At 41.8% G+C, this 135,769-nt stretch overlaps 3 protein-coding genes and 1 non-coding gene across 8 annotated transcripts; all 4 read left to right on the forward strand.

Annotated features, from left to right (window-relative positions):
* Positions 1-11,375: 11,375 nt before the first annotated feature.
* On the forward strand, positions 11,376-67,532 carry TET1 (tet methylcytosine dioxygenase 1). 2 transcript variants are annotated; one of them, XM_032190759.1, is made up of 11 exons: positions 11,376-13,418; positions 18,067-18,117; positions 30,427-32,950; positions 34,136-34,226; positions 34,862-34,955; positions 46,723-46,931; positions 48,059-48,209; positions 51,686-51,775; positions 52,219-52,356; positions 60,936-61,275; positions 66,168-67,532. In XM_032190759.1, exons 1-11 carry the CDS (start codon positions 11,493-11,495, stop codon positions 67,307-67,309), a joined length of 6,756 nt encoding a protein of 2,251 aa, XP_032046650.1. In that variant the 5' UTR covers positions 11,376-11,492; the 3' UTR covers positions 67,310-67,532. The 2 variants fall into 2 exon arrangements, with proteins under 2 accessions (XP_032046650.1, XP_032046651.1); XM_032190760.1 differs by lacking the exon at positions 18,067-18,117 and having other exon boundaries at positions 11,378-13,418.
* A 17,950-nt stretch (positions 67,533-85,482) lies between these two features.
* Positions 85,483-111,810, forward strand: CCAR1 (cell division cycle and apoptosis regulator 1). 4 transcript variants are annotated; one of them, XM_032190957.1, is made up of 25 exons: positions 85,483-85,615; positions 90,947-91,119; positions 91,705-91,749; positions 92,401-92,433; positions 93,387-93,580; positions 94,096-94,210; positions 94,295-94,487; positions 95,628-95,760; positions 96,084-96,245; positions 96,703-96,928; positions 98,211-98,324; positions 99,192-99,358; positions 100,053-100,263; positions 101,067-101,150; positions 101,793-101,978; positions 103,880-104,071; positions 104,656-104,889; positions 105,228-105,339; positions 105,609-105,650; positions 107,032-107,114; positions 108,231-108,377; positions 108,758-108,878; positions 109,488-109,673; positions 110,041-110,246; positions 111,470-111,810. In XM_032190957.1, the coding sequence occupies exons 1-25, from the start codon at positions 85,543-85,545 to the stop codon at positions 111,527-111,529; spliced, it is 3,492 nt and encodes a 1,163-aa protein (XP_032046848.1). In that variant the 5' UTR covers positions 85,483-85,542; the 3' UTR covers positions 111,530-111,810. The 4 variants fall into 4 exon arrangements, with proteins under 4 accessions (XP_032046848.1, XP_032046849.1, XP_032046851.1 ...); XM_032190958.1 differs by having other exon boundaries at positions 92,407-92,433; XM_032190960.1 differs by lacking the exon at positions 105,609-105,650.
* Positions 98,977-99,040, forward strand: LOC116491661. The gene has a single exon (XR_004253504.1). It is a non-coding gene; the product is annotated as a small nucleolar RNA SNORD98 (small nucleolar RNA).
* Positions 111,811-125,726: 13,916 nt separating the features above from the next.
* STOX1 (storkhead box 1) lies at positions 125,727-135,033 on the forward strand. Its single transcript, XM_032190961.1, has 4 exons — positions 125,727-125,774; positions 129,677-129,829; positions 131,601-133,896; positions 134,994-135,033. The coding sequence occupies exons 2-4, from the start codon at positions 129,697-129,699 to the stop codon at positions 135,031-135,033; spliced, it is 2,469 nt and encodes an 822-aa protein (XP_032046852.1). The 5' UTR covers positions 125,727-125,774; positions 129,677-129,696.
* Positions 135,034-135,769: the final 736 nt, after the last annotated feature.

Raw genomic sequence — 135,769 nt, forward strand, 5'->3', positions numbered from 1 at the left:
TAGTCTGTCAGCCACAGGTCAAGAACATCCGATAGAAAATATTTAGATTAAATACAATGGACCTGTATAAAACTGGGGCAGAAGAGGAAATTATAGTATTATAAAATAGTATTAACACTTAAACTGTCTGTGTTCAGTACGCTTCCAGATGTTACCTTACTTTCAGTGCCTATCAGGCAGGTAGATACTATCTCCAGAACCAGGGCCAAGAAAGACTAAATGAGGAAGTCATTGTCAAAACCACAATTAGAATCCAAGAGTTTCTGCATTAAACACATGTTATTCAAGACTTCTCTTTCAGATACTGCCAACTGACAATTCTGCGGGTGATTTATCTGATTGCCTGTGTTACAAAGACATCAGCAGTGCCTGGCCTGCGTTCAGGTGGGTTCGCAGGCGCAGCCCCGCAGCAGTGCAGCATGGAGCTTCCCAGGCTGGTCCAAGAGCTGGCCCCTCACTTTTTCTCACCAGAGTTGGAGTCAGTAAATAGGAGGGAGGCTTTGCAAGGTAGGTATTTTAACCCATGGTTTGTAATCACACCAGAAGCCAGCTCTAATGCCTCAGCATCACACTTCCATTACTAGCACCTGGCACTAGAAGTCTACATAGGTCTGGACAGATCCAATCTTTCTCTTACAGAACAGTTTAGATGTCTTTGTGGCGTAATTTCTAGGGGCTTTGGCTTGTGAAGGGCTTGATTCAGGCTTGGCAGCAGTGACCTCTAGCCCTCCCTAGCCTGGACTGATGATAGATGATCAGAAGTCTGGTCCAGATAACTCTGCAGGACTGATTTTGGGCCAGCATCTAATATAATGCACTAATAGGTCTTAATGGCCCTGATCAGCTGCCTCTACCTGCATGCTCTGCCCTAGGACACAGGACCGCTGTTTAAGCTCAGCCCTGGGTTATATATATATTTATTATTATTTTAAAAGGGTGGTTTTCTTTAGTTTTCATGAACTCGGTCCCCCATTCACTTGGATTATGTCAAGCCTTATTTTCCTATCGTGCCCCTATACCTGATTTCCATGTTGACTTCTTGGTCCATCTTCAGACACGTCTCATCATCTGACAGCAGTGCTCCCTAGGACTCTTGGCTGGACCTGGTTGCTGTCACCAGCCCTGTTCTGTTTTCCTTGCATGGCTGCAGTGGGGTGGGCAGTGGCCAGCATGGTTCCTGGCCCCTGCTTACGTTATTGTGCTTGGCTCCCTCTTCCTCAGGGAGCAGATGCTCTGCGTGGATCCCTGGTACTGAGTGCAGACCTGACTTTTGCCAGAGGTGACAAAGATGTGGAGCTACTTCTGGGTTCCTGCATTATATTCTTCAGTACTTCATTGCCCGGTTTTATTTGTTCTGCAGGTAAGTGCCAATTCCAACATTAATTTGGATAAAGGTTCAGGGATGGTAGTGCTGCATTAGGCCAAAGGTCTACCAGCTGAAAGCTACCTCTGGCAGTTGCTAGTAGCACATCCCTGAAAGAAGGCTAAAGTAGCATACAGGGCCGTTTTCTTAAGGTACTCTTTTACCTTACAGTAATGCACAGCTGAAATAGCACTCTTCTATGAAGCAGATTTTGATTCAATTTTCTCCCGTGAATTTTTAAGAATACTTAACCTGTTAAGACTTTTAGCATCTACAGTGCTTTGTGGCAGTGAGTTCTATGGTTTAACAATACACCGTGACAGTAGCTGTCATCTGATGTGTTTATTTGATAAATTGGCTTGAAATAGTGATCACTGTCTGTTAATACTTTGTGTTGTTTGTTTTTAAAATATACTATTTGGTGTTTAACCTAGCTGGCCATTTTTCAGCGTGAAAGTCTCTGAGTGCTTAGCTGTTCCTTGTACTTCTGGCTGCTGTTACCACCCTTGTGCCTTCTTAGGTGGTGCCTGTCACTCTTTAAGCTGCGGGGACAAGAACTGTGTGTTATAGTCAAGATCTTAGCAAGTGATAGATTGGACTAAGTGATGGAATGGTGGTGTCTCCTGGTCTGTTTTCTCCCCTTTTTGTAAAGGCTCCTGACACTACTGAGCACACAGAAGAGTTTCACAGCACTGCCTGTCTCAGTACCAGGGTGTCTGTTCTGAATGATAGTAGCTAATTCAGAGGCTGTGATTTCTGTGTTTTCCCCATGTGCCTCACTTTGTGTTCTAGTCCAATAATTTCATCCACCACTTTCTTGCCCAGCCAGTTGTTACTGTGGGTTCTTTCTGCAAACCTTTACACTCCGCTTTTGTTTTGGTAGGCTGAGCATCTTAGCAGAGTCAGGATTGTCACCTTGTGCTACTCACCTTCTAGGTTATTTGGTAGTGTTGAAATAGACCACAAGCATATGTCTGTGTTTGTGAAAGCAAATAAATGTTAACTCGAGTTTGTTTCTTAGCTTTTAGTGGAGTTCTTAATGGGGCAGTGATTGAACATGTTCGTGTTTGCTTGATTCTGTCACACTTCTTATTCCACGAACTTTTGCACTTGCACGTGTTGCTTTCCTCCAGGTTATGTGTTTCTCCTGTTTTATTAAACCCCCCCCCTCCCGATGTGTTCCCATCTTGCCAGGAACCATGCTCTTAGCCTATGTGGGGTTTTATCATCAGCTTCCAGTTTTCTTCTACTTCTGCTATGTGCAGCACTTGGAGAGCAATAGTTCTTCTCAAATCATGTATTCTGTCCTAATTAAATTGTATTACCTCCTCTTTTTGTTGGGCGGGTCATTATCAGAAGTCATTATCCTGCCCTGCACAAAGTAATCTACCCAAACCTTCAAAGGTGATGGCTATACCCTGACAGGAGAGCTCCCATCTAGGGTTAAAATTAGCAGCCAGTGCAAGTGGATCAGGCGCATGCTTTAATTTCAGGTGTATGTGCTGTTGAGTTTGCTGTATTATATCCAAGATGTCTGTGAGCTTGGCTAAGGGTCCCAGATCATATTCCTTTTTGGCTGCAAGGAAATGAAGAAGAGAGAAGAGGATGGAGGCACAAACTGGTGATGGGCACCCACGGGTTCTGAACTGATGCCAGGAGGAGATGGCAGGAACAATGAGCCGTGCAGGGCTGTGCTGCCTCTCCTTTCTCGGGCAAATTACAATAGGTAGCAAAATACTCGTGTTAAAACGTCCTTGCAGGAGTGGATGCGGGCAGTGCTGCTGCTCTCACATGGAGCAGAGAAGCTTCCCTGCAGACTTGCGTTTGAATGGCTTGCTTCACATTTTAAGTGCTTTCTAGTGCAACAGCCAGAGACTTAATAACGAAGCTTTTTTAGAACGTACTTCTGAGCTGCAGAGTCCCATGGCCCCCCTTCCACCACCGGTGTTGCAGTGCGAGGAGACGCTAGCCTTGGTGGCCTGCTCCGGGCCGTGCTGATGACTGGGGTAGGACGAGCGGCTCCAGCCTGGTTACTACCAGGCAGCTCCGGGAGGCAGCAGCGGTGGCTGGGGGGGTCCGGGCGGTTCTCTCCCGCGGGGGGTCACCTCTCAGCGGCCGGGCTCCGGGCCCCTGGCTTCCCCGAGCCGGGCCAGCCGCGGGGGGGCGGCCGGGGGCTCCGGCTCCAGCGGCGGGGATCCAGGGCGCGTTTTGCCGCCTGCCGGGAGGGCCGAGTGCGGCGAGCTCCCCGCCGAGCCGCCCCCTCCCCTCCCCTCCCCTCCCCTGCCCTCCCGTCCCCTCCTCTCCCCTCCCCGCTCCCTCCCGGAGGGTCCGGCCGGGGCCGCCGCCGCCCGCACGTTTCGCCGCCGGGGCTCCTCCAGCCGCGCTGGGCTCGTCGCGCCGCGGGGACCGGCAGCGAGGAGGGAGCCATGAACCCAGCCGCGCCGAGCCGGCGCCGAGCCAGCCCAGCGTCGCCCCTCGCCGGTAGCCGCGGGCTGGCCGCGCCGCAGCCCTGGTACGTACCGGGGGGGTGGGGGAGAGCTGGGGGGGCTCCGCTTCCTCACGCTTTGAATTTTTAACACCCCCCCCCCCCCCCCTCTTCTTCCTCTCCCCTCTTGCTCGGCCCGCTGAGGAGTTGGGTAGGGGGTGGCCCCGGAGGGGCGGTGGGGCAGCCCGGGGGCTATCGAGCGCCGACAGAGCCACCGAGCCCGCTCCTGCTGCCCCCCGCGGCCAGAGCCTGCCTGCGGAAAGCCGCCGGGCCAGCGAAACCGCCTGCGGCCCCCCCGGAGGGGCACGGAGCTGTGCAAGGGACCCTGCCCGGCAGCCCCCCCCTCCCTGACTGCGGGCGGGGGCCGTGCAGCGCTGCCAGCAGCTGCCGCTCCGCGCTGGGCCCTGGGGGAGCAGCCCCGGGGCGAGTTCCCCCCCTGCCCGGTCCCCCCGGCTTTGCAGGGGGGCGGCCCCTTTGTCTGCCCCCTGCAGCCCCGCGGGGACCGCCCGCCCCCGGGCGGGTCGCGGGGCCGGCGGGCCACGAGGAGCCGCCGCCTACCCCAGCGCCGGGCCTGCCCCTTCCCTTCTCCCCTTCCCTCCTTCCCTTCCCTGCTCCCCTCTTTCCCTTCCCCCCGGGTCCGCCCGCCTGCTCTCGCTGAAGGAGGCAGAGCCTGGCCCGGCCCAGGGGGGCCTCAACCCCCCAGTGCCGCCGGGCGGCCCCGCCGTGCTCTTTATGGAGCCCCGGGGCAGGAACGGGTGAGGGAAGGGGATGGCATGGCTCGCTGCGAGGGAAAAGGACAGGACGGCCTGCTGGGGGGCAGGACCGCTTCGTCTTGCCAAGGTACAGCTCAGCGCACCCCAGGAGCATGTAGGGTCTCCAGAAGGCACCAGGCACAGCAGCAGCTTGAGGAGTCCTGCCTGTCGTGTGTGCCCAGCTGGCCCGGCACCTCAGGGAGGCTTTAAAGAGCAACAGAGTCAGCGACCAGCACAGACCTGGCCAGAGAGCCCCGCTTCCAGAGGCATCAATGCTGTAACTGCAAAACTGAGCAACCGTGCAGTTGCAGTGCTGGATACTTAAAGTGTGACCAAGCAGGCTTAAAGGGCAAAGGTGTCTCTTTAAATTTTCCAGCCAGCGTAGAAACCTGTGAAAATAATTTAAAGAATCTTCTGACTAGTAGCTTTTCCCAGCACTTTTATGGAGAGGCAGAGGGCTCTTCCACACAGTAATCACCTTGTTTTCATTAATGTCAGTCAACACAAATTAAGAGTAGGGATTGAATCCAGAAAACAGCATTTGTTCTGGGTCTGGGCAGGTAGCCGGGCTGGCCCTGGCTGTGAAGGAGAAGGCTGGGTTATGCAGGATGGGCTGGGTTACACGGGGCAGGTAATCAGGGAGGAATTCAAGGCGAGACTGAGGAACTTTCTGATAGTTGTGATTTCTGTAGGATTGAATTCTTCATTGTATAATAATTCAAAATCCCCACTGATAATGTTTTATTATAGCTGGTGCACTACCCATGCTCGTTAAAGTCAGCCTAAGCATTTCCATCCTGCTTTCTGTTTTCAGTTACTTACATTTCAAAACACCTTTCAGGCTGAAATTTTCCAGGCTTAATCTTTGCCTGAAGGTTCTTCCCTCCACCTCCCCCTTCTTTTAATTGAGTTTGAGATAAGGTGATTCAGTTAGGGTGGTTGTTTTTTTTCTTAAGGTAAAATCTTCAAAGAATGGAGTCCAGTGCTATCAAAAAGAAAATCATGGTTTAAAGCAGCATAAATGTAGAATTGGGAGAAATATGATTAGTTTGGGGGGGGTTGTTTGCTTTTTTTATTCCCAAGTTCCAGGAGTATTGTGGCGGAAAAGGTTTTCAGTTGGTGAGCCTTTAGAAATTACTTATCTTGTTGCTTTTTAGCACTTCTCCAAGTTAAGGTCGGTGTTTGGCTGTGCTTAACAGATGAAAGCAAATGCATGTTGCTCCCTGGGTCGGAGGGGTGATGCTTGCGCATGCGGTGTGAGCCTTCACAATGGGTTTTTGGTGCCAGTTGTTTGAGGTTTAATTGAGTTTTGTGGTTTAAGCATGTGTGGCTCCTTGCCTTTTTTCTTTCTTTCTTTCTTTTTCTTTTTTTTTAAATTGTTCTAATAGAGCTTTCCCTAAGCTAGGAGGGCTTTTTTGTGGTGCTTTTGCTAGTTTCCTTCACCGTGCAGGCTCCAAAGTGTATGCTGAAGTCATGATGCCACAAAATGCAGAGTCTTGACATCTCTTGCTGAACTCAGTGAGACTGAGAATGCAAGCCTTGGGGCAGTCCTCGGCTCCCCGTGCAGTGGGGGGAAGTGGGACCCGGTGGCAGTCCTGTGCTGCTCCAGGCTCAGAGGCAGGCTTCTGGGTCCAGGAGGGACAAACATCAGGGGGAAGGCCTTGCTGCTTGACCAGCTGAGCATCAGCAGAAGGGTTATGCTCTCAAACTGAGGCAGCATCCTGCACTGCCTGTCCCACATCCCGGTTGTACTACTGGGAAGTGTTGTCTTAAGTCCAAGTTTAATATAGCTGGATAAAAGACTCCACTTTACCTCAGGAGTGGCATAATCCTGGAAAGCAAGGTGGCAAACATCAATGTAGAAAAATAGAAAGCAGTGCTGTTGGAAGGCCTGCGAGGCTGCAGCCCAGTCTGAAGTGGTGGTTCTGTGGGAGAAGTCTGAGAGGCTGCGTGGTGGTGGGTGACAGGGAAGCAGGGAGGCTGCACTGGCAGGGGAGAGGCCTCTACAAGAGCCTGTGTACAATAATTCATGGTCCTGAGAAGGCAGGCAAGAAGTTTCATTTCTGTTTCTCAACCAAAACCAAATGGATGCTCAAGGATTAAAGGGGGGGGGGGGGGAAGATGGATTTAAAGCTAATTCCCTCCTCTTAACCCATTTCCCTTCTTTTCATATACAAAGTGTTGCACAGAGCAGTCAGGAGACGCAGAGAATGGAGCAAGATTGAAAAGCAGGTTGACTTTGGTGCGGCTGGGAGGAGCGTCCAGATGATATGATGATTCTGAATGGGCTGAAAAAAGATTTTGTACCTAGCATGAGGGTCAGGTTTTCCAATTTCTGTCTTTTCTGGTGTATCTTGTATCATCCTTTAAAGCGCTTGCAGCTGGACGAGGAGATGCTCCTCAATTCAAAATTGTAGATCAGAGATTGTGTGACATCCAAGTCAAACGGTGACCCTTATTGCTTGGGACCTGTTCATTATTGCTGAAGTGGCTTTTCTGAAAGCTTCTGGGTCTTGTTTCCCCATCAGGCTGATTTCAAGTGACTTTGAAAAAGACACCTAAACACTGAAACAAAATGCATTTGATTAGTTAATTCTGGCTGTAGTGAAACCAGGCTTGACTATTCCTAGCTGTGTGATTTTTCCCATTTCCCATGCAGCTGTGTGTTTTGTTTTGTTTTTCAGGGGTTACTTGCTCTCTTTCATGATGTCACGAGAAGGCTGCCATCATTTTATGAAAACATATCTTTTAATTTTTTTCAGATTTCCACTTAGTTATGAAACAGAAACTTGATAAACACTACTTCTAAAGGGATTTTTTTACATTACTTTCATTTTCTTTACACAAAATAAAGTTGTTGTTTTGTGTTTTTTTTTTCCCTGGAGGCATTCCAGCAATATAGGGTTAAATTCCCCCTAGTGCTTTGTAGACGAGATTCTCATTATAGCTGTTTGGAATTTTGACCCAGATGAGACTAGAAGATTTAGCCCTTGATTAGCTTTTTAGTGGTATTTGTTGAGGATTATAGCAGTCAGTGGGATTGCTCCAGATTTATTACTGTGAGCAAAACTTAAGCAACTGGCCTTACAACCAGCTTTCGGTTTTGCACATGAATTAAAGAGATAAGTCAGCTCAAGTAACAAGCAGCTTCGGGATGCACAGTTACTATCTAGGGCAGTTCCCTGCAAACCCTCCTATTACCTGATTCACTTTATAGGGACGCCCGTCCTTTCTCTCAGGGAGGGCATGGGACGTCCCATCTGACGTGGCATTGAGAAGAGAGCATTGAAGTAAGTTTGTTTCTCTCCAGGGTGGTGAAAAACTGACAAGCTGTTGTATTGGACAGAGAGGTTTATATTTGATAATCCTTTTTAGTTGACATAGATATTTTGGAATAAAACTTCTTGCTTTGAAATGTGACTAGTGTGATGTTGGTATTGGCTGTCCTTAAGAAGTGATGCGAGGCAATTTGCAACTGCTGCAGGCATCAACGCAGAGTCATTGCCAGCCCTTTAAATGGAAAAGGGAGGGTAAAATATTCCTTAGTGCAACAGAAAACAGAACTTGAATGCTCAGCTTGTAGCTACCTAATATTTTGGTTCTAAATGTAGAAATGTAAACAAGGAAGTAACAATGTGATTTGGTTTTATTAGCAACTTTCTTTTCAAAATGTCATTTTTCATCTAGCAGTTCAGATTATTGTGGCAGAGTAGTGCTCACCGAGACTCTGGGGTTTCTTTAAGTGGAAGTGAGGATTTTGTGCTGACAGGCATTTCTCCCAGGAGCTTACAGTCACCTCAGAGGTCAGATGCTCAGTCCCAGACAAATAAAACTGGAGTCCAGTATTAAAAGAAAAGGGAAAAAGTAAGACGTTCAGAGATGTATTACTCAGATCTGTATATTTCCAGGGACAAAATCAAAACAAAATGGATACAGTTGCTGCTGGTTTCTGTATGTTCCTGTATTGTCATTTCTGAGCAAGACAATACTAACAGCTTTTCTCATCTTCTCTAACACAGTATTTAAATGCCAGGCCATTTGCTACAAATAACAGCATTCTTTCTTTACCAAGAAAAAGATCTTCAACCACTCTGTGTTCAGAGCCTCTGATTTTGGCTCTGAAAAGCAGCAACACTGACATTGTTACTTTTCGATGTTCTTGCCAGACAGGTGGATTTCTGTTAAAAACAAAAACCAGAACCAAAATGTAACAGGGTAGTCTTACTTCTTCAGTCTTGAAGCAACAGTGTTTAAATTTCTAAAGGCAGGTAAAAGCATATCACACAAATATAATTTTAAAGAAAAATAAAGATTGACAAGATAGTTATAAATGAAGCTTCTAATTGGTAATTTTGAACATCATGCTTCCATAACTTCCCCAGCAGCAGTGGCAGCTGTTTATGTAGAGAAGTAGTGTGACCAAAGTGTTAACACACATTCAGTATCTTCAGAAATCCAGTCTGTTTCCATTCCTGATCTGTTTTCTCATCATTCTGCTTCTGTTTCAGGACTGATAAAGAGAAAAAGCTTTATCTCCTCTCTTCTGCTCCCCTCCTGATTCACACATTCCCATGCTGTCTGGCCCTTGTTTGCTTTCTTTCTTGCTCTCCTGGCTATAGTCTCTGGAAGTAGCTCGCATTTCCTCTCCTACCACTGTTATGTAGCACCAGCCACTAATGGCTACAGATGTGTTGCCTGCTGCTTGTTTGCAGCTGGTTTTGCAGCCCTCCAGGCTATCCTTTGGAGCAAGGAGCCCTGTCTCATCAAACCACAAAAAAATTGGGAAGCTTTTTGCAGGCTGCTAACAACCAGTTTCGTAGACCTGTTGACATGCTGCTGATGCCCTCTTTGACTCTGGGTTCATGGAGTGGCAAGTGACGGCCATGCTCCCCTTCCCCCATGCCTCTCCAGGAAAGGGTAATGGGAGGAAATCTCTCAAATTACCTCAATTTCAGCTTTGTATTTATTTTATTCCGGTGTCTCACCCACCTTCTGTAGAACACCTCTGCAGGAGCTGTTTAGGTCTTTGGCAATGGCCTTTGAAGCATTAGGTTTATGTTCTGTAGTCCACAGAATCACTCAGCTTGCTGCTGCTGAATGGACAGGAACGGGGCTTCAAAGTGCTTTAGGCAAGCTGCTAGATAGAAAAGAGTTTGGGAAAGTTAGCGGTAGCCTTGGCAGGTATTGTGCTAACTGGGCAGCCTGCTCCCAGCTGAGGCAGAGCTGCAGATGAGCTTACTGCTGGCATGCTGTTTGGGGGGCAGCAGGAGACGGTGGTCCTACACAGAGGCCATGCACGTTGGCTGTGCTAGACCATCCCCGTGGTGGGCTGATGAGCTTATCTTGGCACAGTGCAATGCTGCTGTGAGTTTTTTGCACCCTTTTATGCTTACACGGGATCTGTTCTCATAGAGCCTGCTCTCTTTACGTGCTCTGTGCCTTTCTGTGTGCCCTGCACCAGGCAAACCTGGGCAGCATGGTACCGTTACACATTAAGTAGGCTGGGCTGCACCAGCAGGACTCTGCCTAAGAGCCCTGCGGGTCACCTAGGAATGGTGACAAAAGGAAGGCACTCTCCTGCCTGAGACTAGAGTCTCTTGCCCTGGCTTTGCCTGCTCCCAGTTTTAGGATGCTCTTGTCTACCTATCTGATCTATTTGAAGAGCTAAATAAAACTTCTAAATCCTTCCACAGATATTTTGAAATAGCATGTATTTAAAACCCGTGTACTTAAAAGAATTGCTTTACACTTTAAAACCATAAAAAACACAAACCACCTTGAAGGAAATTGCTCTGGAGCAAGAAGAGTTGGTTGTATCCTCTGGGATGGCTGGGCTGTGTTCAGGGAGTTCAGGGGCTTTTGCATTGCACTCATATTTGGGGGCAAAAGCTTAGGATAAACCTGGTGGTATTGTGTTGATGGCAAATAAGGTGGTAGTCCTGCTGGCGAAGCAGAGGTGATGGCTTGCATAGTACATTGATATAGCTAGGCAGGACCCAGGCTTGCAGCGTAGTACGTTGTTGTAGGATGTTATCCCAGGACATAACCCTGGGAAAGGAGATTCTTCCCTGGTCCAGTTCCTCCGTGAGCAGCACTCCAAGCTAGACGTGCTTAGGGAGGTAGTTCCTTCTCCCTTTATACCTGGGTTGTACCATGGTGGGCAGCCTGTAGGAGTGTGAAGGATGGCCTGGGGATGGTGTATGAGTGCGCACATACACCAGGTAAACTTGGCTTTGTTCCTTTTCCCCGAATGCCCCTAGGATGGTAGCTTTATGTTCCGCAGTGTATCTGTGGATGTAAATTTTACAGAATCACAGAATTGTCTAGGTTGGAAGAGACCTCAAGATTATGGAGTCCAACCTCTGACCTAACACTAACAAGTCCTCCACTAAGCCATATCGCTAAGTTCAACATGTAAACATCTTTACGTCTTTACCTCTTCTTTCCCAAGGGCAGGAGTGGCTAATAAACCGTTAATTAAGATTGAGAAAGCTCAGTCTTCTTAAAAATGAAGTAAAATTGTAAACACGGGGTGTTGCATGATCACTCGAGTTTGGCTTGCTTCTTCGTTGGTGTTCTAGGAGTTTAGGCAAGTTCTCCATTTTGCAATATACTAATATTTTCAAAGCTTTTGTGTTGATTGAACTTCACACCCAATAACAATGTTTCTAGTTCTACCTCTGTATTTTTGAATGGTCATTTTAGTATATGTGCTTCCTGTGTTAATTATGCTTCTATTAATATTATTTTGTATCTTTTTCTATTTCAGAGTTGACTCTGCATCACTACAGAGAGCCGCAATGGGAGTGTGCAGTTTTCTATTGAAAAATTCTCTCAAGAGCTCATGATTTTTTTCCATCTCTCCTCGTAACATTTCTACTACTCCGCAGACATGGCTCACCACGCAAGGCCTTCCAGATTAGCCAAAAAGGAAGAGATAGGCAAAAGGAAAACTAACCAGGGCAAAAAGAAATCTAGCCAAGTGAGAAAGAAAACCGCAAAGACTTCCACAAAAGCTGTTAGTTCTGGAAAATGCAAAAAGCCAGCACAAGAAAAAGATGTTAAGAAAAAACAGCAAGAAAAGAAACCAATCATGAGCTCTTCAGGTAGACTTCTCAGGAGCAGTGTCACCAGAACCTTGTCTGGAACACCGTGGGTGAGTTTGGAGAAAGCTGACAATATCCTCTTCCATAACCAGGATGCTTTCAACTTCAATGGCTTTACAATGTCTCTTCGTAACCGGTCATTCTCCCGTAGATTTCCCCAAGCTCCAATAATCACAAAACCTAGGAAAGCTGCAGCACAAAAAAGGCTAGAAACAAAGGAAAAACATGAACAAGAAGCCTTGGCGGTAGTAGAAGAAAAAAATGTAGAAGCGGGCGAAAAAGCATTGGAACAGGATTCAGCACAAAACGAGGTAGCTCCTCTGCCTGTAGAGGATGCTCCACGCAGCGCAGAGGAAGAGCCTGCTGCCACATGTGTCGGTCAAGAGGAGGAGGTAGAAGTACCTGAAACAAGTGATGCTGTTCCAAGCAGCCAGGTAACTGCCGGCGATACCGAAGTGTCAGAGGTGGGATCTCAGCATGAAGACCCGCCCTGTGAGCAGACCCCTGCTGATCTCAATGCAGATAGTTCAGCTGAAGCGTTTGTAGAAGGTGCCGCGCTTGTGCCTCCATCTTCTCCTGATTCCATAACTGCCTCTGAATCAAACTCGAAGGAGCATGTAGAGGTTCCCTTCGACCCGGTGCCTAACAGTCAAGAACCCGACTCCGGTTCTGTCGATACCTCAGACCTCAGTTCAGCAGCAGCGCTGGAAGAGTCGGTCCCGCTTGCTGAACCGCACACCGAAACGGAGTCGGACCTGGTGCTAGCTAGTGAAGAACATGACTCGAGTTCTGCACCCATAGTTACCTCTGAGTTTAACTCACAAGAACATTTAGAAGATTCGAGCTTGCTCGCAGAGTCCTGCTTAAAGGCAGACTGGGATTTAGAGTCAGAGAATAAAGACCTCGGTTCAAATTCCAACTCTTTGCCTGCCACTGAATCAAATTCACTTTTACATCTTGAAGGTGTAAGCTCGCCTGCAGAATCCCCCATGAAGCTAGTTGTGGATTTTGTACCCATTCACAAAGAACTTGACTCAAATTCAGATTTGAGCTTTACCAGAGAGATTTCAGAATCTGACTCACAAAACATATTTACAGCATGTGAACCGGTTTCCGATACCTCTTTAAGCAATATTGAAGTGGAGGATATTGAACAACTTGTTAAATGTATTGATGCAGAGACATTAATTTTGAATTCAGGTTATGTCCCCGCTTTATCGTCAGATTTAGAAAAAAGCACAGTTGATAAAATCTCCATTGAAAGCTCTGGACAATTCTCTGAAGGTTTTGTTTCAGAGTTGCCTTCAAGCACGGAAATCTCTGCTCTTGCCTCAGAAAAAGCCATAAATGCAGACTTGCCAGCTGACTCAAGACTGCAGCATAATGATTATTCATCACAGCTGGGAAGTGTTGGAATAAGCTTGAATTTGGTTCAGGACAGTGTGAGCGACAGCACTGAAGCAGTTGAGGCCTCGGGGCCATCCTCTCGTACAAATCCAGCTGGTGATCACCCTGTTCCTTATTCAACCCTGCTCCCTATGCTAGAGAAAAAGAAACGAAGGCGTTGTGGAGTCTGTGAGCCCTGTCTGCGGAAAACAAATTGTGAAGAATGCAGCTGCTGCAGGAAACGCAAAACCAGTCACCGGATATGTAAAAAGAGAAAATGTGAAGAACTGAAAAAGCCACCGCCGCCGATCACACTACCTCTTGAGGTAAGCCCGAGGAGTCTCAAATTAAGTCCCCCCTTTTGAGGCTTGAGATACATTTTAAAATTCTGCAAAGGGAAATGCTGGTCACTGTGCAGCTTTAGAGGACTTAGGGTTTCTGTTGGAGCTAGCAAGTTGCGTTATGACTTTCTCTTGGTATCTATAGAAGGGTAGATTAAAGTGAGCTGGAGTTATTCTTGTTCCTCCTGCATAAATGCATAAAATCAGCAGTGAGCATGGTTTAACTCTGTGTTCTAGCGGGGAGGGAGGAAATGCGGGTAGTCGTAGGAGACTGTAAATTATTAGGAAAAGGGTCTGTATTTCAAAATAGCTAAGGTTAACAGGTTAAAGAAGGAAGGCTGTGTGTGCTCTTCAGTTGGAGTTAGGATGATTTGCTTGTAATGACTCAACTGGTAGAAATAAATTGATAATCTTCAGGAGCAATTTGTAGCTGCATTTTCCCCTTTCACATCTCTCTGCCTTTCTAATTGTCTATTCTTCTGTTTCTTTCATTTCATTTCTCCTGCCACTCTCCCTTTGTCTCTCGTACCATATCCCCCACAAATACTTGTTTTTCCTGTGTTTCTTACTCATTTTTCTGACCCATCAGCCTTTTATAACCCAGGTCATTACTTTTGGAACAAAGAGGAGGGGAAAAGACAGTCTGTATGCCCCTGTGATAACAGCACTGCCCTGCTGAGAGATTTCAGTTCAAGATCAGGCTTTAACTCAGGTAAGTAGGGAGTTGAACATCGATTTCCCACATCCCAACTGAATTCCCTGACCTCAGTGCTGCAGAGCCAGCCTCTGTGTGCTTCTGGGAGTTGGTCTGCCTGGATAGTGGCTGAGCTGCGGAGGGGGAGATGCCGTCCCAGTAGTTAAGTCACTGGGACGTTTGCCTTGGGATGTGGGAAACTCAGGTTCAAGTCTCTGCAGCAGCATGCACTCTGAGCAGAGCAGTTCATGCTGGGGGGAACGCACCTGCAAAACCTCTCTCGACAGCAGCTTCATTAAAGCAGCGTGTTCTTGCAGCAGGTAGAAATTCCTGGCTGCTGTGGAGATCTCAGGAGACCTCCTGTTTTCACTGCTCAGCCCTGTGCTTGCCAGGTTTCGCAGACACGTCTGCTCTGTCTTCACAGCAGGCAAGGAGAAAGACAAGTCCCATAGCAGTGAGGGTATGGCATGTTCTCCTTCAAGGGAAGTGTACTTGAAATTAAAATGTTTAGGGAAGTAGGTTTAAACAGCTTGGCTTACAGTTGAGTCAAAATCCTTTTGTGTCTCAACTGTTTCCATATACCCTTTTTAATAAAAGGCGAGGGACAATTAAAACGTGACTTTAAGATAAGAAAGCAATAAAGGTGACAGAGGCTGATCCTGCCTTGTTACAGCAAGAGAGCAGCACCACGATGTCCTTCTGTATTCATTCTTTAGCCAGGGGGACTGAAGGAGCTCGTGGAAGAGCATTGGTGGAGATGAGGTAGGAAACAGTTTGAAAGCCGTGTTTTAAAAAGAGGTTTGGCAGGGTCGGTGAAAGGAAGCACTCCAGTTTTTCTGTCAACCTTTGTTTTCCAGGCTAAACATACATCTTTTCTTGTTGCTCAGCCTGACCTTCTCCTTGCAGATTAGCCTTGCCCCTTCACCCTTTCCTCTTTCGACGTTCTTTTTGCTTTCTTTGAGGAATTCCTTGTTTATATGCCTTTCTTTGGCAGCTTATTGCTTGTGTGCTTTTATTTTTATTAAACGGGTTGTGTTTTGTACAATGCATTTAGAGCTGCACCAGAGGCCTCCTTCATTTCTCGTTAAATTTTGTATGAAGTTTGAGTACTGCATGGAGGAAATGAAGTATTCCTGGCATTTAAGAACATGTCGGGTATTTTCTCATAAAATGGTATTTGAATGAAACCTGGTGCCTTTTCGGATATTCCTAGAAGCAAGTCTGGTCTCTTGTATTCTCTAGAAACTGTGCTCTGAGAAAAGCATTTCCACAGCGTACATATGTTCGGAGAGCTCTTCAAAGATGTTGAGATGCAGAGGGAGGTATCGGGGGAATGGGTAACAGTATCTCTGTTAGCAGCCATCCTTTAGATAAGATTTTCCCACTCCAGAAGGGAATCCCACTGTGTTTTCCCAAACTGTGATAGGGGTGGGACCGCAGCAGTGGGGACTTCCATGCCAGCGATGTGTTTCGAGTAGAGGGCAGCTGGAGAAAAACAGCTGTAGGTCTCTGTCCATGGTATAGAAAGTGAACGTAATTAAGAGAAATTAGGCGGGCTTCAGTGCGTTCGTTCCTAGTTTGAGGAGCTGCGCGGCTCTGCCTGTCCTGGTGGTGGAATGTAAGCATTTTTTGGAGGTGATTCACTGGGAGGAGGGTGGAGGGATGGATGTTCTCTGCACAATCACAGTTTAAACAGTGATGTTTTGCCTTAAAGGGAATCGTTTCTTTGCACTTTGACTCCTCAGTGCCGAAGTGAGGGAAGTCGATGAGAGCTCGGTGTTAGGTGGCTCTAGGAGAGCTGGTGCAAGGCTTGGAAGTCTGGGTTTGGTGTTTAAAAAACAAAACAAGAAAAGAAAACACAAACAAACCCACAAAATGCAGTGTGTTTTTTTTTTCTTAAGGTCTTGTGTGGGTTTATGGATAGACGAGTCAGATCAGACCTGGCTTGTAGGATCCGTGAACGTAGTTGGAAGTGCACAGTCCAACACACGGCTGTGCGCGCGCAAGCATTCAACCCCAGGAGAGTATCGGTTGCATGTTTGGAGCTGGTATTGGTTATGTTACTGTTATTTTCATTAATTCACACATCATCCAGATAAAGATTTGAAAACTATATTGGACTTGAAAAATATCCCTTAAAAATAACATCCCCATAAACCCGCCGTGGTATGTTACCTCGCTGAAGGTAATGGGTTTTGCAGGGCCGCCACAAGGAGAAGGTCTGGAGAAAGCATTGCGGGCTCCGCTCGCAGCCCCCGCGCGGCACTGCCGCTACAGGTAGTGCTGCTCGGCACGGACCCGCGCTGAGGTGGCGTGCCCGGGAGCTGGCGAAGAAGAAATCCTAAACCTTGACTGGTTCCTGAAGGAGCAGCCAGATACGGAAAAGGTGTGAGCAAGCTTTGAAAGGCAGGGGAATAAAAAAAGCTTGGTGTTGCGCATCCAGAGAGGGACGGCAGAATATTGCAGGGACATTCCCCAGAGAAAAGAGCGTTTGGACAAGCCCAGCTGCCCGGCGGTGGGGAACTCGGGCATTTTCTCCTCTTTTTCTGAGACTGCAGTTTTCGGGGCTGACACAGGAGTTGCTGGAGGTTGTTTCTCAGCTGGTGGCTCCTAAAGCCCACCTCACTTTGGGAAGCAGCCCGTGGGGCTGCTGGCAGGTCACGGCACACAGCCAGGTTGTCTGGTGCGTTGCGGGGCAGGGCCCGGGGGTCTCCAGAGCTGCGTGTGGGGCAGCGAGGTGGTGATCCCTGCCTTGGATTTAGGTTCTCTTGGGAAAAGGGCTTTGCAGGAGCAGGCTCTGCGGATGTGACAGTGTCTCCAAAGGCTGCTTTCAGTCCTAGGGCTGGAGGGGGCCGTGCTGTGGTGTTGTTTTGGGGTGGGTGTTGGAGGCGGGGGCTCTGTGGGGCCTGGAGGCGAGGGGAGAGCGCTGAGCGGGAGCTCGCTGCCCTTCGCGGGGTGTCTCCGGACGTCTCATTTAACAGCTGTAATGCGAGGAGCGGGGGGATAGTGCCCAGCAACGCGGCCTGCTCGCTTGCGGCTTGCCGACGTGCTGCCGAAACCCCAGGCGCGTTGCAGAAGGCTGCTGCAATTAGAGGTGGCGGGCAGGCTGCCAGCCGGCCCCTCTCGCTGCGCTGCCGAGGGAACGCGCCGCCGCTCCCCGGTCCCGGGTCCCCAGCCTCGGGGCGCTCCGGGGGCTGTGCGCGGGGGGGGGGCCGCCTGCCCGCGCCCCTTTGTCCCGCCCGCCCTCAGCCGCTGCCATTTCCCTGCCCACGCGCGCTCCCGCCCCGCGTGGGCTCCCCCCTCCCTCGTGAGCGCGCGCGCGTGCGGGTGCCCGCGGGCCGTGTCCTCGCCTGACCTCGCCGAGCCACGAGGCCGCGCGGGTGGGCGCCGCGCTCCCTCCCCCTTCCATGCCCCCCCCCCCCCGGACTCCGGCTCCGCGTCCCCCCGGCGGCTCCGGGCCGCGTCTTGCGGGCGGCCGCCGCGGCCCCGGCACAGGAGCCCCTTTGTTCGGGCAGCGCCGGGGGGGGGCGCTGCGGGGCGGCCGCCGCCTCCCCATTGGCTGCGCCGGGCGCGCGCGGCGGGAGCGGGAGAGGGGGGGGGAAAAGGAGAGAAAGGGGGGGGGGGAGGCGCGCGCACGGGGCCGCGCTCGCTCCCGCGCCGGCGGCCGGAGGGGAGGGCGGCGCTGCGGCAGGAAGCAAGATGGCCGCCGGGGGGGCGCCGCTGTGAGGAATGCGGGGCGGCGGCGGCCAGGCCGGCTCCAGGGGGCGGCGGGGCCTCTCCCCTCGGCCCGCGGCGGGGCCGCGTCGAGCCGCCGGCGGCCCTCCGGGGTGCCGCGGGGAGGGCGTGCGGGGTACTGGCGCCATGGTGCACTTCGGGAGGCAGAGCGGAGCCGGCTGCCTTTGTGACCGCAACTTACTGTGCGATTTGGTGTTTTTTTAGGTGCTAACTGAAAACAAAAGGCCTCAGAGGAGGAAGCAAAGAGTTTTTAAGGTAACCGACGATCGCTTTACCGTTTCTCCCCTCGGTCTAAGCAGCCTTTCCTTGTCACGCCGGGCAGGAGGCCGAAGGGTTAACCCGGGCAGCAGCGCTTTCTAGCTCTTCAGCAGATTAGCTAATTTTGAAGCCCAGAACATTTTCTTTTTTTTTTTTTCCTCCCTCTCTCCTCTCTCCCCCCCTCCGCTTTCCAGCATGCTGTATACAGAGCTGAGTCTTCCTGCAGGACGCTGCAGACTGCAAAGTTTGCTTCCCATTGTATCCAACGTTCACTTCAATTTTCTCTTCTTCTACTTCGCCTCCTCCCAAAGATAGCCATTGAGTGTATGCTGGGTTTTGCAATATGCGGCTTTTACAGCACCTGAAATTTAACGTGAGAAGTCATTGTTCTAATATAAACCAAATTAAGGAAACTGGAAATTTCATACCTCAATTGCAGTAGTTTTGATTCCCTTTTTTCTTTACACTTTAGAACGCCTCAAGTGAAACCGAAAATTCTGTAAACTTAGAAAAGCCTTCAGTTTCACGTGGTAACGTTTCATCAAGATTTTTAAGATCAAGATTTTTAAGATGGCTATCTTTTATGATAACAAAAGACTTGTTTTTCAAACTATATTGTTCTACATTTTTTACCAATGTATAGTTTTGCTACGTTTATGGCCAGTTTTTTAATTTTAAAAAGTAACAGGTAGCGAATTCATGTTGCATTTTTCAGTTCATCTTTAGAGTATTTTGAATAGCAGTTCTGAACCCTGGTCTTTCAAACTAAAATGCTGAAGGGTGGATGGTGCAACTGTAAAAAGAAGATAAAGTGAGAAAAATGTTCTGTTGTTAAACTTCCTTGTAGAACTCTTCTCTTTATATGGAGTGCAACCAATTGTGATTTTAACATAGTTTAGCATTGTTTCAGTACATAAAAATTTCAGAAGTTATGGGACATGGTGGATGTGATAAATGCTGAATGTCTGTAGCGTGATCTCATTTGAAAGCATCCCAGTTTCTTAGCAGCTTTGTCTTTGTTACATATTGCAGAAACTTGCTGAAATAAGTTGTAATTTTTTGAGACATGGTGAAGTTAAAAGTTAAGATTAAGTAAGGAGCAAATAACTTACTTGACTTGCAAATGTCTGATCTCAAGTGTGTGTTTTCATGTGGGTGTAGTTGTGCAAACCACCTCCTTGCATGCTTAGCTATGTAATGCTAAGCGTGCGTGCTTCTAAAACACCAACAAGTACTCCTCTTCTTCCATTAATTATATTGATCTACTAAATTAGCGTGTTTCATTAGGGCGTGGATATGCTTTTAATTGCCCATTTTAGTTGCTGCCCCTTCTGTAGCATAAGGCAAGGTGCAGTTAAAACTTGAGCGTTTGTTCATTGTACTCTTTGTGCGGTCAAGTAGAGGGTGTGCAAAATAAGGACTTCTTGTAAATGGGTCACTTGGTTTTGTGACGTGTAACTGGTATGACACCTGTTCTGTCAACTATGAGAAATATTTCTTGTCCTAGGTAGCCGTGTTGTATGCCTGCAGGAGGGGTTCATAGATGGTCCTCAGATTTTTCTTCTGAGTTGGTTTTGCCACCGTTTCTGATTTGATGGCATGGCAGGTTGCTATGTAATATGATGCTGTCATTCTTCTCTTTTCCAAAAAGCCTTCTGAACAGTTTTTTCTTGGCTCTTAAATGGAAAAAAAGCTTGTCTGTTTTTGTGTGTGTGCATAGTATCATATGTTAGTCATTGGGCTTGTTTTTATTTCTGCTTTGGCTTTTCCTTTGCTGAATTGATTCTGTGGTGTTTCCCCTTTGGTTTTAGGGAAAGTTCTTTCAGTTTGCCAGTATTTTGTCTTTGTTTCATGGTGCTGAATTGTATTTGATGAGTTTGCTCACTTGTGTGCACCAAGTAAAGCATGGTACCCCTGAAGGCATCACATGGAAGTGGTTGCCTTGGGGTCGGTGAGGTTTAGCTTTGTTTCTAGAGAGGCAGGTTGGTCAACTTAAATTAGGTTGCATCTCTGTCAGCTGCAGTAAACTTAGAAAAAGCTACATAATTTATAGACTTCTTCACAAGGGCACTTTAGAAATATGATACTCCACTCTATGACTCTCTAACCTGGCTTATTGGTGGGACTGCCTCGCCAAGTGGTATTGTATCTATTGGGTTACGATCTCAGCCTTTGTTTTAATGACTGATAGTGCTAACTATCAAACCACAACAAAAGGGACTTACATTGTACTTCTCATTTCATATTTTTCATTTCCACGTATGTGTTTTACTGCTTCTTTCTCATTATTTTAAGAGTCATTTAGGAAATCCCACTGTGCCATAACTACTGTGTTTGGTTCTCCATAGTTATTTTGAAAGAACATCTGAAATATTCATCTCTTCTAATGAGCGAATGCTCCTTGAACAGAGTTGGTGTGAGTTCATAGAAATAGATACTAAAGAAAGAATGGTCTTGGTTTGTTGTTTGTTTGTTGTTCTTTTTTTTCCAGATTATCTTGTATGTGTTCCCCACTTAGGCAGGAAAATCTAGATAGAAGGGATTCATACTGAAAAACTATTTTCCCTGCATTTCAAAAGGCGTGTTGTAAGCTCTGCTTCGCTTAGTTATTAGCATTCTCCTTTTAGCCACTTAGCAGTGTTCTCACTCAATCTGGGCAGTGCAGTGCAATGCACCTCTCCCCTCAAAGGTGTCAAAACGTTTGCAGCCACGCACAAGTTTATAACCACAGCTCAGAAGAGCGGGACAGCTGAACTTGGCATCGTGCTGTCAGGGAGGTCCCGCTGAGCCCTGACACCAGTAAAGAAACCTCCCACAAGGCAGGGTGCAGCTGCTGAAGAAGTGGACTCCATGGTCTTCCTGCTAGGTTCCATGGAGCCAAGGCCGCTTTTCGGATGGCTGCAGATGTTTGCTGCATTCATGGAGTTGGGTTTTTTACATTAAAAAAAAAAAAAAAAAGCGACTGAAGAGACAGATTCCCAGTAATATATGCGGTGCTAAGTGAGCATTATAACTGCATGCACATTCTTTGTTCTCTGACCGATTCTGTTTGCATGTTTATGCACAAACACTGTCCTAGTAATCCATGTACCCGAGAAGTGTGAAAGATGTCTGCTAAGCTCTAAAAGCAGTTTGGTTTAATCCAAGCCAGAAGCCGGAGATGACTCTGTATCTAGAACTTGATTTATTTCTAAACATTGTATTGGGAACTAGTGGGAGTCTCATTTTCATCAAAGCTACAAATACAGACTTGAGCGCTCTGTTAATATTTCTCCACCATGTGTAGAAAGCATGGTGTTTCTTAACAAAAACAGTTTTCAGAAATAGTATGGCAGATCTGCTGTTACTAGGCCTTCTCAAAATGTGGTTTGCTTCGCTGCTAAAATTAAAAATACACTCTTTTAACCTTGTGTGTGTTAACAAGAGTTAGAAGCTACTAGCAATGTGCAGGATAATGCTTCAAGCGAGCATGAATTTAACTGATTTTTGAACATCTATTCTATCTTAAAGTATACGGGCTTTGTTGCAAAATGTCTGCCAGAATGTAGCTGGAAGTAATTCAATTTTGTTATTTTCTTCATTTTTAAAAGAAGATATCAAGAAGTCAATGGATGGAATTGCAGTGCTGTGGAATTTTACAGAGGAAGAAGGCGGAATGGTGTAATAGGAGTTGGAAAGGACACTGTCCAGAAAGCACTGGTCTTGTGCTTTGTGTTTTTTAAAGGGACATTTTCACCTTGGAACATACTCATTTAGAAAATACCAATTAAAATTGTTTTGAGTACTAGTTGGAAGTGTCTGTCTACTACTATGTCTTTTTGCTCCTCTTTTTGATAGGGAGCATTTACTTTTGGCATAAGAGTGGCTTACACAAATTATCCAACTCTTATTTTAAAAATAACAAAGGAGTAACTTTGCAGTTAACTTAATTCAAAGTTCAAAGCATTTACTTCAAAAATGTTCCTTTCTATTAAGGACCTTTTTGGAACTGAATGTGTGCCCAAATTGGATTAATTTTTTTCTCTTGTCAGCCTCATGCACCTCACTTGAAGTGAGCAGGCATGGTAACTCTGTAAGGCTGGAATTCCGTACCGGACTTCCCTGTGTGCAGCCTTTCCAGCACTTCCACATGAGTAACTGTGTTTCCTTTGTACGCTGCCATTAAATTTCACCTGTATGTAGATGGGTTTTTTGAATGGAGTCTTAACAAAGAAGGCCTTTGTAAATTGGAGATTTCACTCCAGTAATTTTATAACTCTTAACTTTATTCAGCCAGTTTCGGGAGGGGGTTGAAGCCCGTCCCTTGTGGACTTTTTCCTGTGGTGCCGATGGTGCTCAGTAGGGCGCGGAGGTGCTGCTCTTCCCTTGCTCCCATAGAGCTCCTCCGCTGTAGTGCCCCTTCCTCTCCCACCTGCCTCCTTATGAGGAGCCCTGTGCTAATTGCCCAGCAGCAGCCTCCTCCTCTTTGCCCCCAGAACCCAGCTGAACCTGCAGGATGTCAGGGAAGAAAGGGACGCTTTTGGGAAAAGGGCAAGGAGGGAGGACCAGGGCTTTCTGTTTTAACTCATGTGCTGCTGTGGTGGAGTGGTTGTGAGGATTGTGCTGCTCCTCTTCTTGCTCAGGGAGTCCTGGAGACAGAGGCAGGATGAAGCAGGGCCAGGCTCAATCATCCTAGCAGTTACGGTGGTTTTTGAGGGGGTGGAGTTGCACATGCTTTGAATCTCTAATACTGTAGATACTGCTTGTCACTATGTGTTTTAGTGCAGTGCTCGGCATTCCACTGCGTTGAATTTAGAGGAGAAAAGAGTTTTTTTAAAAAGTAGCAAATGTCTGTTGATCAAAAACCTTATAAAATAATCAGTGAAGTAACGTAGTTTGTGGGAAGGAAGGAAAACAAGTCCATGTATGAATGAAGGTCAAATGCACAGGTTTGTTCTTAAGTTTAGATATTTCTAATGAAGTTTTAGCATTACAGAATAAACACGTTAATATTCTAGGTATGTTTTCTTGCTACTGTTTGTGTTTATTACTGAATTAAGAGCTTTACTGAACACTTGTACTTGCTGCGTGTAATGTAGGCACTGAAATGTTTGAGATGGTTTTGCAGACTGCAATAATCAGTTGTCAGTGTTTGCTATCTGATGCTCATACACTTGTAGATAATAATAGTATCTAGCAAATGCTGTGAAAACGGGTGCTACTTGTTTAGAATCCTATACCATATTGCTAAGCAAGTTTGTTTATTGCTTTCAGTAACTGCTGTGGGAGGAAACCCAGTGAGAAGTCCTCAGCACACTTGAGTGGGACCAGATTTTCACTTGTGTGCTTCATCTCTATGATGTTATGCTAAGTTTTTATATATGGCAATACAAATGCAAAAAAAAAAAAAAAAAAAAAAAAAGAATCTTGCAGACACCACTGCAGCAGGCTTTTCCATAGGCATTAGTGTAAGAGCCTTGCCTTTGTAGGGACCAAAGGCTTTAATTCCCACTATAATAAATTTGTAATTACAAGATTGAATTTGCAAGGGTAAAAAGAATCCATACATTCCAACGATGGTATTTTTTTAATGTCAAATGTATGAAACTTAACCAGTCTCAAGGAAAAAAAAAAAAGAATTGCATAAATAACCTATCAGTCATCACTTCTCATTAACGCCTGTAAAATTATTGTATAGAACGTGTTTGGCTGTCATCTTGTTGTCCTAACAGCTTTAACATTAAACCTTTAATACGGATTTTCCAAGCCTGACTTAAAATTGAGTGGTTTGTGCCTTGACACTTGGTTGGGAATTCCTTTGCCAGTGTTTTGTTGGAGTTGTCCATGTTGTATTATTTAATTGGTGTTCTCTAGTAAAATTTGGCTCTGTTTCATTTTTGTAAAGTAAGCTTTTATTGAACTTGTGAATAAGAGGAAACGTTTCCAAGTATTTAAAAACATAAAGCATCTATTTTTGTAGCAGCTGATCTCTGCCTGAATTCTGTGACTCAAACACCATTGTTGTTGCAGTGCTGCTCCACAGTGATGCGGTTACTGCAGTGTGTGAGTGAGCCTGGTACTCCTCTAAGGAGAAAGTGGAAGTTGTGTGTGTAAATTCTGTTGTTAGCTTCATTTAAATCTGCGAGTGTGCCAGCTGCTGTAAGAGAAATGTTGTCTGCCACTACCAGCTTTTTTCCTCAGGGGAATAAACAAGGCGTAGATGCAGACTCCTGAATCGTGGCTTGTAGTTGGGTGGCCTGAATGATCAGCATGTCTATTTCCATTTTTCTATCTGAATTGCCTTTAGCTGGTTCTCTGACTTACCTAACAGTGGCTTTTCCACTGGTAACAAGTGTTAGATATTCTTTCTAGTCTTATGGTCTCTCATAAGCTTCCAAACAAGGCTGGAATGCTCCTACAATACAGATGTTTGAATTTGAAAACAACTCAGTGCATGACTTGTTGCTCTATTTGGGAGCTGTGGCTGAATTTCAGAGTGAGGGACAGCAGCAGGGCTCCGCAGTGTTGTTAACTTGCTGCTTGTGTCCTTACCAGGTCTGGTCCAAGAGCTGCTGTACCAGTGGGTAGCAACTTGTGAATACAATTTGTTGCACAACGGGTGGTTAGGCACTTAAACTGAGCCCTAAATAAGGAGCTGAATGTGTTCCTGGTTAGGTTACAGGAACTGGAACGTTATCTGTTCAGATCCTTAGTGAAAGATCTGAACTGAGTGAAAATCATTAAGTTGTGTTAGTTTGGTTTGCTTATGGCAAAGCTGGGCAAGGTCTTGGTGATCATTTGCTCTGATCTGAGCAACCTGAGAGCTTGTACAACTGAATAAATGTATTTGGATTAAAGCATCAAGTTTTAAAAATACCTTGAGGAACTTCAATTTGAGAATTCCCATGGATGAAAAGGGCAGTGGAAATGCCTAACAAGGTGCCTAAAAGATACTTTACTTTCTCTGTCCCTCTGCAAAAACGTGCACCATAATTGCAGCCCAGACTTCTCTGTCCTTCACTTAAAGTCATTGAGTCTTGTTATACTTTTGTCTGTTAGAACAAGGAGCCTTCTGTTGTTGGCTTTTCTTTCCACATAGACTTAGCAATAGTTGGTGGCCTTTCAGTTTTCTTTTTCTTTGGTAAATTGTAGAAAGTGGACTCATGGCTTTCACTTCAAGATACTTCAATCCTTTGTCATTTGCATGGTCCTCCAAGCCCCGTCCAGCATATAAATGTCTTGCTTGAATTGGGGATGCCAGGGTTGGACACTCTGTTCCACTAGCAGGTGTAAAAGTGCCAAACACCGGGTATAAAATAACCTGTCCTCCTAATTCCACTGTTGTTTATGCACTGGAGAACCTCACTAACTGTTCTGGCCATGAAGTTGCAACAGAAGTTTCTCTAGTTACTGTGCAGTTGGTTGTTGACCGTGGTCATGGCCCTCCGAAGGTCATTGCTTTCTAAGCTAAAACCTGCATTTTGTAAATACGGTCTGATGTCTTTGTTGTCAGATGCACAGCTTCACCAGTATCTGTAGTGAAAGCTTTGCTTGCAGCCACCTTGCCCGTCAAGTTAGGAAACATCATGTCTGATTTTTTCATTTTTTGCTATTTTTCTATCAGTATTAAATTCACTTTTCTTACGGGTCATTGCTAAGAATGTTATACATGGCTGTGATCTGTTCCCTAAAGGCCCCATTACGAGCACTCTGTCATGACTCCCCATTTACAGTTACGGGCCAGGCAGGACTTTGTTAATGTTATGGTGATGGCTTCGTAAATGAGTAGACACAGGAGACATTAGCTAGGGTGGATAAATTCAAAGACCGAGTTTCTTTCATCTCTCCGTTTGAGTTAAAGCACATTAGGGGAAGGTTATATCAGGGAATACATGTTGCTGCTGATCATATCATTTTTCTCCTGTGGGTTAATTGAGTGCTATATTTTCCAGAGCTGTCAGTGTCTCTTTGAGTGTTCCATTTCAATGTTGAAGATAAATGATAGAATAAATCAAAACATCAGTAAAACAAACAAATCAAGCGAGACCCTAGCTTATGTTGGCTTCTGTAGCAGAAAAGGTACTGTTACAGTTTTTCTTTCTTTCTGTAACACAGCCACTTTGGGGTACCTGTGTTAGGGGAATGGGATCCTGGGGTGCATTAAAAGGAGTGTGGCCAGCAGGTCAAGGGAGGTGATCTTCCTCTACTGTGCCCTGGTCAGGCCTCTCCTGGAGTACTGTGTCCTGTTCTGGGCTCCCCGGTACAAAAAAGACAGGGATCTCCTGGAAAGAGCCCAGCGGAGGGCCCCAAAGATGGTATGGGGTGTGGAGCATCTCCTGATGAGGAAAGGCTGAGAGACCTGGGGCTGTTCAGCCTTTAGAAAACAAGACTGAGGGGGGACGATCTTAGCAATGTTTATAAATACCTGAAGTGTGGGAGACAAAGGGATATGGCCAACCTCTTTTAGATCAAGTTTGTTTGTCTCTTGTTTTTTTTTACTTCACCCCCAACCATTTTTCTGGAAGGAAATTCCTCTCAAGGCACTTGAGCTCTGAGCTTAGCGGCTCTGTGCCAACCTGAGGAGCACGCGGGGCTGTAGCAGGGTCTGGCCTGATCCACAGCACTGCCTTGGAGAAGAGGTGCAGGGTGCAGGTGTGCCTTGCTCACCCACCCTTTTGCCATGTTGAGCGTTGTGACCCTGGAAGAACTGCTGTTCAGGTCATCCTGGCTTTGGCACAAGCTAGCAGGTGCAGCTGGTTTTTAATCTCTTGGGATCTTGAGAGCCACTTTATCAGTTGCTGATCTGGGCATCATCTGTTGTTACTGGTTCACAGGAAAAATTGCTTCTGGTTGCGTCCTTCGGTACAAAATGGGTTGTTACCGCACCCGTAAAGGCACGAAAGAGGACAAACCTGTGCTCTGGTCGCCGTTGTACAGGAAATGTGGCAAAGTCTTCAGGGTCACCTTGGCACTGTATTTTGATTGTGAATTGGTGAAACCTCTGCGTTACTTTGGAGGCATCTTGTGTTGAAAGAAAAGTCAATATTACACACAGCCTTTTGACTCTTGGGGAGTGATTCACTGTGATTGGCTTTTCATGTGTGCTTGGAAGCATTGCCTCATGGAGTGAATTTTGTGTGTGTGTTTATAATTAAAAAAAAATACAAAAAAGATAGGATGTCTGGTTTGAGTTGAAGCAATTTAGTAATGGCTACATCAGACCATACTCCTACGGCTCCTCTTGTAATAGTACTAACTATTGTCGGGTCTAAGCATGAGATTTGTTAGTGTTTCATGTCCCCAGCTAGGGCTGTGCTCCCCTTAATGAAGAAGAGAGGAAATTACTTTTATTGATCCAGTTTATTCTACCACTTTTCATTACACTTGTGTAAAAGCTTTAGAAATCAATCAGATTGGGCTTTCGTGCTCAGCTTCCATGAATTTTAAGACTGTTGCTTGGAAGTGTGGTATCCTTGCCTGTAGCTTGGAGTGCTTTGATTCAGGCCTGGAAGATAGATTGCTCCTAGGTCGTTCTGCTGCAAAGGCTTTGCTGAGCTATTGCTTTTGGTCTGCCTGGCTTAGATGGAGAAGAATCAAATGAGCTCTGCCCCTGCTACTATGTCTGTGCTTCTTTTTATGCTGGGAAACAGTAGCTTTACCTATTAAATGGAAAAGGCCACTGAAAAGTCTGGGAAAAGGAGTAAAAAGGTATTTTTTTTAGGATTCATTGCAATACAGTAACAAAAGAGAAAAGGCAATGTATTACTCAAAAAGAAGATAATTTGATTTATTTTTTTTTAAAGAAAGATTTTAGGATAATTTCTATTCTTTGTATGGAAAAATAAAACGTGAAACAAATAATGCAAGTGATATGATTCATCTGGTTCTTATTTTTTTTCCTCATTGCATGTAGGCAGCTTCCAGTAATGTTAATGGAAATTATGATGTATGGGGAATAATTTTATTAATAATTCCACTTTGCTGCTGAGATCACTGGGGTTTTATGTAGACACAACACTGCACCTATATTCTTCTACAGGGGAATATACTGGGTCTTTTTGAGCACAGTGATGCTTTTTGATCGGATAAAAGTACTTCAGTGAGGAGCAGCATATTTGAGAGAGAAATATGATGGTGTTTTTGTGCTTTGAGCATTGTCAGTGGGCTCTGTCAGATCCTCTCATCTCTGATCATGGTTGAACCTTCCTCTTTCCCTCTGCCTCTCATTGCTCTCAAATTTCCAGACTTAGAGTTAATTTCTTTCTTTTTTTTTTTTTTAATGTAGAGAGTGACACCCTTTATAAATGAAAGGAATACAGAAGAGTGACACCCTGTATAAATGAAGGGATTATGAAAGCATGTGGTTGTGTTGAGAACTTACAAATGTTGGGAGACTATTTTAATCCATTTGTTTCTATTTCCTCATCTTTCTAATCACTGAATTAAATAGCTTCAAATAGCAATTTTATGTAGTCAAGACGTTTGGACTGATAGAGATCTTGAGTATACTTCTGTTGAAGAAAACCCAGCCATTGTTATCCACTTCTGTGTTACCCACTTTTGTGGAACCTTTAGAAATTACTTCATGATCCCCCCAGGTCTTTGGGTCATTCCTGGGAAACCTCCAGGATCCAGAGGAGCTGAGGTTACCTGCCTTAGTCAGTACCTGTATGTAATAATAATAATAAATAATAATAATAAAACATTAAAAATGGTATCTTTATTTGTTAGTGAGATTTCTGTAGGTTTGGCTTAGATATGTAGGTGCTGGATATATTTTCACATAGCATTTCCAGGAGAGTTTGATGCTTCAGGTAATATTTAAGGCATGCTATGAATTCCCTGTTAGGTTTCTCATCAATTAAGAGTCAGTTTTAAGCTGAATACTGGGTTCCAGATGGAGTTAGGTCCATATGCCTCGTTTTGCCTGGGGGTTGCTGGCAATACTGCCTTGATGGTTATGATTAATCATAGATCTATTTTCCATTTTTACTTCATTTCTCAGAGAACTCCATGCATTTTGGCTGTGGCTACTAAAACATGTTAGATTTAACTAAATATTTTAATTTGGGTGCTATTTTCAGCAAACTGCTAAGATTTTCTGTGTATGGTTAATGAACCAGATGCATTGCTTCTGTCTAATCTGAAAAGCAGTTCTGTTTTTTGTGCTAAGTAGGGCTTAAAGCTACAGAATATTTAAATAAGTCTTAGATACTACAATAAGATTAAGCACCAGTACTGTCCATTGTGACTTCAAATTTAATTTTTAAAAGAAAATGGAATATAAATAGAAATAAAATTTAATTAAGGTAATAAAACTTGGATTCAGTCTTTATTGCTGTCTCTGCCTGAGTTCTTGCCTTAATTTTTTTTTTTAACTGCATAACTTCTTACCTCATAGCCATGATACTGTCTTAAATGAAGCCTATATGACTATCCTCTGCAAGACAGGGTATTCTGACTCTGTCTTGATTCTGACATTGATACATTCTTCATCTTCACAGATATTATGTGGCTGCAACAAACCAAATATTGAGAGTTCACTACAAGAGTGCTAGTGACAGCTCAATTACAACAGGGACTGTTCAGAAACCTGGAAGTTACCATCTGAACATACAAGCCAACCAAGTGTTTACATGGTAACTTTCAGATGAGTGGTTGGCTTGTTACCCTTTTCACTTCAGCTTTTGTTGTTTCTGAAGGAGTTGGTACAGCTAACGTGAAAACCAGCCATTCTTACACACGTCCAGCCAGGTGGTGCGCATCAGTTTAGTGGTGTAGCTGTGAAAGCATAATTAGAAAGAGCATAATTATAAACTTTCTGAGGCACAAGCCATTAGGTTTCAGTCCTGCTTTGAATTTGAGGGAGACTTTCATCTGCTTATGCAAATTCAGTTTAAAAAAAAAAAATCCTTAGATTTGAGTCTAAATAGTGAAGTCCTTTATGTGTTAATTCATTTCTTTAGTTTGCCAACACTACCAAATGCACATGCTTTGTTTCTGCCAGCCTGATCTGGCGGGAGGTGTCCCTGCCTATGGCAGGGGGATTAAAACTGGATTATCTTTAAGGTCCTTTCCATCCCGAGCTGTTCTGTGATTCTCTGCGTACCTCCCAACTTGAGGTGAGGCAATCCTTGCTGTAAATATGAATAAGATTTTTAGGCTGCAGGTTTTCTTTAACACTTTCTTTTCCCCCCCAACATCTGTGCCTGGGTTTAAGATATTCCTTGTATCTGTCAAAGTAGGCTTTAATTGCTGTAAATCTTATGCTTATTTTTAATGTTTTTGAGCAGCTGTTACAACAAATTTTTTATTATTATTTCATAGGCAAATTTAGAAAACAAACCAGTAAATGGCCGCAGACCAGAACTCATGGAATGCAGTATATGTGGTCATGGTGAAAAATACAGGGTGAAAACAAGCCAAACACAACCCTTTGAAAATGTACAGTCTAAGGAGAAAGAAAGAATGACAGGCTTAGAAGCAGAGAAGTGGGCACATAACGAGAAGCCATCCTTTGGTGTCCATGTCAACGGAGATATCCACGGAACTGTGACAGGCCATGAACACTTGAAAAATGCTGAAGGAAGTGAAAGAGCAGTCTCTCCCAGTCAGTTAGCTGAGCCAAAAAAATCGTTTGCACAGACCATCAAAAATGGCATAAAAACTTTACATTATTCACCACCAGAAGCAGTTGCTTCACTGAAAAAAGCATCTGTAGAGGAAAGGACAGATTTGACAAGCAACTCCCATGCCCCATGGACCAAGGCTACCAATCTGAATAACATAGTAAACACTCTGGCGACGGGCGTTAGCTGTGTGCACCCAGACAAACACGGGAACCTTTTCATGAAAGAGGAAAACTGCGCTTGTGGTGTCTTCCAGAACTCTGACAGATCGGGGTTGCCCACTGGTTCCATTTTGGATCTGCGAGAAAGCTCGTGCTGTCCTCTGCTGCTTGAAGAGGGAGCGCATGTACAGAAGGATGGCTTTAAAGTACCTAACGCAGAGACACAGCATGAGAACTCTTCACTCCAGCCAACTTTCCTGTCCCTGATTAAAAACAGAAATTTAACCGTAGAGCAGGTTGTAGCTATTGAAGCTTTAACACAGTTATCTGAAGCCCCTTTGGAAACAACTTCACCACCTAAAACTCAAAGTACTGAACGCACAGAAGAAACAACTTCCAACTTGCTCCACAGTTATAAAAGGGATATTTCATCCTCCTTCACATCTTCTACATTAAAAGAAATCAAAGACACTTACTTGCAGAATGAACAACAGCTCTTGGCTCACTGTGCTCACTCACAGAAGCAGCTCCCTAATAAGGCAGTGTTATACAATGGCCAAAGTTCGATTTCTGAGTTGCGCGATAAACCCGTCAGTCTGGCTAGTGAGATGTATAAATTGCAGTTATCCTCAAGAGATACCAAAACTTTATCTGATTTAACATGTAATGCAAAATCATTTTCAGCACACGCTGCCAAGAAGAACTACGATCCGGTCACCCTCGCGCGGTATTGCAATGCTTCGCATAACGTCCAGCACGCAGGTAACAACTTGGATGCTCTTGGCCAGTTAGACCAAAAGCCGGCCTGTAATGATTTGAGCTTGGAAACGAGTTCTTTAATTAAAGAAGGAGGAATTCACAGCCAGGATGAAGAGGATGTAGCTACACAACTAACTCAACTCGCAGCATTAATTGAATCAAACCGGACAAATCCAGAGCAGAAGAATGACATAAAGGCGTCACTACTTAACCTAATATCACACGAGAGGCAGCCAAAACATAACCAGGATCTGTTGCAGCGAAAGGAGTCTGTATTTTTTAGGCAAAATTATAGTTCCTTACTGTTAAAGCAAAAACAATCATCAAATAAAAAAGGCAATGCTGTACCATGGAAACCAAGACACAAAAAAAAGCCTCAAGAAGCACGCTATCAGCAAATTAATCAAAACCAGCTAGAGCTGCTGTCATGCCAACATAGTGAGTTACAGGACATGTGGATATCATCAAAACTGCACAAGCTTGGTCAGACCATGCCACAGGACTCTAGAATAGCACCATCTGAAAAAAAATCTCCGAGAACCAAAGTACATAAAGCACTGAATCAAAATACATTAGCATCACAGGAAAAACCTCGGTTATTTCTCCCACAAACACAGATAAAATTCCATAGGTGCTTACCTGAGGTACCCCAGGAGAAAAAAAAAGACAGGTTGTTTGGCTCTGAAGTGATGAATGAGCAACTCAAAACTGCAGGCTCCGGTGACCCACTAGGCGTCGATCCGCTGAAAAATGATGTTGCGTGTAACCAGTACGGGCATCTGCCCTCCCGTAATCCTCTGGCTGTTTCACAGCTGAAAACTGCATCCGCGTTGAACAGACCAAGTGAAAACGTACAGATGTTTACAGAAAAATGCAATTCTCAGGTACAGCAAGCAGTGAATGTCAGTCAGGCACATCCTTTGCCTCAGACCTTTAATCAGTCTAACCTGAGAGCTACCGAAACGCGCAGCGAAGACAGAGCCTATGTTCCGCAGGGTGCCACCGAACAGGGGGATGTGAAGCCACAGGTGCTGCCTGGTCCCTGCAGCGGGGCTCCGGTGCCAGGTGCTGCGGAAGCTCTCAGGACCGTGGAGTGTGCAGGTGAAGTTACTGTTCTGACATCAACGAGTTTGGGTACTGACCACCCTCCGAACACAGGGGACTCAGGGTGTTCTCCAGCAAAAAACACACTCAGCAGCTTTCTTGAATCACCTATGAAGTTTCTCGATACTCCTACGAAAAATCTAATAGATACGCCTACAAAAAAAGGACAATCTGAATTGCCAACTTGTGACTGTGTTGGTAAGTCCTTTGGCTAACTTCTGCCAGTACCTTTCAGACGGGTGTGTTTGTGTTGCTTCCCTTAATGCTGATCCTTCAAAAAGGATTAGCATTTTGCCATTAGGGAATCAGAGAAAATTATTTTTTTCCCTTTCTGTAACTTCAGCCTGGTGTTCCTCAGGCCTGCAAAGCCCAGCAAAATTTGGTATTTTTGGCCTTGCAACTGGCCAGTTTAAATTCTGCAGAGTTAAAATTCAAGTTGAGGGAAAGGAATTGTTTCACTTGTTTTGTCATTGCTGATTTGAATGCCATGTAAATTTATCTGAGAATGTCAGATCATGATTATTATGGTCTAGAACTAATTTCTGGTTGAGGTGAGCTGGGCAAAAATTCCCAATACATTTTTATTGTTGCCCGAATGCTATTAGATAAGCAGCAGGATGTAGTTGTGGGCAGTTTTGTTGCTGTCACTGATGCTTCTGAGGAGAGTTTGCCTTGAGCTGTCCTGTCAAAGGCTTCTGATGTGTCTCGTCTCAGAGATGAGAGGTGAGCTGGAGTTAAGGCGACAAAGCCGGATATTGTAGCTGGCATTGTGGTGTGGGGTGTTTCATCAAACTCAGTCCTGAGAACTTTCCAAATATGGCTTGACTGCCGATGTTGGACATGCTGTGTTTCAGGCTATCAAAGCACCAGATGGGGAGGGGAAAAAAAATCACCTCAGAGACTTCAGGTTGTACACAGACTTTTTTCATCTTTGCTTAAATATTCTGAATCAACAAACTGCTGGTGAAGTGGCCTGGATTATGTGTTCTGATCTGTAGTATATGACTCAGTTGATGCTTTTTGGTCTCACTTCTCCGTTGTCTAATATGAGTTAATAATGTTTTCCTACTCACGAGGGCGTTGGGAAACTTACTTAGTCAATGCGTGCCAGGTACTGCAATGGAAAACTGCTGAAGAATGTAAAATATAATTATGATTTCTTTGTAGTATCAAGAAAAAAATCTACTGGAAGGTTAATAGGAGAAAGCAAGTATAAAATAATTTCTCTGAGGAGAAAAATCTGTCATAGTCATTCATTGCATTTCAGGGGCAGATTTTACTATGTAATTTGGAAGATGTTTCTGTAAACCATTTCTAAGCTTACTTATAGCAGTGTAAATAAAATTTGGATGTGCAAACTTAATTGTCTCAACCTGCTTACAGAGCAAATTATTGAGAAAGATGAAGGCCCATATTACACCCACCTCGGGACAGGACCAAGTGTTGCTGCTGTGAGAGAAATAATGGAGAACAGGTAAGGAAATGTACAAAATGTACAAAACCCAATATTTTTGACTATTTAAAAAGGAAAGAAGAACAACTAGGAGAAATCAGATGCTATGTTTTGCTTTGTTTTTTCCAAAATTTTGCTCTACTCATTTGTAAAGCCTTTTCCTGTTCATCTGTGCATGAGGTAAGCTCTCGCATTCCAGTTCCAAATTTGTGTGTTTTTTTCTGAGCTCCTGCAGTTTTAGGGTTCAATTACAGCAGGAGTGGAATGCTCTTAGGTGTTGTTAACTCAGTAGGGATGACAAAGATTACCAGCTGGCAGGATTACACTTCCTGGTGTCGTGCATATAAACAACCTGCTGCAAGTTGGACGGAAAGGTCACATCAGTGACCAAGTGCACAAGGATTTGCATGCAGATAACATTTTCTTTCCAAGTAATGTTTGGCAGAAGCTTACTCCTATATGAGGTATTTCCAAATGACTTTTGCAAGTAGGGTGTTGAATTTAAAAGTATTTTTTGACATCTCAAATATTTTGTTTTTCTTCTATTCTTAGTAAAGCAAAGGAAAAATAAAGTTCTTGTTCTTGTAGAAAGTGTTTACTGTTTTGAAGTGGTCTACAGAGGCTTTAGATTTACTCATTGAACTTTCTTAATGCAGGTATGGAGCAAAAGGAAGCGCTGTAAGAATAGAGGTAGTGGTTTATACAGGAAAGGAAGGAAAAAGCTCTCAGGGGTGTCCGATTGCCAAGTGGGTAAGTTTTTATGTTACAACAGTAAAATTGTTTTGTGTGGCTTTTAAATATCAAATGATGTGTATAGTCTTTGAGCTTAAGTATAATCTGGTCTTTAATGAAGGTCTGTTTTTCCATTTAATTTATCTACAAATCTGCCTGAATGATGAAGCTAAGGAAAACACTTTTTAAGCTGTGATGCTGTTTGCTGTGCTGTGGTTTGCATGAGTTTGAAAGAGAAGTGCTTAATAGAGCTGGCAGAGATGACCAAATCAAGGGTAAGAAATTCTTGACAGTGTCTGGAAGCTGGAGTGTAAAGTAAGCTATTGGGGAACTTGAAAGAAAAGAAGGGATGATTGCTTGGGAGAGCTGGAAAACAATACAGTAATTTTTTTTTAAACTCTTCTTAATTGTATGATCAGCTGAAGAAAGGAGCATGTGCTGGATAAGGAAATTCAGTTTCATATACCATGGAGTTTGTTCCTTTCTTTGAGGCGCTGAACTCCCTATTTGGAAATGTAAATGTGGCAGTGATAGTGTCACCAAAATCTTGTCTCACATTGCTTCATAGGAGCCAGGAAATGAGGTAACAGACAAGCTCCAGGAAAGAGCCTGGAAAGAATTGATTGTCCTTAATCTTTGCTGAAACCACCAAGGGGGGTAAAAAGTAGACTGGAAATCTTGTAAACTAAGTTTTGGAAATTAAAAGAATTTGTTCGTTAAACTACATTTTTTATTGTTGCTGTTAGGAGTTTCAGACTTAACTGAAAACCTGATGAAGTTAACTGTACAGTTGTTAGACTGGCATTGGTAACTACATGACAGAAATGATGATAGTACATAATGTACGTGAACGGTACTGCATGTATATTTATTGCTTACATGTTTGGAACAGTCTGATTGTGGTTTTCATCCTCAGCACATAAACTATTATTCAGAAAGGACTCCCATATGTGCGTGTTGCTTCAGATAATACATAACAAATAGGCATCCAAGAAATAGAGATGGTCAAACGAATTTCAGAAACAGCTGACCCAAAAAGAATGGAATTATTTTTCTTAGCATTTCAGCTCAACAAAACCCTTCCATTTTAACACAGCTAAAAATCTTATCTTACAAAAAGTTGTGAGCCTTTGAAAGGAAGAAGAGGTTTAAAGCTGACTCTTAAAATTGATTTTTCTGTTGCCAGTATCAACATGCTGCCTTTTATATAAAACAGGAATGATAGGTTTTATTGTGTGTCTGCGTGGCCATAGGTGTCCAACATGTGTGTACAATATGATAGCCAGGAAGCACTCGGCTGCATATAGAAAAGGCTCTGTAAAGGTACGGTGGACCTGCTGTTCAATTAGACTGTCACATTTCTTTATGTAAAGTGTTTACAAGAGTAAGCTTTAATGTTAATTTAACTAAATTCCAAACTTGTTTTGTGCAGTGGTGACTTTCTGTGTGTAAGCTCAGAGAAAAAGAGGGCGAATGCTTTTCCAAGTCTGCTGTTACTGTGTGACTGCTTAATACAAGAGAGGGAAGGAAATCACTGAAATCTTTTTCCTTATACAGGATGCCTCATCTTGTATAAAATTTGCCCTTTTTTTGGTTGGTATTCATAATGTGTGAGTTAACTTCTCATTGACAATACTAATTTTAATCCTTAGAACAGAGCATAGTTGGCTTTTGGCTCTGACCAAAGAAGCGTAATTGTGAAATTTGTTTGAAAGCATATGGAAAAAGTTTGCTCTGCTCTCTGATAATTGCAGTCACAAGGTTCTGTCAGCTGCACAGAGACTTTCACTTACTCATGTACGCTGTACTTTGGGACAGACTCATTTCTGCTTTGCAGATGGACAAGCTATTGCCCTTAGGGCTCTTGCTGGCAAGAGCACCACAACAGAGCTCTGCTGAAGCAAATGTGAGGAGAAAAAAACTGAATGTATCAATTGATCATATTTAGCTATTTTCCCCAACTAATTTCCCTATTTCTATGAGTTAAATTTGTTCTTTACCAGTTCCTTAGATACATTTTAGGATCAAAGGAGGCTTTGTAAAATACTTGGGTCCATACAGTCTTCTGTTAATGACTGTTTCATAATACTGATGTCCTCCAAAACTGTTTTTACTTAAGTTGCTCCAAACATGTGCATGTTGTTTTAAACACTTACTGAGAAATGCTCCTTTTCCCTAAACAAGATGACCTTTTCTTCCTTATTTTTTAGGGTACTATAAACTTGGAAAATCTGTGTAGGTGTTAATTGCATGATTAGAAAATAACTTAACCATTCCGTGATGCGTGCTGGGGTACACGTACTCTTCTTTCCTTTTTTGTTTGATTTTGTTTTGATCACTTTGGCATTTTTGTTTTGTCCAAGTTCTTCATGTTTCTGTGTAACAAGTTAAAGAAAAGAAAAAAATAAAAGCTTTGCAGTACTTGAATTGCCAGTGTGTCTTCCTGGGTTAGCCCATTCATATAATCATGTTACAGTGCATCCCCCATAAGCAGCCAGTGATCAGTGATTCATGTCAGTCCTATTGTTGCATCAGTGCTTTGTTTGATGTGGTCTCTTTTTTTTTCTGTTCTCAGTATGTCTGATGGGAAATAAAGATTACCACACATCATTTAAGTGAAATGGTTTATAAAGCTGTTACCTGTAAGTAGCTTCACTCCTGGCGTAATCCTGCTGTGCTGAAATCAAAGATGATGTCGCTGACCTCAGAGGGCAGCTTCAGGTCTTAACGTTTCTGGATGACACCAATTTCCTTTGGGTTCCTTCTCCTGGTTTCTGTGGACGTTGGCTTGGATCAGCTAAGCTATCGTTGCTGTCTGCCTTCATTCAGAGATGCAATGTAATTTCTAAGGCTCCAGCTCTGAATAAAGACAGGAGATAAGAACTGATAAGAACAGCCGGGTCGGGGCAGAGGTCCTTCTCACTGATATCCTGTCTCCAGCGCTGTCTGATAGCAGAAAGGTGTAAGAGCAGGGCAGTGGGGCCCCAGAAGACTCACTCACTTACCAGTAATTCCTAGCTCTGAGGTTCCCTAAGCTGGAGTCAGTGTCTTTGTGCTCAGTTGTCTTTCATGAAAATGTTGCCTTTATTCCTCCTTTTCCCTCCTCTTCTTCTATGCTTGGTATTAAACTGGTAAGCAAAATATTTTCAGCCACGTGCTGTATCTCCAGTAATTCCTAGCAGTTGCTTTTCCTTTCTAACTCCATAGCAGAGCAGTGATTTGGCAGTTTCTTTGAGCTTTCTATCATTATGCCAGATTCTCATTTCTGCATGGTAATGGCCAGCCTGCAGTCGGTCCCTCTCTGTCTCAAAACAGATTAGTTTTATCCACGTGCATTTAGTATGCACGCTGTGGTGAATTGTATCTGCCACTCTTACTGCCCACTCAGCAGTACGAACTCCTCCTTCATTTGTTTGCAGATTGTGCTTGTCTTCACTCCTCTGAATTACTTGCTGTCATCCACAACTGTTGTCATCCTTTTATTTACCCTTGACAAACATGCTGGAGAGCACAGGCTTGAACGCAGTTCTACAGAGCTCCCAACAGGGACATTCCAGCCTTTGTCTTCTCACCAGTTATTCCTGGGTGGTCTTTAGCTTTGTCCCAAGACACATTGGGGTTTGTTTTTTTTAAGGGACCTTACTGAGTGGCTTTTGGGAATCTAGAAGGACCTGCAGCATGACCGAGCTGTGACTTCTCTTCATAAACATTTGACTTCTCCCTGTGCATCACAGTTATCTGTGTGATCACTGCTTCTGTCCTTCGGAGCTACAGACGTGCCCTGCACAGATACTGAGCCAATGTTATCATTAAATTGGCAGATTTCTCCTAGGCCCATTTTACAAGCTGCCGTACTCTTAGTTAATCTTCATGCCTTCTGGTACTGGTGTATTATAAACCAAAACAGTGCCTAACAGTCTGGTTGTTTATCCTTGAGTGTCGGGGGTGGATGTTACCTGATCTTGGCAAATCATTTCTGTCTTTGGGGAGGAGAGTGAGTGATGTTTTTCAATGGGTCCTGTTGTCCTATAACCACTTTTTGGGGAGCTTTAGCTTGATAAGGTACACAGCTGAGGGTGTTTCTCCAAAGAAGTGTTCTGAAGTGGGAATCTTCCCAAACGCCTTTTTGTGAACACAGCAGAAGCGGTTTTTGCATCTCTGGCCTTGTTTTCTCTGAGCGCTTTGTTATTTTTCACCTGGATGATCTGTGGACCCTTCAGATTCTGATATCCTACTGGCAGCCCTGATAGTTTGAAAAAAGTAATGCTTAGGTAATTCACTGTTATAACCAAGACCTCATAGATCATTGACCTGATAGGAATTTGTGCTAAAAACTACAGTTTGTTGAGTGCTGAATGAGTTTTGGTAACAATTATTTCTTCTGCAGATGCAGAGATTATTTTTTTTTCCACTTTGCTAGCTTTGCTTGAGAAAGTGATGGGAAATAGAAAAAGCAAGAAAAGTGAGAAGTTACTCCAGTCTGGATGATGATCTCCATAGAAGTCTGGAAGGAAGTGAATTTTGGCATACAGTGGGGTGGTTGGCTGGGGTTTTTAGTCATGTTTTTGGACACCATTATGTTAGAGCAGGACTTTCTTGCCATCTGTCAACACACATTGAAGTTAGTACCTCCATACCTGTGGTACCCTTTACAGAAACTGTTTTAGTGTTTGCAGGAATGCTTATCTGTTAAACATAGAGGAGATTATTTTGGATGAAAAATGTTCGTAATACCCAAAGTCAAGCTGTTCTCTAAGTGGTACAATGCTTTGAGATTCAAAATGATTAGAAATTTTTACATGGCTTCTGAAGGAAACAGAGGTGTTCTCATTTCTTTAACGTGAAACTCAACTATTAGAGTAAATATCAAAAAAGCCACGTTAAGATAAAGAAAATTAAGTATTATGAAAGACTAAACATTTAAGTTGCTGTTATCACTACATCAAAACAAACAGCGATATCTGAACGAACGGGGGGTGTAGGTTCTCGTTTGTCATCCGTATCATATGAAGCTCTGTTTACCATTGATGTGATGTAACAGGAGGGGAAGTTTGAGAGACTGCAGAGGGTAAGAGGGCACTGGGAGTTGAGACATGAATTTTGGCCTCATTTCTGCAGCATTGGCTATGTGGTTGTAGAAAACCAGCATCTGTATTGCTGTTTACTCATTTCTAAGTGTACAGGACTTTTTCTAGTATCAATTTGGAAGTGGTGTTGGCTGATAATTCTTGTGAAACACTTCAGTGATATTTCTGTAAATTTAGATAAGTAACTTAATAGCTTTATTGATGGTGACTGCTCTGTTTTAACTTACCTGATGTAGTCTGCTAGTACTATTGAGAAGAGAGAATTTAGGGAAGTGGAATTGATTTGCATTTTAATATCTCTTATTCATACTGAGAATAAAAGGATACATGTATATCACTTTGCAGTGAGAAAAAAGTCTGACGTCATTTATTGTGCATGTATATATGGGGGGTGAATTTGGAAAAGAGGGCAGACACTCTTCTGCTGCAAACAAGAGCACTTCTCCTGCTTTCTCTGTTAGACAGCCTCACCTGCTAGAACAGCAGCGATTTTTAGCAGCGTTGTACTCTGTTTGTTCTGGTATAGGCTATTATGGAATTGTATCCTAGCAGAAGATTTCATCGTATGTAAAAGGAACTCTGATACGTGAACTTCCCCCGGAGGCAAAACCTACAGGTTAGAAAATGTAGAGGCAAGCTGTTCTGAATGAGTTGCCTAGGAAATTACTGTGAGCACTTAGGCTGCATTCTCACTTTAAAATCATCTGTTGATGCTCTGCAGAGGAGACGCAGCTATTTTGCTGAAGAAATTCAGAATGGACTGGACAGTTATTGCAGTGGAACCACATGGTGATGAAATAAGTCTAAAAAGGGCCTTTTTGTTAGTTCTGTTCAGTTTTCATCCAGTAATTTGTTGCATTTAACCCGCAGTTAAAGTTTTGTACTTATTTGCTAGTAGTATCTGGTTTATATCGTACCAAAGTTCACACGACTATTCTGGTTCCCCTAAATATGAAAGTAATTTCTCGTCCATATGGTAACTCAGCATCTGGTGTGCTGAGCTTCTGCAGTCTGATTCTTAGCAAGTTACATAAGTCATGTACGTGCTAATTTAGATAGACTGGCTTATGTTTAAGGACATCAAGTATTTTTTATTCACAGTGTAATTATTCCTTGTTCTAGAGCTCCTGCCAAGGGTTGAGACAGTTGCTTCAACAATCTAAAAGAAATAATTCAAGTAAGTAGAACTCAAGCACTTGGACAGCTGGAGCAAGTTTTGTTGGTAAACTTTATCTATGCTGTTCAGTATATTCAGGAGTTATTTAAAAAAAGTGGGAAACACTGAGGTGACAAGTTGCCAACTAGAGTTGTTCGGGACCACAAAGAAAAGAGGGCCAGCTGTCATCACCTACAGGCAGAACTTGGAGTCCAGAATGAATGGCCAGTAAAATGTTAGATAAGTCTTGCTGGTGGTAAATGTGAAGCAATGCAAATAGCAGAGTGGAGTTTTATATACACAGTGATGGACCCCAGTCTGAGGGTTACTGCTTGGGATAAAAGTACGTAAGACAACAGCTTTGGTGTTCAGTAGTGATGAAAACAGCAAAAGAAGCCAGTGAGAATTGCTGGGAAGGCATAAAGAAAGCAAGAAGTATGGTTATGCCTCTGTGCGAATGCATGCTGCACGCCAGTCTTAAATGCTGTCAGCAATTGTGGTCCCCCAGCTCAGGAAAGCACAGCAAAACAAGGGAAGGCTTCTCCGCCTGGCAGGTGGGAAAGGGAGAAAGCACACTTCTCTTGGTCCTTGTGGCATGGAGAGACCGATAGCTATCCATCATCCGGTCTCATCCTATACCAGAAGCACTAGTGTTTGGGGAAGATGAGCTGAGCACAAAGAAAAGGGGTTGTTTTTTCCTCCACATGACCTGGAATTAAGCTTTGCCTATGGATGCTATGAAGCAACAGTTGATGAGAAGCATCTCTGTGCCTCTCCTACTACTCATCCCTAGGCAACTGCTGGTAGTCACTGCCAGGATTGGGATAAGGCTGGACAGTCAGCTTCTCTGACTTGGTCCTGCTCTCACAGTGTTTAGTTGGAGGCAAAATGAATGCAGTAAAGTAATCCTGAGAAGTCCTCTTATCCCCCCTCTGTCTCTTTGCTATCCTTGTATGTGAGGGATTGAGAAGCTGCTTATTTGCCCCGTAACATCTTGTTAAACTGCTGGAGTGAATTGCGCAGTGTATGGCACTTCTGTAATAATCTAGTTCAGGGCTCATAGTTTCTGTTAGGAAAATTGGGTTAATTTCTACCTTTGTGGCTTGTAGAATCAGAGGTTTAGCTGTGGTATGTTGCCAGAAGTGCCGTTGATGGTTTCTGTCCTAGCTGGCAGTTTGTGGCTCACCCTGAAGGCTTACTGCTATTAGCTGATTCTGCCACTTCAGAATATCTGGACTAGTTAATAAAAGAAATGAGTCGAATTGCTGTCTTTTTAAGTTGCATGCATAAACAAGAACACATGGAGAGCGGTAATAATGCAGAACAGGCATGGTGCACAAAGTGATGGTGGTGGGTGCCAGACTGCAGCGCAGGAGGAATGTACAAAATGAGGTTTGGGAAAAGACAAAACCAAATGAACGTTCTGCCCAAACTGGCAACCTACAAGGGTGATAGTTGTGTTGCTGTGTGTCCAGATACAGATGTGCATAAGAAAGCTGTTGGGCAGGAGGTGTTTGTCCCACTTCGGTTTTTCTTCTTGTCCTAGATGTGTGTATGTTAGTGACCAGCTGAAGGAGCAGGTTGCCTGGAGCTTCATGCCCAGGTCCAGCATTGCAGGACACTCTGTCAGGTCTGTGGCTTTCCAGAAGGGCTGTGTTGCAGCTAAATAGATTTTGTTGTAAATGTAGGAATTTTCTGATGGATGCTTAGTACTGGTGACAGTTACTGCTTGCTAGAATGAGCTCAGGGATAATCTGGGCCTATGTACCTGCAAAAAAGATGATCGTACCACATTTAAGTGTTATATAATACTTTAGAAACTTACTACAGGTCTGTTTTTTCTGTTATTATACTATTTGTCTATGTGAGTCACTGAGAAATGGTGGTGGGGATTTGGGTGTGGAAAAACAGTTGCAGGGAAAAGTTTTTATTTTGCTGTCATAAAAAGCTACCTTTAAAATTTTACTACTTAACAAATGATTATTTTCTCATTCCTTTTAAGTGCATTAGGGACCCAAATTAACCAAACTGAAGTATTTAATTGCTTACTTTACCATTTTTAACAACTACATGGGTAGTATCAACAACTATTGGAGATGAGATTTGCCAGCTGATTTGTGCATTGTTTACAGTCCGAGAAACATGAAATGACTTGCTCTGCTGCATATTTAACTGCATGCTCAGCATCTGAGTGTGTCATAGGGAAACAGTAAGTACACTGGGATTAGTCTACAAACTTCCAATAACACATCTAACACATCCATATATGTTTTAAATCATTGCATGAAGAATTGATTCGTAAGTTATGTTAGTATCGTATTCTCTGTGGCTGTGACAGTGCATGAATTCAATTTGCCTTACTGAGAAAGACCACTGTATCAAGCACATGCCCAAAGAACAAAAGGTTATTCAGCGTGTAGGCTGAGGCTTTGCATGCTATTCTCATGACGACTTTAAGATAATGTTGTTGCACAAATTTAAAACAAGCGGGATGTCTTCCACAACGTGTGTTTGTGGGGGGAGTAGTGGGTTAAAACACTGTGGTTTGGGGAACTTTAAGGGTTAAGAGGTCTTGGAATCATCCCTGGTCGCTTCAAGCTGCAGAAACTGGGATGGAAATAAATCATATTGGAGATATCTAAATTTAAGAATAATTCAAGAAATGATCAATCAAGTAAAACCTTATGAGGCCCATTACAAACAGTAAGAAATCTGGTCTGTTTGCATATCAGACAAAATCTTGATAAGCAGTGCACAGCTTGTATTCGCATTTTGGGCTTTACCAGTTACTGAGATAAACACAAATTCAGGAAGAAAAGCAAGTACGGTAATTTTTTCTTTAGCTTAATATGTAACTACTTACAGAGTTTAGAAACATACCGGATGTAATCAGGTACTGAAAAACAAATGGCAAGCTGGAAATTAATGAAATTAGATGAGTGTTAATGTCATTAATAAGTCACCAAGTCAAGGAGTGTAGTGGGGATTTTCCTCATGAGACAAACTGTTAAATCATCAGGAATTTCATGGTGTTTCTGTTGCCTGGATTTGTTCTACAGTTTTTCAGTTGTCTCCCTCAAATGTGCTTTTTTGTGAATTAAAGCTGAGTGTGGTGTTGCTGTGAATTTGTTATTACTGCAAAGAGAGTCTCCACTTATTCCTGCTTTGAGAAAGTCAGCTGTAGTGTGAGCGGGCACCAGCAGTTACCATGGGCAAAGCAGCACGGCTCCAGCTCTGCCTGCGCTGCCGCTGGCCGTGAGCCCGGAGGAACTGCGATTGCTTCGGTGTGAGTTGTGTTCTCCTGAGACAGGGGAGAAAAGTGCCTTATCCCCAGTTACCAAAGGGCAGGAGTACTGCAGCTGCGGTAGTCAGATGTGAGCGTATGATGTAAAATAAAATAAATAAAATAAATAAGAAATAAAATTCAGGCAACTAATAAGTCCCTTAGCCACCTTTGTGGCCTGAAAGACAATGGACTGTAAAATATTCTGGGGTCCAGTAAGAGGATTGCAGTATCTGCTGCTTGCACAATAAAGCAAATTCCAGCTGGGGTTAACTCCAGGGTGGTGTGATGTTTGTTCAAAGCAAACTATGAATTACCTTCCTGTCCATTTGTCATTTTTCCTGGACCCTGTATTTCCAGTTTAGAGCTCTGTGAGAGCTCACAAAGGGCAGCCTGATGTTGTACTGAGAAACTAAGAGATACCAGATTTTCTCATTGAAGTTAGGAAGTCTAGAAAACCAAGAAAGAAAAAAGAGATTAAAAACATCACCCTTCATTCTGAGTAACAAAATCAAATTCCTTTTTCTGACTCGAAGGAACAGTGCTGCCTCAGGAATGTAAAACTCACACCAAGATGAATAACCTGTATTGTGTATCAGCCTTAATAGGTTTTCTGTAAAGCTCACTCAAATGTAAATGAGTTGCATTATTTTTCTTTCTTTACAGAAAATACTGTACCGGTTGGTCAGTCACAACCAAGACTCCTTTTGAGAAATGGTACCTCAGATGCAGTTACTTGTTTTCTCACTCAATTTAAGGCTGGTTTTAAGGCTGCGTAATCAACTTTAAAAGGGTGATGCTTTCTCCCTTGACACAAACTAACTTGAAGCTGGCTTCTTTCTTCTCAGCCTGAACAGATTTGCTCTGAAACTGTTAGTCTGATGAAGATCCTTTCATTTGCAGATTAATTGCAAGGGTACTTTGGTCCCCACTTTGAATTAATTCAAATAATTTAGATACTCACAGTTGATCAGGCTAGCGCTCACATTATTAATGACAGCTAGCTGCGAGTCTGGCAACAAAGAAGCTTTGACATCAGTCTGATAGGGAATCTGCATGAAAATTCAGCCATTTGGAGGTATCCAAAGAATAGGTGAAACTGTTGCCTTCCTGCTTTTATAGGCCGTGATTAGTAACTTAGCTGTGGGGTTTCTGCTAATGGCTAGGGGTTGTTGGGTGGAAAGCCAGGATGACTGGCTGCTCACCCTGAGCAAGCGTGTTTGCTGCAGGGCTGGCAGAGCCCATCTACAGCATACAGGCTCACTGTCTGCGTGGAGTACAGAAGAGCAACCCAGCTGTCTTCATCCTGTGTATGACCAAGCCGAGGAGGAAGATTTGGCCTCTAATGCCTGAGAGGTCCAGGTCCAATACCTTTGTTGAAGCGTAACACTGAAGTCTTGGAACTGTTGTTGGAGCCTCATAGAGGCTATGGTGGGTAAAACATGTTCAACAAATAGATAAACATATTTTCAAAGCCTATGTTCTAGTAGTACCTGGTGTTAATGCATTTTTGGTCCTCTTACAATGCAGCTTTGTTTCAAATTATGCCAAAAAAAAACAAAATATGTAGCACTTAGACTATCAATTTTTTTCCACTTTAATTTCATGGTATATTGAAAGCCATTATAGTGTTCTGTATCATGTTAGCCTTTGGTGTGTTGTTGCATGGATAAATTCAGTTAAAAAAAAAATCAGCACTTTGCTAAGTACTGTAATGTAGGTCATTTAGGGATATGTTATGAAAAATCTCTTTGCTTCCTTCACTTAAGAACAGCATTTATTTTCATCACTTTCTTGTAATACTCTTTTTCCAAGATAGAAACCACTTTATATGCTGATGTGTAACTGTGGTAACCATCTTAACACGAGGCTGTTTGCTTTTGGGGTGTGCTTTTATGTACCTGCGTTTTGGGTTTTAGCAGTACGTTTTCAGTAGTACTTTCAAGGTAACTATTAGCAGTGGATCTGTTACTTCAAGATGATTATTTACTTCTAGTGGTTAGTTTCGTCTTAATCCATCTTCATTGTTTGTGTAGAGCACCTAGGATATTCCTCCTGTAACATACGCTATTTCTACAGATAGAGAAGCAATGTGAAATCATGTTTTACATCAGAGACCACAGCTTTCCTGCTCCTGCTTGCTGACGGACACTTCAGGCAGCGATTTTTCATTCTCTTCCAGGCCTGACATGTCTCAGAAGAACAACACGTTATGTGTTTCCTACTTTTATCTGAGAATAAACAAAATGATTCTTCCAGGTGATACGAAGAAGTAGCGATGAGGAAAAGTTGCTGTGCTTGGTACGTCAGCGTGCAGGACACCACTGTCAAACGGCCGTCATAGTGATTCTCATACTGGCCTGGGAAGGGATCCCTCATCTCCTGGCTGACACGCTGTACAAAGAACTGACGCAGAGCCTCAGAAAATACGGCTGTCCCACAAGCCGCAGATGTGCATTAAACGAAGAGTATGTCACTTCACTTGTCAATGATCGTTGGGTCACCCTTTGAATGTTGTTCTGTAATACACAGCATGAGAATTCACTGGTAGTGTTAAAGTTACAAACCACTAGGTGTCATTTCAGTATAAAATTTAGTTCCTGGCTTTTTCTAGAGGCCAGGCTCCAAGGGATAGCTGTACAAGGAAAGCCCAGGGAGGGGGGTAGCAACTTCTCCCGTCTTTGCACACACTTTACACGTGCAGGCATGGTAAGGAGCTGCTAGGATGTGACTTGTACTGTGCTCATGAGCCAAGCTGGCTGGTCACGAGAGGAAGGCGTGCTGCCTTTCCTCCTGCACATGAGTATACGGCATGAGGGAGGCCTTTGAGAGATCTGAGGATGTCTCTTCCTGGCAGTATGCATTGCCCAGCATCTCGAGTCTGGCCAGGACAACTGCAAATGTGCTTTGTTTTCAATTATATTAATTAAATGAGAGAAGCAGTAGTAGTGCTAACTGTCAGCTGCCTCATGTTCTTCAGCTAACGTTGCTGTAATTCTACATAGATGTAAAATTAAAATACTCAATCTTTTTAAATAAATGAGAGATTGAACCGCATTGAAACTGAGGCTGTGGAGCAGAGCTTTCTTCGTGCTGATTTTTCATTGCCTACATTTAACCAATATCTAACAGCTGTGCAGTGGCCTGAATGTCATGCTCATGTTCTTAAATGGTTAGGCTAAGTAGGGTTGTTCCATTTTAGATGTTGGATCAATTTGATGATAATGGCATTGTTGCACATGAGATATTTACTGTGTTTATGGGTAATACAGTATTTATGTGGGACAAAATTTTACCCAGTTGGAGAAGTCAAAATCAAAGAAGCACGGATATATATTTACACCTCAGTGTTGTAGCAGTAGAACTTGTGGGTCTTTTGGGAGTTGGGACTGTCTTCATGGGGAAAAAAATCCTCTACACACAAATATTTAATTAACAGAAAATACCTAGTTAAACTGTGTTATTTTGCTATGTATTATAAAAGAAATTGCAAATATCACTGATAAGTAAAAAACACAAAAAAAAACCACACACAAAAAAAAACAAACAAGCTGCATTATTAGCTGACGTGACTTGTCTTTATTTCTGTTCGTAGCCGTACTTGTGCATGTCAAGGACTTGATCCAGAAACTTGCGGAGCATCATTCTCATTCGGCTGTTCATGGAGTATGTATTTCAATGGATGTAAATTTGCAAGAAGCAAAAACCCCAGGAAATTTAGGCTTCTCACTGATGACCCTAAACAAGTAAGACTTTATTTTGTATGTTTTTTTTTCCTCCAGTTATTTATTCAGACGATTTTCAGAACTAGAAACGGGATCTGCAGATAATTCCCCACACATATGTATGCATTGCTTATCATATGGGTATCCAACTAAATGTTTTGTAGCTGTAGCATTTATAACTTTTCCACCGCATGAAAGTGCTCTCTTATTATCTCCTTAAGTACTCTAAAATTATCCTTAAATGCTTTTCTTTTTAATTACATATTTAGCTCCACTGTGTAAATTGATATGAAATGATGATACTTTGTAATTTTAAAATAGAGATAAAGGGTTTTTGTAAGCACCAAGACTGCACCTCAACAGATTCAGTTCTCTTGTCCTGTTATAGAAATGTTTGTGCCTTGGATTGCATGCCTTTTGCATTGATCCCTGACCAGCAGACAACCTGGTATCTGTCTGACATCGGGAATAAATTATTTCCTCGGACAACATGTTTTTGAAACACTTAAGGGAATGAATTACAGTAAGATATGATGCATCCAACTGATACTCCTAATTGCTGATGAAGAGCATTAGTGGTGACATAAAGCTCAGTTCAGAAAATACGATGATGGATTATGCCAAATAATGTACCTCAAAAAAACAAAGTTACTTTGTGATGAAGGAATAAATGTGGTATAAACTGATAAGCACTGCCTGAGGGACATAAAGCAAAAAGATTCCTTGGGCTAACTCAAAAGTTCCTTTTGCTCTGACTGTGTAACTCCTTTTCCCTGTGGAGCTCCTGGATAAATGAATTAGGTCTTCACTAGCACATCTGACATGCTTTAAAAGACGCATATAGAGCAGTCTGTTACCTAGTTCTCCTTCTGGGTTATCCTGCCATTAGTCTTTCTCAGCTCCTGAGCTCCACTGCTGCCAGATACAGAAAAGACCTCACTGCTTGAAGGCCAGACAGGAGGAGCGTTGTGCATTTTTAATGTGTAGTGTACACATGTGTGCACACACAATGTTTCTGGGAAGAGTGATGTCAGTTTATTCACTGGAGCTAAATACTCCTCCCAAGTCCTATTTTTTTCCACAAAAGACCTGATTAAGCACATATTATGCTCATGTGCACAATGCAAAACCCTCATTCTCCTTTGACTTGTGCTGTCTGCTCTCATTGTGGGTATTCACGAACTTCATTAGCACTTAAAGTGCTAATAGGACTTCTGCCTCAGCAGTCTAGGGTGCATAGCCTCTCTCTCCTTGTTTCCCAGTGAATACTTAACTTCAGGCAGTACAAGCTGAAATTATCTCTGCTTGTCTAAAATGTCTTGAAGGAGTTTGTTTTAGAAATTTTAATTTACAGAGAACTGCGTATGTTTGGGTGTTCCTTCAATTTAGCAGTCCTGTTCCCCTTTGTCCCTTTCCATTTTCCATTACTGTGTCTTAGGTTCTTCCCTGCTCAGTGTCGCACACGGAGCATCCTGTGCTCGTTTCCTCCGCAGGTTTCTAATGCTTTTAATGGCATTAGCTGGGAGATCAGCAAGGTGGCAATCTTCATATGCACTGTCTAATGAAATATTAGCCTGCATCCTGATCTCTTAAAAGGCAGCTCAAATAGATTCTTCTCCACTGATCACACCGTGTTGCATGAGTCTGCAGGCTATGTTGGTGGCATCGCTTCCCCTGTGTCTGTGAAAGGCCACCTCGAGCTCCAGTCGGTCAAGCACGATGGCGTTTGTAGTGGCACCTAGAAATGGTGCCCCACTAATGAGAGCTGTCTTGGGTTGCCTGTTCATTTAACAGGTAACCTGCAGGTTTTTGTAGGAGAATACTTTCCACCACAGTACATGAGCAGTTATCTGAGCGAGATTACCTAGCCAGTAATGGGACGTTTTCTAGATGTGTGATCTGAAAGTGTATAGTCTTATTTCCCCTTTTCTGCTGAAGTTTTAAAATCTCCTTGGGGAGTGCAGCTGGGAGGGGATGAGGGCTGCAGAGCACACAGGCACTCCGTTCTGCTGGTTGTCTGTGAGGGAAGTGTGTGCACCTTTTGGCTGCTGCTGTGCAAAAGCCTCCAGCTCGAGGTGCCAGTGGTGCTTGGCTGGGTGCTTCAGTGTGTGTGCGGGCTGGCAGTACATCTCAAAAAAGAGTACTTACTGGTGAATATTTTTTCTCTTCATTTGGTTTTTTATTTTTCTATCAGATACTTCTTCTAGCTAACTGGATATTGATGATTTTGCAGATGACATAAAGCTAGGAGATATAGCACATTAAAAAGAAGATAGTTCGAAGTCCAGAAAGATTTGGATTGGTTGATCATTTGAGGCCCTGGATGGAGTCAGATGAGGTTAAGGGTGTATTTACCTAGGTAAGAATAGTACATAGGATAGATAATTAAGGATGCGTTACCTTCAGTGCAGTTCAGAAGGACATGTGGTAGCAATCGACAGTTAATAAACTGGTTATAGTACAAGTTAAAAATACAGTATCATTTTGTAATACCACATTGAAAAATGTGAAGTATACTTATGTTTATGTGCATAAGTGTTTACAATATATGGTGACAAGTGTTTCTTGTAGAACAAATAGAAGCAAGCTGCTGTTTTTTCCACTACCCAATGTGCAAAACTGAAGCTGCAGTTGTCTCCAAAAGCCTGGCCTTTGGAGGAAAACAAAGTAGGAGATATGTAACCCCAGAATGAGTCTGTCGCCTTTTCTTTCCCAGGTTGCTGGTGATTTTCCTGGAAAAGTAACAATTCAGGAAAAGCAAGAATTTAGGAATTGTGTTTCTCTAAATAAAAGTTTAAATGTCACACTGCCGCAGAAGCCCACCATGTGTCCATGGCTTTCCCCAGGGAGCTGAATATTAATTCCAAATCTAGTAGATATTTCTGTGAAGTCCTGTGAATTTGTCACACCCAAATAACAAAATACCAACTCTTCCTAAGGTTTCTATTGCAGTTTTAGAAACATACCTCTCCCCCTGTGAGCTGAAATCAATGCTAAATACTGTTAGGAGTAACTCATCAGATTAAGACAAAGAAGTTCCAAACTTTATATTTTAGCAGGAATTTATCATTGTGACTTAAGATCCCTTAAACAAAACACTAAAAGAAGACGTGAGTTTCCATCTCCACCCAGAATGTGGTATAATTTTTTTTCTGGATGGTATTTCTCTATTTTCTGTGGAACTTTCCTTGATTGGCTGTGGATGAGAAGGAGAAAATAATACAAAAATAAATTCCTTGTGTATTGGGTTTCTCTGCCTTAGCACACATCCTCTGTTGCTATTTGGTTGACTTGTATTTATTGCTTTTGGTACTTTAGTAATTAAAAATAGCCTTATTTATGTCCAGCAACAAAAGACAGTGGTACAGATGTCAGATTAATAAAATAAGGTAGAGGTGGATCTTATTGGCTTTGCTGACTTGAGTCAGACATCTCTAAACTGGATTAGATTCATTTAAAGTAAATTGCAGCTCTCTAAACATTGTCTTTCTCTGCAGGAGGAACTTCTTGAAAATAATTTGCAAACTTTAGCTACTGATGTGGCTCCGGTTTATAAAAAGCTTGCTCCTGAAGCTTTCCAGAACCAGGTAGGTCTGTGACAGCCAACTAGTGTAGCTGTACCTCCAGCAAGGCAGTATTGTTTAAAAACGAGATGCAACGCAAAAGTATGTTAACAGGTGGAAGCAGGAGATCTCACAGATGTGACGAATCCCACTGCTTACTTCCATTTGTTATTTCATGTGGTTGGTTTTAAATTCTTTTTATTCCAGCTGCTGATTAAGTTACGCCACCAGCTGTACATTTTTAAAAGTCTTACAAATAAAAACACTTTATTTGCAGAGATGGTTTGATCCCGGCTGAGCTGATAATCCTGTTGATAGCCAGTAAGAAGTATTGCATGTTTTGTGGGGAAATAGGTTCTGATATACTTAGTGGCTGTATTTATTCAGTCACAAATGCATTTGTGGCTTAGGGGGTTCTACGTCACACACTTGCAGTCCTAAGTACCTGTAGTTTATTTCCTTTTTAGGTGGAAAATGAGCACATGGGCCCAGACTGTCGGCTTGGATCCAAGGACGGTAGGCCTTTCTCTGGTGTAACAGCTTGCATAGATTTCTGTGCCCATGCCCATAAGGATACACATAACATGCACAATGGAAGCACTGTGGTATGTACATAGGATTTTCTTTTTTTGTACTGTTTACTGTTGTGATTACTCTGTGTCCTAAAATGCTTCTCAATTTAGTGGGTACGCTTGTGTTAAGTATTTTACACGATTATGAAATGAATTGCACGTTGCCATTTATAAATTCTCATGTTATTTGGATCTATTTATTATTAGTCTACAGAGAACATAAGTTCATCTTGTAGAGCAAATCAAGAAAGGTATGTGAGTGACCTTTCCTACAAAATACCATAATTCTTTGAAGACACATGAGCCTTTTAGTCAGGGTTGTCCATGGGACGGATAAGCTATTCTGAGTAGAGGCTTGATGCTCAAAGTCAGGTAATAATGGTCTAATCAAGGAGTTGCACACACATCTGTAGGAAAGCTTAAACAAATAAACTCGTTATTAATTTACCTCCCCCAGCCCATCAAATCCACTTTCTCCTTGCACTGTGCACTTCCCAAACTTCACATTGGTAAAGTTACTAGTCAGAAAGTACATCCTGTGATGTCATGGAGTAGGTGATGGAGTCAGGTGCCTGTTATGGTCCTTGAAATTAAATCTGAGTATCTCGTTATGAAAGGATAACCCACAGTTATCAGTGTGTATTTTATTTATTTTTTTGATGTGATCATTGTAGTAAATACCTTGCTGGTTTGTTAGTGAGAAAATCAGTTGGGAATTACTCAATTAAGTAGTCTTTTAGAAACTGAGACCCATAGTCATGAAAAGGGACACAGTCAGAAGAAAATGAAATAAAGCTGACAATGCTTGTGTAAATATGAGTTTTGTTTCTTTAGTAGTTAGAACATTGTAAATACTTCCTAAACAACTAGGATGACTTCTTGTACGTCGGTGAAGGTAACACTTGAGAATAATTTCTCAATCAAAAGGATGTGTATACAGAAAAAGGAAATGCATCTAAAATCTCTGCCCTCTTATAAACCGATTTTTTTCAGATTTGAAAATGAGAATTCAATTATTATGTTGCTGTGATTCAATAAAGCATTGAATTTAAGTATATACTTACTGGTGTTTGTATGTAACATCAAGGAGAAGTGACTGGAAAGGTTGTTGATGTTAAATGTCTTCTTGCAGGTTGGGTAAATATCTGTTACTTAAGTATGGAAGCAGGCCTCAGAATTCATCAGGAATGCCAGTCCTGAATAGACTAGCACTTTCTTCCTAATACTGAATGCTACTTATATGCAGATATTTTAATAAGAAAATGCTGAAAGCATACTTTGCAAAGTATTAGTGAGCTACTATGAGTAAGCTCATGTGTATGTACAGTCACTTCAAAGCTTCTGAAGCATGATAATTCAGACCTTTGAAAGATCTCAAATTTGGAAATGAGACTTCCTTTTCATGGCAGACTGCATGACATAGTTTTAAATGAAACTTAATTTGTGTGTTCCCAAAACAATATTTTAAGTGCTACTTTGCCTGTTAATGTAAAGACAAAATGGAAACTGATCCCACTACTCACTCAGCAATATTGGATCCCATAAAGAATACAGTTATCCTCTTGGAAAAGTCATAAATGTATGGCCAACAGTTGGCTGGAGGGATGATTAACTCTTATTTGTTTTTTTGTTTGTTTTTTTTTTTGTGTGTGTGTGTGGTGGTCTTTTTTTGAGGAATGTACCAGGGAATAGCTCCATGAATGTGTATTTATCTATAATAATCTGGTGTTATTTTGGTGATGAATTTTATAAGTCTTACAAAACATTATAAAATCACTACAAGTGCTGAGAAGTTCACCTTTAAATAGGACTTTCATCACATAGCTCTCTCATACAAATACCTGTTGCACACTTCATATTCTCTTTATTTAAGCTGTTTATTCCAATACGCTTGAAACAAAGGGCTGTGTATAAGTAGGTGGCAAATATTAACACTCAATTTAAGTAACAAAGTTAACAAGAAGGTGAACTGGAGTTCAGAGTCACCTAATGATCTATATACAACCTCTACAGTGAGAAGGCTTACGTAAGTTGCTGTCTAGTATGCTTAGATATGTAGTTACAGCAATGCACATTGGAAGCCCAAAGCAGAGAGTTTTGTTGTTCTGCAGACAAGGTAATAGGATATGCTGGACTTTCTTCAATCTAGATTCAGCTTGTTGATGATCAAAATTAGGGTTGTTAAGTTTGGCTTGTAAACAAATAGGAAAACTAGTGGTAAGAACAAAAAGAAATTACCATGTGTGACTCTAGCATCCGTCTAGACACCTCCTGTGTTCCCATGTAGTGTCAGAAGCTACTCCAGCTACCTGCTTAGTTTCAAATAGATTGCTGGCAATGATATTTGCATCTTACCTTTGACATATTCTGTATGCAAAATGCAGCGTGTGCAAGTATTACACCTACCTGAGGTGACTGTCAGTTTTCATATAGATTATTGTTTTCTGATAACGTGCTAATAAGCAGAATGGGGATGACTTGCCCGGCTTTTTGAATCTGAAAGGCATGCAAGTTAATTTACTTTTTTTTCTCATTTCCTTTATTTGATTTTTTAATGATAATCACAACTTACACTTTTAAAATTTGTACAGAACGTACTCGTCATCTTGCACGTTGTTGGTGTTGGTAAGATTGCTTCTCTTCCTTCTTACCCAGACACAAACACGTTCATTTATAAAATCGGAAGTTCCTCTAGACTAAAAAGGTTGAAATAAATAAATACCTTATAAGATGGTATTTATAAAATGCTGCCAGCTCTATCACCACTAGTTATGGCATGAGTGACACATTTTCATTTCTCCCTTCAGTTGTTGGTGAATCACTTTCACCACAAATATGAAAGAAATACTGCACAGTGCACAGAAAGGAAAGGAAAACCAGATTTTTTTAAAATGATTTAAATCAGATACAGATATGAGTTCAGCAAAGCACTAAATGAGCTTAAGGACAAGTAAGGAATTTACTGTATATTTAAAAGAACATTGTACCTAATCAGCTGTGAAGAACAATTTCCTTTCTCTGTCCCTGCCAGGATTTCAGAAAAGCATTCCTGTGTTTTTCCAGAAATACGTGTTTTGATGATGAAGTGAATTACTTGTATGTATTTCTGAAAATAAATGACTATCATTTTTGTTAGCAGGGGACGAAAAAAAGTTTTGGAAACATCTTTTGTAGGTACAAGGTAGAATAGTACATTTTAACTTAGAAAAAGCAAGATTTACCATGGGAGATGTGATTTGCTGAAAACCTTTACTGGCTATCAAAATCTGAAAATTTTGCAGAACTGCATTTTGATAGAAAAGCTGAAGACAAAAGTGAATGTTCCCTATTTGTCTCTGTAATAGAATGAAAACACGTGGCATTTCTACAGAGGTGTAAACTAGCATGATTATCTGAAAGAAGCAAAAGTAATTTCTGCCTATGGATTGAATTTTTGAAGAACCTTGAAGTCAATAAACCTGCCATCCATTTTTACTCAGATTCTTTTGTCATCTTTTAATGTTGTACTAAAGGCCATTGCTGTATGCTTCAACACGGTGTTAGGGTGCAGTGTTCCTTGTCGATGTGAAGCTAGACTGTAAATGAGCAGCATGTAAATAAAGGCTTTATAGTTATTAATGGATTCTGTGAAATGTAAGTGTTGCTGTTTCTTCAATGGCTTAGCTGCAAAGGATCACACTCGTAATACCTGTGTGAATGCATTTAAATCACTGAAATAAGGGATTTCACAACAGCTAGAACAAAATGGTTTTTGATGACCTTACTAGCAGTGTGCCATGCATACAGGTGCTGCTCACCATATGGGGCATGTTGCCCTTTTTGCTGGGGTGGAGGAAGGTGAGAGAGCAGTGGCGGGGCCGTGCAGTCTGTAGGAGGCACTGCGGCAGGAGGAGGAGGAGGGTACATCTCTGCTTACATCTCTGCTTCAAGGGCAGCTGCAATGTAAAATTATTGGCAGCAGAACTAAGTAGTTAGTGTCAATAAGCAATCCATCAACAAACTGTTCCTGATTTTTTTTCCTTCTTATAATTTTTTTAAAGATCCTCTGCTCTTCCTGTAACTTACTCTATGTCTGTAGTTACAGCTCATCAAGTTACCACTGCATATGTATGTCCGGACCTTTGCAATAAATGACAATATGTCTGCAAATGCTTGAAGAATGCATTTGAGGTTATGTCCACAACTTCTTTGTGAGCTACAGAAGTACTTAGATGCTTAAGTTGGAGGTCCAGATTATTAGCAAATCAGAGAAAAGATAAACTCCACAGCACCTTAACGGAATCACAGAATTGAAGGGGTTGGAAGGGACCTTGAAAGATCCTCAGGTCCAACCCCCCTGCCAAAGCAGGTTCCCTTGAGCAGGCTGCCCAGGTAGGCGTCCAGACGGGCCTTAAATATCTCCAGAGGAGGAGACTCCACAACCTCCTTGGGCAGCCTGTGCCAGCGCTCCGTCACCCTCACCATGAAGCAGTTCTTTTGCATGTTGGTGCAGAACTGCCTGGGCTCCGCTTTGTGGCCATTACCCCTTGTCCTGTCCCTGCAAACCACTGAAAAGAGGTTGGCCAAAACGGAAGGATTTTTGTTATTCTTTATATTGTGAAAATGGAGAAATGCTAGAAGTTTCACTAGTAATGCGTGAGTTCCCAGACAGTGGTTTGTGCACTGCACCCATGTTACAGCATGCGGCGTGAAAACGGCACCTGAGGTGGGTGTATCCAGAAGGCACTGTTAGTAGAGCCTCAAGTGGTCAAAAGGAAAAGTGTCTGGGACTCCCTTCTCGGACTTGCAGACTTCTGCAAGCTCATTCAGGATCTAAGGGGCCAACAAAACAAACTGCTTCTCAGCTGCAAGAGAAAAGAAAGCAATGTCATTTGTATTTGTAATGCTAACCAGTGATGGCACAGCATCTCCGAGTCCCACGTGGCACCTTCTCTCTGTTCCATCTGCAAAGGGACGATGAGCATAGGAAATCTGATTTCATCCTTGAAGGCTAGAAATGCTGTTTGACTGCTTTGCTGCATCTGGAATTTAAAACATCTGTTCTTACGTTGTGGTGCAGAAGGCTACATCTTGTGAAGTTCAGGAGGCCAAAGGCAGATGAAAGTGTCCCAGAATAATTCGTTCACAGTTGCGTGGCTACAGATGTGTAGGGCAGCAGAGTTCATGGGTGTATTTCAATGAAAAGAAGGGGGGGGAAATGTTTTGTGATTATGCAAGTTTTACCATGACATCACTAAACCCAGAATAGGCAATGGTTTTGATCACCAGGCACACAGAAACCTAAACAAACCACCTGGCCAGTGTTTTTTTTGGCTTTCCGGCATCCTGGATGATTTAGCTGCATGTTCTGGAAAAAATACTGAGCATAGCAGGATATGCGGTTTCACTGCCTAAGTGGGGTTTAACAGAGTCCATGCTTTTCTCATGTTCAGTTTTAATTCTGGTCCATTTGCACACAGTATCACAACCAATGGAAAATGCTGCTTTTAACTTCTCAGCTGTAGCTTATGTGTAGGTTTCCTCATTGAATATTTTGCACAAATTTAAGTATTAGAGGGGCTTTTAGTATGGATGTTTCACATTTGGTGGATTACTCTGCTTCAGCTGTAAATTGCCAGCTAATCTGCAGGACCTTAATTTATTTAAATTTAAAATCTAAATTTAAAACTGTTTTCCTGGTAACATTAACTTTTCAGTTATCCACTTGCAGTTGGGTTCTTCCTTTTATAATATATTATGGGGGAACAATGACCCTGAGAAATAATATATATTAACTTCTCTGTTACGGTATTTAGGCTTTAGGTGTATTAAGGGTATTTAGGTTTTTGTTTGTTTGTTTGTTTTGTTTTTTTTTTTTCCTGGAGAATTTAGAATTTTCTTCATTCTTGTCTCATTTAATATATTGTGTACTGGAGGTGACGATACCTTCCACGTAGTTCTGCCAGAGTCCTACAGCCATTATTTTTAGTTCCTCCAGAGTTCTTTGACTTCCTTGTTTTAAAGAAGATGTTGCTTTTGTGATACTGTCAAATACTCGTTTCTGCCTCCAGTTAAGCTCTCTTTCACCTGATAGGAGTTTTTTATTTTTATTTTTTTTCTGTCTGCTCATATACTTCCCCCTGGGTCAAGTATCGCAAAAATATAGAGCTCATCTATCCTTGCCTAATTATAAGTCAGATGAACAGATGATTAAAAGTAATACATTTTTAAGAGAAAATCTCTTTATGGGAAAGAATAAATCTACTAACTGTACAAGATAAGATTTCTATGAACGTATCTGATGAAATGCCTGGAAATGCAGACCTGTAAATTGGGCGAGGGTTTTGATTTTCAAAATAGCAAGATTGGAGATTGATCTTCAAGATTTAGACCTTTTTTTCAGACTAGCGTATGGGTCCAGACAGAGGTTGGGCAGAATATTTTTAACAGCTAGTGAGAACCATGCAGTGTCTAATGAAAACAAACGGGAGTTAGGTGCCTCCGTGCTTATTTTATTTCTGTTTTTGTTTTTAATTTAGAAGGGGAGGATGTGCGGAGCCCTATGTAATTGTGCTCTCTGTATGTCCTACCCTCTCTCCCCTGAACAATTTGGAATCTGCTGGCGCAGTTCAGCCAGATTCCACTGAACACAGAAACTTGTCTTGGAGCCTTTAACCTCTTGTTCCAAGCTTGGTGAAAGCCCACCGCTGAGCGGGGAGACAGACCCAGGCCAGCTCCAGCTGCAGCTCCTGGTTAATCCATGCACAGTGGGAGGCGCCGAGCTTCAGCCGAGCCCCACCTGCTGCGGGCTGGTGCCCAGCAGAGGTGGCAGCGAGGTGTGACGGGGGCAGGGATAATGGTGCTGGGACTGGGCAGGTGGGAGCGTGGGGATGGACAAGTCCGTAGGGAACCAGGTGTCATTTGCTGCTCACGGAACAACTTGTTTTTTCTAAATCTTCCTCGTAGTCCAAAGGCTGCCCAGTGGAGGTAAGTGCGCATGGAGCAAGCACATCAGTAAATGCTACTCGTCAGCTTCTACTTGCCCTTTCACCTTTTCTTCTGAAGAGCCCTTCTCTTGATCCTTTTAAAATGCCACCTTTGTCTCTGCCCCTCAAGTTTTCTCGTCTTGCTGCTCTGCAACTGTCAAGCTTTGCATATGGCTATTTATAAAGCCCTAACCACCACCTTATTTATTTAGGATTTTTAGTTTGGGATTCTGTAATTCTGTTATTCTGGAAATAAATCTGTGATGCTTTTATATGAAGGCTATGCTACAAAATAAATGTTTGTTTTTCCTAAATCATATTATTATTATTATTCTCCCCAAAAAAGTTAGGCATGGTGACAAGATTCTGGAAAACTGAATTAACTGGTGATACACATCAAATTGGACCTACACAGTGATGGCAAGAGAATGCCCTCATTTAGGGAGTATCATCTCCTCCTTGGATGGTGTTCAGATTGCTTTGTGTGTGCAGTTAGCAACTCCCCATGAATAGAAGCTGAACTGTGCCATGGTATTAATGCATGGCTTTCTAGTAATGTGGTATATTGTGAAAACCAGCATTCTCCTGTGAATTTAATGAATGAAACTTAATGTGTGGTTTATTTGAACACTTGCTCCAATGTGTAAAACTGTCGCCATCCCTTGGGAAGCACAGAATGAAACCAGATAGATGTGGTTTGCTCCTCTGTTTTTAAGAATGTTCTGTGTGTGTCTGTGGTTTTTGTTTTGTTCTGTGTTGTGTTGTTTTTTTTTGTCCCTAGGAAACAAGCATGTGTTTTTAGCTCTTCTTTTAAGGTGAAGGTTTAATATTAATAACAGCTGGAACTCTAGACATGCTGGAAGTCATAAGTACTGCGAAGGTTCAGCAATGATTTGGAATAACTAATAAGAAAACCATTGCAATAACTTTGGATATTTATTCACGTTTCTTATCAAACTGGATCTAGCCAGCCTTCTCCTCTTGGCAACACGTAATTTAATGAGAGAAAGTAGGTCAATGGCATGAGAGAAACCGAATATTTGTTGGGTCTCGTGACTTCATTACAGCAGGCAGAGTTGGGGAGGGGTGTTACTTTAAGAAAGTGTGTGTACAGATACGTAGATTCAGAAAGAGAGAGTTATAGCTGAGATTTACTGAAAATACAGAGCAATATAGATAACTTCGTTTGCCAGACAACAACAAAAAATAGTTCCATGTCTTACAAACTTCTTGTTGAATCCATGTGGTTTTTTGTTTTTTGTTTTGTTTTGTTTTTTTCATATTTAGCCTTTAAAAATGAACCTGAACATCAAATACATGTTTAAAAAAAAAAAAATTAAGAATTTCCAGTATACTTACAGCTCAGCCTATTTAATGAGTTTGGCATGTGTTTCTGGATAGTGTGAGCTGGCCCAAAGCTGAATTTTTCCTGTCCAAAACACATGCCTTCTCCTTATTCTTCAGGTACCAGTAATTTTTCTGCATCACCATAAATCAAAGAAATTGCATGTCAGATGTCTACATTTGAAAACCTATAGCACTGAGACTATAAAATAGAAGAAAAAAATGAAGTCCAAGATAAATGCTTAAATGTTTAAATAATGTTTGTGTTCTGGTTGTATTTGTAAATGGTCCTGTTCCTCCCAGGTGTGTACATTAACAAAGGAAGATAACCGGAGAGTGGGGGTGATTCCAAGTGATGAACAGCTCCACGTGTTACCTCTCTACAAAATCTCACAAACAGATGAATTCGGCACCGAGGAAGGATTGGAAGCTAAGATAAAAGCCGGAGCCATACAGGTGCTCACAGCATTTCCCAGAGAAGTACGAATGTTAGCTGAGCCTCTCAGAGCTACAAAGAAAAAGAAACCTGACACAAGGAGGACCCCAACTGAAAAGCAGCCATTAATAGACAAAAAATATTCAACACCAGTAAAGCTGAAAACTGAAGCACCAGAAAATCTGAGCAACACGTTGCATTGTTTAGGTGAGTGATGCTCATTAAATTCTACTGGTCTTGTCTGACACTGTGTTGTGTCCTACCCATCTGAGGGGAAAGAAAAGCTCCTTAATACTCACTTTTATAACATACTCCCCTGCCCTGCATTTTAGGAGCTAATGAACAAGACAGTGTAGTAAGCATTCTGTCTTGGCACAGAAGAAGACAGGTGATAACGCAAAAATAAGTTTGTGGTGGTGTTTTCATAATCGTAAGTAATGCTAATGCACCAATGAAATGTTTTCAGGTTCCTGTATTCTGATAAATAATGGTAATAAAAGCATCTTGAAATGGTAGGAATGTTTATTTAAACAATGGGCATTATTTTATATCATTTTAAAGTACAAGAACCATTACCTACTTTGTATGAGAGACATTGGCTTTCTGACAATCTGAGTTGATGATAATTTCCTTCTAATACTTAGTGACACAGATACTGCAGCAGAGCAAGAGACTTGCCAAAAAAAAAGGGGGCGGGGGGCAAGGTTTTATCAAATAAAACAGGACTTCTCAAATTCTTTGAAATGCTGTCGGTGAGGGTGTAAGAGATGGGATCTGACAGCAGCTAAGTACAAGGTGTGCTTTCTCTGTTACAGGGAGATTGCACTGGCCTCAGTCTTCTGCAGCAATGTGTGCTTGTGCAGCATAGAAGTAATTACTAAACTGAGCTGTGCGGAGATGCTTTTGATTCGTGCTATTTTACCTGACTGGGGTCAGGTTTTGAACAAGTATTTTTGGACAATAAAACTCTTCTCTGGGACTTCTCAGAAATGAAAAGTAGAAAAGAAGGAAAATGAGGAAGCCACAGAGCAGATTCTGTGATGAGAAGGGAGAAAACAAATAAAAAGCATAGCCTGTCTGGCTCTGGGGAAGAAAAGGGGGAATTTAGCCAACCTGATGAAATTTTGAATGTTAATTCATGAGGGAAATCCAGGTACACGTGATAGATTTCACTTGAGGAACAAAAATTAAATCTGGATATCTTCTGGGGAAGAAAAAAACACTGCAAATGAGAATCTATATGACACATCTGTAATTTGTACTCATCAACCTGAGTACATGTTTCTCTCATATGAGACAGGGCAACAAATAAAACTTTGCGTACAGCAGGATGAAATAAGAAAAGAATTATTACACTACTAGGAAATTAGACAGCCATTGAGTTAATCTGCATGTAAGTTTGGGAGACAGTCCAGGCTCTGAAACAAATATAAAAGGACTCCTCAGGCTGAGGACAACGTCCAACAATAACTCCAAAGCAATGATTAATAACTTCCATCGTGCTTCGGGTGGACTGCAAGTCCTGGAAGGATTAGAGGACTCTGGCTTGGGAAGGAATTCTGAAATTGTCTGATCTCACTGTAAAGTTGTGCTGAAACACTGAAGTAGTTCGGAACTGTCTACCTGAGCGTGACCTTGTCGTTATAAACAGGCATGGCTCCTGAATTTGAAAGCCATCCCTTTAATAAATGGTATGCTATCCAGAGTTTTGCTGTGTGCTTTGGAAATGTAAGACTAACGTTAATCCCTTAAACATGCAAGAATCAACTTAAATAATTGATCTTAACTTTAAATAATTAGGTAATACAGTCTAAAAGAGCTGCTGATAAAAATAACTCTGAGTGATGAAGAAATTCTCTTAAGAGTGAGAAAGTTTTTCAAAGATGGAAAGAGTTGAATAAAACCATTTTCTTTCTGTCGTAAAGGTTCAGCCTCTATCATGCAGATTCTGATAGTGGAATTCCCTCAAGATTCTGCAAGTGAAACATGTCGAGTTTATGCCGTTCTTTCTGACTCAGAAAAGCTGTCAAGACAGTAAGCCCAAACCTGCAGACGGCACATTGCTGCAGCTGGCCAAGATTAGTAACTCAGGGCATTTATGCACATTGTGTGTGTTTCCTGTAGTCACACAGCGCAATGGCTGAACGTCACCATCACGGCCTCTGCCCTGCCCCTTGCCAAAAACACAAAGTTCCATGGATTATGAATTTAGAAAATAATAGTATTAACCTGTACATGCTACTTTTTGCTGTAATAAGGGATCAGTCCTTGGTTCTTTCAATTTTGCCAGTTGTAGGTATGATTTCAGTCCTGAGAAATTAATAATGTTAATCTGGCAAAGATTATGAGCTTCAACATCAGAACAAAATTAAATGGCTTGTGGAAGAGAGGAGTTGAAATTAGACTATCCAGTAGCCATCGTTCCTGACTGCAAACTGGAGGAAACAATTATTTAAATGGATATCCTTCCACATTAATAGTGGCCATCAGCTCTGCTCATACTATATAAACATAAAAAACCAGAAAGGTTTGTGTAATAGATAATGGAAACAAAGTACAAAGAAACTTACTAGGGGGAGAGAAGAACAATACCAACTCTATAGTTTTAGGTAAGCAGAAGTAAAGAGAGTTCTGCTATACAGCTACCTTAAGCATGTCAGATATGGCTGTTAAATTTTCTACTAATATAAGAATAAAATACTAGCTTATGTGTACCAGAAAGGAAAAAAAAAATATTGATAAATGGTGTCTGTAATGTGCTCAATTTACTAATGTGGACAAGAGTTTAGAGTATTGGTTTTGCTTTTTAAATATTAAAAAGAATATGGAGAATGTGCAATTAGATGAGATAAGCATTGTATATTCAGTCAGGTTTTAGGCCACGTGAGGCTAGCACTCTTTGGAGTAGAGTGGGGATTCTGAAGGAGTCACAAGGCTGACTATTGGGTATTGTCCATTGTTCGTGATCTTCTTTGGGAAGAGACTCTGACCATTATTTCAAAGCCATTACTGTATCCCCCGCTGGAAAGCCCGTAAACCTTGAGAGACTCCTCTAACCCGCCATGTCTGCATCGTATGGAGAGCTGGAAATTACACAGTGCTAAGACAGGACTATCTTCTGTTTTTACCTAGCAGCAGAGATCATGGTGAGGAGGACCTTTATGGTGCTGAAGACAGCTTAGGTCTGCTTGGTAGAGCAGGTATATGTGATGTCTTGGCTAGGTTCCTAATTGTGCCAAGTGTTTTGTGGAAACACTATATATTAAATAGGGTGTATTTGTCACACACCTCTTGCCAGTTTTTGTTAATTAATGTTAATTTTTACATTTGTGCTAATGCTGAGAGCCATTGAAATCCGAAATTGTTACAAAATACATATTAAAGATTAAAAATATATATATATTTAAAAAATGCATCTTTATATAGTTTCATCATAAAGCCCGTTATTCTGGACCAATAAACTTTAGAGATGGAAATGTTATTTTTTCTCTCCATCAATACTGGCAATTCCTCTTGGCCTGTATTGGACAGAAGCGGAGACGAACCACCAGCCTGGAGCCAGCCTCTCGGCTGGCCGCAGCACAGTAGTACTGCAGCCAGCAGATCCCAGTGGGGCTGCACTCTGTTTGAACACGAGGTAGAAGTCCCAGGACGTGATGGCACTTTATCTGAACCATTACTGATTTCCTTCTACCCATATATTTGAATTTAATTCTGTTTTGTAACATCTGTAATGTTTTCCTCCTAACCAAAACATTGAGCCTGACTTTTGTTCAATATTAATTTCAGAGGAATGTGCACCTCCGTACATTACCAGGACACACAGTTTTATATCTTTCTAACATGTATAGACCCTATATTGAAAATGTTTATTTCAACTGCTGTTAAATACAATTTCAGAGTAGTTTTTTTTTTTCTTAATTAAATGGAGTGCTTTGAGTTTGTTTTCATAAAAAGGTTCTTAAAAGAATATATGCAGTTTCCTTCTGTCACCCCTCAGTTTCAGTATCTGTATGCTAAATGTATTGTCTGTAGTTTATCCCACTTTTTTTTCCTCATTCCTGAAAGCATGTTGAAAGAATGTTTTTTAATCCATCACTATTTATAAATTAATAGAAGACAGAATAGTTCTTCTATATTCGGTAAAGCAGTTAGACATTCTCTGTATTTATGGAACAAAGAAACAACACTGACAGAGACAGTCCTTTGTGAGAATGTGGAAGAACTCTGCGTTGTACTAGTTTGCCAGCTAACAGATGTAAAGCAGTTTTAGGGCATGATGTAAAGTTCATCAAAGTCAACGGAATTATTTACCATTACACTTACAGACTCTGGATGAAACTTATTTGTGACCAGAATAAGTCATTTGAGGAGAGAGCAGTTTTATTCTACAAATGAGCACAACTGCAGTGTGCCAGGACTAGAAATTGGGAGCTGACATAAACCGAACAAGTAATCCCCCAAAAGATTTGAAATATCTAGTGTGTGCCAATTAGGTGCAAGACAGAGCGAGTCACATGCAGCCATTTGAATTTACCTGGAGTATGTTGCCAGATACTTTTTTAACTCTGAGCAGTTACTTGCTAATGCACAAATTGTACTTTTGTTCTGCAAGGGACAGGATCTGTAAACGCACTTTTTCCTTCTGTCATAATTTGGGGTAAGGTGATAAAGAATTTTGGTTGTTTCACAGGCTTAATTTCAGATAGACCAAATTTTGGCAGTTACCTAAAAACCTTTGATGCAGTGCTTCCTGCTGGACCATGCAGTTAGGCAGCTGCTGGGAAACACTTGTATAGAACTGGGCTGTCTGAATCGGAACTGAGTGCTTATTTGATCTGCTTTTTCATCCCTCCGTGAAACACCTTTCTGTTTTATATACCAGCAGTCTGATGGGAACAGATTAAGGCGGTAATTCAGCAAGGTAATTATGTATGTAGTTTGTCATACAGATACTCCTAGAAAGGTAAAAATAACCACGCTGAAAAATTTGTAGTCATCGATATCTTTCATATTAGAAAGTACGTATGAAAATACCATAAAAGGTGTTTTATTAACTGAGGAAAAGTAACTTACGCTTTGGTGTGCATTTTTTTTAGGGAACAAAACAGATGCTTTAAAACCTGGAATAAAAATGGAGACTTCCGATCACCTCTATGCCATGAAACATACTTCAAACACTACTAAAAATTGCTCCCTATTGAAACAGTACTCGGCTTCCCCCCCTTTCAAGGTGGATAGTTTACATCCCTATTCATCGTTAGCACATAAGCCTGGCCTAACAGCAGTGACTAATATTCAACAAGATTTTTCAGTTCCCTACGGGTATTTTGAATGCAGTAGTAAGCAACCTCACGTGACACCTTATATTAATTGCAAGAACTTTGATGTGTCGGTCAAAGATTATACTGGAATTTTGCTGAATGACAAGATGAATGGTGTGCCACCAATTCTTCCAGAGGTCACTGCTCCAGGCCCCCCAGCCCATACAGACCCCCTGCCCAGTATACTTGAACATCAGCCAGACAAGCAGAATTGTCAGCCTCAGTTGGACAATTCTCCTTCTTCGCAGATGATCGGCTCTTGCGATCTGTCAGTAGCACAGAGCTCTCCAGCAAGGGACGCAGTTGGAAATGAAGCTGACTGCTCCCACGGGTGCCCAGTGGAGAAGGGTGGCTCCCTTCGAGAACAGATGTGTGATTTTGACTGTGCTGACGAAAAGCAGAACAGTGCACTGGGACAGCCGACTGATTCTGAAGAAAAAGCTGAGGAACTGTGGTCAGACAGCGAGCACAATTTTTTGGATGATGACATTGGCGGTGTTGCTGTGGCACCTTCTCATGGTTCTATCTTAATTGAATGTGCAAGACGTGAACTCCATGCTACCACACCTATTAAAAAACCCAACCGCAATCATCCCACACGGATTTCCTTAGTTTTCTACCAACACAAAAATTTAAATGAGCCAAAACATGGGTTAGCCATGTGGGAAGCAAAGATGGCTGAGAGGGCAAAAGAAAAAGAAAAAGAAGCAGAACGATTGGGAACAGAGAATACTGAACTGAACTCTAGCAGCAGGAAAACAAAGCAAACAAGTGAAAACAGAGAGATTTTTTACGAAGACAATGAGTTCAACCAAATTCCATCACGCAGAGCATTAACAGTAACTAAAGATAATGTAATAACAGTATCTTCTTATGCCCTTACACGAGTTGCAGGGCCTTACAACCATTGGGCATAGGTTTTAGTATCAAATGCCTCCTCTTGGTGCAGCATTACGCAGTGTTTCTTTAAGGTGCTGTTAAAGAACAAGTCTCGTGTCGTTTACTATTTGCTCATCTCAACCATTTTAAGGCTGAGGTAAAAAAAAAAAAAAAAAAAGGGGGGGGGGGGATTTCTTCTTAAACTGTGACTTTAACATTTGGTGGTGCTCAAGCACATTTTAAGCAAAAAAAAAAAAAAAAGAAAAAAGAAAAAAAAAAGTTGTATAGTTTTAATACATTCTAAAAAAGATTTTGTTTAGGTTATTAACCTTGATTGAAATCATTCAGTTTATTACCTTTAGGAATTTATATTTTGGTGCTTTAAATCAAGTCTGTTTACTACAGAAATCATTTATAGGGATTTTAACAGGTTCACATTTTATGGTGTTAAATCAAGTTATTACAGTAATAGCTCTACACAGCTCTTGGTGCTTAACCACATCAAACAGTTAAAATAAATAAGCTGAATTATTACTTCATGGTGCCATTGCTTTAACAACTTCCAACCATTGCTATATAGTCCAAATTACAGATAAATATTTTAGAAAACCAATGAATTTTTTTTCTCTAGATTTGTCATTATGTATGAAATGAAGTTATTGGCAATGATGGCTGGAAGTTGTTTTTAAGCTGTAAATATATATTTTAAAAGCACTTTCTATTTTTAAAATTAACTTGAAATAGTATAGTATAAGGATCATATTGTCTAAGGTTTGTGCATACTCTACAGAAGAAATCATTTTATTCTTGCTGTGTAGAGTTCCATATTGTTACAGCTGCAGTATGTATGCTAATAGCATGTGATTGTTTTTAGACTTGCCCTTTTTCATGGAAGATTTTGTTACATATAAACAACAGTTATGAAATACGGAAACATTATTTGAAAGAGAGTGTACAAACATGAAATTAGGAGACATCAATATGTGCGTTGCTATTGGGGAGTTAAGATTATTTTTTTTTAATTTTTTTTTTTTTTTTTTTAAAGGCAGCATATGTTATGATTTCTTTGAGCAATAAGTGCATAAGTCTCATTCGTTTGGAGCATTATAAGTTAACATGACAACCAAATGTTCCCAATGCCTCAGGGGTAGGATTGTTTTGGGATAAAAAATACCCCCTAGAGTTGCCTTATTCTATTCTGAAACAAAAAATATTAATTTGAAGAAAATACAAAGGAAGTGTTGGAAAAGAATGAAATTTCTAATATTTAACAGCAAATTTTTCCTTAAGAAGAACCCATCTATAATGTTCACCAGCTAAGTTCAGTTTTTTTACAAAACTGCTTTGTGAATTTTTAAGTGATTTCTACATTTCATGTAGAAAGGGTTGTATTCTTTCTTCCAAACATATGAAATTTATGTTCTCCATTTTTGTTGAAAAAGTGACATATCATGAAATGAGTATTCGCTGGACCAGAGGAAAAACAGACACTCCATTGCTTTTAAATGCTGTAGCATCCCACTCTTCTTTCTGATTCTCCTCTCCTATGTATTTCCTTTTTAACCTTATTTATTTAAACAAATTACCAAATGACAACGTTAGCTAAGGACTGACCTCATCCTGCAACTTCCTCCGTGAGAACAGTTCTGCGTAGCCATACCTGCCCAGTCAGAGCCAGGAGCACCGCGCAAGCCAGGACTCCTGTCGTGACTGAGAGCTGCAGGATCAGGCCCCAGAGACGAAGCTGTACCTTAATTCTGCCTCGGGAGTCCTCCCCGGCTGGGTAACCCATAGGCATAACGAGGTTAGAGTTTTCCAGTGTGAAAATATACTAATAATATACTTGATAATATTATAATGTAGTGGTGCTGTAACAGAGGAATATGAATTATCTAGATCTGCTTTATTTAAAACCTAGACAAGGTGCTTTTTCCTTGAAAAGTTGAACTGTAAATGCTCTATCTACAGTTTTGGTACGAAAAGTACGTAAATTGTATTTTTAACACATAGTGCCAGTTAGGACCTTGGTGCTACAAATACTTCGATACGGCCGTTGATCAATGAGACTGTTCTCCTGTACAAATGGACACACACCTAGTGTTTGCGGGAGCAAGGTCTGAAGTAGCAATCACTATGTAATGACCCTGGGTTCAATTCCACAGATTCCTGTCGAAATTAACAAAAATGTTGATGGCAGAGGATGGCCGAATTGAACCCATTCTTTGTATCTTACCTATTTTAAGTAAAATTTGTAAAAACCGGGTATGCTGCAAATCTTAGTTCAAAGCTTAATATTAGTTCAAATAGAGGATATGAAGGGATTGTAAATAATAATAAAACAGAAACAATATTATGCCATCATTTTGTACCAGCAGTTTTATGCTTCTTGACTACGTAATATACAGTATACATCAAATCATTATGGTATTTTGTGTGCCTTAGATTTCCATTTTGAAACTTGTATATTTTTGGTGAGCCTAAGACTAGTAAGAACTCCAGCTGTCCATACAGTAAGTAGTACTGTACATTCTCTAGCTATTCCATTCATGTATTTGCTATCTGAACACCCTTGTCCAACACCACGATCGATCATTTGCAGAAAAGATGAGTTTATTGGTTTCACTGACAGTGCTGATAGCTTTGGGTTGTGTAATACAAATTCAGAATATCATTCAGCACTCCCATAGGAGTAACAAGTTTTGTACGCAAAGTAATGTTAGAGCCATCTCTGACTTTAGGAATGTTCAGATCGTTACAGTGGATCAGTTTCACTTGAATCTTCCCCTGTAAATGTCCAGATTTTACTTCTGTGTGGTTAGAAACTTCAAGGTGAAAATGTTCTATTTAAAAACCAGCAGCTTCCCTCAAAGAAGTGAGAAACTGAAAGGTGGATCTGAAATGATACCTCCAAACACAGCCCCTGGCAAGTCACTGCTCCAGTGACTGCACCAGTAGACTTTCAGCAAGTCCAGGTCTACCTTATTTGAAAAGGCAATTTTAAGAGAAAAGTTTATCTTAACATAAGAGTAATACTATTAACTGATAGGTGCTAAAGCTCAGAGCTACTACTTTATTAAGATTACTTATATGAGAAAATATATTGTCTGTACAATAGGTGCTCTTTCCTTGGCTGTTCATAACATAACTACTTTCTCAGTGTGTATCTAACAGGCTGGCCGCTTCTGGTTACTGCTGTGGCACGTGGCAGGTTGTGAGTCGGGAAGCTCATATTTTCTATTGCTGTACTGCGGTATAGAAAATACAGCCTAGTACTGTTTTTACAACTGTGTGCTATTTATGGTAACATTTCAGAATATCTATCAGTCTTGTACACAAATTACGTGGTTTTGTTTTGAGTAAGGTTATCATTTTATAACAGTAGTTGTCTCTTAAGATTTGTACATCTGTGGGTGTATTGCTTCCCTTTGCAGCCCACGCCACCACTTGCGTAGTTTGCTTTTATCCCTTAACAAAGGCCTTTGGGGATGGCCAGATCAGGAACTGGATCCAAAGTTAAGGTAGCTGACTAGGGCAGACCCACGCATTTTATTTGGTTTCCAACAGCTGGTATTGTACTCAGTGGGAAAAAAAAAATAAAATAAAAAGGATTCAGGTATGGGCTGGTGGAGGGATATGGTTGTCTTTTAACTCTTTTTCCCAGTTCTCTAGCAAAAACTGTCATGACCCAACACGGGACACCTTCGATTTTGCAGAAGAGATGTCTCTCACCCCCTTTCTCTACTGGGTCCGGCACCACCACAGAGGGAAAATGTAGTGCCTTCAGCAAGAGCCAGTTCTGAGTCCCTGAGTCCCCCTTGGAGTTACTGCAGCTGTGCCCAATTACAGACTGAATTTTACTCAAAGAATTTCTCCATGTTACTGTTTCTAACAGGCTACCTTGTACTACAGAAAGTAGCAAAAATTATTTCTAGAAATATTTTAGTCACGAGATCCAAAAAGCTTTGAAAGAACTTACAAATACTTGTGACCTAGTTCTAACAGTTGTATGCAGTTCTGTTTTTCGTAAGACCTTTCTAAGCTAACTCTTTTACTTAGGAATAACTGCTGTTAAAAGTCTTTATCTTACCTGACAGCACCTCTCTACACTTAGAACAGGAAACAATTGTATCTTAAGCAATGTTTCATTGTAAGCATGGGTAAATGACACATTCGTTAGTACTAACGATTATTTTTAACATACAACCATTTGTGTTTTTTTAAAAAGATGTTTTTAATATCATTGCAGTATTACACTAAAATTGGTGGATGAAATTTGGGTCCTGTTTACATTGCTGCAGCCCTGTTGACTGCAATGAGCTCATTTATCAAGCTTTTATGTGATTTTCATATTTAACTGGATGGATATGGATACAGTTGACCAAAGCCCATGCTGACTCAGACCCCTGCAACAATACCACAATTAATAGTCTTGCAAGGACGTACACAGAAAGACTTGGGATTGATGTCCTTTTGGTTAAGTGCAGAGGTTACATTGTTTGTAGCACAAGAAGTGATTAGTGGTGTGTAGAGAGGCATAATGCCTTCACATCGAGTTTCAGGCATACAGGCAGGTCTCCTTCAGACCTGATTCAGGCTTATGTTGACAGGTGGGGTTTTTTTGTGATTTTTTTTTTTTCTTATTTGATAGGTTGTTCAATGACAAATTTTAATCGAAACATGCTAACAAACTGCATCTTCATGATTTTATATTTAAAATGTAAGGTTCAATCTCACCCTTTCACTTCTGATGAAATTTCTCTCTGTGAAATTAGCTCATTTATCAATCAGTCACCAGCCTTATAACTATGTGATTATGCCTTTTTTTTCCTCCATGGAAATCCTGTAACTTTTAGTTCATACAAGTTCACAGAATCATTAAGGTTGTAAAAGACCTTTAAGATCATCTGGTCCAACCATCCCCTACCACCAGTATCACCCACCAAACCATGTCCCTAAACACCACGTCCAGTCTTTCCTCGAACACTCCCAGGGACGGTGATGCCACCGCTTCCTGAGCAACCTGTTCCAATGCCTGACTGCTCTTTCTGAGAAGAAATGTCTCCTCATTTCTAACCTATAGGAAATAACCATATCCTGAGAAACTACAAAAAGCTAAATTGCATGTCTACTTCACACTTCCTGTGCATAAGAGCAGTTGTATTCAAAGTAAGGTCTTTGTGACGTATCTTCCATAAAATTGGTGGTGGTGTATTTCTCACGTGTAAAAAGCATCTGTCCAGCGGTGCCCCATGAAACTTTCTGTCATGTGATCTTAAATAAGTAGTCAGAGACAAGGAACAGTCCAATCCCATGTAGAAATATAGCCTGGCTTTCTTACTTCTGTCAGGTGGTGATCTGACTTTCAGGAGAAAGTGCAGAGAAATATCTTTCCGTACAATTAAACTGCAGAGAAAGTTTCCATTGATGATTGTGACACCACAGGACTGCACTGCAATGTCTGCGTTACAGCGTTGTTCCTAACCAGCAAGAATGTGCCGTTGTGTCACACAGCTGTGGGTACGCGTACAAATTCAGCTGTTTCCACAGTTCCTCCGGGGACAGTCATCTTTCCCTCGTTCTCTGCCTAAGTATATTGGCTTTTTTAAGGAACAACAACCAAAAAAAAAAAAAAAGGGTGAGAGAGTCAGTCACTCTCTTTAATCTGTGTAGACAGTCAGAGGCAAAGCTGTGAAAGGTACAGTGGACTTCAGAAACAGCCTTCTCATGTACACGTGTTGTGGTTGCTAGGGTGCTTCTTTATACTGACACCTTTTGGTGTATGTAATTTTAAATACAAAAACTTCTTGAAGTCCATGATACATTTTTATCCTTCTTTAATTAAATAGAGTGGCCAGTGTCAAAACTCCTGAGGATGTGGCTACTCAGTACGGAAACTGGCTCTAGTTTCTTCTGAACTTCCCTGATCCTTAGTTTTCAGAAGTTGTGTAAATGGCGCTTCAGTATGTTGCTGCAAAAAATGTAGAGATTTATACTTGAGGTTTTTTCAGAGAGCAAGGATTTCTAATCATAGTATCTGATCAGGCAGCCACCAGTATGCATATAGGTCACATATTTTTTCTAAAGTGTTTGAAAATTGATTTAATATTTATTTTATTATTGCCCTGTTAAAACATTTTTGGTCGTGTCAAAAATGAGGAGTGAGCTAAATTTTTTGCTTAATATTGTCCTTTACATATTTGCTTCCTAAATTAAGACAACTTAATTCTCAACATGCTGCTGTGTCATCTCTGAAGAACGTTAAATTGGAGTAGTGTCAATGAGTAGGTGTTGCTTTCTGCTCTATACAGATGACACCAAATACTACAGGCAGCTTTCTCATTCCTTAGTCTCCTTGTGGATCACCTGTTGTGGTTAGCTGTTTTCACACTCGGCACTAGATCGCATTCTCACCTGCTGCTGAATGCTTTAAACGCTTACAACTGCTCCAGAAGTTCTTCCTGTCTCTGTGCAGACCTACTTCAGTGCTCAGCAGTAGGAGTAGAGATGTCAGCCTGCTCGTGAACACTCCCCACAGCTGTCGCTACTTTCTATGTAGATCAGCCAGTCTTCATCATCTCAGGAATATCATATGAATTTATTCTCTTTGTGACTGTCCCAAAATCTGTTTCTTTGTCACCTCTTACTCTATATAATGCAGTTCTCATTTTTTCATTCTTTCTTTATTTTTTTTGAATTCATGTTCTCTCATATGGAACCTATAATATTGGATATTTTTTCATTTCAAGAAAGAAGGACATTTCATTATCTTTCTTCATCAGTATTTTCTTTTTTTTTATTTTTTTTTAAATATTTTTCCAGTTAACTCTCAGATCTCTTGCTGTAGTTGTTACACTCTGTTCTTCTGTCTGCAAGTAGCTAAACAAAGACCCTTTGCTCACAGTTGAAGACTCCTGTTGCTAGCATCTCTGTGGAGTGCCTTCTCTTCTTTTGAGTTACTCTACCAGCTCTGCTCAGATTTTGACATGACAGGTGCTGCAGACCCTGCATAATTACAAGAGCAGGAGTATTTCTTTACATCTTCTGGTTATATTCCCGTGCAGAGATAGTTCTCGTCCTTGTGAGAAACCTTAGTGTTGTGCAAGTTCATGCCTTAACTGACAGGACTGCTTGGAAAAAAAAAAAAAAGAGTGGGAACAATGGATTTTTTGGGTTCTTCCTCTGTAGCAGCAAGTGGAACTGATTGAGCTTGAGCAGAAAACAATAGTAATTGCCTTTTATAAAAGGGTACAGGAGCGTTGGCATTGTTTTTTCTCTTTCTGAGACGCAAAGACTTTAGGATCCTTTTTCCAATCCAGTTCCCCAGTTCACCCCAACATTGTTTACAGTGCTTAACCACATACTTGTAACTTCAGCTTTTAAAGATATAAGATGCTTCTTGATGCTGTATCCTGAATTCTTCTACAACAGCAACTTCTCTCTTTTCTACTGGACCATGATATATGCCATTTTCCACACATAGTTACATGAAAATGCTAGAATCTTCCAACAGTGTACTTGCAGTGAATGCAAGACTGGGGTGCTAAATAACTTACGCGAAGGTGACTTGCTCTGTTTGGTGTGACAGTGCTGTTTTTAACACTCCGCACACCCTACCAGCTTTCCTCATAAAATGAGAGTACACAGGTGGTAGACCTCGAAGAACTGTGTAAGAAGGAGGAGAGATTTGTCAGCTAACCTACAGAGAGTTGCCAGTTACAGCAGATGAACCGTATTCCAAAGAAGTGCTGTTGCAGTGGAGCAAGGGAACTGCTAGTTTGATGTTCGGTATTGCAGTTGTTGCGACAGAACATTTTAATGCTGTTGTGGAAAGTTTTGTGATCTGATCAATATTTTACATGTATGTCTGTATTTTTATTATATTGTAATGGAAAAGGGTCTAGGGTTTGGGAATCTTCTTAAAATAAGAATGAAGGCCCTGATTCTCATTTATACTGATGTCCTTTGCATCCCATTAGAAGGATAAAGGGGTAAATGGATGCCCACTGAGCTTACATCGTTTGGGGCATCCCGTTATACTGATAACGGTATGAAAGATCAGTAGTATAAATTGCAATTCTTACCAAAGGACTGATGTGTACAGCCATCAGGAATCAATTTCATGATAACCCTATTTTGCGCATACTGGCCAGTAACACCTGGATTGTTCTTAGCTTAGAAATACAGATCGAAAAGAAATTCCTCCACCTTGTTTTGTAACCGGCTTTAAGTATTCGTTTCTATTGGCTGTCCTTTTCCCAACCTTGTCTACGAGGAGAATGTGGTAGATTTGTACCTCAAGGTAATGACCTGGCCAGAAATCTCTCATGGAGTTGTCAGCAATGCCGTTTCTAAACATAGGTGTTTTTTCTTAAAATAATTCCTTGCTTTTATCATTACTTGAACCCTTTTACTTGATTGCATAAAATGGGGTTGTGAGAATCTACTGAACTCCATTCGGTGTTGCCACACTGGGGCAGGTTTTGAGAGACGAAGCTAAAAGCCAACATTTTCTGACTGCCCTGGCCGTGGTGATACGCAGCAGTGAAACTGCTGGCACTGCCCTGCATGCTTGAGTCATGCAAAGCTTCCCTCGCTGCCCATGGAAGCTTTTTGTAAGCATCAAGTGCCGCCCCCCATACCCTCACAACATTGCAGTTAAATGTTTGTCTTTCAAAAAGATTTGAGGAAAAAAATTGTTGTATTTTCATTCTTAAATTTCTGAAGTGCAATGATACTGCAGAACCTAAGGAGAACTGGTTTCATACAAATGTTGTGAATTGCAGACTTTAATCCATGCAACGCAAAAGGCAGTGTCTGAACTTCATGAATCTCTTGTCCTCAAAATTAAAAATAACAGTAGGCAAGAAAAGCAAATCCAATATCCCAATACAACTAAAAGAAATCCAGTTCTAACTAACACAAAAACTTAAAGACATTTCAGTCTTTAACAATTAATTATTCTAAAATAGTTTGCTCAGTTTAAACGAGACAGCTCCTCATAATGTGACAGTATTGTACCAGGTCATAAATGCTGTTCAAAATTTGCTATTGTAAAAGCAACAAATTCTAAGGACATGCTGTACTAAAACGATACAGCTAATGAATTCTTTCCTACTTTTAAAAAAAATTGACAGTATGCCAAAAAAGGCTATTTTCTTTCTTTCCTTCTCTCTTTCTTCCTATCTCTTTTCTTGTTTATCTTTCTTTCTTTGGGATGCATTTGATATTTATTTTTCAACTTTCGAGGTTTTGGATTATTTCCAGTTACCAACCTACTGTATTTAGATCTGCAACATAACTTTAAAAACAAAAAGATGATGTACAGGGAGAAAAAAAAAATCAGAAAGAAAAAGCACTTCATTATGTCACAGTATTTACAGGAGAAAGTATAAAAATTACTTTTTTTCTCAAAAAATATTTGGGGCCTGATTCTTTCCTAGTATAACTGAGCATAGCTTCATGAGATTGGTGGAGCTGTGAGGAGTTGGACTAGCTGAGAAACTGAACCTTAAAATCTTCTTTGCAGACAAGGGAACCCTTACCAGCAGTACTTGAAGACTTGTGAGTTGTGACTGCATGTTACTTGAAAGATCTAATTAAGCTATGTTTTTTGGTGCAAGCAGTTGTTGTACATGATTTCATGTTTATGTAGCAAGATGCATTGAAATGTTGATACTAGTATTGAAACATACATGTAAAAATTGTTGTTGTGGAAATTGTCTGTTCTGTTCTATTTTTCTTGTGTGTCTCATCTGTTTAGAACGTAAACTTTCATTTTTTTATTGTCCTAACTGAATAAGGCTAAATGAATACTGTAATTGAAAATATATTTTAAATCTTGTCATGAGTTTTTAAAAAGACTATTACAAATTGTATCATTCCTGATTACACAGAACTTTGTGGGTGGTTTTAAATAAATTTTATACTTCTATTTTGCACTTAGTCGTCTAATTTTTCTTTCCTGCATTTTTCACGTGAATCTTCTTGTAAAATGGTTTGAGGTGGGGAAAAAAAGAAGTTGTTTTCCCAATACGTACCCAGACAAAGTCATACTGAAGTAACTAAAGATTGAAAATTAAGGCCTGAAGAGCCTATACAATAAAACTTAAAGCAAAGTTAAGGCCCCCCTTCATAATACAGAATATAACATTGCATAAATGTAGAAGACCTTATTAGTTACCATTTAAAACCATTACGTGGCTTTACATTTTAGGGAAACAACAACAATAAAAAAAAAATGCTTCTAAAGGTAGTCTAGTCTTGCAGCTTTTCTGTGACTGTGAAGAACCTCAGCAAAGATGTGAAAATAGGAAGGAGTTAATCTAAAAAATACACTGTTCTTTAGATTCTGTATACTATGTTTATATTGTTTACCCTATAGTCAGTAAAACAATTCAAAAAGCTATTGGAAAATTCTAAACTTCACCTTTGGACTGAAAACACAGACTGTGAACATTTGTACAGTGCCTTGTTCTTCTACCAGCTTTGTCTGGCAGAGGAGGGTTATGGGAGTCTTTCACTGTGACTTAATTCCCATCCAGTAGAAAGAGTCCTGTTTGTATTTGCTTCAGCTCAGAGTTTACAGATTTTCCTCAAGACAAAAATAACCTTGGCCCTAGTCTGCTTTACTATGCAGGTGACATTTGAGTGCACAACAATACTAGGAAGAATTCCCGGTTTTATAATCTGGAGAAAAGGAAGAAAACTCTCTGCATGTTCGCGTTTACTTCTTTGCCTTCTCTAGTAAATGCAATAGCAAGAAGTGTCTATTAAAACAATCTTCCAGCTAACTGGCATCTCCTAGAAAGCAGAAAAAGGCTGCTCTCCGCGGGCTACAGCAATTCCCTTGCAATATAAAATACATCCCGTAATACGGTGCATCTAGTCCCTGGGAGCTGCATGTGGTAATCCACCAGGAAGGCCTTCACCCTGCCATGCAATTTGCTGCTCCTTCAGAGGATGAACATTAATGGCCTTTTATAGCAACACATCTCCCAGACTGCCCCAGGCATGCTCTGAACAGTGCTAACAAATCCTCCCAGCAGGACGTGTCCCACGGTTTGGTATTAGTAACCTGTAGCACAGGTGTCTAGGAACGCACGTGGGCTTTGAATGACGCTGAGAGACTGAGGAGCAGACCCAAGAACATCGCTGCTGACGGAGAGGCATCGATGCGCAGCAACTTCGCCAGCTACTTCTCAGGTACTGCCAGCCAACCGCATCTTGTCCCCTCCTGGCATTGCCACTGCCCAGGCTGTTGCCAGTCGGAGCCACCTTGGACTTGGGGGAACAAAGCCAAATGAAAGTTACCAGCCCTGGCGTCCCAGAAAGGCTGCCGAATATCATTTTATTTTGCAGGGCTCAATGACTGGAGGTGGCTTCAGTGCTTTCTCCTATTTTAGATTTCTTATATAAGCTATACAAGTAATACAAGATTGATACAGTATAGTTGGTTTTAATTCTAAAGATGTTATGATTATGACCTCAAATTACAATACCTATTGACAACAGTATTAATTGCTAACACCAGTTTAAACTTAAAGATTTTTTTTTTCCTACTACAGTTACGCTGCTCTGCAATAGTCCAGTGCCCCATAAACCCCACAGAATGGCAGGGCACTACATTGTGGCCTGATTGCTGCGAGGAAATACTCATGCTGATTGCTGCTGTTATATGCTGTTGTATACTGTTGTTTTATATCTTCAAAAGTGGAATTAATCATTATATAGGGCGGACTGTGGATTCTCTATATCAACATAAGCATCAAATTCAAAAGTAATTGTAAAGAAAATGAGATAGTGCTCCAGTAAGTAGTGTTTCAGTTCAGGAAATAGCCTAGATTGTCTAAAATAAAATAATTACCAGGGATACATGTCTGTGTTTTTCATTTAAATCACACTGAGATGGTGTTTAAAATGTGGAAATTTAAACCCAGCTATTTCCAAAACCATTGGCTGGAGCACGACTCTTAAAGTGGCCTCTAATTCCCTGTCCAGTCTGTTTACTTCTGGATTCTCTCTTGCTTTTATAACGTACCCCAGTTATACAAAATTCTTATCAGCTGAACTCTTGAAAATGGCAATGTCTTCTTCCACATGGCCAAAAACAACTCATAAGCCCCATGATATCCCATGTATGTCTCTATTCATATGTAACAAAATTGGGCCACACTGCTCCCTTAGCTCTTGTGAATTAGCCTGGAATTCCTGCAGGGGACATCATGACCTCGCCTTACTTGTCAGCACGAAACAGTGGGAGCTTTGCTTCCTCCTGTGGCATAACAAGTCAGCAGTTCAGCTTGTCACCGCTTTGCTTTACACTGAGACTTTGTTTTTTGCACAGTGATGACTCTGACTTCTTCCACTTGAAGAATCCCTTCAGGAAAACAAGGCATTAATCCCATGCTTCATCAAGCAAGCACTTCTGTGGTGGACTCTAACTCACCTCCACTAAGGCAGAAAGCCTTGTGAGGATCCATGTGGGGCACAGCGGCAATGAATTTTGCAGGGTGAGCTCTACTGGACTGGTGCAAATTACCTTGCTCTGAGGGGAAGAGGCTGTCAGTGGCTCAGGTGTGCCACTGCTTAACCACTACAGGGGCTGTGGCTCAGGTAGAGGTGTGGCTGGGGTGGAAGGCAGACTGCTTGTCTGCCCACAGGGCACACCAACAAGCCTTGGGAGTGTCAGAGGCTCTGGATCACCCCAAAGAGTACAGGCGAGGATTCCCTTTGTATGTAATTTCTACTCTCTGAGCAAATACGTATTGACTAGAGCCTCTAAGCCTCTCTTCTTTGTCCCCTCCACTGAAGGAGGCGCTCCTTGGGGCTGTTACTGCACACAGAAGTTCAGAGGCTGTTCCCTGTTCTTCCTATAAGTTGCAGCCTGCATGAGCCACAGTGAGTTAAATCTCCGAATCACTACGCTGTGCTGCACAGCGCTGGGAATTACACCTGCGCGTCCTTCAAAATGCAAGAACCATTATTCTTGAGATGGAGATGTCAGTGGCGTGAACAGGCAAGGTACAAAAATGTGCTGAATCAAGAACAATCCCCAAATAGTTTTACTGGGCCAAACCTCTGCATGTAATACCAACTGAAACAGCTGTGTTGTGCTCTGTGAAATATTCTAGGACTTGGCTCTCCAGTACACAGAGCCAAACTTGAACTGCAGAAGGACCAGCCTCTTCTCAAATACACGTACATTACATTTCAGGAAATAGTTACAAGTACATCCAGTTTCCCAGCCATATGCTACAGACAAGAAATGTGGTAGCAAATCAGTATTTAGTGGATGGACAGATTGTGCTGCCCTTCCTCTATACTTTAAGACTGCTTTAAAAAAAAAAATAATAATTCAAAATGGTAAATGTTCAGGTTAAAATCTACAAACAAATCATTCAGTACAGTCCTTACATAAAACATTCCAGCACTGGGACCTGTCTCAGACTTGGATCTCCAACTACTTTGGCAATATCAATAAATCTCGATGACTTTCATCAAGAGGTAAGATTATCTCCTGTGAGCTCCCCAAAAGCATGATCTTAAGTTATTTTATTGAATCACTACCCATTCCCTTAGACAGTGAACTTTACCAGTTAAATAAATTGTTTGTGATAGTCCCTGTGTTTCTGGGGCATCTTAGCTTCAAAATAATTAAAGTTTGTCTTATTTACGTTACAGAATCTACACTAAAATTCATACTTTGTCAGAAGTCTATTCTCAACCCATTTTATTTTGTCCCAGTATAGTAGACCATAAAAGCCTTTTCCTCCTCACCTTGAGACACTTTAATAAAGTAAGTAAATTTGTTATTTGCAATCTGCTAAACCCAGTGAGGTTGATTTAAATCCGTGATACCCCTTCTTGTTTTTGTTGAGGGGTAATGCCTGTACAGAAATGCTTTCATCAAAGACTTTGTATAGCAGAATATAATAGACATACAGTAGTGAATATATCATGTGTTTGGGGAAATGTCAAGCGTCAGTACATATGAGATCCCAAGGAAAAACTACTTTTTTTTTTTGTGCAAGAAAAAGTAGTTACTCTGCTCAGAAGGTTATATTCTGCATTTGATTCCTGTAATTCAAGCATCAAAAAAAAAACATTATCTTAGCCATTGTTATCATCAGGTATTTCTGGATATCTGGAAAGGTAAAAATAAGTTTAAATCAGAGTGATCCAGAGGTACAAAGAGCAGGTTCCAGAAGTAACACGTATATATCAGAAAGTTCATTCAGGGACTGAGCAGGATACATAGAAATGTATTTCCAACATGAAGAAAAGAACATCATATAATGATGTTTCACTGTTAGAGTTCTTACATCATCAAAATGGAGGGGAATAACCACCTCCCTGTAACCAGCAAAGGTCTTACCTTGTCTGGAGAGATACAGTATGACCTGTTACTTATCATTATTAGTTTGCTTCATGTTTGGTACGAAACAGGTAATTTCTGTGTCCTCTCAACTGTACAGGTTGTCAAAATTACGTTTATTAGAAGGTTATAATTTCCCCCCCCCAACACAATTAATTCTCCTAAATACATACCATGAATTCCGTTCAAGCTTTCTGTTGGTTTTTGTTGGTTTGTTTGTTTCTCCAACCGAAGATAAGCCTTACACATTCCCTTCCATCTTTTTCTTTCACAGCCTGTACCTAAGGTGTCTCTCAAACTAGTTTTGTTCTACATGATGCAGGAAAATATCACAGGATCCCTGGTGCTGCTGTATAGTGACAATTGGTTGATAAGTACTTATTTTTTGTATGAGGGACGCTATTTAGCAGCTGTTCAGCCCTACTGTATTTATTACAGAATCATAGAATATCCTGAGTTGGAAGGAGCCGTGAGGATCATGGAGTTCATAGCATGGAACTCTCTGCGTAGTGTCAATAATGTAGAGTGATTTATTACAGAGTAGTACTGCAGCGGTCTGTGGTACTGCCAATGGTGCCTCCGAAGCATGTTTTTTTACCATGTCCTTACAAACAACCTTACCCGTGCTCACATTTTCAAAGGAAGGATAACATGTTATGGGTTTCTTGTTGCTTTTTATTTCAAAAATGGGATTTCTACTTTTCCAAGGCTTTCAGGCGGAACTTACTTCTAAAGGTAATGACAATTATTTGCAGTTGATACCCAGCCGTTCCTTCTAGATTGAAAAACCTTTGCACCAAACACTTTGGTCTGTGGTAAGTTTATGATACAACCACTGCTATGAAATACCTCAGGGGCACTTTGAAGGCAGTAAAGATTTATTTAATGACAAATGTAATTGTTTTTCTGCTTCTTCAACACCTTGGGGATCTGAAGTTGGAGTCATTAGTCAGCTTCACTCAGGGCAAATGTTTGTATCGCTAAAATGAATTACAGGACTTTTCTTTCTTCTTTTTCAGTTGAAGGTGAGATGCTGCACCAAACAGCAAATACAATATGGCAAATGTTGATCAATATCAACATCAGTGTGGGTGTAAAATGTATACCATATGCAGCAACAGTACGACGACATAATCCTTGGGTCGATGGAGAAAGCCTCTACCCCAAAGCAAGCCATACATTTGCTTTTTAGATACCCAGAGCGCTCATTAGAGAGCTGTGACATCCACTCCCAGATCCGTACTCTGGTTACACTCACTACCAAGATCAGCATGCTTCCACATGCTACTTCGGTATTCATGCTTTTTGGTGTATTAGTTGTTCTTTCTGTAGTGCTGAATCAGTAAAGCTGCCTGCTGTTGCGATGGTGGTAAATTTCTTTATTTCAATGGACTGTCTTGTGACATACAAAGAGGAGTAGCTTCTGAGAGCTCTTTTAGACACAGATCCTTGAAAAGGAAAGCTGTAAGTTTTAAAACTTTTGAAATTTGTTTCATTAAGTATCAAACAGGCCTCTGTTCAAAGGGGATATATACGTAGTTTTCACTCCAAAAAAACTCTGGATAATAAAGAACACGTACACCACCACAGATGGTGCCACAGACCATCTTCATGGCTTTCCCAGACAAAGCTAGGCAGCTGATTACTAAAGGCCAGAGATCTGAAAAACTATTTGCACTGTGAGACTTTACTATGTAGCATTTCCTGATACCAAAGGTATTTTTATTGTTCTTTCCCATTCATCATTGTTAAATGTTCTGATTGTGCCAAAATACGTATGAAGTTCTTTAATTATAAGATTTACAAGTCATCTTTTCTCTCCACAATATCCCCATCTTGTTCTTAACAATTCCCGTTACCACCAGGAATGCTAGAGGCTGCATATGCTTTATAGTTTTTGTGTGTTTTTTTTTTTTTTTCTTTCTAACTTCTCTCTTTTTCTCAACTTTCCCAATTACTTTAAGCTAACTTGTAGAAATGTCATACCTGTCAGAATTCTGCCCCTTTATCAATTCTGGCTGAAATTGTCCAATGGACTTGAAAGATATTTAGGGCTTGTGGAAAAGAAGATGGAACATGGCACATTCACTTAAGCCTACAGTGTTTTCTTGGTTTGTTTGGGAAAAAAAAAAAAAAGTGCTTACATTTTTTCACTGTTTTCCATTTTAATTGGTCCATGTCACAACAGCATGGCTGATCCTGAAGATGGAGAAACCTAAAGAAATCAAAAGGACTAATTAGTATTCTGTAAAGGGTGATATCAACATCTGTCTGCTAACGGTAGCAATATATGTATGGGAAGGAGGAAGTACATGAAGTCATGATCTACCCCAGGCTTTCCTACAAACTTGTAATGATTTCTGAGAGCATCACTAAGAGTTACACATCATCTGGTTAAAAAGGCCCCAGGCCAAAGGACTGAAGAATTGAGCTACTTCATAAAATTCTGACATTTACTGACAATTTTCTCCCTGAATAAATTTTTGCCGCTGTCCTTTCCATTTCAGTCATTGAGAGTCCTCTGTCAGCTTTTTAGCCTCTAAATCCTCCTTTCAGGTGAAAGGGCACAGATTCTTAGTCAAACAACTTGAGTTTGATGTAGTTATGCCAATAAGAGAGATAAGAGACAGGAGTAAGATATAAAATGCAGAGATTTAAAAGATGAAGAAATATCCTCATCAGTGTAAAACCCTCACGTAAGTTGCACTGTGCTTTAAAGTTCCAAGGCAGCTCTGTCTTTGTATGGTATGGAACACCAAACGCTGACAGGAATTTACCACCACGTGGCAGTTTCCTGCTTTTTTTCTTGTTACCCTTCATAGCGTCATGTTGCCCACTGCAAGTTGCCCTTACAGGAGTATCTGCTTGATGTTTTTGCCTCTAAAGTAGGTTTTATTCCATCACTAAAGTTTATTCTTAACGACAACAAATAAAAACACCTCAAAAATCTCAATTTGATTTACAAAGTGTGTCCTACTGACTTTAAAGACTGAGTAATATCCTGCATGTGCTTTCACCTCACAGCGAACTTGGGTAAAAGAAGGTATTTAGGGGCAGGAGGATCGTTATGAAGACGGGTGAGACATGCCTGCTGCCCTTGAACTACTTACTGCAGCGGTTTCTAGCAGCAATTTCTGTTTCAGAGCGCCTGCTGTGGTGAGCCCGCTCCCCCTCCACCCCGGCGCTGCCCCACGCTATTTTCTGGGTGCCCGGGGACCCGAGTCCCGTCAGCGAGCGCTGCCTCCTCCCTTGGCAGCCGCCTCGCGGCTTTGTCTCAGGCCGGGGGCCACCCGCTGCCCCCCGCGAGGCACTGTCGGAGCGGAAGGCGGCCTCACAGCCCCGCCTGGCAGGGACAAGGCTGGGAGCCGGCGGCGGGGCCACAACGGGAGGTGACAGCGCCGCCGGGGCAGCGCCACCGCGACCCTCCCGCAAGATGGCGCCGGGGCCAAGATGGCGGCGGGCCGCCTCACCCGCGCCTAACGGCCCGGCACGCGGCGAGCCGGCCGCGCGCCCAACCCCCCCCCCCCCCCCATACCCCCACCTCACCCAGCCCCGCGCGTGCGCGCTGCTCGGCCGGGCCGGGCGCGGGCCGTGACGGCAGCAGCGCGCGCCGGCGGCGGGGCCGCGGGGCGCGTGCGCAGTGGGGGCGGGCGGGAGGGAGGCGGCGAGGGCCGGGCGTGATGGCGGCGGGGCGGGCAGGGGCAGGGGCAGGTACGGGCGGGGGGCGGCGAGGGGACGCGACGGGGAGGGGGGGCGGCCCGGGGGGGCTCCGCGGCGCCCGGGGGGGGCGGCCCGGCGGCGTGCGCGCTCCCGGCTGCAGCCCGTTTGCCCCCGCAGGTCGCAGGAGGTAGGCGGAGCCCGCGCTGTGCCGCGCCGCGCCGCGCCGTGCCGGCCGCCATGGCGCAGTTCGGCGGGCAGAAGAACCCCCCCTGGGCCACGCAGTTCACCGCCACCGCCGTGTCGCAGCCAGGTCGGTGCCGCGGGGCTGGGGGGGAGGCGGGGACGCTGCGCGGGGCTGCCCGGCTCGGGGCAGCTCCGCTGGGGCCGTGCGGGGCGGCGGGGGGCTGCCGGGCCGCCTCTCTCGGGATTTTGCTCTCGGGGTCGCTCTCCGGGCTCGGTTTCCCTCCCCTAACTTGCTCCAGCTCCTGTCTGCCCCACGGGCACGGTCTGAGGGCGTGTGCCCGTTTCCTAAAACTCATTCCCGGTGTGCCTTCGCCTTCTCTTCCCCTCACATTCTCCCAGGCTGCCTCTCCGCAGCGCTCTGCCTACCCCCCGCTGCACAGTTTTCCCCGTTTCCCTGTGTATCTCGCCCTCCCCCACCCCAGCAGCACTTTTTCTCCTTCTGCACGAAGTTGCCGAGCAGACACCAGCCTCCCCCGGCTGTGCTGCCCGACCGGGTGGCGGCCCCGGGCTGGGGCGCACAGGGGCGCTCTGAGGGGCTGCCCCCGGCCCGGCCCGGTGTGGGGGGAAGGCTGCAAACCCCCCGCTGAAGGGGAGGAGCTGGCAGCCATCTTAGGCCGAGCAGGGGCCAGGAGGGAGCCCCGGAGGAGAGAGAGGTGGATGGGATGGGATGGGGGGGGGGGGGGGGGGGGGGGCGCTAGAAGCGCGCCCCAAAGTCTGCCCCCTGCTCCTGCCCCTCCAGCCCTGCCTCTGGTTAGCCCACTTCTCAAGTGCAGAACTTAATTGGGATAGCACTAGTTGGCATCAGTAGGGAGATGGCTCACCTGCTCAATGAGGACGGTGTCTCCAGGGATTCGTAGCTGCTCATCTATTCTGGGAACATAAGAGCTGTTAAACACGCCACTTCTGCGCTTTTGCCTTCTTCCCCCAGGATTTACACCAGTTTTCCTGTTCCTGCTGTCCATCTTCCCACTGCAGTATCCTTCTTCTCTCCAGAATCACTTGAAAGCGTTTAGCTCCTTACACCCTTCCCTGCAGCCTCTGCCAGGCCCAGGGGTTGTGCTGCCCAGCTCCTGTCGCAGTCCCCACATCCACGCTTGGTTCCCTGCTTTCTGTATCGGCGGAGCTGCCTCACACTAGGGAGCACAGGAAGCCTCTTTGAAAAACACGTGGTGTGCCGAGAGCTGAAGAATGGGAGCCGCAGCTGGGCAGTCAGTCCTCCCTCACGCAGCTTTCGGCAGGAGGGTACAACTCTCCTGCCAGGTTGCTTGCCCCACGGGGAGAGAAGCTGAGGGTGTTGAGGCGTGCTGGCTGCAGAGGACTGCTCACCTGTGGCTAAGCTCGAGAAGTTGTGCAGGCTGTAAATCTCAGTGTTCGTAAACAGATTAAAAAATATACCAAATTGTGATGTATTTTCAGAGGATTGACAAAAGGTATAAATACATTTATGCATGCCAGCTGTTTTATCTCTTCCTTCTCTGAAGCGTCAAGGTGCTTATGGATGGGGGGAAGATCTTGATTTTCATAGCACAAGCAACGTGATAGGTAGCTTTTTCCTAAACTGTAGCCAAAAGTGATGACTGATGTAATGTTAAAGCCCCATTTGATCACTGCAGAAAGATAATTTCAGTTTTTTTTTTAATCATATTGCTGACTTAATGCTGTCTTGGCCATTCCTGGTGAAGTCACTGTGTTATTTAAGCTTTTTTAATTAAGGTGCCTTACTCTAAGTTAGTTGTAGAGTTACATGCCATGTAATGAAGGGTTCCTGGCATCGTTTTGGGGCTGCTTACTAATTACTGTCTGTGCCTCTGGTAGTAGAAGAGAAACAGGTAATTCCAGGCGCCAGCAAATACCTGTGTATGAGGAGAGACTCCTGCTTGCATTAGAGCAAAATTATTCCTGTAGTCCTGGTCTCACGGTTTGGTGCATTACATGACTGAAAGAAGAATGAGGTCCCTGTTATGCTGGTTAAGCATAGTTCGAGTATGGATTATGCCTGCTGCAGAAATTTGAGCGTGAGAACGTTAAAAAAAAAAATGCAATTCCTAGATGGCACAGACTGCTTCTTTAAGTGCACTTTATCCTTTTGGCTTGGCTTGATGATGTGCAGATTCCTCAAAAGCCTGCGCAGGGAAATACTTTCCTGTCCTCCCAGCACGTGTTGTGTTCGTAGCGCAGCGCTTAGCGTGTGCCCTCTTCAAGACTGCGATCTCTGCTTGCAGTGTGAATCCTGTTTTCACGGAGCTGTAGTCGAGGGGAAGTCCTGGCTGTGCTGCGCTGCCTTCTGGCTGATGAGCGCTGTCTTCTTTGCCATATCCAGCCCTAATTTCATTACAGTGGGGAACAGTGCAGCTGATGAAAACAAAAGTCCCTCCAGCTCAGCTATGCGCTTATTGTTGCTGGTGGCCCCTAGGAGATGCCTGAGAAACGTGTAAGAGGAAGACAAGCCTGCAGTGCATCTGGGAGCCACTAAGAAATAGCAGCTGATGCACAGTTTGCTGGCTTGCTCTAAATAGATGGCTTGTGGTGAATACACTGAGACCAGTTTCTATTGTGTGCCAGTTGAGGGATTTTATTTTTTTTTTTGGAGCAGGTTGTGTGGAGTTTATATTGCAAGGGTGTTAAGCTTGAAGGAAAAAACTCTGTGAATTTTGAGAGGCATCCAAAGCCCTGGATAGGCTACTCCTTTATTGTAATATGTAAATTTGTATTAATCACCTCTGGAATTCAGAAGCAGCAAGAGGAACTGTTAAATATTATCCTTTTTTAATTATTTGTCTGCTGCAACAGAAATTTCTGTGACCTAGAAGGATGCTTGAGCTGCAGCCTAGGACTCCAGCCTATATCTGAGCCCTTTCAGACCGACGTGCGGTATTTGGGGCAAGTTGTTCAGGCTGCCTTTGAAGGGGGGTATCTCCATCACTGTGCTTACTGCGTGGTAAACCCTAAGAAGCTGTTGTTGCTGTAGGTATGTGCTGCTAGTAATAATAATAATGATAACTGGCAGCCAGGTGCAGCTCCCCACTCGGTAAGCTTTTGGCTCTGACTGTGCTCTCCCCTCACCCCGTGGTAGTTTTTTTGTTTTGTTTTCTAGTAGAAATGCAACCACAATTGCCTATTTGATCCATTTGATCAGAGCCTGCTTGAACAAGGTGAGGACGTAGGGGTGAACGGCAGTCAGATGAAACTCCTGGAACACTTCATAGCAAATTAGTAGGGACAAGATGCATCTTTGCGAAACTTGCTACTGGATATGTTGGTCTGTAAGGGAATCTCAGCAGTCTTCTCTTCTTGCCCGTTGTTAGTAAGCTGATCCGCAGTCTTGTAGGTGACACGGTGCCCAGTTGATATTGAGTGCTCATAGAGTGGCAGTAGAGGTAGAAAAAATGTTTTTTTCTTAGTGGAGAAAATGGGATAAGAGCCGTAGGGTGGGCTGGCAATTGCATAAAGGGAGGATTATTGGCTATGCTGGAAGGGAAATTGTCAGGATAGAAACCAAAGAGCAGAGTAAGCCAAGATCTGGTTTGGGGAGCAAGCATGTTGGTATTTTTGTGGATATTCTGGTACGAAAAGTAGGAGAGGGCTTATGAAACTTGCCTGATGACACTTGCTTGCCAATTTTTGCCTCTGTGCTGGTGTGGAATAGGACATGAGGCTGAATGACAGCAACTAGCATAGTCAAACAGGTTCCAAGGTAATGGCATGAAGTGAGTGTGTGGAATTCGCTAATAGGAATTTCTGTTCAGCATCAGGAGCTGAGAGGAAAGACTAATGCGTTTGTTATTTGCCTCGGATGAGCTAGCAAAGTAATGCAGCCAGGAAAAGTGAAAGCTGTCCCAGGATACAGCAGCAAAGCATTCAGATTGGATTTCAAGCTCTGTGTGAGGCGTGTTATGTAAGGCACTGGTGAGGTTCCAGGTGAGTGCTGCTGGATGGCCAGAAATTCGTCCTCAGATTGGAACTGGTGGTGGGAGAAGCAGCGGGCGAGAGGATCAGGGCAGTGGAGGGCCCGTCATGGGAGAAGCCTCAGATCTGGCTTGCTTGGCTTCTAAAACAAAGCGAATGTTGGAATTTTCCAGGGGAAAAAGTCTCCCATGACACTGGAAATATTGTAAGGCTGCTGTACTGTAGGATGCTTGATTTCACTATTAAAATCGTATGACTTTCTGGAATATGACAGGATTTGACCCGGATCATAGCAGTGGTTGTTGTTTTCACCGTTGCTTACAGAGTTCTTGCAGGTTTCAGTCCAAACTGTAAGGTGAGGGGTGCCATCAACTTGTTTAGTTCCAAAGATCTTCACTCTGCTGCACAGAGCAGCGTGGCGGGGGGGTTACCTCATTCAGAAGGCGTTGGTTACAGTTTGTGTGCCTTTTGGTGATGTTCACTGAGAACAAAGCAGTCTTACTGCATCCGTGGGTCAGGGCTGGCGGCTTCGTTTTGGATCAGGAGGCATGGTGTGGAGCACAAACTGCACAGGAAGATTACAGCAAATCTGTTCTTAATTTCATTGTGTGCCTTTAATAACTTTGGAAAAGAAAGGAACCCTGTTCAACTCGACTGTTCTTCAGTTCTGAAGGGGGCTGGCTGGCCTGTTTTTGCTGGCAACGTGCTTCTGTGCCGAGTTTCTTTTTAGTTTCATTTGAACATGTGAAGTAGACTGATAGCCTGACGAAGTGATACTTGATCGTGCAGCTGCAAATAACTTACTTGAAAGCCCCCTGCCAAAGATGGAGCAGGTTTGCAGTTCTTTACTGAGACTCACATTGTGCAGTGTTTGCTGTCCCTCAGAGTTCCCTAAGTAAGGCTTAATCATTCTTTGCTCAGAAGCACCACATGCATAAGAGGCAAACCACGTGGAAAGCTGGTGCCCATGATATGTTTAGCCTTCTGCAGTGAACTGAAAGTGATACGACAATAAAATACATTATTTCTTCTTTCCAGGCAGTCTGGGCTTGTGCAGCATAAAGCCTTCCTAGTAAGAGCTGGAGACAGCTTGACTTGGTCCCTTTATACGTGCAGACTAATTAAACTCCCCGTTGTTACGAGGCTATTCCTCCTCTACCAGCACCCACATCTACAAAACCCAGCTCACTCCGGGACAAAGACAGTACTGAGAGAGACTAAGCCATGTGCGTTTCCAGAGCAGCACACATTCCGTAGGCCTCCGTTTTGTAGCTGCTGCTAGAGTGAAGGTTGCTCAGAGCGAAATGGTAATTGATTTACAGGACAGAGCTGGGATCTTCATCAGGCTCATCCAAAACCTGAAATATGCACACTGCATCTTGTCTTGAATGTATGTGTTGGGAGACAGGGAAGGCAGATCTCCCAGATAACTGGGAGAAAGCCCCTCTGTTTAACGCTGCTGTTTGTGCTTACGTGCGTGTTCTCGTTTCAGCTGCTCTTGGCGTGCAGCAGCCGTCGCTGCTTGGAGCCTCTCCTACAATATACACCCAGCAGACGGCCCTGGCAGCAGCAGGCCTCACCACCCAGACCCCGACCAACTACCAGCTGACTCAGACAGCTGCCTTACAGCAGCAAGCTGCAGCTGCAGCAGCTGCGTTACAGCAGGTAACGAGAAGGAGCGTTTGCTCTTGGCTGTAGGAACTTTCAAAATATAAAACAGTGGCCCTGTAAAGCAAAAGTGTCTAAGAGAAAAGCAAGTGGGCAGTACTCACTGTTTTTTGTTGTTTTTTTTTTTATAAACCTGTTTAAAAAAACAGTGGGATTGTAGGCCTACAGCTCTCGTTAGCTGTATTAATCAGTGAAGGTGGGAATTATGGTTATGGAGTTGCTATGGAAAGCCTTTGGGGAAAAAGGAGTTTTGCTGCACCTAAGGTGACTATCCCAAGCTCCAAGTATCCCCAGTCTCCATACGTAACTTGATAGCGTTTGCATGATTTCATGCTGTGCCCTAGATACTATATGTGTCAGGCATAACAAAATCTGTTCTAGCTAGCAAGAGTGCTTCAGAGTCCAATCTAAAGAGGAATATTTGGTGTAAAAGTACTACATATTGATACTATCTGTTATGTTTTGTATTGTTAGATGTGGATATGTTTTATCTAGAATATGCTTAGCAGCTAACTTGTATTTGGTGTTTTTGGGGCAATAATGCTTTCTGTTTATGAGATATTTTGCTTTTATCTGTTTCAGCAATATTCACAACCTCAGCAGACTCTCTATAGTGTACAGCAACAGGTTTGTCTCTGATTCTTACTGTGTACATCACAATTTTTAAAAATACTGTTGGTTATGTGTCTTGTAGGATTTGTCTGCAAAGTCATCCTTACATGGGAAGTTGTTAAACTAGTACTTTTTTGTAGTGAAAGAGAGCTTGGAGTTTACAAACTTGGAGAGATGTATCCAGAATGGAAGCCTGTCTACCTTCATGCGGAAAGGAAATCAAAAATCTGTTCCATGTGTGCACAATTCCTTCTAAACTTTGCTCTAATCAGGGCCGTGTATTTTAACTGCTGGAAAGATACTGTCCAAAAAAAGTTCCCTTTTACGTATTTTATGGTCTTTCAGTTGACAGGATTTTGAGAAAGGACATGGAAATTAGAGGCATAGGCTTCTCCAGCTGCCAAAACCTTTTTTTTAATATTCCTATTAACTTTCAGTTGCAAGAAAACAGCATTTCTGCTTACTGAATAAATCTAGCTTACACGATCTTAAAATTAAGCAAATGATCACAACTTTATAGATATACAAACCACTGCAATGACCAAACCCCAAAGGACTATTAGCTGACTCACATTAAACAAAAAAACTCTTACTTGTAAAAAGGAGGTAAAATTGTACAATTTCCTGAACCATATAAAATTAATTTATAACTTTATTTATTTTAAGTTGCAGCAACCTCAGCAGACCATTTTAACGCAGGTTAGTTTGGTTTTATTGTTTGGTCTTCATCCCCAAACACAGATAATGCAAGAGGGCAAATTTGTGACTTCGTGAACATTTTAATCCGTAAAAAGAACTAATATGAATGGACGTTTTATTGGTACAGGTTTCTTTTATCCAGATGTTAAAATATGATTAGCCTTGGTTTCAAAAACTGAATGACAACCGCTTTTCCTTAATCTTAAAGGAAATATGTATTGAGCACTTTTTTTTTGTTTGAACTTCAAGTGTTCAGTTGTTTTGCAGTAAGTAACAAGAAAATTCTCCTTTAAAAAGGAATTTAACTTTGTGCTAACACTACTGCCATATGGATATTTAGAGGTTTAAAAAGAATCTCGCTGAGCTTGACAAGCCTAAAATATGAAACCATTCAACACACTGCAAGCTGCTCTCGTACTGTTCACTTACAAAAACATGCTTTGAAAAGAGTTGAGGTAAAATAGCTGACTTCATTTTACTGTAAAGCTTATATTTTGCCTCCTTATTCTGATTCAATAAGAAGGCAAGCAGATGAACTGGAGTTAGAGAAGGGTTCTTGTTTGCCTCAACCCTTACTAACTCATTTAACAGTACAGTTGGGATACAAATGGAGAAATCTCTAAGCTTATTCCTAGCAGAGTTGGGAATCAGCCCACTGTATCAGTTACCTGTAAACAATAAGGAAGTCTTAATTTTCTTCTAGAGAATGTGCGTATGCAGGGAAATGTGACTTTTTTTTAAAAAAGAAAAGGATAAACAAAGCCAGTCTTCATTCAAAATAGCAAAGAAAGATCATCTTTAAAAATAAAAAGACTTCCACATTCTGAAAATCTCCATTCAGAATAATTGCTTTAGAGATGTTATCAGCTCCTCTCTACATGGGTAAAAGTTCTGTTCCTTGCAGGTATGTCAGCTGGTTATAAGATTTATAGTTTGTTTTATTTTGCTTACAGCCAGCTGTTGCGCTACCTACCAGTCTTAGCCTATCTACTCCTCAACCAGCAGCCCAGATAACAGTTTCTTATCCAGCACCCCGCTCAAGTCAGCAGCAAACACAGCCACAAAAGCAGCGTGTCTTCACTGGGGTAGTTACTAAACTACATGATACCTTTGGTTTTGTGGATGAAGATGTCTTTTTTCAACTTAGGTAAGGTGTAAAGAGTTGTCTGTAGTTGTGTTCTGTGATTCCCTCCCTAGAGAAAAAGTTTAGATTGCTGCCTTATAGTTCTGTGACTCCACTGGTAGTTCCCGCAGTTACATTTTCTCTGTCAACACTGCAAATCAGATGGTGGGTAAGTTAGTAGATGTGAGTTCCTTATCTGGAATTTTGAATTTTCTTAATGCAAAACCCAAAGTTAAGAGATATGGAAGGTAGTAAGCTCCTTGTAATATGAAATGGCTGAATTTATGGGTGTTTAAATGCATGCATTTTCCTGTCTGCCTATCTTACTTCAGTATCGTTTAGGGAACTTCTGTGTTAGGGCCCAAGACAGGTATTAAATTAGTTTACGTTCCAAACCAAAGGTAGATGCTCTTCCTAGAAGCTTTTTTCAGTCAACTTTGTCTATTTTCCCACAACTTTAAACATAGCTTGCAAATGTAAAAATAGCTTCTGTAGCTAAATAAAGCTCTCTCAATGCATTTTTTTTGTAATGTTTGCAGTGCTGTCAAAGGAAAGACACCTCAGGTGGGTGACAGAGTTTTGGTAGAAGCTACTTACAATCCTAATATGCCATTCAAATGGAACGCACAGAGGATCCAGACGCTTCCAAATCAGGTATATGGAGTTTACCCGGTCTTGCTTGTGAACGAGCTTAAACCAGAAGCAGTCAGTACAACTCCTTTTCTTTTCTGCTGTTAGAACCAGACGCAGGCTCAGCCGCTACTCAAGACGCCTCCAGCAGTTCTTCAGCCTATTGCTCAGCAGACAGCGTTCGGTGTTCAGGCCCAGCCGCAGCCACAGTCCTTGTTGCAAGCACAGATATCGGCAGCTTCAATCACGCCTTTGCTTCAGACACAGCCTCAGCCATTGCTGCAGCAGCCGCAGCAGAAAGGTGCTCCTTCAGTGTCCTAAGTCCTTTTTGTGCCTAGTCTGACTGAATTAACAGGTGAACTAATAAGGAAAGGATCCTGTAGAAGGGCAAGGTCATTATTTTTCAGTTTTAGCGTGCATCTTTTCTTAGGTATATGTAAGGCCTGCACTAGCTCAAGAATCACCTGGTTAGTGCCGTTCCTGTGGGCTCTTGTCATTCGTATTAAGTTTTCATAATCTGAAAGTAAATTCAACGTAGTTTTTATTTGGATGCTTTTACAGACAATTTGCAGAGTTGAAAGAAATAATTGCAGTGTAGCTCTTCATAATTTTGAATGTTCAAAAAAATTAGGTTTTACGTAGTGGTATTCTTAAAACTGTTATTTCTGTATTTGTTTTTGTATTATTTAGTCAGCCAAGTTGACGTTTGCAAGAATAAATATTGGTGAATGTGACAAATCTGAAACAAAGGCTGTTGTCTGTCACTTGAACTTTGTGTGGCTGACAAATCAGTAGTAGACTTAATAATAAGACGCAGTTAAGGTATCGTCTTCTCACCCACAATAAAAGCAGGGGGAGATCACCTAAGCAGAACTGTTTTGGATAAATGCTTATTACAATCTAATTTAGTCCTAGGTGTTGATCAGTGTTTGGCAGTGTTTGCCATATTTGCAAACAGTTATTTAAGTGTGTGCTGTCTTGAGAGAGCAGACATATGTTTTGGGGAATTAGTGCAGCAGGATAATAAGAGTAATTTTTACAAGAAGCTAATTATTTTACCTGTGAATAGAATCAAGAAGAAATTTTACATTTTATTTCTGTGAGCCTGTAGCATATATCTTAAAACCTTTACTTTTCCAAAAGAGGGTTTTGTTGTTCACTAAGGTAACTTCTGTGTGCTTAGATTTGGGTTAGCTTCCATGTTAAAAAGATGCTTTCAAACCAATCTCAGTTTTTTAAATCGTCGAGTCTCAGTTTGTATCAGTGAAGAAGAGCATAGGTCTCTTGTTTCTTGGGGAGGATATTAATAATAGGCTTACCAACTCAAATTGTTTTAGAAAATGTGCACAAGGGAAAGAGCTGTAAAGCAGCGGCGTTTTTGGTGACTGAGAGTAGGCAGTTGCCCACTGTTCCGTGTTGATGCCGTATGTTTTTGTTTCAGGTGGTTTGTTACAGCCTCCTGTTCGTCTAGTCTCACAGCCTCAACCAGCTCGAAGACTAGACCCCCCATCCAGATTTTCTGGGAGGAATGACAGAGGAGGAGACCCTATGCCGAATCGAAAAGATGACAGGAGGTACACTGTTGGGAACAGGTCTTCATAGGCTGCGTTGATTACAATCTAGTCTAACAGAGCCGAGCTTCTTGCACCGGACTGAGTCAGTGACACGCACAAGTGTTTTTACCATTAGATGTTGGTGAAAAGTTCTTTCCTGTCTGAAATGAAAGAATTGCATTATCAGTCTCTCCTGTAAAGAATGTACTGAAACAAACAGTGAAGAATTTCTCCTTTCTGTTCTGTGAGCCATCTCTGAGAAGTCTAGCATCTGTTGTACTAGAAAGCTTTGTGTGTTAGCAGCATGCAAAAATATTTATATCTTGTCTGCATGTTTTTTTAAGTCGTGAAAGAGAACGAGAGAGACGTAGGTCTCGGGAAAGATCACCCCAGAGAAAACGCTCCAGAGAGAGATCACCTCGACGAGAGAGGGAGAGGTCACCTCGAAGACCACGACGTGTTGTTCCTCGTTACACAGTTCAGTTTTCCAAGTTTTCATTGGACTGGTATGTTTATAGAACCAAATTTTTACTTAAAGATGACACTTTAATAGTGTGCATGAACTAGTGTGAGCAGTGCTTGCACACATGTGTTTAGTGAAAGTTAAATGATGGTAATAACTTCAAAGGAAGTTCAAATGTAATGGCTGAGAACCTCTTACATAAAACTTTTTAGGTTCTGTTGGCTTTGTGTGCTACTGCAAAATGTGTTTATAACCCTGTTTAATAAATATTCTTGAATTTGTAGAAACCTTAATTAGAAGAATGTTTAGTAGCTTCGTGTTTGTAATCCTTAATACGTGACCTTTCAAATACATTACTCTGAATTCATACACGTGTGCACACACGTGCATACACAGTATTAAATATACAGTAGGTGGTTCTGATGAATATACCTCTTAATGATGTGCTTTTTTTAATTGTTTTTATTGCTGTATCTTTCAAATAATGTTGTTTATTTCAGTCGTAGCTGCGATATGATGGAGCTGAGGCGGCGTTACCAGAACTTGTATATCCCAAGTGATTTCTTTGATGCTCAGTTTACATGGGTGGATGCTTTCCCTATGTCTAGACCATTTCAGCTGGGAAACTACTGTAATTTCTACGTAATGCATAGAGAAGTAGATCCTATAGATAAAAATGCTGCTGTCCTTGATCCACCTGATGCTGATCATCTGTACAGCGCGAAGGTTTGTATAGTTTCCATTATTACAGATCTTCATTAGATATTTTTTGCGAATAGAGTAAAAAGTTGAGAATAACTGAACTGTTTTTTTTTTTGTTTTGCAATGATCTGAGCAAAATACAGTATTTTAACCCTTTGAGTAAAGAGCAGGTAGGTAGAGCTTGGTAGAATCATGATGGAAATTCAGTTTTTCCTGTTGCTAGAGCTGTCCTACGTCTTGTTTTTACTGAGATCTATTTTCCATTCTCTGCACCCAAGAAAGAAAGACATCTCCTGCAGGATCTCTGAATGTATTTCTTAGGCAATTCACTCTGAACAGTTAATGGAGTCTTGTTTTCCTTTATGGATCCTTTCTGGGCAGTTGGTGCTATTCCACTTAGTGATGTTTTCTTTCTTACTCCTTTAAGATTCATTTAAATCTTTACCATTTGATGGAAAGTAGATCGAGCAGGATTATAGGAATCTCAAAAAATGTTGCACAAGGGGCCATAACGACATGTAAAGGACCTTAGGGTCAAAAAGAATCTTCCTAAAACCCTTCTGTGTGTTAGCTCTTCCATTAAAATAGGTCTGAGATTTCTAATTCAATCTTTTCTAGAAGCGTTTAATGTTAAAGATAAATTTAGAAACAAAACTGCCTTTAACCCTTGTATTTTTGGAAGAGTTACTTTACTGTCTATAAAAAGTCTGAAGCCTTGGCTCAAGTATCAGATGTACTGTGTTGGTGTTTTTTTCATTCTACTGATGCAGAGCAAGAACTCTGTTTTAGAAAGCTGATCTTTAAAATATATTCAGTATCTTAAGAAATAGCATCCGGTTTCATAATATTAAACTGTTTAGATTATAAAGTAAGCTTGTTAGATTTGGCAGGGCCAGTGGGATGCTAAGAAGATGCAGATGAGTGTCGGCCAGCTCTCTTGTGATTGTGACAGAATGGAAGAAGTCGGTTACGGGAACCAGAAATGTACTCAGTGTGCTTCTTGGCTATTTGGTACCTAGCGGTAACATGCGAGGCAGAGCAGCAATTCTGCATGTTGCTTTTATATGCTTCCAGTTGGTTTGTCTTTTTGTAAGGTCGCACATTGCATGCATATCGAGTGGTGAGGGAGTGAAAGAGCTCCTTGGCAGACACGTTAAGCCTCAGTTCTGCAGTTTCCTTTTAGCTTGGTCTGATTATTTTTGTGACATTAAGAGAAGTATTGGTATGTATGTGTGTGCAAGTTGTGGTCGTTATTTACCAGTTATACTGGGAGGCCTTCACAAGACTCATCTCATTTACACACCAGGTGATGTTGATGGCTAGCCCTAGCATGGAGGATCTCTACCACAAGTCGTGTGCTCTGGCTGAAGATCCCCAAGAACTTCGCGATGGATTTCAGCACCCTGCTAGACTTGTAAAGGTAAATATGCTTCACTGCCAGATACTCTTGGCAATGAAGGTTGGTTATAGAGCTCTAAAATATTTGTTGGTAAGGGAAGAGCTTGTAGGCAGCTAAGCGATGGCTTCGATTTTGCTCTTCAGAGATTTAGTTTTTCACTTCTTCAATTTAATGGAGCTTTATCTTTGTTGCTTTCATATTTACTGCTTTCTTCCACTTACTCAAACTATAGATATTTGGAGAAACCTATTTAAGTAAACTGTTAGTCTCTTTTTTTACAAGCACTTAAACCTTTTTAAGGGTTCAACTGTGATGAGAATTACAAATGAAGCAACAGTTAAGTAACTATTGTATTGAAATTTAACAGTTAAGTTGAACAACCTGTAAGTGCTGTGGTGTTTCAAGACAACACATTTGTTCTCTTTCAATTAAACTCCATCATCTTAAAGGCAATGGGAGTGCTTGAATTTATAGATACAATGCTCTTGTGGTCTTATCTTTTGTAGCAGTCCTTTGTCACTTTTAAGCAGGAATATCTACAAAGTTGTTTATTGGAATTAAGATGCCATTTAAAATAGTATGTGTTTATCTTCTGTGTTAGAAGGCTTTTAATTACGAAGGAACGAGCCTCTACAAATAAAGAAACTTGATGGAAAGTCTTGCAAACAAGAATGAGTGATGATGTTTTAAACCTATTCCATTACTGAAATACTCTGTGGAAAAAAATAACTGAACTCTTTCTTGACTGACTTTCATTTTCAGGTTTCAAAATAACGTGACAATTTGCTCACGGATTTCAGTGTGTGTGCTATGAAATATTCTTTACACTTTGGGAAGATGACTTTTTGCCCCTAGCAGGGGAACATTCAGAAGACTCTTTTTGTCTAGTTTTTAGTGGGTATGAAAGGCAAAGATGAAGCTATGGCTATTGGAGGACACTGGTCCCCATCACTGGATGGACCTGATCCAGAAAAGGACCCTTCCGTGCTGATAAAGACGGCTATTCGTTGTTGCAAGGCTCTGACAGGGATTGACTTAAGTGTGTGCACACAATGGTAAGTACTGTACTGCAACGTAAAGTACACCATAGAAGTACTTTTCTGTTGTGAAAAATTAAGAAAAGAAACTTCTTCTTTGTCAGCTGCTGTTGGTAGCACAGGTAAACTACTCAAAGGGTGTTCTGTTTTCGTAGTAAGCTCGATTGGTGCCAACTGTGCTGAATAATGTGTTAAGGACTAATTAAAGCTTCTGAACTTATTTTGACGTGTTATGCTGTAATTTTTAATGAATGTGTGTTGAAAATATTTCTCATTTTGTGCATAGCTGGAGAAGATCGTCAAGAGAACTTCATTTCATTGTTCTTTCGTTATAAATTAGCTGTTGGTTATATAGCCATATTTTCTCTTGATGAGTTTTTGTCCTGTATTAACACTTAGAGCAATTTTACTAGTACCGGAAGGGTCTATTGTAAGCTAAATTTCAAGTGCTTCAGTGCCTCTTCGTTGTGCATTAAGCCTCTGTGCGCTAAGTACTGTAAAGCAGGATTTTGGTAGTCTTTTTCCTTTTGCAATTGTGATACGTTTTTACAAATATGCCAAAAGAGAAAATATGGCTTCCATAATTTTTTTCTTTAGATAAACTTCAAGGTCTTGCAGCAAAATTTCTTTACTTGATGTGCTACAAGTGATCTAGGCTCTTTAAAATGTATTGTAGAATTTTTTTTCCAACATGCTTCTTCCCTTGCGACAGGTACCGTTTTGCAGAGATTCGCTACCATCGCCCTGAGGAGACCCACAAGGGGCGTACAGTTCCAGCTCATGTGGAGACAGTGGTTTTATTTTTCCCGGATGTTTGGCATTGCCTTCCCACCCGCTCAGAGTGGGAAACCCTCTCCCGAGGATACAAGCAGCAGCTGGTCGAGAAGCTTCAGGGTGAACGCAAGGAGGCTGATGGAGAACAGGCACTGAACGCTAATCCCTTTTTCTATTTCTGCTTCTCACAGGCACAGGAACACAGGCACAAAATGCACATCACATACTACACAACATACATACATAGGAGGAACATAACTGGTAACAATGACTGGTAAACCAGCTTTCAGCAGTGTAGTGAATGTTGTTTTTTATTTTTATTTCAGCTAGTTTACTAACTTTAAATGCGTATGCCGATATCACAAATGGAATAAAATTGTGCTTATGATGCGCAGAAAATTTTTTACCGTAGAAATAGTTGCTGGAATCTGGGACCAGTTGTTGAGTGAGATGCAGTTTATGAATAGCTGTCTTTAAACATTTTGCCATTTTCTAAAATTTCTAAATTCTCTCTTGTGGCCAATTCCGATTGTGCGATTTGAAATTGAACAAACGCTAGTCTGAAACATCTGAATTTCAGGCCATGTGGCTGATCAACATCTTGGAATAAGGGAAAGTCTGACTGAACAAAGAGGAACTTGGGGGATTTAAAATCCGGGGAAGATCACACACTGTGTGGTTAATGGAGACCAGCAGTGTCTTTGTAACCCCGATATTCTTTGTGGTGTTGCTTTTCACCCTTTTGTGTTCCACAGATCTGGCTTGTATTGGCTGAGTGGCACTGATCATTTAAAAAGTGGTAGAATGTGTGTGTGAACTTGTCTAAACAATAACTTTAGGAGAAGACTGTCTGAAACAGTTGTGACCTTGCACAGATCAGCAACAGAATTTTAAAAATGAGTAAAATGCTTTCAAGCTTTCTGAATGATAATTTTTAAATTTTATTTGCCAGGATGAAGAGGAAAAGGATGATGGAGAAGCTAAAGAGATCTCTACGCCCACGCACTGGTCTAAACTGGATCCCAAAACAATGAAGGTAACTACATTTTTAAACTCGTTTTCATCAAACGTTTTCTCTTTTAAAGGAGGACCTGAAATACAGCTGTCTTTCCCTTAACTGAGGAAAAAAAATTAGTAGTGTTTTATATTCCTTGTTGATTTTGTAGGTATTATGTTATGACATCACAGCATGAGAATGTGACTTATGATTTTAATAGATGAATACAGATAATTGAAACCACTGTGAACTTCTGAGCTTTGTACAATTAAAGTCTATCACATATGATACTGTTTAACTGGAAAATGAAAGTTCTGCGGTCATCTGGTCATGTCTACGTATATTAAAAATGCGGGATCTAAAATACTTTAATGTTAGTTTAAAAAGGCAATAATGGTACAAAAATGTAATAAAAAGTTTCCACAAAAGAACTAATAGCCTTATACTGCCAAATCTTTTCCCTGCCTCTATGAAGTCCCTCAAAAAAAGAGTTATTTGGGGAGAACATGACTTTAAATGTAGTATGTTTTATGCTAGTAAATACTAGCGTTGTACAGTACAGCTTCAAAAAATGCAGTTGAGTTTTCAGTGATCTTATTTTAATTTTCACTTCACCTTTTCTGCTAATCATGTTTTGCAATGTCACTGGTTGATGCCACTTACAGAGCTTTTATTTACCAGGTAAATGACCTTCGAAAAGAATTAGAAAGTCGAACCCTTAGCTCTAAAGGACTGAAATCTCAGTTGATAGCTCGACTGACAAAGCAGCTGAAAGTAGAGGAACAAAAAGAAGAGCAAAAGGAGCTAGAGAAGTCTGAGAAAGAAGAGGAAGAGGAGGAGGATAGGAAATCTGAAGATGACAAAGAGGTTAGGTTTTGGACATGCTTGATTTAAGTCTTATTAAGTGTACATAAATACATAAATGACTATAGATAAAATTTTGTTTAAATAAACATATAAGTTTAAAAAGTACAGGGTGATGCCTTGCTGAGATTTTTTAGTTCTCAGATGACTACTGGGAACTCCTGTTGTAACTTGAACTACTGAATTGGAACGAAATCTTGGCAAGCTTGAATTCCTGTATCAGCAAAGTCAGCTGAAATGTGCAGCTCTATTAATCGTGTTTGAATTCATGTTGGACCTTAAGTATAAGGAAAAAAAAATCCCAAACTCCTCAGCAAAACTATGCTCATTTGTGAACAGGCGAACGCATTTAACAAGATCTTAACTTCTTAAACTTATATGAAAAGTAGCAGCTTAGTTGTTAGCTTTGCTTCATGTGCAAGCCTTAAGGGATTTGTGTCGCAATGTTTATTTTGATCTGTAGATGTTTTGGTATCTCAAATGGTCTAATTTCTTCACGTGGCTAATGGTTTGCTGGGTTCCTGTTTTTCTGTGTAATTAAACCTTACTTTTCACATTTGGATAAAATTCTTGTGCATTGAGGTTTCCCAGTTTTGCACTTGATAGTTTCAGTACTATTTAGTCTGATCTGATATTTCATGGGGGTGAACAAGATCTGTGCAGTAACACTGAAACCCAGCAACAGAAAAGGGGGGCCTAAATACAACAAAACGTTCTCCATACTTGCTTTTAAAGCTGCCTTTTTGTGTATTCCTACCTGCAGACCAGCATGAGATGATTTTGAAATTTCAGTTTTGTCTGTGTAAACGTTTTGTTTATTGGGGGAGCAGAGGCCATGCGCTTGCTAATTCTTTCAGCCACTGCCTTCTCACATAGCTTGGAGGAAGAAAACTGTCTTGAAGTTCCTTGCCAAATTTATCTTTTAAGATTAGGAGCAGGCAGGTTTGATCGTGTTTGCTTTTCAGAAAGCTTAATCTCTGCTGTGACTTCCATATTCATAAGGTGCTGCTTGGTATTTTACCTTTTTTTTTTTTTTCTTTAACACCACCACTTCCCCCCCCCCTTTTTTTTTTTTTTTTTTTTTTTTTTTTAAATCTGTATCAGTTGTATCTATAGATTGCATTTCTTGTAACCAAAATTTCTGGGTGAGTAGTTACCTGCCAGTTGTTGAAGCAGTATGGGCTATCTTTGGGATGATGACAGTAAAAACCTTGACTGTTTTTATATAGGAAATAAACTACAGTAGGACTTCCCCATACAGTTTTAAAAACACCCAGACAGACAAAATTCTTGTCCAGAGCATTGACTCCTTTACTAGCTTGTATACCTTTTCTTGAAGTGAACTAGTAGGATTCTTTCCAATGTTAAGTAAACATGCTGCAGTTAGGACCATGAAATTGTTGGAAGATGCTCATTGCTGTGTGGTTAAACACTGTATGTCCTGCTTTGTGTTGCTCAAGTTTCCAGTCTTCACTCTTAGGTGAGTGTTGGCAGTGGGTGCATTGTGCATTCTGTAAATTCTGGTTTAATTTCTGTCTGTCAACTTCATTGCATTAAGCAGCCTTAGGCTTTTCTTTAGGTTAGATGTTAGGAAGAACTTCTTTACTGAAAGGGTTGTTAGACACTGGAACAGGCTGCCCAGGGAAGTGGTGGAGTCACCATCCCTGGAAGTCTTTAAAAGACGTTTAGACGTAGAGCATAGGGATATGGTTTAGTGGGGATTGTTAGCGTTAGGTAGAGGTTGGACTCGATCTTGAGGTCTCTTCCAACCTAGAAATTCTGTGATTCTGTGATTCTTCACTTCCTAAAAGCAGTGAGTCCTAAAAACTAACTTATAGGCTGAAACTTTGGAATATTTTGAAACTTTGGAATATGCTGCATGTTGTTTTGTTTTCCTTATTTAGGAAGAGGAAAGAAAACGTCAAGAAGAAATGGAACGTCAGCGGCGGGAGAGACGATACATCTTGCCTGATGAACCAGCAATCATTGTGCATCCTAACTGGGCAGCAAAGAGTGGGAAGTTCGACTGTAGCATTATGTCGCTTAGTGTTCTTCTGGACTATAGATTAGAGGATAATAAAGAACATTCCTTTGAGGTAACTTGAGGTGCTGTCATATTAAAGCTACTTTCTAGTGAGCTTTCTGCACTGAGACATAGCATTGAAGAAAAAGCTGATACTGAGCAAGTGAATGTAAAAGTCTGTGGTTAGTGAACTTAGTCATTCTTGTTTCTTTTTAATTCTGTGCTAACTGCAGTATTCTTAAATTCTGCAAGTTATGCTAGCATGACACAAGAAAACAATGTAAAATGAGTTAATTTATTTGTGCAATATCTAGGAAAAGTAGTCCAGTATTTGGTACAGGGTTTACAAAAGCAATGTGGTCACTGTGTGATATCCAGAAGAAATACATATATTTTCAGATATGTAGCTGAATTTATAACTTACACAGCTAGTCCAGGTCCTAAACTACTGTAGTACAGGAAAGAAGAATGTATAAAGTTCTTTAAAGTTTGCAAATTCAAAACAAATGCTAAGAAGTCTAACACTGCATAAAACTACCACGGTGAAAGCCTGGTAAGATAACACCCGATGGGTTCTTTTAGTCATAAGTGTACAAATTCTTAATATTCATTTTAAAACTCATTTTCAGTTCTCTTTTTGTTCTTCTTTATGTGCAGGTTTCATTGTTTGCAGAACTCTTCAATGAAATGCTTCAGAGGGATTTTGGTGTCAGAATTTACAAAGCACTGGTTTCTCTCCCAGAGAGGGAGGACAAAAAAGACAAAAAAGGCAAAAAAGATGAACGAAAAGAGAAAAAGGAAGAAAAAGAAGAAGAAAATGATGAACCAAAACCTAAGAGGAGAAAATCTGGAGACGATAAAGATAAAAAAGAAGATAGAGACGAAAAGAAGGTCTGCAGCTAACTTGTATATCAGCTAGCGTTTCTATCATAATCAATCATGTAAAAATTTGACGAGTGTATTTGAGTGCTATTTTAGCACACACACCCTCCCCAATTTATCTTTATCACTTCAATTTGCGTGTGTGTTTTTATGTGACTAAATATAGTGGCATCCCTGCCTATGGCAGGTGGGTGGAACTAGATGATCTTTAAGATCGCTTCCAACCCAGATCATCCTGTGATCCTATGAAATGTAAGCATACTGAAATTTTGAGTGAGTGTTAGTGTGATGGCTTTACTTTCCTGTTTTTTAGTTCTGAATGGACTAATTTCTAGGAACTTTTACAGAGGGAAGATAAAAGGAAAGATGATTGTAAAGATGAAGAAGAGACAGAAGATGACAATAATCAAGAAGAATACGATCCAATGGAGGCAGAAGATGCTGAAGATGAAGATGAAGGTATCTTGAATTAGGGATTTTGTGACTTCCAGATAAGCTTTTTTCATTGCCACTGCATATGCCAGCTTCTTTCAAGCTGGAAGATGCACTGGAACTAGAAAATCAAAAATTGCATTATTACACTAACTTTATTTCAGTAATTCTGACCAGATCTACTTAAAATGTAAGTGTCTTTCTGCTAGGCATTTTATTAACGTCATCTATATATAAACTGTAGCTGTGGTACTCCAAGTAAGGCATGCATATAGAAGTGGTTTTATTTTTTTCAGAATGCAGACCACTCGCAACTCCCATTGAAGTCAGTAGGAGATGTGAGTATTCGGCACCTCTGAAAAACCAAGCCACTTTTAAGTGCCTAACTTTTCCTATTCATCAGTTCTAAAATGTCATCCTGTTTTTGTTAGGCTGCAATGTAGTATGGGATTCTTTATGTGATGCTCTCAATTTCTTTTTGGGTGGAGTTCTGTTTGCCTGAGTAAGTGAGGAAAGGGACTATTAACTTTCCTGTCTGCTAGGAGCAGCAATAATCTTTCTTGGCTCAGAGATTCGGGAAGGTGTAAGGGCACCTGAACACTTCCTGGTTTGTACTTTGGGGTTTTGTCCTCTTAGGTAGCGTTTTTGCTAGAGATGTAGTTCTGAACTTGCAGTCCCAGCACTAAGAAGTGTTTTCAGTTGTATTTTTGTCAGAGTACTGCACCAGCCTTAAAAAACTTGGTGCTAATATCTTATTTCCAAAATAACTCTTAATTGCTCATAACCTGACCCTGGAGACTGTGCCCTGGATTTCTCTGTTCTGTAAAGTGCTTCTGCTTCCCATAATCTGTCCTTGTGCCATTCCCAGTCAGGTTTGGTGAGAACAATCTAACGTACCATGGAGGTACAGGAGAAACCTCGTGGTTCTCAGAGATGTGTTGGCAAATTTAGATAAATGTTGTCATGTGTAGGTGTTTTTTTCAAACCTTTCCTCACAAGAAAGGTGAGCGGTTTCTTAAAGCTGAATTCGACACATGGTTCTGTGACCAAAAACTTGTACATGAGGTACAGAGCCGCATGCCATATGTCTCTGCAGTTGTCACATTCCTCTTTCTCTTTTATCTTTAGTTTTACAATACTGTCTATCTTTAAAGAAAAAAAAGTGCATTTTGTGCTTCATATCTAACAAGTGATATTAACCATAACTTTGATCTAAACTAGAGGATCACATCACCAGTAATATCTATCTCACTCACTCTGAGTATAAACAGAGTTTTCGTTATATAGTTGGCACAGTTTTTACAATGTATTGTAAAATACTTGAGAGCAAACAGTACTGATTTTGGTAGGAATAACCACAGCTGAATGCAGACTGCCAAGCCTAATTAAGAATTGTAGTAATTTCCGACATACCACTTAAATAGATGGTGGTGTTGGCACAACTTATTTTGGCCTTATTAGTGTTTCTTTCAGCTCTTCTATCCTGTGTGTGAGATAAATAAGAATTTACAGGATAAAATTGACAATTGTCTTACATTAAAAACAGAAACAACAAATTTTAACGGGACTCATATAATTGTCATTTGTTCTTTCTTTTTGAGGGAAATATTCTCAGGTGTTAGAGGGCTTATGTGAACTTCTTAATGAACATGTATATTTGAGAGAATGTTTTTCAAATCATTTGCTGTGGATGTATTAAATTTTGTTTGTGTTTTATAGACCGGGATGAAGAGGAAATGAACAAACGGGAGGACAGAAGAGAGGGAAATAGGCATTGCAAAGAGAGGTCGTCTAAAGATAAAGTAATTAATACCTTTCCTAACAACTACATAGAGCCTTTTCTTAGAGATGTCTTAATGAAAGCTTGCCTTTGTTTTCACTGTAAGACCTATTTGCACTCCTTGTTTCCTTCAGCACCTCTAGAGTGAAACATTATGCATATATAAAAGGGAACATGTGTCAGCTTTGGGTAAGGTGCATACAAGATACTTTTATTTTAATTTTAAAGATTGAGAAGTAAAAGCTCTTGGAAAAACTTTCTTATACCAGTCTGATACTGATTTGTCTGAAAAGTCTGAGGACTAATGCTATATGCAGGCCTAAGAGCCGGATGATTATTTTATCCAGGGCTTTCAGCTGCTGCATTCATAAATAACAAAAGCAGAAGCTTAGCTTGATTAATAAATGGGCTTTTAAATTGTAAAGCCTGGAATCATTATGTAAATTTTTTTACATTTCCCTGCAGGAAAATGGATGCCATCATTAGCTGTGTTTCTACATCTCCCTGCAGGAAAATGGATGCTTTATGTCATGAGGCCAATAGCTAGCCTTCATAGTTCAGATTTAGGAACAGCATAAGTTAGATTTGTTGTGCTTGAATTTTCTTTATAAATGCTAGAATAAAACAAGCGTCTGATTCTTTTTTTTTTTTTTTTTTCAAGGAATATTAGGAGATGTAGGAACAGAAATAATGGAAAACAGAGACTGCAGAACTACTTTAGCTGTGAGAGCTGAATGCTCATTCATTATATGTTTATGGGGATTTTGTTTTGAAAACAGCTGTTCAATAAAATACTTGACTGAGGAGAGAAGGAATTTTTCCTATTGTACTTGTATATTTAGTTTATTTTACAAACTTTTTGATGTATTAGCTTGAATGAAAGGAAACTGTCTATCAGGTGTTACTGTGCATTGTGCTGCAAAATCTTCTACTTAAATGAAAGATTATTTGTCCTAAATAGCTTGCTAATGTTACATCTGAGTTTGATAGGTAAATGTATTAGTGGCTTTACTGAAGGTGATGATAAAATGAACAGAGAAAAAACATTGGTTAACTGTAAAGTTTACTTTTTTTTTAGTAGAGGAAAATAAGGTGGTATTTTTGCCTTTCTAATGATCCTGTAATTAATTTCCTGTAGGAGAAGGACAAGACACAAATGGTAACTGTTAATAGGGACCTTCTGATGGCCTTCGTTTATTTTGATCAAAGTCACTGTGGATACCTTCTGGAGAAGGACATGGAAGAGATACTGTACACTCTTGGACTACACCTATCACGTGCTCAGGTTTTGTATTTATCCAATATTACAGGAATGCTATAGAGTAACTGGAGTTCAGCTTCTAAAGGCTATTGCTTATATACTTTATCCCTGTTTTTATGCAGCCATTTTGTATTTATGATGAAATATTAATTTGATAATTTGTAAGCTGTTTTAGAGTGAAGAGGTAAAAATTATTAACTTTTAAGATGCCCATATTGCATATGTAGCTTTTGTCTCAAGTTTATTTTTTTCTAGCTGTTTTTTTAATTTTAATCCCCAGTATGTTAAAAACCAAAAATCTGTGCAATTTCTTTTAGTAAGTTTTTCAAGTTGAAATATTCCTTCTTAGGTAGTATAATTTCTGTGTTTAAGTAATACTATACTTCTTTCCATGGTTGTTTTAGGTCAAGAAGCTCCTTAATAAAGTAGTACTTAGAGAATCCTGCTTCTACAGAAGACTAACAGATACTTCTAAAGATGAGGAAAACCAAGAAGAATCGGAAGAGCTACAGGAAGATATGTTAGGTAGTGTTTTTTGTATTGCAGAAACAGTTCTCTGGAATGATATGAGAGCCCTGAGATGTTTGCTTTCTCACAGTAACGAGTTCAGATCTGCAGAGAAGCTGCCGATTTGGAAAAGTAAATCTTGGGCAGTAAATCATAAATTTCAGTATTTCTGGCTTCCAGACCTTGTTGCTTTTACAGGATGAGTCTTGGAACAGGAAGGAGGAGGTTAATGTTAACTCTTTTTGTTCACAGCAGCTCTGCAGTTGGGAGGATCAGTGCTGTAGGTAGTAGAACAGAGTGATTTTTCTAATACAAATTACTGCAGAAAGGAAGAATACAGGAATGTCATGAAACAGCATAATCTTTTGGGAGGCTGTGATTGGGGTAAGGAGGGAGAAGAGTAATGTGGAGTAGACAAACCAAACTGAGTCTAAATTTTATTATTTTCCTTACATATGAAGAGACCAAATTATGATTTTAATTCTGTCATGTTAAAGGCGTGGCTTTTGAATTAGTATTAGGTGTTGCTTTTAATCTAATGTAGGAAGCTTTTAACATTAGTCCCTGGAACTGTAGGCAACTGAAAATGTCAATGATTATTTACTAACACTACTTAATCTAATTTAGGAAACAGATTACTGTTGCCATCACCTACAATAAAGCAAGAATCAAAAGCTGTAGAAGAAAATGTTGGCCTTATTGTATACAACGGCGCTATGGTGGATGTTGGGAGCCTCTTACAGAAGCTGGAGAAGAGTGAAAGAGTGCGGGCAGAGATAGAACAAAAGCTTCAGTTGCTAGAAGAAAAAACAGGTGTGACATTGCTTTGAAGATGCTATTTGCATGGATGCAAGATGCTAAGACTTTTAGTAGATAAGCTAATGTGTGATCTAGGTTGCTTAGATGGTTGCATGCTATAAACTTACATTTTCTACTTGCCGTACGCTTTGAACCTGCACCCCAACAGTAGTTGAAATACCACTGTCACCATGCTGAAATCCTCCTGACTTTTCATTCAAATTGAATATAAGACTCAAATGTAGTTAAAATTGAGTATCAAATGGTAATGCAATGCAATCTTTAATGTTCTTTCAAAATTAATAGTTAGGTGTTAGTATGTAATGGAATATTAGGATGCAAAGTACATGGTGTTAGAAGTGACTGATCTCTTTTCTTTAAGATGAGGATGAGAAGACCATACTGCATCTGGAGAATTCTAACAAAAGTCTGTCTACGGAGCTCAAAGAAGTCAAAAAGGACCTTGGTCAACTGCAAGAGAACTTGAAAATCTCGGATGATAAAAATTTGCAATTTGAGGGTCAGCTGAATAAGACAATCAAAAATTTAGCTACTGTTATGGATGAAATACAGAGTGTTCTTAAACAGGTTAGATGTTCCTTATTTCGTTTCTGATAGTCTGTAAGCTTTCTGTAGACTTAATGATATCTTTAAAAAAAAAAAAAAAAAAAAAACTCAAAATAGTGCGTATGAGAGGCTCAAAGAGATACTGATTATTTAAAGAAAACAAATACATTATATTTTTTCTAAGCTTGAAACACAAGCTTCTGACTCAAATTTAGAAGTACATATATAAGAAAAAATAGTGTAAATCACAAATCATGTTAATGCTTTCCTGTCCTGATCTTGTCCATCCCCGTTTGTCCAAATACACTATTCAAGGCAGAATGTAGTTATTCCAATTTATCAGGAGTGTTCTAGTAAAACGACTTCTACGCAACCTGCCTAATGCTCCAGAGCATCCCTATCCCCATATGGAAAGATACTTGCATATTCCCTTGGAATGCTGAGAGTATCCTTTAAGTAAGGCTAAACAGATGGAGGTTATGAAGGCTACTCATTGGCAAACTGGTACTATCAGAGTGTCTTGCTGCTGCTTCTGTCTACGTGTATTTTGAAAAGGTGATAAAACATTTACAAAAGCTCAAGCACATGTACAAAGAAGTATGCCAAATGTTTGACCTTTTCTCTTGTGTGATGCAAGTGATAAGTCACTGTAGCTCATTAAACTGGCAATAACTTGCAGCCATCTAACTGCCATCCGTATCGTCAAACAGTCCTGCATTTCACTATGTGTTGTAGACTGCTAATCCCTGGGAACTGCATCATTCTGTTATCACGCTTAAATAGCCCCAGTTATATCCTTGTTCATTCTGAATAGTACTTTGGAACTCAAAATGTCTCCTGTGCCCAGTGCTTTCAGACATCTTTGACCAGTATCAGTATTTCATATTAGAACTGTTACATGTTACCGTAATGTAATGCATTTTGCAGAAACTGTTTTCATTTGCTTTTTTCAAAAGGGGGAAAAAAAAAAAAAAAAAAAGAAAAAAAAGCCTGGACTATAAAGTGAGGCTTCTGGGGATGGTTTTGTGCTTCTTTTTACAGTTGTTTACGTCACATTTAATTTCTACTCCATCAGTTTTTCAGGAAGGTGCTGGAATTGGTTTAACTAAGCTGAGTAAGATTATAGTTCCTATGGTATTAAAAATGAAAGCCAAGCAGTATTTTTGTCTTGAACTACTTTATAGTTCACATGAGAAATAAAATTTCCAGCACTCACAGTCTTTTCTCTTTTTCTTCTTTTAAAGGATATTGTGAAAAGCGAAGATAGAGATCAGAAATCCAAAGAAAATGGAGCTAACGTATGATAAAACTGCTGCTGTTTAGAAGAACGGTGTTACATAATGTAATATAAATCATGATACCAGAATGTATGGGAAGTGATGCATGTTTGATTTTAGTAGTATAAATATCTTAGTTCCAAAAGATGTATAAAGTTTTATGAATGTGAATGTCTGCTTCTGAAAATTGCTTGTAATTCTTAGCATTCAATTTGAGACACTCCTTGAGTGAAAATAATTTTGCATTGCAAAATGTTTTAGGATGAACTTTGTTACAGTTTTAACCCTAATAAAGTTCATCAACGTAATGAACAGTAGCAAGTATTTAATTACCAAATGTTTTTCATTAAAGTCTAGTGAAATCAAAATTTTCATTATTTATAGAATTGCCATTTTTAGGTTTTTATTTTTATTTCAGTCTAATTAGTCTTCTTAAATTCAAATATAAATCACAGAATAGCATGCTGCTTAATTTTGCAAGTAAAGATTTTTTTTAAAGCTTCTCGGATTTTTTTTTTTTTTTTTTACTTGTCACAACTTTCTTTTCCCTTCCAACTGTAATTTTCCAAAAGTGCTTGTAATAAAGCTTCCTGAGATACAGTAGTTCAGAGTTGCATATGAGTTAAGAAAGCAATAGAAACCTACCACAATACTGGTAGAGTTGTGAGATTTATATGAAAATATATGGGCCTGTTTTAAATGTATGTCATTTGTGTTTCCTTAATTGTTCTTACCTTTTGGATTAATATATATGCTCCTTTTTAACAAGTGCAGTGTATTAATATGTATGGTTGGATACCAGGCCAGTAGATGTCAGAATAATGCCTTACATGGACAAAATGCTACCGTTGTAAGTCACCTTTAATTAAATTTGGACTTCTTTCCTAGTATGTGTAATTACTTCAAATACTCTAGTCCAACAAAGTAATAGATACACAAGTATCAATATTCCATGTTATAATTATGAAGGAACAGGACAATTTTTGTGGAAAGAGGCTAAGACTGCCTTTATTTTGTGTTCACAGATAACCACAGATCTAAGCTTAAAACTTAATGTGACATCATTTATCAAAGGCAACATACTTACATGAGATGAAGCACAAGCAATGGTATTTTGGTGCAACTTCCAGGAAAATTAAGGGTTTTGAAGGTTGGGAAAGGAATCTTGTCTTACAGCAGTGGTTAATTTTAATACTTTTTTTTTGTTGTTTAACCTAGATGTCCTAGGTAACTAAATACCTGTTAAGAGAGTCCAAGTGCCATAATATCTATGAATAACCTACGTTAAAGCTCAAGGGTCTGAGGTGGTGCTTCTGTCATTTCCTTCCTTGGCTCTTTTGAAGCCAGACAACTGAATTCTTTCTTCATTAAAATAACATGCATAAATTACCCTCTCATTCATCACAGTTGAGTCACTGGGTAATACCTTAACTGTTCACACTAAAGTAGGAGTTAAAAACACTACTTCTTCCATACAAGTACACAGAAATTGCATGCGTTATGAATTAAGAGGTAACATCCCATTAGAGTGAGTGAGGATGGTCATAAATGAATCCTATGAAAAGCATCGTCTGTGGTATACAGATGGTGTAAAGTGAAATTCTTTTGTAATCAAATTATATTTTTCACCTTTACCTTTGTACAGACTGACAGCATGTATATGTCGAGCACCGTTTAAAATAGTAAGGAAAAGACTGACTTTGAAATAACTTTTTTCATGAGGAATTTTCAGCTGTACACATGAACATGCAAGAGATCAATTTTAGAATACAAGATAACTTCGTAGGTTCACTGTGAAACTTATGTTGGAATCTCTTCGTGGTTTTTTTTTGTTTTTTTTTTTTTAAACCTTAAACAGCTGATATGAAAGCAGTTGTCACAAAAGCAGGCCTTATCTTGTGTTCGAGTTGAGTGGCCCTGTGACATAATTGCTAGTATACGGACTTTTATAGTATTTAAGAAAAATAATTGCTTGAATTAGTGCAACCTTGCTCTATATTGCTTTGATGTACCAGTGTTTTAAATACAATGTACAGTCTGCATTTATGTTGGAAGGAAAATGAAAGGTTAAAAAATAAAGGGGAAAAAAAAAAGGAAAAATTTTACAACCTACACAGGGCTTGACCAGTCTCACAAAGGACAAATAATCTGAGGAAGAACAACTTCACAGCATGTAAAGTCACTTTATCAAATGGCACAAAGTTCTGTATACATGTCGCATCAATTCTGGTCATTAGCTAAAGCTTCTTGGTAATATTCTAGGAATACAAGCAGTTCTTACAAAAAAAAAAAAAAAAAAACACAGTATCAGTAATCAGCAATTTTCTATCAGTTTTAATTTATGAACAGTGTTTTTGCATTTTATGTCCATGTTTCACATGTCATGGGCTTTCCACTGCTATGCCTTTCCCAGGCTATCAGCTGCTGACAAAAGAGCTGAAGCAAGGTCTTGCCAGCTCTCTCAGTGTTGAAGCACACAATTGGTTTGTAGTTTTAAAATCATCTTAGAGTCTCTGTGCAGAGTAGCGAATCTAGGAGTGCCTTGTTCTGTAGAGAAAGCACTGCTATAACAAGCGAGTAAATAGAACCAAATCTGTTTATAGACTTTTTTTCCCCTTTTATATTGGTCTAGGATGATGAAATTAATGAATTGAACCTTTACAGCATGATACTCAGACCAGTGGATGCCCATGAATAAGCATAGGAAGACAGTTCCACACCATACATCTGCATGCAACATGATCTAGATTGGAGTAGACTTTAATAATGCCCCTTTGTTTGATCTGGTAATACAAAAGGTAAAGGTGCATAGCTTCAGTGCTACATAGCAACAGCAGCAAAAAGGCCAATAGAGAATTTTTGCCAAAGCTTTCTGGAGAGCTGAGTATTGTGTGGGTGCTAACGGAGCTGGATCTAGCACCGCTACATGTTCTACCATGACAGAGACGCGTTTTACTGACTCACCCAGTGCTTGATCTATCGTGGCCGTAGCACCCGGGCGCTGCTGCAGAATCACTTCCCAGTTGTTGCTTGGTTTTCCCTGCGTCCTTTCACTTGGCCTGTGGAGCAGAAGATAGAATGCTGTCTGGTGACCACAGGTTTCCGCACATCCAGCATTTACAATTGAGTCATTTCAGAATGTAACTTTATAAAGCTGAGGCCATGACCATAATATATGTTCATTGTTCAGGCTGAAATAACTGCTTTGGGAGAGAGAATGGCTCTCAGTCCATCTTTCTGCTGAATAATGTACTGTGTTGAGTATCTGTTTGGATTTATGTAACACAGTTAACTTTCACTGATAATTTTATCAGGAATGTGCACAAAATGTGTTTTTTCTCTTGCTTCTGTAATCTTTGTGTATCCAGGTCAGGTTAACAATCTTGAGTGCATTTGTTCAGTGCAGTTTATATTTAAAAATATAAAGTATTTCATTTTTAGTGACTGAGTCTCATGGCCAGTGATAGATTGCAAAATGTGTAGGTAGCGCGGTCAATGCACGTTCAGAAAGCAGAAGTGGTTCAAATAGAAATTCAGCTGGAATTGTATATTGCCATGTAGTACAACAATAAAAACAGCATAAATAATAAATGCCTCTACTTGGCTATCAAAACTGCCAGTGTTTTCCCAACAAACTCACCTTTCTGTGTATTGTGTCTCATTAGATGTGTTGCATTAGAAATTAATTGCAGTTTATTTAATATTAATACAACATTAAAAGTAATATAACATACTTTTAGGCAAAATTATGTTTTGTTCATCCACTCCGTAACGGGGACATTATGATCTGGAATACAAATCCAGATTTTTGGAACACACCAAACACTGAAGGTTGTACATTTCATAGTGTTTCAGCTGTGGTTAGGAGCTTTGCTTTTGTATTTCCAGATACCTGATAACCTGGATTTGCTTTGAAATCTTGCTACACTCTGCAATTCTATGCCGCTTCTGATTTCTTGTATCTGCTGTTTTTTCAAGTGTTGTTCCCTTTAACAAGTAGATTCTAAGAGATAGGAAGATTCAGGTCATTTACCCTACAGCGAATGTAAGAACTGGTATCTTTTCAGGTGTGATTCAGGAATCCTGCAAGCTATAGTATCTAGCCTACTATCAGTCTGGTTCTCTGTGTTCTTTTCCTAACAATGACAGAGCAAGGTAATGGTGTTGAGTGGATTTGTTTGTTCCACGTTGGCCATTTGCTTTTTTGGTGCTAGGTTATGATGTTAAACTGCTGGAGTTTTTCTTCTAGTTCATGCAGTGCTTCACCATTACACTCAGACTGTTTACAGAGCATGTAAAGCCACAGGCATGTGAGCCTTATTTTGCCCTATTGTTGAAATACCTCAGTGATGTTATTCTATTTAGAAATAATAACCTTCCCTTCCATATCTGATCATTTTCCCTCAGTCTATTGTGGGCATAAATGAAAGGATCCTGTTGGCTGAATCGTTCCCATTTCATCATGAAGAAACTGGGGAGAAGGGAAGAGTGGAGAGGAGGAGCAGTACAGAGAATCTCAGCCTGAACTCTCCACACTCTGTTTCAACAACTGCTTTTAGAGTGGTAGTTTGCTTTATTAGTTGCTTGCAACTTTTTCAGTGGTACAAAAAAGGATTTGTCTGAGTGTGCGTTAGGTTTTTCCCTTGTATTTCACTTAATGGTTTTTGGTCTTCCCGACAGAGGGTCATCCGGTTGCCTTCCTGTTTTGTCATGCAAGGGCTGAAACAGCTGGAGAGCAATTGCCCTTCATTTCTGATCTCTTTTTAGCAGGGCTGGATGGTAGCCAGCAGATTTGCAAATAAAAGTAGAAAATGCTGCCGCATGTCATGTCATAGAAATGAACAGTGGGAGATAAAAGTACGTGGTGCTGTTGGCCTCAGAAAAGACTCGTCTCCTAGACCAACCTGCCTTAGTGTAAAACAGACCCCGGCATGCGTACAGAGGCTGTGTCAGAGCAGAAATAGGCAATTGTCACTGCGTGCTAATAAAACCTGCACACATTTAGCCCAAGCCTCCAGCTGGTCTCCTGATAACTCGTTTTACCAAAGAGCTATTCAAGCAAATGTACTTTTGTTAAGTGTATTATGTCAAACATAAGGTATCAATCGAGACAGTCATGTTACAAGGTGCAAAATCCCGGGGAAGGTTGAGAGTATCCTTAAATCATTTGTCCATGGAGAGAAACTTGCAGTTGTCATTATCTCTGATACAAAGAAGCCTTGTATAATGTGACCAAAGGGATGAAAACGAGTAGTTGCTTACTAATATTGGGCTTGGTTTTCTGCTGAAATCTTTCCTGAAATCAAGTTAATTACCTCTGTTGTTGTGGAGTGGTGGGGGCAAGGAAGAAGAGTCTTTTCATTGTACTGACGAGAGGAGAAAGAGGTGACTTTTAGTTCTGGGGGACATATTGGTGGCAGCATGTCTTCAAATGCTCTGGTTATCCAAGGGATCCGGTAATATACTTGCAAGGAATGTGCAGCCAACATTTTCAGTCTTGTGATTTGGGATATAATGATGGGCAGCACAAAGGGGGACTTGTGGGAATTATACACTGGATAATAACTGAGCCACTGACAAAAGCAGAAACTTTATAGCGTTGGCTTCGGGTGGCAGGGGCTCTGAATAGTTAGGGTTGATAAGAAAGAGGTGGCAGTGCAGATATTCTGAGCAGTTAGTTCATTCAGATAAGGAAAATGAGTCCATTTTAGGCACTTTTTCCAGTGAAGATGGTTTGAAGGCTATTCTAATGTGACCTGCAAGTTAACAACACAGCAGAATCCCCCTCAATCCGAAACGAAATCTCCCTGAGCACAGATTCCAAAGTGAGCAGTGCTCTTACCTTGTCTGGTAAGGATTTTCCACAGTAGATGAGAAGATGCACTGTGCAGCTTTGCACAACAGGAACGAACTGCATGTTTAACCCAAATTCTGTGCGGAGCAAGGCCTGCTGCCCTTGAAGGGGTGCCTCTGCTGCCTCCTTTGCTTGGGCCTCGCTCCATGAACGCGTAACCTGAGACACAGCAAGAGCTGACCCTGGGGGAGGAAAACACGGTGGTGGGATGGGGAGGGAGTCTTTTGTCTCAGTGGGATTTTAGTGCAAAATTGAGGGAGTTCCCTTCAGCCCAGAGTGGGGTTTTCCAGAGGAAGAGTGCCCCATGCTGGAGCAGCGGAGACAGAGGGGAGAACTGACCGCAGTGGCTGCAGCTGGGGCTGGAGCAGGCAGCCCTCCAGTGCCACGGAATTTATTTCCTTTCTTCTTGACTCTGTTGCTTGTCTCCTTGGCTGCCTGCCTGTGCAATCCCAATGGTGAGATCCTCTCCACTTTGCAGAGCCGCTGGTTGATTGAGCAGCATGGCCTCAGCTTTGTCCACTGGAAGTGCCAAACCATGCAGGTGACTTCTTCCTGTGTCATTTCGTGATTAGCAGCATTGGCGTGAATCCTGGGGGGCAAAAATCCTGCAGCCGGGCTGCCGCGCAAGCAAGGAACAAGCAGGGCATCACCACCGCAGCCTTTCCCCGCTACGGACACCGGGGCAAACCAGGTCTCACCTGCCAGAGCTCTGCTTTGAAGCCCACTTGGTGGTGACCCGGTGAGTTGTTGCAGTGCAGTTGTGCACATGGGCAATCAGCGTTTAGGGAAAATGTGATAGGACCAGGCTGGTTTAGGTGTTTTGTTGCAGCTAGTGGTGTTTTTGGAGGAGGGGACTGGCCAGAGAGTGATACTCTGATCGGCTGGAAGGTGCATTCACAACCAGTGGAAGAACATTTGCAGACAGAGAATGATGCCTAGAAAAAAACCACTGAAGCTGGATGTTATGGATTGAATCAGCACAAAGATTTATGTGGAAAAAAGCTACAGAGCGTGCTGCCACTGAAGCAGGTAAAGGCAGAGGGTGCCCAGCACCGTGGGGCCCCGCAGCTCGGTGGGGCGATGGCTGCCTGGAGGGGAAGGCATTTTGTTACCTCGTGTGGAGGCGATGCTCTGATCTCAGCAGCTGCTTTTAGTCTTCATTCCTCTGGAAATGCTGACCAAAAAGAAGCTCCAAAGGGGTCTTTGAAAGCTTTTCTAAAAATAGGGAAAAGTGAAATTGATGGAAGATCTAAGAAGAAATCAGACTTGGGCACGTTCAGGTTGCTACCTTAAGTATGTAATTATTCACAGGAAAAATTTAGGTAAGAGCTTTGCAGAAGATAGCATATTGCAGCAGTAACTGTCTCCGTTCCCCCTTTTGTTTAATCTATTAGCATTCAGGGGATACACAGAGAACACGCTGTCACATCGGGCAGTAGGAACAATGGCAAAGCAATCTGGGGGGGAAAAGTGTATTTTTAAAATCATACTGGTGAAAATTGTATTTATTCATCATTGCTATTTAGTACCTGCAATTAGCTCATAATCAATTAATTATGCTAGTAACCTTTTCAGTCTAATGAGGCCAGGCTGCAATCAACGGCTTTGAATATACATGAAAATCCAGCTGCTGGATTACTGAGTGCTCTTACTGCACAGGTGCCACTGAATTATTCTCTGAAATGTGGCAGTTGTGTTAACTACATTTCTGCTCTTGGTACCGATCGCTGCCTCACAGCTCCTCATTTTTTTACCTGAGCCATTGGTTTGGCAGTGAAGCTTCTGCAGACTTTGCAATTTTCCATGTGGTTTTGTTGTGGTTAATTAGGACTGTTCTCTGCTGAAGGTGATTATGGTTTTTATTACAACAGCAAGTTGTAATTACCAAGAAACACCTGTAAGTGATGAACGGGCAGCCTACTTCTTGCTTCATGTCAGCTCAGGTGCCTGCTTTACCCTGTTGATCTGAACCACTTGCCCCAAACTGAAGGATTGAAGCACCAGCAGCCAAACCAGAAATGTGGCAAAGCCCAAGCAGAAGATGCTGAAATGAAGGCTGGTAGCTGGTCAGCCCCATAGTAACTACCAGGTACTTGAGGTGCAAATGAATCCTGGTTTAGTTGGATTTCCAAGGGTAGGAATTTTCACAGCTGTCGTTTCTGAGAGGTTTATTGTTATGCTTCCCTGAGGGCAGCTCGGTAATCCGCTGTGTCAGGGGATGAATTTTAAAGTTAGCAGTACATGTTACCTCAGGCAGAGCTGGATCTGATTAGGTAACAGAAGCTTTGTGTTGAAGAGAAGCTGCAGTCCAAGTGAAACAGCAGCTCTGAATTCTTTCTCAAAGCCTTTGTCACCTTTTGGAAGACTTAAGAATGACCTCTTTCAAAAATTTTAATGTGAAAATATGTGATACCTAGCCTGTGTTGTCCTTGGCCAGCTCAACCTGTTTATGCTTCTCCTAATGATGCCTTTAGCTTAAATCACTTAGATTTATTTTTCCCCCCTTTTCCTGATATTTACACTGCTTTCCTAATAGTCTGCAGCGAAGAGCTCTTTTCTGCCTCAGCCCTGTTCTCTGACTCTTCAGTCTCCCCTTGCAGTCTCGTTTTTCTGGGCACTCTGCTGACCTTCTGCACCTGCTCCAGCGAGAGGTTCGTCTGTCCTGGTTGTGAGTAGCCTGCTGCCCTCTTTGCTGTTAACCCCGGTAGGGCATTATAAGCAAGAGCAGCGTTTTACTTTCTGGCCTCCATCTAAAAAGACATCACACTTCTAAATATGTCAGAGATCATTCCCTCTTGTTAGAGTTTTGCATTACTTGTGACTGTTGATATGTTACTTGCCAGTCTCCTGAAAATGATGTAGAGACCTCGATTCATCTGGTTTTTCATCCTCTTGCTTCCCCGTAACCTCTTTTCTCATGCACAGGGTGGCTGGCTGGATCCAAACGAAAATTATTTCAGCAAATGAATTACACAACTTCCCCTAACATTTTATCTCTCACTGCAGTAATGCCCAAAGGGGGTTCTAACAAGCTGGAGTTCTCTTACTGTTTCTTTTATCAAATGCCTTTGAAGAAGCTTCTTTGTGAATTTCTCTTTTTCAGACATTTGATGTTGAAGGGATTCCTTCCCTCCCTCCCTCCTGAAACCAATTTGTAATTTTAGTGTCTTTATTTAAGTAATTTTCTGGTAAAAAGTGACGTGCTGTGTTTTTTCTTCCATGCCTCGTGGTAATGACCATGTTCTGCTCTGGAAGGCTTTTCTCCTATTCCTTGGATGTGTTTTGTTCCAGGAAAGCAAGTGACAAGTTAGACAACTAAAACCCAAGGGACAAAGCTTTCTTGTTTTTTTGTTTTTTTTTTTTTTGTTTGTTTTTTTTTTTTTTTTAAAGGAGTTCACAATATTGAAAAATGAAGCTATTGGTATCGAGTTAGCAGTCTTTATTTTATATAGATTGCTTGTTTTAGTCTACCTGCTCCCAAGCTGTTATTTGCATTGGAGTGGGATTCAAGGCACGTGGGTTTCTCGTGCTCCACGACTCGTGGCTGGGATGTAGGGAACAACAAATGTCCGAGGTGGTTCTTAGGAAACATCCTTTACTGCAGCACGTAGCACTAGCAGTGTCTGCAAACTACAATACTGTTTGATGAATTTTCACAGATACCTGGTTGCAGTATCTTTATCTCTGTCCACAGTACACTAAAAGGGCCAAGACTGAGTTTTCAGACTCACGAGAAAAATCAGGCGATGGTTTTAAGGTGTTTCTTTCTTTCTTTCTCTTTCTTTTCCTCTTTAATCCACAACCCATTGCTCGTTGAACAGTAAACGAGAAGCAAGGGGCACACAGCCCCTGTGTCCCCCTGTGCCCTGGAGCCAGGCTCTGGTTTGCACGCTACTCCCGGGGATGGGGGTTGGGAAAATCATGGCAATTCATCTCTCCCTCGGAGGGTTAAGCAGGGGGGCTGGTTTTAACCCCCTTGTCCTCCCGATCTGATAGCTGAGCGGCCTGGGTGGCAATGCTAACACCCCTGAGGGCCCATCTCCGGTGCTTGTTCGGTCTGTTGTTAACCAAATGAGGGGCAAAGCGCTCCCCCTGCCCCTTCCTGGGCAGCCCCGGGGTGCTGGAGAGGAGCAGGACAAGGATGAGCTGGGATCCAGCTGGCACAGCTCGGCCTGAGGAGCATCGCTCCAGGGTGTGTGAAGAGAGAAGCTGGGGGTCAGCCCAGGAGGAAGCATTGCTGGAGCTGCTTGCTTCGCCTTGGTCGTAACCAGCTCGTGTCCGTCTCCCCAGAGGTCTGCCGTGTGCTGAGCTGCCTGGTTCCCCTTCTGCGGGAACATAAAACAAGTCCTCGCCCAGTTGTTTGTGAACTTGATGGAGTTAGCTGATAGCACAGCTCCTCGCATCTCCTCCTTCCCCTGCAAGTACTCCCCAGAACTGAGGGAGAAGTGAAGCACTCAGAAAGAGCCGAAAAGCACGAACGAGAACAAAGATTGTCTCTCTTTATTTTCACTTCAGTACCTTGAATTTGTTCACAGCAATTCCTGTCAGTGTCAGCATCACTCTGCTGCAGAGTCTAAAGAAACTACAGCTGAAATCGTGGCTGTGTGAGCAGCAGGTGCTGTTTTGCCACAGGAACACCTGGTCTCGGTGAGGACAGTGGCTCTGCAAGAGGCCGGGATGTGCAGCTTGCGATTCCTCTCTTCTGGAGCCCCTTTCTTCCAGGGACTTTCATCCTGCCTCACCAGCGGGGATGTAGGTTTGCGAGGCAAAGCAGAAGAGTTTTGTCCTTCAATGGAGTTGGCTTCTGTGAAGTGTAACTCCGTATGTGGTCGTGGTTCACGCTGGACTGCTCAGGGCTCTTTTTAAGTTTGTTCCTTTTTTATTTTCTTCAGGCTTGAAGAAGAGGGGATGAACAGAAATGCTTTATTTTGCACTGCTGCATATAGGCTGTTCGAACACGAGCGGTTTAGTTGCGTTTTTAACTTTTATTCTCCAGTTAGTTTCAGTAAGGTCTCTGATTCAGAACTTACTTGTATATTCTGTTGTAATCGGGTTCTCCAGGTTATCGCAGTTGTTCCAGTGGTGACTGCCCAATACATCTTTGGGATAAAAAAAATGGAAGAAAACATTTGTACTTTTTGAAAAAGGACAACTTTTTATTTGCTTTTGCTATCTTTGGTTTACTGAATCAATCCTCCCAGCGTAGATCTCACATTATTTAGCAACGTTTAGCACCTAATTGTAGCTGGCTTTGAGCCCTTACCACTGACTTGAAATGAGGTGACACCTCTGACTGTTTCACACTTTTCCAACTCCTTAGTAAGTTATCAACCCTCTAATCCTAGGACTTGCCTCGGTGTTTTGCACTGAACCCTACTGCGATATTTGTACTGCTGGGACTCCCAGCAGCAAGGCACTGCAACGCTCTTCAAAATCCTGATGGATTTACCACGGCTGCTCAGGTTGAATTCCTGTGAGGTGTTATCTGCAAAACCACGTGCGTGTATATTTTTCCACTCTTTCACTGAGTGGTCTCTCGTTGCACCATTTAACAAGTACCGTTGAACGGGAGTGTATTTTTTACGTCTAGTAAACTCCATTCATTTCAATTGTCTCTGTTTTTTTCTAAGCATTACCTCTAATAAGATCAGTTGTGCAGAACTTCATATGTGCTGCGTATTTCTCAGTGCTAGAAGTTTTCAGCAGAAGTTTTCAGACTTCACTTGAAGGTTAGTTTAGCTTTTCTGTACTGCCTTCCTGCTTCAGCATGTGTCCGCTTCACCACCAGAGAGCACCAGCTCTAACAACAAGCCCATACACACAGAATTTGGTTGTGACAAAGGAAAGGTTACGAAAACAGTGGCTCTTTGAAGGTTGAGAAGAAATCCAATCGGTTTTCCATTCAGATGCTGTTTTGCATGGCCTCCTGGACGTGATGTAAGGGTAGCCATCCCCTTTTTTCTTTAGCCTGGTGCAACCCAAGAAAACTTCACAGCTAGCAGAGGTCAAAAGTGCTGTTGCATTGGGTTACAGAAAACAGGGTGGTCAAAGTGGGTGATGAGAGCTGCTGTGGGAGGCACAGGCACCAGTGCCCAATTAAGCTGGATGTCTGGACTGTTACCTTGTTGCTGGGAGCCCGTCCCACCTCCTGCTCGAAGCAGGGACAGCTGTGGGGTCGGACCAGGTTGCTCAGGGCTGTGTCCGGTCACATCTTGGAAACTCCCCAGGACTGGAGACTGCACGACCTCTCTGGGCAACCTGCTCCACTGCCGGGCTGTCCTAAAGGGTGAAAAGGGTTTCTTTATAGCCAGGCTCTCTCGTTCCAGCTGATGCCTGCTGTACTTCATCTTCACACCACGCACAGCTGCACAGAGCTTGGCTCTCTCATCTTCTTGAGGGGCTGCTGGCAGGTCCTCCGAAACCAGGATGATGGCAGCACGGTTTTCTTTAGCCTGATAAAACTGCTGTGATACTTGCGAGAGGTTTTTCTTACTATTTTTTTTAACCATTAGGTTAGAGAGATGTGGGTGTCTGCATTGCCAAAACAACTTCCACCCAGAGCCACTCTCTGCCAATTCCTTGCTGTATTTTGTAAAAACACTCCCGGCAGAGCTAAAACAAAGATGCCAGTGCTGTGCATCACTGCTGTGACTCACACAGTGTTTACTGCTAACAGAGAGCTCGGTATGCAGAACTGCCCACGTTGGTGAGAGTACTGTGAAACCCTTGGAAATAATCCATGATATAAACCATTTTTTTTCCTAGTATGTTTTATCTTGCACTGATGCATCAGTGGCAAGCCATGGTCTGTTTGCTGGCAGCTCACAGCTTCCCTGCGAGCAGCCCGATTTGTATGGAAGCAGAAAGCTTCCTGGGCAGTGGCACGACTGCTGTTTGGTTAGCAACCTCAGTCTGTTCGAAAGCCAAAATGCTGGGTTTGGTTTTGTTTTTAAACTGAAATAAACCGAGCCTCTGTGAATTTTATTCTGCTTTTCTAAAACAAATGAACCACTCCCAAATGAGGTTTTAAATGTTGCCTTTTAGTACCCCCTTCCACCCCGATGCTGGATTTCTCCTTTGTGCTCTATGGCCAGCTATATGCTGAGCTTCCAAGGTTGAAAATTATGTTATTGTTATTAAATATTTTCCTTGTTCCCCCAAAAATATTGCAATAAAGCTAGCCTGCCCTGAACAACACTTGCTCAGGTACTTGATGGACAGCATTGCTTACTTTTCCCCCATTAACTGTTCTACATCTTCAGTATCCCACAGGCACCTGCACATCTTTGTAACTTCTGTGGGAGGCTTCACCTTGCTCTGTGCGACCCAGCAGCCTTCACAGCACAGCTTCTCCACAACTGGCTCTTGAAAAAGATATTTACTGAGGCTTCTGTAACAGAGTGGAGGTGCTCAGTTGCTCTGTTTGCCATTTACCACTTCCTTTTGGTTGAAATTTAGATGAATTGAAGTATGGAAGGGGAGTTTAATAGCCCCAAAGCCATGGGGAAAGGTTTGGGAACTCTGGGCCAGTATCCTGAGATCCAAACTACTGCTGTTAGTTCTGCACTGACCAAACAACTCCTCTGAGACCTTCTGTGATGGCAAACGTGCTGCTTTCCTTTTCCTTTGGGCCATAAATTGCAGCCCAGGTGCAGAATATGCAGAAGCATCTTCTTTAGCATGGGGTTTGTCTTTAAAGTTGTATTTCTTTTTAAGGAGAGAGGAAGCTAAAAGTGGCTGCGCGCATCCTTCAACACCATGGGCTTCTCAGACGGGTGCGAATTGCTCGTGTACCATCAAAGCTTTGTGCTCAGCTGAATGACAACGCTCCCTGCAGTGCGATATGGCCTGAAACAGGATCTGAGAGCTGCTTCCTTCCACCTGTGTGTGTGCTGGTGGCTCCTGCCCTCCCTGACAGCCAGTGGCCCTGCTCCGAGGGCTGCTACAACGGCACCAAGCTCTCCGGCAGCTTTTGCTGCTGTGGGTGGGATTTGGCCAAGGGTTGCCTGGGAGCGAGTGGGACTCGATAGCTGTTTTGTCCCCTGATTCATGGTTTGCTGGATCCCTCTGCAGGGGGCTGTGTTCTCTTTTGAAGAGCTCTGTGCCTGCTGTTAGTCTAAAAGACCAGCGTGGGACTTTCCTTGGCTGGGGTAAATGTGGGCTGAAGCCAGAGGCCGTGCAAAGGAATGAATTTTGTTCCACCTAGGGTAGGGTGACATGCTCGTAGTTACGTTTTACTCCCGTGCCCGTTGCCTTAAGCTGTACGCTTTTTGTGAGTGCCTTTTGTGCCACGGCACACTTCCCAGCACAGGAGTCAACCTCGGGAATACAGCAGCAGTTGGAGCTGGCCTTTCGGTGAAAAGAGGCAGGAATGCACAGCAGCACGATGATGTTTTTACAGCCTCCTTCGCTCTGTGGGTAAGTACCTAACCAGCAACACTTCTTAGACCAGAGATTTTGACATTAAAGAGCTACTTGGATGGGCTGAGATTTACTGCAGAAGAGAGGGCAGGGCTGGGAGCAAGGAAAAAGCCGAGCGGTTTCACTGGAGAAACGCCAGGGTTGCGAAGGGACTTTTGGGACCAGGCCCAGTGGAAAAGATGCGCTCGTGTCAAAATCCTGTAGCTCTGGCTGGCAGCACCTACAGACAATTACAGGAGCCAGAGGCATTGCCAGTGGCTTGGTTATTTCTCTGCTACTGCTCGCTTCCGTGGCTACTTGCATGGTTTTGCAGCTTACTCAGGACCCTTTTGTTTTATGTTATTTTTACCTCCTTGCAATGCAACTTTTGAATCATTTTGCCTTGTATGCCAGGCACTGAATGCTGAAATGGTTAACGATGACCCTCCTTGCTATCAGCAAGGAGGTTGAAAAGTGAGTTAAAGTGAAAAATAATTGTTGAGTGCTGTTGCTCATAGCTCAGTTTCTTTGCCAGTTAGGCTGCAAACAGCGAGGGTGACCCAGAGGCAGATGTGTTTACGTGGTTTGTGAGGTGGCTGCTTTGACAGCTGTTGTGGGTGAAACAGATCTCCAAGCACTGAACTTGCCTGCTCATCTTCAACACCCAGAAGTGCTCTTTTTGTGGCATGGCCTCATCCTCCATCTGTAAGCATCAGCCCCTGGCTCCCAGTGGAGGACATTGCCTGATTGTTGTGATCTGGGAGTGTCCTTGCAGTGGTTATGGAACCTTGACGTTTTGAAGTGTGTGCAGCTGCTCCTGCAGCTCCAGCTGATGAAATGTCAGTGACCTGAGCTGACAGGCGTTTTGTTTCTCTCAGGGAGTTGCACAAAATAAACAGAAAGATGGCCCGCTGTTCTTCAGAGCTTCTGCTTGTTTCAGTAACAGATTAAACATGTTGCAAGAGTTGACAGTTTTTAATGGAGTTGAACTATTTTGAACTTTGTAAAGAGATGTTTCTGAACAGAGGGTCTGGTACACAATGGTTATGCCAAAATGGAGCTTCCTGGTTATGTGCTTGTAACTGAAAGTGGTCTACGATTCCTAACTCTGTCTTTGGAATCTACATAGAAATGCTCTCCTTTAGTAAGAGTTAAAATCTCCATAAATGTTCAAAAAGAGATTTTACAAAAGTTCCCAAACTTTCTATGTTCCTTTTAACTTTTTTCCTCTTTAAAACTTTTCCTAGTTTTTAATTATAAAATGTGACCGGGATGTGCTTCAGTCTACAGAAAAGCAGAAGCCTTGGAGTTGTGGCAGAACTGTACTTGCTTACAGTTTCCCTCCTGCATTTCTGCAGAAAGTGAAGCGAATCAAACAGGTTAGGGCTCTCATGCAAAGAGGCATGGGATCAGTGGGATTTTATGCTCAATTATAGAGTCCTAGATGCACTTTTCTGGCTATTAAATGTAATTTCCAGGTGTTGTGTCTCAGCAGATGTAAGTGGAATCATGTAGTAGAGATTATTGTTGATTTGCATTTATTTTTCCCCAGAACTAATCAGTTATCGTTAACCTTTTATTGCCATGTAAATTCTTTACCCCAGCTTTTAAGAAGTAAATCGAGCTCTCAGGCAATAAAATGCACCTCTGTTCACTTTCTCAGAACTAGCCTGTTTTTACCCAGAAAAAACTTGCACTGTACACATTTTTCTGGTTAAACAACCCAGTGAAAAGTGGTAAAGCTCACGTTACAGGCATGGAACAAAACAACCACTTTGTGCAGGTCAAGAATACCCGGAGACTTTCCTGTACCCTGAGTTTGGAGGCTTTTCGTGTGCACCAGTGCTCGTGTTACAGGTGACTTGCCCACCCTGTGATCGATCTGTGCTCTAAAAGGGTGTTCTTGGGTTTCGGGTGCCCAGGTAATAAGCAGCATTTGAATAGGATGGTAAACCAAACTGAAGGACCATAATATGTGACTACTGGCAAAGTGCCTTGCAGGGGACTGGTAAACATGATTCTGTAAGAGCTGCGGAGCGTGCAGTGGGAACTGTGCTGTATTTAAACAACCCAGAGGCTTACCCTGAGTTCCTTGAGGGCTGACAGGTACCTTGCATGTCACTGTAAGCAAGTCCTTATAAAAACTATAAAGCAGCTAAGCATACTATGTTTCTTCCCCTTACTATCAAACTGGCTTTTGTTTACTACTTTGTTTTAAATATTATCCTGAAAGGGCTTCCCCTTGAAAGAGACATGGGATTTTTGAGGTTGTGAGACAGATGTGGACAATGATGGCATGGTAATTAATATTCATAAAGATCATTAATACATTTCCATTACGTTTGGTGTTTTATTCCCTAGCAGTTTGGTGCTCTACAGGAACAAATGGCAAAACTGGCTGCAGCTCTGTGTGCCTACAGCAGAGAGCTGAGCCAGCAAAGTGTTCACAAGAGTTATTACTCACTGCTGACAGTCTTTTCCCATACAAAAAGAAACCTTGCAATGCTTCCTGCACCTGCAAGGAGTGTCCTAGCAACGTCACTGGGGAAACTGGGTGCCAGGATTTTTCTCTGAGAGCTTTTTGTTGAGCCTAACTGCAGTTGTAAAACAAAGGTCAAGAGCGATTTAAGCTTTTCCAAGTGCCGTTGCTTAATTCATTTACTCAGAGGAATGTTTGTGTTCTAGTTTTCTGCCAAAAAGGATAAATATCAGGTTGCAGAGTCGCCCAACAGACTCCCCAACTGCAGTTTAGTTAAACCTGAACATCGCTTAATTGAAGCTGTCACTTCTCACCAGCAGGAGAATTGCTGTTAGCATTTAACTCTAGCTTTTGCCTGGTGAAGTAATGAGCTGGCAGCTGAGCACACCCAGGGGCTTCCTGCAACAGAGACCAGGGGAGAGAACACGAAACACCACCAGGTAGTGAGAACAGATCGTGGGGCTACCTGAAGAATAGAAAAACGCCTGGTTTTGTCTGGGGTGCACACAGTTATAGTCTTAATGTATGCACAGACCTCAGGTAAGTCCCCGCTTCGTTCTTTGTCACCAGCTTCCAGGAAAAGTCTTTACTTCAGGTTTTCCGACATCATTCCAAGCGCAGTATCCTGTCCTTGTGAGAGGGAGGGAAATGAAAACTCCAACTGTTGAGCTGCTGGCAGGAGGTGCGCTGTGCTCTGCTGGGCTGGGGCTGCAGCGCTGCTGGGGGAGCAGGGCTTGGCTCTCGCCCTTCTGAGCCTCTGCTCTCACCGTGCAAAGCGGGGACAGCGTTGTTGTCTCTGACCAGGAGACGTGACCAGGTGATGTAGCCTAAAAAATGTGTGAACTGGTGAACAAGTACAAATTGTGATTGTAACCAGTTTGTCAGTTATAGCAAGCATGTTTGTTCTCTGTACACTCCAGTAGATAATCTCTAGTTCAAGAGCCAAGTCTAAAAATGGAAAATTTACCATTTCTGTTCCAACGTGCGTGTTAGAGCCTGTTGCTGGTCTTTTTTCTTCTGTATTCTGATCAGGTGAAAAGATTTTGTGCTTAGCATGTTGGATGCTGACCTTTTTTCATTAGCTACTCAGAGAAATACAGGTTCTGCATGGTTTTGTTTGTAAACAGTCATCAAATTTAATTCTCTCTCTCTCTCTTGACTCCCTGTTTACTGAGCTAAATGAAGGTTTAAGATGGAATTTAATACCAAACAAACTGATGTGCCTAAGGTAGCCTTCTGTTGCCTTCACTACAAAAACACATGAAGTATTTAGAGCTGTGTTCTCTGAGAAATATTGATGAGTAGTTAGTGAAATAAAAGTAGTTGAGGATAAGATGCTTGCTCTGAAGCAACACCATATAACCGTGGCTAACAGAAAAATGAAGCACTGTGCCATTCAAACAACTTTGTCTTTGTCTTTTTCCTTCCTTCTGGACTCCAGGTGATGTGCTCCCTGTTCTCATGAATCCTTGCTCACTGCCACAGTCTCTTCCTCTGGCAGAAGAAATCTGCCGTGCCATATCAGACATGAATGCAGATCAAATGCTGGTCACACAGAAAACTTTGGTGGAGCAGTTAGTGAAAAGTTCTCCAGGTAAAGTGTTCATTTCCTCTTCCTTTTAAAAGTGACTGCACCATCATGATATGGGGCAAGTCATCAATGAATGGTCACAAGTAAAACTGGCAATGTGGAAGATTAGAAACCATCAGGCAACTGGGAGAGTGCACAAATATGTATGGAGTCCTTAGCAGCCCGTGAGCATTCCTGACGTTGATTTGACAATGATCCTTTTTACAGATTTTAATAAACTGGGTTCGTTAGGACATTGAGAGCATGCCCTTTCTCAAGGGTCGGAAAGAATAGATGAGGGATTGAGATGCCAGATCTGGAAAAGCATAAAGCAGAGACTGCCAGATCAGTAAGGCTTTGAATCCTCCTTTAAGAGCCAGGAACACCTTTGATTTTGATGGCAAAGGGGTCTACAGCAGGGGAGCTACACCTGGTGGCTGGTATCTGGAACGGAGCTGCCCGCAGAATCAGGTTTGTTGGTCAAATTCCTGAAAGCAAATTAATTACACCAGATGAGCTTTAATGAGTTCTTCTGATGGGGGAGTAGTCTCTTCCCTTAAATGCTGCAGTTTCTTTTAATCTGAAAAACGTCCCTTAAATCTGCAGTACTGAAGGGGTGCGTGTGCATGTGTGTCTCCATAAAGGCTCCTTATAGCCCTTTGCAGCAGGTTCCCTGGTTTCATACTGAGCTTCCTCGTTTGATTCTTCACAGTCTTCCAGCTCTGCAAACGTTACAGGTTGATCTGGTAAGCATTTTCACTACTGGGAAAATTTTTTAATGCAACCCCATAAACTGGCTCCAAAAGCTGCCAGGAACGTGACGCAGTCCACATGTGCACTGAGACACCACGAGGCTGCATTTTCAGCTCAGCCAGAAGCTGTACTCCCCAAGTCTGTAGAGGGAGAGAACATTTTTCTTGCTATGTTTGTACCTTGCTGGAAGTCTTCCTTCTTGTGGGCAGGAGATGAGCAGCATCTGGGGCGGCTGGTCAGGTGTCACCAGATTAATGATGTGACACCTGAGGGAAAACCAGCAGCTGAGACCAGTCTCAGTGAGGTAAATTTTGGGAGCGCTTGTAATGTGACCAAAAGGTACCAGAAGCTTGAGAGAGAGGAATAAAAGCTGCTCTTAAATAACCTGCCCAGAGGCAAATGGTTTGAACACAACACACAGCTTGGGAGAAGGTCTCACAAAAATCATATCCTGACAGATGCCCAGGGACATCCTTGCTTATTCAAAAGAGAATGCTGTGACCACCAGAAACGCCGCTGTCTTTACCTAATTCCTCAGGGGCGAGCTTCCCTCATCAGCGAGGAATGGCCTTGAGAGAGTTAAAAGGGTTTTGCTGGTCCTTAAGCCGCTGGCAGGCCTGCAGCCCCCTCGGCGGGATGGCGTTTGTGTGCTGCCCTCTCCTGGCTGCTTCAGCTCTCCCCGGCTCAGGGCTGAGCACGGAATATCCGAGCTGGAAGGGAGCTGGGGCTGTCCCTGTCCTGCGGGGAGCCCTACGGGGATGTGGCTGGGAGAAAGCACAATTGCTGGTGATGTATTAAAATAAATAAATAAATAAATGTTGCTGTTTGTCTTGTGGTACCAGGCATTTTCATGTCGAAATTGAGTATTTCCCATTCACATTTTGGTTGCAAACTGATTCTGAATCCCGCAAGCTAAATACACCGGGTGTTTCATGCTGAGTTGTTTCCAGGTCTGTTACATGCAAGTTTTTCTTCAACCAGTTTCCATTTTATTTGAAAACTTATTTTTGATTTGAAATATCTGTGCTATCTTTTGTTGTAGGCATTGCAGTTCCCTCCCACCAAATCTTATACAACATCCTTGGTGCTCTAATTAAAGAAAGGAAAATCTATCACACAGGAGAAGGATACTTCATCGTCACCCCCAGCACCTACTTCGTTGCAAATGATGCCCCAGAAGGCAATAAAAGAGTCCTGCTGGAGGACAGTTGCTGCTCCTTGTCTTCCATCAGTTGCCTTGTAAATGCTGAGAGCTGTGCAGACCCAGTGAAAGAAAACATTCCTGCCGTATCCTGTTACAGATCCTGCCGTTGTTTCCCCGACCAGAATACGCTCAGTGACCGAAGATATCGGCAACTAATGAACCATGAAGCTAAGGGAGGAGCGAAGAAAGGCTGCAGTGAGTTGAAGCCTTCAATTCAAACTCAAGTGATCTCTGCCTCTGCTGAAAGCCACTCCTGGGACACCATCAAATCCCTGACATCAGTCAAAGAGAAACTGAAATGCAAAAAATTTGGCCTTGGCCTTTTCTGGAGAAGTACTTCCAAAAAAGAGAAACAGAAGAAGGAGTTCTCTACCTTTTCAGCCCAGTTTCCTCCCAAGGAGTGGCCAGTCCGAGATGAAGACAACTTGGATAATATGCCACGTGATATTGAACATGAAATCATCAAGCGGATTAACCCTACCCTCACGGTTGATAACTTGATTAAGCACACAAAATTAATGCAAAAGTTTGAGGAGAGGAAAAGAAGTATCAGTAAAGGTATCTCTGCTGAAGCGTTAAGCCTCAGGCAAAAGCATCTTTCAAAGGAGTGTGTTCCAAAGACACAAATTAGAACAGCAAAACACAGCAGGAAAACCAAAGCAGACAGAGAGAAGCAAATTAGCAGAAGCAACAGGAAATCTCCCATGCCTGAGCCAACATCCCCAAACCAGAAACTGGAAGAGAACATTTCACTGCCTACCATGACCCACCAGCCGCTGGATGTAGCGGAGGAATCCCACATCATATATAAAAAACAGATCCAGAACCCTTTTCAGGGTCTCTCATGGAGACACAATGTTTATGCCAAAGGGTACAGAGCTTGTGCTAACAGTCAGCTGAAGCCCAGGACTCAAAAGCAGGATAGGAATTCACAAAGGCCCCGTTTCTTGGACTCCTCAAAAGCCTTTGAATATGAAGCTGAACAGTTGGTTGCTGAAATGCAGGCTGACAATGCTAGGCAAAACAAATTACTACGGGATAATCTGCTTTACTTGGAGGGAAGACCGGACAGTTTAAGTGAAAGCTGTAGTTACCCACAAAGCAGCACTTTACGAACAGACGGTAACAGTAAACGCTTTGTGGAGAGCGTTATTTCTGAAGACAACATCCACAGAGGAACAGTCAAAATGAATCGTGGGGATATCCAAAAATCCCCTCGCTCCTACGCTGGGGATAACGGTATGTGCAAAGAAGCAGCAAAGCATTCGGTACGTCCAAAAGACAAGCACTGCAGGCACAGAGCCGCCGCTGTATGCGAGTTACTGGATCAAACAGCAGAAGAGTTTCAGAATGTCAGTCTTTCACGTTGTACAACCAATGTCAGCCGGGTAAAAGAATTTGGTGTGAAACACAGACAGAAGACTGATAAAAAGAATGACCTTACGTTTAAATATGAGTGCGCCAGCCATCCTGGATCACTGAAGGTGGAAAGTGAAGGATTTACTGGTAAGGGCCATCTTCCGCACCAGAAAGCTTGTGACACTGGTAGTTTGTTGCATGTGGGCGACAATTCTGAAAGCAATGAACCATGGCACTTGGTTCCTGGCCGTGCATCTCCAGGTACAAGGGACTGGAACAAAGCTGTGCAAAAGATGGGGCCAGCTCTAACAAACTCCCAGGTTAATATTTGTTCAACGCAATACAACACAAATGTAAATAAACCTGATTCTGGACACCAGGGATTTAACGGGTGTGCTGGCTTTGCAGAATCACTGGATGGCTCAAAAAAGCATCAAAACCCAGACTTTACAGCAGAAAGCTGTTTGTGCAGTCAGGTTCTTCTGACAGTTCACAGAAAGGAAGCTGAAAGTGGCCTTACTGAACGTGTGAAGGCTTCAGCTGAAGCCGATTTCTGCAGCACCAACGAGGCTGACTCTTTGCTGAACTCCCCCTGTGAGACAGGAGAAGCAGTGGCGTGCTGTGCTTTGGGCCCACAAACCAACGAAACGAGAAACCCCCCGGGAAAGAAAGGTCTGGTTTTTAAGAACACGGGTACTGTGCTATCAGGGCAGAATCACACAGAGGGGACAGAAAACCACAGCGTAACAGGAGACAGTGGAATTGACTCCCCAAGGTAAGAACACGCATGTGACTGTGTCAGTTGTTTCAGCTTCAAATTAACAATCAGCTTTAGGTAGACCGGTTGCTGTATACCATAGATCCCTCTCCACAACAACAAAATTGTTATTATTTTTAAAAACGTAAGTGTTGTGACCCAGAAATACTCAAAATGCAGAGTTCTACCATGTCTTTTTATGTGAACTTTCTCCCCATGTCTGCTATACAAATGCTGCAGTTTATATTTTGCTTTCATGAGACAAGAAAATATTATGAGCTCTAATTAAACAAGAAGATGTAGACAAGTGCAGAAATGTTTTGAAACATGGTGATAGATAAACTCAATATGGTCCTGTTAACAATAACGCTCAGCTTGCATTGATCTTACCGTGTAATATTACTAATATTGCCATAGTTTTAGATTGTAGATGAAGAATAAAAAATGTTTTATAAAGGTGTTCAATCATAATTTAAAGTACAAAATATCATAAAAATTGCTCACAACAGACTGGAGAATGTGTCCACCACCTGACCAAGAGGTTTCTCTTCCCTTCATAGCTAGGTAACTTCCTCAGGTGGATTTTTGAAAATTCATTAATAAACCAAACCAGTATGAAACAATATTTCATGTAGTTGCATGTGGGTAAGACTTACAAAACTGTTAACTAAAGTGACAGGAGCATAAGATGAAAAGCTCTGAGGGAAAAAATAAAATCATATCAATTTTTAATAGCACCATATGTTCTTAATACCTTAAATGACTGGTATTTAAGCACAGTTAAACCACTCAGGTTCTCATTAGACATGTATTGTCACCTTGAGAAACTTGTACACAAAGGAACAAATCACATACTACCATTTTTAAGGAAATTCTGCTAAAGCTTTTTTTTTTCTCTCCCTTCTTAAGCAGCTTTTTGGCTGTGCGCTCTCTCAGGCAGAATTTTAAAGTGTTGCTTGGACATGGACACTTGAAGCCTCTTGGTTGTTCTTTAGCAAAAAGTATTGAAAGGGTCATTCTGATTGTATCGATGCCATCTGAGGTACCAGAAGCTAAGCCAATTCAGGTTATTTTTAGAGTATGAGGTCTGACATCTAATAATTCTGTTGTTTTAGATGGACTGAAAAGAAGATGAAGCTTCCTGCCAAATTCTAAAAGAATAACAATGCCAAAAGGAGGACAATCCCCCAAATATTCCTTGCTTCAGCTAACTGTGGTCATGAATGTTTGATTAGTTTTTTAATGAGCTATGTAAACTTTTTTCTTTGTAACAATGCGACCATACTGTAACTATGACTGGTCACAGTGTGAGGCTGCCTCTAAATCAGAGCTGTTTGTTGGAAGTGTGGAGATTTAATGCACATTTCTGTTGCTCTCATCTTTAGTTTTTACATCCCTGTGTCAAATAAAAGTGAGGACTGATATACTTCACTCAGATCCCTTTGTTAATTTTGTTAATTTGGAAAGGGCATGTGTTGCTCTAACAGGACTACACCACTTGTGCAGGATTGTTTGATGCTGTAATTCTCAAGAGTTTTGTTTTGTTTGTTTGTTTGTTTGTTTTTAATTTGTAATTTTTGTGTGGAAAACCAGACCCAGGGGCAGGCTCCAGGCTCCCTCTCCCCTGTCAGCAAACACCCAAAGGATCCAGCTGGGCACGCACCTTGTTACCACAAACACTGCTTGAATCCTGGGGCTTCCTCACTGTTTTGGAGAGAAATCGCGGCAGTGCTGCTGGGCTCGCTTGTGCGCGGCTCTGTGCGGTGCACGGGACTCGGTCTTTGAGGCTCCTTCGGGTTTCTTCCCGTAGCTAAAGGCTGCGCGGTCTTTTACCGACCTTAAACCCCCAGGAGAGTCATTCTGAGGCAATATCCCTGCCTGCGAGGAGGGT

Source organism: Aythya fuligula, chromosome 7 (assembly GCF_009819795.1).
Source record: "Aythya fuligula isolate bAytFul2 chromosome 7, bAytFul2.pri, whole genome shotgun sequence".
Taxonomy (NCBI): domain Eukaryota; kingdom Metazoa; phylum Chordata; class Aves; order Anseriformes; family Anatidae; genus Aythya; species Aythya fuligula.

Bases quoted from the DNA above. Each gene is read 5' to 3' on its own strand.
- TET1 (XM_032190759.1), top strand. From the start codon at position 11,493: ATGGCTCACCACGCAAGGCCTTCCAGATTAGCCAAAAAGGAAGAGATA. The intron at 34,956-46,722 runs GTAAGTTTTTAT...TGATTCTTCCAG, and splicing joins GGTGTCCGATTGCCAAGTGG to GTGATACGAAGAAGTAGCGA. The intron at 51,776-52,218 runs GTAGGTCTGTGA...TTTCCTTTTTAG, and splicing joins CTGAAGCTTTCCAGAACCAG to GTGGAAAATGAGCACATGGG.
- CCAR1 (XM_032190957.1), top strand. From the start codon at position 85,543: ATGGCGCAGTTCGGCGGGCAGAAGAACCCCCCCTGGGCCACGCAGTTC. The intron at 91,750-92,400 runs GTTTGTCTCTGA...ATTTATTTTAAG, and splicing joins TCTATAGTGTACAGCAACAG to TTGCAGCAACCTCAGCAGAC. The intron at 92,434-93,386 runs GTTAGTTTGGTT...TTTTGCTTACAG, and splicing joins AGCAGACCATTTTAACGCAG to CCAGCTGTTGCGCTACCTAC.
- STOX1 (XM_032190961.1), top strand. From the start codon at position 129,697: ATGAATCCTTGCTCACTGCCACAGTCTCTTCCTCTGGCAGAAGAAATC. The intron at 129,830-131,600 runs GTAAAGTGTTCA...CTTTTGTTGTAG, and splicing joins GTTAGTGAAAAGTTCTCCAG to GCATTGCAGTTCCCTCCCAC. The intron at 133,897-134,993 runs GTAAGAACACGC...CTGTTGTTTTAG, and splicing joins AGTGGAATTGACTCCCCAAG to ATGGACTGAAAAGAAGATGA.